Genomic DNA, 144,179 nt, shown 5'->3' with positions numbered 1-144,179 from the left:
CCATGGGACATGAAGAAGCAATCTTCTGATTGCTTCTTCATGATAATATTCTGCAATACTCATGTATTGCAGAGTATTATCAGTGTCAGCCTATACACTTGCATAGGCTGGCACTGTGCCAGTAAGATGACGTCACAGACGCCATCTTACTGGCAATTCTTGCAGGTAACTCTGGGGTCCAGATCGGACCCCAGAGTTACTATAGCAACGATCGGCGCACCCCGAAAACGGTTCGGGGGGGCCGATCGTGGGGGAAAGATCCCCCAGATACATGTTAGATGCCGCGGTCGCGCTGACCGCGGCATTTAACGGGTTAAGCACCCGCGATCGGAGTCAACTCCGATCGCGGGTGTTACACTGGGGTGCCGGCTATCAGTCACAGCCGGCACCCCGTGTTTCCCGATGCCGGTTCGGCTCAGATCTTGAGCCAAACCGGCATCAGCTCAGCGTCCGATATATCGGACGCTGAGCGCTAAGTCACTGAGCTCAGCGTCCGATATATCGGACGCTGAGCGTTAAGAGGTTAAGGAGTATTTTTTGCCGAGGAGTATAATATTTTCACTAATAGAAATAAATAGCTGATAGTTATATATACTACAATTCATGCCATGCAAGACAATCATTAGTGTGAATAATTATCGCAGTAATGATTGTGTAACTACTATTGTATGTGTAGGCAATGAGGACATAAGAGACTGAGCAACTTTAGCGGTGAATATTACAGTGGAGAGACACAAGACTAAAACTACAGTATTTGGGAGCATGGGATGGCCGTTATACAATGCAGGGGGGGGGGGGGGTTGCCGATATATAGTGCGGGGGTGGGCACAATACAGTGCAGAAGGGCGTTATACAATACAGCGGGGGGGGGGGAGAGGGGTGTTCTACAGTGCAGGGGGATGGGGGTTATACAGTGCAGTTGGGAGAATGGCCGTTATACAGGCGTGGAGGAGATGGGCGTTATACAGTGCAAGGGGGCATTATATACAGTGGGGAATGGGTGTTTTAACACAAATCATACATAATACAAGCAAACACACACTACATTCATACATTATACATGTGAATAAACATGTACACATTGTCCATATGTAGATCAGACATCACACATACACACACACATAGCACACTACACAAAGACACATAAACATCAGACACATTACCTACAGATACTTTTCACAGTGTTTCTGATGTAAATTAGGGCACGGACAGCATGGCATAGCCTGTCATAACTAGACCCGACATCTCATGTGCTTCGCAGCCCTTCCCCTTTCTGTTCCAACTGATGCAGCAGAGTATAGCAGACAGAGAGGCGGTGGAGATGCTGCTACAGCAGCAGCTGCCTCCCGCCTGTCTCCGGTGCTTTAGGTCATGTGACCGGAGGCTGTACTGAGTACCTGAGCTACGGTCTGTAAGATATACCAGTGTGTGTTTCACAAAGTATGGCAAACTTTATGCCAGGGCACAACAGCGAGTCACTTCCCGATCCTGTAAATCCACAGTCAATACAAGCAATTAGTACCACTGACTCAATACTTCACATTTTTTCCATAAAACATTTTCATCTTGCGATCAGCAAAAACATGGCAAAAAACTTTAAGGTACCCATCTAACCTGAGCTACGGTCACATGACATTCTATCGGGGTGAGAGCTACAGCAGGGAAGGGACATGAAGAGGCTGCAGCACCTGCCCCGACAGAGAGATGTGATTTGCTATTTTTAAGGGCTAAAATGTCAGAGACGCTTGTAGAGGTGTAGACGCTTGCAGGACATATCCTATTCCTGCCTGAGTTTGTGGCTCGGCTGTCTACTATCATTGGCATTTTATTGGGCCCATAGTTTCCAGCCCAACATCACACCACAGATGTGTGTATATAGGCTAACACTATAAATAGTAAATTCTACTAAACAGTAAGTACTACCCTGGGATTCCATTCTATTTGAGATACCACTGTGAATCTCATAAATATACATACAGAAGCAAATTGTAGCACAATTTTTTTTTTATTAATTAGTATAACATATGAACAGGATAAAATTGAACGTTTCTTTGCCTACACATGCTTTAATAAAAATACTTTTAAAGCATGTTATATGAGAAAATTAACAATTCTGTATTACTATTAGCTCATCCAATCATTCTATTCGCTGAATGGTTTAAAGTAATCTGATTTAATAGACTAACATGTCTTTAGTCTATACAAGCACTAACAGTTAATCAGCTGTATCATGCATGTAGATCATATAGTCCATTAGATTCTAGCTGAAAGGGAACAACAAGGGGTGGGGCGGGAAGGGGAGGAATACAATTATACAGCAGACTGGCATTAGGCAAACAGGATATTAGATGACAGCCAAGCATATTTTTGGAGGATTACTTGTCCCTGCTGCAAGACAAATTGAAAGCTGTTGTTGACAAGCCTCCTTACTTTATATGTGCTTCACGTTGCCTGCATAAGAAGATTTTTCACTGGTAAAGTAGGAGTAAACACTTGTGATCAAAACTGATGACAGCCTATTTTGTGGCTTGATGTAAAAGGCGTGAGGCTTACTGAATAGGGAGACAAAAAAAGAGCCATTTGTATAGTAGAGTGGAGGCTAGGTGCAGGGATGCTACGTACCAGGATACATTATTATAAAAATATGTATATACAGTATCTATACATACAGTACAGTCCAAAAGTTTGGACACAGCAAATATAAAAAGTTGTAGACTCATACCAAAGGCATCAAAACTAAGACTAAACACAAGTGGAATTATATAATTCACAGAACAGTATAAAACAACTGAAAATGTGTCTTATATTCGAGGTTCTTCAAAGTAGCCACCTTTTGCTTTGATTTTTGCTTTGAAGACTTTTGGCATTCTCTTGAGGAGTATCAAGAGGCAGTCAGCTGAAATGGTCTTCCAACAGTCTTGACGGAGTTTCCAGAGATGCTTAGCACTTGTAGACCCTTTTGCCTTCACTCACCCTAGCTCAGTATCCCCAGGTGCGGATGCAAAAACCATCAAGTGTTACAAAGAAACTAACTCACAGGAGGACTGCCCCAAGAAAGGAAGACCAAGAGTCACCAGCCTCAGCTATCTCAGGTTAACAACAGCTCAGATTAGAGACCAGGTCAATGCCCCAAAGAGTTCTAGCAGCAGACACATTTCTACAACTATGTACAACAGGCCTTAATGGTAAAATAGCTAGAAAAACCACTGCAACAAGACTTGTTTGAGCTAAAGAACACAAGGAATGGACATTAGACCAGTGGAAATATGTATTTATCTGATGAGTCCAAATATGAGATCTTTGCTTCCAACCACTGTGTCTTTGTCCAACGCAAAAAAGGTGAACAAATGGAGGAGGTGTGGGGGTGCTTTGCTGGTGACACTGTTGGGGATTTATTCAAAATTGAAGGTATACTGAACCAGCATCATTACCACAGCATCTTGCAGCGGCAGCCTATTCAATCCGGTTTGCGTAGAGTTGGACCATCATTTATTTTTCAACAAGACAATGACCCCAAACACACCTCCAGGCAGAGTGATGGGGTGCTAGGCCAGATGGCTTGGCTTCCACAGTCCCCAGACCTGAACCCAATCGAGATTGTTTGGGGTGAACTGGGGTGAGTGAAGGCAAAAGGTTCAACAAGTGCTAAGCATCTCTGGAAACTCCTTCAAGACTGTTGGAAGACTATTTCAGGTGACTACCTCTTAAAGCTCATCAAGAGTGTGCAAAGCAGTAATCAAAGCAAAAGGTGGTTACTTTGAAGAACCTAGACACATATTTTCAGATGTGTCACACTTTATAATTCCACATGTGTTAATTCATAGTTTTGATTCCTTCAGTGTGAATCTACCATTTTGATAGTCATGAAAATACAGAAAACTCTTAAAATGAGAAGGTGTGTCAATACTTTTGGTCTGTACTGTATACACAGGCAGTCCATAGAGACGGGCATAGAGGTTAATGGAGCCTGGAGCCCCTCAAGCTAATTTGCATACTTTTAAAGCCTTTTTTTTCTTAGAAACCTGCCAGAGCTGGCACACACCAGTATCTCAGTGTGTTTGGTTTACAGTTCTTCATGCAGGTGGTAGATGTTCTTTAACCGGTTAAGGACCGGGCCCTTTCCCGTTTTTTCATTTCCATTTTTCACTCCCCACCTTCAAAAATCTATAACTTTTTTATTTTTACACGTAAAAAGCTATTGGACGGCTCGTTTTTTGCGTAACAAATTGCACTTCATAGTGATCGCATTGAATATTCCATGCCATGTACTGGGAAGCGGGAAAAAAATTCCAAATGCAGTGAAAATGGTGAAAAAACGCATTTGTGTCGTATTCTTGTGGGCTTGGATATTACAGCTTTCACTTCACGCCACAAATGATGCATCTAATTTATTCTTTGAGTCAGTACGATTACAGGGATACCAAATTTGTATAGGTTTTATAATGTTTTCATACATTTACAAAAATTAAAACCTCATGAACAAAATTTTTTTTTTTATTTTGCCGTCTTCTTGTGCTTATAACTTTTCCATACTTCGTTGTATGGAGTTGAGGGTGGTGTCATCTTTTGCGACTTTTGATGATGTTTTCAATTATATTATTTTTAAGACTGTACGACCTTCTGATCACTTTTTATAGAATTTTTAATTTTTTTTTAAATGGCAAAAAAGTGCCAGTTTTCACTTTGGACACGATTTTCCGTTAGGGGGTGAAACGCAGTGAAAAACCGTTATTATATTTTGATAGATCGGGCATTTTCGGACGCGGCGATACCTAATGTGTTTATGATTGTTTGAAGCCGCCGGCAACTTTGCCGGCAGAGATCAGCAAGAAAACACCCGCGATCGGTGCCGGCACCGATCGCGGGTGTTACCGGTAAGTCTTTGCTGCAATATGCAGCAGAGACTTACCGGCTATGGAGAGGGCTCGGCCCGCGAGCCCTCTCCATGCATCGGAACGCGACCGCCGCCGTGAATACACGGCGGGCGGGCGCGAACCGGTTAAGAACACCCAACTTACAGACATCCCCCAATTTCAAATGACCCTCTGGATGTTGGTAAATTACTGTACTTTAGTTCCACACTACAATTATCAGCTGTAACAGTTATCAAAATAATGTTAATCCTGGTTCTTATGACAACCCAAAAAAATATTGTCTGGGGTAACAATTATAAAATATACCGTTTCATATTACATTAAAATTCAGCTTAAGAACAAACCTAAGAAACCTAACATGTACATGACCCAGTAAATATGTGCTGTATGGAAGTTCTATGTACTCTTTTCCTTTTCCTTCAAAAGCCTTCTAAATCTCCAGCTATGGCTATATTAGTGGATTGTACAGGCTCTCTGAGCTATGTGACACTACAACAAGTTGTCACATGATAGATCATGTCATATAGTGTTCACAATTAACCAGTATGTTACTATATTGCTGGGACAGAAAGGGTTAGAGCTTAAAGATGTCCCAAAACTTAAATGTCTAGAACCATTAAAAAAAAATATAGGCCTTATGCACACCTACTGCATGCAGAAACGGGCCACAAACAGGGTCAGCAGCAAATTTCTAAGTGCTTTTTCAAACAAATGTTTTAAAACCTGGCCATTGGTATCCAGAAGTCTGCATCTCAGGTAAGTCCAAGTATATTGCTAAGGCTACATGCACACAATGTATGACCACCGTCCAGCTGCGGAGAGAAGGAGGGGATGAGCGCAGCTAATCCCTGCCATTCTCCATAGGACTATACAGCGCACGGCGCCGTATCACGCAGAAGGATAGGACATGTCCTATCTTTCTACGGGCTACGGAGCGGTACCGCACCATACCACTCCTGTACGGTGCCGTGAGCCCATAGAAGTGAATGGGGGACGTATATCGGCCGTCTATACGTCGCCCAAATATACGTCCCTCATACATGTGTGTGAATGTAGCCTAACACAGCACAAGCATCTCTAGATAGCATTTGTCAAAGGAGAATGAAAAATGTAGCACAAATGTAGCACAAATGTGATGTTACAGTCTCAAGGCCTTATTGATTTGTTATTTAAGAGAAAATACAGTTTTAATAGTTGAGTAAATTAACTTGTTAGTCAATTAACTTGGCCGTCAATTCATCTATTTACTTATTTTTATGCTAAACTAAGCAACACTGACCCTTGGCACAGTGACTGACACAGTTCACCAAGGAGGTAATTTGTATAGGCACAGGCCAATGAGTGGCCTTCTCTGAGGATGGGACAACACAAGCCAAGGATGCCACTACGAGAGCCGGCAAGCATGTGTTTTGGTTTTTTCTCATGTGTTTTGTCTGAGAATCAAAATTGATGGCTTATCTGTAGGACAAAAATTGGTAGCATTCAGTAGTACAAAGGACAGGAAAGGTGCAGGAAGCAGTGGCTTCAGCTGACACTCCCATAGAAGTGATATGCCATGTGATATTACACCTGTATTTGAACTTCCAGCCACTGCAGAGATCATGAAACAAATTGCGTCTTTCTCTACACGCCATGTTTATGGTGGTTTTTGGACAATCCCCATAAGCACATAAAGGTATTCAAACCCTAAACTGTTTTGTCATATTTTTAATTACTCTTTGAGTGTCATAACACCCTTTAATATTGTGTAGGACAACCCCACTTGATCCGTAAAGGATCCAAGACACAGATGGGTCATGGCTCCTATGTTATTGAAATTGATGATTCAGTGAAAGCAGTAAGCATAGAAATTGAGGCCGCTGACTGTTTACAAGATGTCAGCGATTAGGTGCCATGCAAGAAAGTCTCAAAGACATATGGGTGGTCCACCAAAAACATTTATATATTCAATTTTTTTTTTGCAAACCCTCAGAGGGCAAAAACAAGGGGAAGAAAATGGCTGTAATGTTATCTTCACTTCAGAACACAACATAATGAAAAGACACCGACATATAAACCTATTAAAAAATACATTCAAGTAAATGTGTAAGTTGCACTTTATGGCTCTCTTCTTAATGTATGCATGCATAACAAAACTTAATTGCAATGCCCCAAAAGATAAAACAACTAAACAAAAAACCTGGAGAGAGAAAAGAGCAATCTCCTCCCGGTGTGGTATAATCACTCAATTTATGTTTATATAACAATAAAGGGACTAGAAGCCATAAACCTCACAAGTTAAAAACATAACACGGAGAGTTAAGTGATAAACCAGTTTAAGACCTGAATGGAGTTTTTAGAGCACAGACTAATTCACCACGCTTCCAACAGATGATGCAAAAGCTTTATTCTCATAGGTGCAATTGCAATATATGAGGATTTTACTTTACTTTAGCTGGCACGAGGAAGATGAAAAATTGTCATAATTAAGTCATATCATAGGGGGTGTACCAGACAAAGCCTGATCACAAGAAACACATGACAAGCATCCGATATAGGGTAAAAACAGATTTGGTGAACAATAGCAAACCAATGCATGAAAAAATACATACATTTACGTAAGTGATAAAAGAGAATTCTTACAAAACTAAGACCATGAACAAATTAAAACAGTAAGAGCAGAAAGGAGAATTAAATCCATAAGTAAGTGGTACTTAAGTAGATAAGCTGAGAATTTTAAGTGCCATCTGATCAGGTAAAGTACAGTATAATGAGATGCTCTGAACTACAAATTTCACCGGTGGGATCTACTTCATTTTCAAGACTCTTACAATTCTTGGAGGTAAGGTGCACTTTCAAGTTTGCTGATGCAGAGAGGGCAATGGGGGCAAGTGAAAAAGTAATGCCAATCCACCTGCTGGGCTTCTTACGATTGCTTTTTGCAGGAAGATAAAGAGTCTGCTCCAGTCACTTCTCATGAAAAGAAGGACCTTTAAGACTGCACTATCTAATAAACAGGCCACTTGACCAGGAATATTTCACATTTTCAGCATTTCCCAGATCAGCTGCTTTCAGTTTGACCGTAAAACATTTCTCTTTGCCTCAAACATAATAAAACTACTAGTGAGACATGTACTGCAATTCAAGGAGCACAAGATACATTTCTTCCCAGTAAGAACCATCAACTTGGAAAGGATTTATACCTTTAACCTCCAGCGAACCAAAGTTTCTACAGCTAAACTAAATGAGAAGAGAAATTATCCAGTAAAATGAGGCTAGATCTTCTTTACAAACAACACACTCAGAATTAGGAGCATTTCAGCATAGCTTTAATATATGCTACATCAATAACAGATTGGTGGGGACCCAACACCCATTACCAGATTCAACATAGACTACTAACAGCTCTGTAATGGGTGGCCATCACATGATGTATGCTCTGATTCAAGTGTATTTTTGATTGTGTGTTTGTTTCCATCCAAATATGGAAGAATGTTGCACTTGTAGATGTAAGAAAATCAATAACCCCCCCACCAATCAGAATAGGACAGGTCCTCGTATTTGTATTGTAGGTCATCAATATCACTAAGCTGGAAAACTTTTTAACGTTACCATATGTTAACACCCAATATTTAAAAGGATGAGCATTCTAATTAATTTCTGTGAGGTATTGTGCGCAAAAGACATCAGTATATGGGTATTCCACAAATAAGTGATAAAATTGATGCATAATACACTCCATGTAGTGCATAAAGCCATTAGCACCATGACAATAGCAGGGAGCAGCTCACAGAAGTCTTATTTCTCTGTCAAACAAACAAGAAAATTATGCTTTGGAAAATTCAGTTCTTATAATAGCATTTCAGAAAATAAAATTTTGAAGAGCGTCCCTCTAGATTTTCATGCTGGGAGAAAACAGCATTTGTGACAACACCCTGAGTCGAGCCTACGTCAAAAGAGGAGTTTTACTGCTGTCAATCAAAAATATCACTGATGGTGGTTCGCTCGAGGGTTTAACTAGCCTCCTGCAAAAGACCTACAGCTCGGTAGAAAAATGGCACAAAACATATGTTGCTGGCAATAGGAAATAAAGAAAGGAAATCTAAAAGTCAGGATTAATTAAAAGAAAAAATTTGTATAAATCACAAATCATTTGAAATGCCTTGCAAAAAAAAAACATTTCCTCAGATAAGCTGAAGATGAAAGTTTATAGGTTTTCCAAATCTTCAGCTTAACGGCATCAAATAAAATAGCTGTGCCATCGAGTCCAATTTGTAGCTAGCCTGTGCGTTATGAATTGTTAAATACTCAGTACAGTGCATTTGATGATTTAAGCACACAACAGCTTGAGTCCATCCAAGCAGCCGAAATTTTCATTTATTCCCGCTGTCTACAATTACCCACAACCATGTATTTTTAAATATCTCCAGCCTATAAAAATTACTAATTTTTGCTACTTGTGTTTATCTGCATTTCGACTTTGATTTGGATAAATTAAGCTCTCAAGTGTTTCTTGCTTTATGAAACTCTGCATGTTGTGCACTTCAACACAAATAAATGACTTCTACCATTAGAGGTTTAAATAATGTAATGTATTTCATGCTCAGCCTGAAGCTGGATTCCAATGAAGTTGCTAATGCACGTAATGATTAAGTGTAACTCAAATACTAACTGTGTTGTTGAAAACATGACAGGCAATAATTTGGTCTATTATATTCTGCCATTTAATTGCCTAGTACAGACATTCTCTGACACGTTATGAAGCAATGATTTACAATTATTCAAGCTGCAAAGGTCAGAAAGTGACATTATAATCATCCACACAAAGATCCCTTCTAATGCACAAAAACTAGGTGGTGCCACAAAAAATGTTTGCCGGATATATTAAGTTTTGTATTTAGGTTTATTCTTTCTTTATGCACTTAACATGAAGGGAAGAATAATATAGGAGGGGGAAGGCATCCAGTGCAGCTGACAAGCAGGAGCTCAACATATGTGGATTTTCCTCCAAAACAGTAAACCATGTGAGCTAGTCACCATTTCATAGGCTATGCTCCCACCAGGATTACATACACATATATATTTATATTACACACACACATATACACACAAACTCACACTAATACATATAAAGCAGTAGTATAAATGCATCACTGATGTATTGGTGACATCTAAAACATTTTATCATACTCCAACACCTAAGAAACAATAGGGGGCACTGTCCCTTTAAACCATTGGTCAAACCTTCACAGCTTGAATTAGAGGCAGACACAACTAAATAAATATTGTGGTGCTCAGCAGTGTAACAATAGAATATACGTCATCTCATGAGCAGAAGCATATGTAGAAAACTGCGGCACTCAAAGACTAAAATTCCATAATCTTCATTCAAAAGTCCTTTCACCTCGCGATCAGGTGGAGTAGGGGGAAAGCACCACCAGCAACAGCCTGTTTCACACTATACAAGCGACTGCTGCTTTTTTTTTTATATATATATAAACCCTTATTTTTAACATCATGACAACATTGTACAGATTCAAATTGTCACAATATCACATTATCAGTATAAGTGTATTCAAAGTCGTTGTGGTTATTTCGGCAATATGAACAGAAAAAAAAGGAAAGGACAAAAAAATATCGGACATTCATAAGCAGTGGCTGTTTATGAATTTTATGAAAGACTTTTTAATAAAGATTATGGACGTTTAATCATCAAGTGACACAGTTTTCTTCATGCCTCATATGCTTATACCCATGTTATACATTTTAGATCAAGGCCCAAGAGTTTCAGGTTTAACCTGACTGTATGTGTATATGTTTCCATACTTTAATCTACATTACATAAATTTCTATTCTTGAAAGGATTCTGCAAGGTTTGGAAAACAGGGTTGCTTTTTTCCAAAAAAACAGAACCACATCTGACTATGGGTAGTCCTGGGTACTGAAACTAAGCTTCAATTATTTATATACAGCTCAGCCACAAAACCATACGTTTTTCATTTAAAAAATTGTATTTTAGAGGACTAGAGGGGTTATATACCAATTTCCAAAATAATCCATAGGTTCAGAATTTAAGAAAGTATTTTGAAAAACTTTGCTCATCTCCACTGCATTGCAAAGGACCCCAGGGCTGTACAGTAATAGCATTTGTAAGTGCATATGTTAACCATTCTACAACAGAAGCCCTGCTTGTATAAAGTGAATGAACATATATAAGAGAATACAATACAATTTTAAAGTATAAAAGAACTTCAAATGGGTTGTCCAAGACTACACATAAATGGCCATTCAACGCCATGAATAATAGATCGCTAGAAGTCCAAAAAGAGACCCATCATAGACACAAAGTATACTGAGTGTTCTGCTTACAAACTCCATACAAACTGCAGAACTGGGGCCATAGCACCCAATCCTTGGAGTTACTCATTGTCTGAACCAAATGACTCTATCTTGATAACCTAACCTTGACAATGACAAAACATCACATTCAAGGTAAATTATCCATTTATTGTTTATCTATTTTAATTTCTACCATATATTCACTCCAAACATACTTTAATGTACTTGTTTTGTTTTAATGTAAAAAAACAAAACAAAAAAACCGCAAAACTCCTCCAGCTTCAGGCCTGAAGGACAAAATAGGGGTGAAAAGGTTAAGCCGTGCATACAGCATATAGGCTCAAGTGGTTTTATGCTTTTTAAACTTTATAGTCAATGAAATATGAAGCACAGTTATCTTCTGTAACATCGCAATATTCCCAGGTATCTGATGACAATCATAGTAGACGGGTTTGAAGTCCGGTACCAAAACTCAGAATGCGAAATCTAGTGTGAGACCTTCTGTTTGTGACAAAATTAAAGAATTAATGTTGCTGAAAGATCACTTCACCTTATAAAATGAAATTTTTAAAAATGTTAAATTTATAGCAATTAAAACTAATGAAGAAATGCCGCATGAGCTGCTCATTCTCAGGAACTAATAGGTCCACTGAGCATTTTCAAGATTATTTAGCCATCAATGATAATGAATTGACATTGTCAGTAGTGTTAATGTTCCGACACTCCATGCGCCTCTAATCCAATAGCCATTTCTTCTATTGTCTATAGTATTATCAGTAACCTACCCCAACTCCTATTTTTACAAACAAAGGTCTCAATTTTTATTAAATACTCTAGAACGAGTTACAATCTATTAAAATATAGATGCAAATATTTATTGAATTATGATGGCAAACTTTTGTCGTCAGCTAACAAGAAGGGAAATTACAGTTGTCCTATTTCTTTGCCTCTCAAGAACAAACCATGAAGCATTACATAACACTTCATAAACTCTGTGTACTACTTATTTGAGTATTTCATTTTAAAATTAAAATGATTTTGAAATGGTCGTGTTCAACCAATAATGTTACATTGTTGTTCCAGGATGCAAATACTCATCCCACATACACCACTTGAAAAGAAGCGTACATGGTCAATCGCTGGCTGAGGCAAAACCAAGTAGGAACAGGAAGTGGGGACTAATGGGGACACTATCAGCTTAAGAACAAGAGCCTTATTAGGCTGGCAATATGTACAAGTTGCTTAGTTAGGAGATCTGTTTATTTTAAACAAAATATAACTTCTATGGGCAAGTGAAAAGAGGATTGGTCAAAAAGTACATAATACTCCCCAAGGCCAATTCCATGAGACCTGTAAAGGCTTTAATCACATGGCATTTTAGGCAGGGTTTTTTTTGTACATCTTGGACCACATTTATTAAAGTGTTTGCACCAGTTTTCTGTCCGATTTTGCACTAGAAAGAACATGCAAACTGCTTGCACATGTATTTAAAAAGTGTTTGCACCAGTTTCGTGTTGCAGCTGGACAGAAAAAATTTGCACCAAAAGGGCGTTCCAGTGTAGAGTTGGATCGCGCACCGCAATTCTAAAGCATGAACAAAATGAACCAGGAAAAAAAAAGGTGCAGTCTGCCAGAGGAGTGCAGGGGGCGCCAGATTCATGAAGACAGTTTGTACTAGTTTTGATAAAAGTGGGCATTGTTTTTATTTGGGTGCTACCTTAATCCCTTAAGGACGTAGCCAGTGTATAGCTTAAGGCTCAGCCCCATTTTTTGTATTCACTTTATATGGTTATAACTTTTGGACACTTACTTATCAAAGCGATTGCGAGATAGTTTTTTGAGTTTATTTACAAAAAAAGAAATTTGCCATTTTTGAAATTCGAAATCATTGCATTTTCAGGCAGATCGAGTTACCACCTAAATAAGTTACTGAATAACATTTCCAACATGTCTAATTCACATTTTCATAATTTTTGAAATGTATGGATAATTTATTTTTATGTTACGCGGCTTACAAATCGAATATGGGTTCTCTGTATTTTCTGAATTTGCTATTTTGGGGATAAATACTGTTTTGAATGAAATTTTAAATATTTAACATTTAAAAAAAAAAAAACCTATGTATCAAAACCATTTTCAAATCTGCACACCTCAAACTATCAGAAACAGCTTTTATGAAGATTGTTTACCCCTTGAGACCTTCATAGTAATTGTTAGTAAATCAAAATGGAGGTGAAATTTAGAAAGGTCAAATTTTGTCAATTATTTTTGCTATTTAGCCCTAAAATTTACACATTTCCAAAAGATGCACAGCGAGGCACAGAAGGGAAGGAGCGCCATGCAGCCGCCAAGATTTTAGTTTCCTCATTGGCCCCTTGGGGCCATGTGACGGCATTTTTTGGGGTTGGTATCCCTTATTGTTGAAAATCGACACATTCAGGAAATCGGTGCACGATCTAAGGGATCTCCTCCAGACCGGGTAAGTAAATGTGCCCCAATATATATAGACTCGGGCAAACAGAACTAAAAGGGTGAAGTTTTACACAGTGAAGCAGGAGTTCAAGGAGCGTTTAGGATTTAAGACCTCCTCTTGCTCTCCCAGGCCACACTTGAGGTGGCGTAATCAGTGCGATTTTATAGTGACCCATTATTGGCTGCCTGGGACTACAGAAGGAGTGAGAAAGTGTGGACAGGGCAGGATTATCATTAAAGCTCCTGCTCTGGGTTCTGATATTCTTTCTGTTCTGGTGGCCCTGGAAGGAACCTGCAATAATAATCTGAAATTCTATTCCTTCTTTGTACTGCATTGGAAATTTTTCACCATCAGCCCTAAAGTCTCTGACTGCTTCTGACAGCGGGAGACCCGATGCTGTTCCCGCAATCAGCACAGGAGCAGGAGAAACTGCAGCAACGTCAAAAGACATTGCTGCATACTTGAGCCTTTGACCACAGATACAGCCGTATCTGAAGGCTTTTTAGCCGAAACGCGTAGATCAGAACCTATTGTGTTTTACCCAATGTACGTCTATGCTGTATGCTGAATAAAGAAAAGTTGATTTTATAAAGACCAAGGAGCCTGCGCTGGAGTTTTCTTCCGTTTTCTTCTTTGAAAGTATACGCCTTTGCCTTGGGCACTCAGAGCGCGGCTGGCCTGTCCACTGTCAGGTGGGAGAAGTTTGGAGCTGACTACTGTGAGCGTTTAAAACTGATATCTACAGTGGGTTTAGAAAAAATTTTTTATGTACTTTTAGACACACTACTCCCTTTATGAAAATCACATGGATATCTGGGGACACCAAATGGATGTCCTTGGGGAAGTAGTCTTGACTTACTTTAAGTCAATGACCCATGTGCCATATGTTGATTCAACGGATACTACACAGTCCCATGTATTTCAAGGGCTAACACAGCCTCATGCCTAAGAGAACGGCCTGAGCGCAAAACTCAGAGCAGGTCCTATTCCTGCCTGTGTTTGCGCACAGTAATTTCTACTGATGGCACGTAGGCCTATTGACTGTGGCCTGAGATGGGATGCTTAAATGTATAACCTCCTTTAAAGACTATCAAAATCTCAATAATTTATGTAACTTATGGATCAATTGTTCAGCTAAAGAACTATAAAATTGTCTGTGCATAAGAGTTTACACTTACAAGTGTATAACCGATTTCTTCACTCTTTTCCCGTACATACAAGATAAAATAGGATTTAACATGACATGGCTGAACTGCTGCTAGGATTGTATACAACTGAACCAACACAGAAGTCATGTAGGGAATGATATATGTAAAGATATTACAAGCCAAAGATCAACAATACATTTCCATGTCTCCTTTCTATGTAGCCAACCCCTATTTAGTCTATTTAACACATGATTTATACAAAGAGAAAAGCAGACCGAAGAAGGGAAACTTACAGTCTACACCTTATTTAAAAAAGGGGGAAAAAAAACAATAAATACAAAAGTACAGCAATAGTATCTCAACAGATGTTTAGCTATGAAAAGAAGACAAGCCTGTGTAATATCTGCTTATTGTTTAACTTGTGCCGTGGTTCCCAAATATTACTTTAATCCTAGTCAAATTGGGAGCAGGAAGTAAAGACTGAAGGCCAGCATAGGACTGTGTTTGTTCCGTGAAAATCAGACCATGTGCTGGCAATACAAAATGGACAGAGCACAGTGGGTCTCTTTGCATCTTAGAAATATATGGAGTACCTGCTTGCCTAGCAGATCTGTCAGCATGATAACAAAAGCAAAGCAAAGACTCCTTGTATTTTCTGTGCTCAGTCAGTGGATTATGGCCAGTGCACAGTTTTTACAAATTAAGCATGGTGGCACACTGAGGCATCAGTAAGGGGGAGTTATACCATTTACAACTTTTTTGCCCATTCTCTCCTAAAAAAGATTTCACCCCTGCAGTCCTGTCCTGTGTTGTTTATATTCAGAAATGCTTGCAGTTAGTAGAAAAAAAAAAGAGTTTGGGAAAATATGTAAATGAACCTGAGGTGCTCCTTTACATATTTTCTAAAATTCTTTTTCTAGTACCTGTGGGCATTCCTGAATACAAAAACCACAGAACAGGACTGCATTTGATCGGATGCAAAAGTGTTTAGGTGTCTACCATCAGTGACACTGACATACCTGTGTGTTCCCCCTCTGGCAGGATCCAATCATCTTTATGCTTCTTATGCCTTTGTTGTTAAGAAACAAATGCTTTAAAAATCATTTGCATAATTTTAAAAGCCTCAATGTGTAAAGACCAGGTCGTAAGAAGCTAAAAGAAGAGCAGATCCTGCCAAAGGAGGCTCACACCTGTACTTCATTGTGCTTGGTTTACAGTCCTTGATGCTGGTGGGAGATGTCCTTTAAGATAGCCACCTCAGAACTTAAAGGGGTATTCTCACCTGGGCAAGCACATTTAGTTTATTTCTTTTGCTAAAAAATGTAAAAAAAAGCATGTACCTGTGTGAAGATAATTTCCTATAAATGTCACCATGTTGCCCTTTACAAACAAGATAGTCGTCCTTGGATACAACCACCACTGCGCTCTACCAGCAGATGCTAGGCATTTGCTGTTGATTGCTGCCTGCCATCTGGATTCAGTGTTCATTGCCACTGGACGGCTGTTGGACATGCAGTAATTCTTGGCCATTTCATAAGCAAAAACTATTGGTTTCTTTACGCAATCACTGCAACAGAGGTGCTCGTATCCAAGGACAGCTGTCCTCTGTTTCTTAGGGACCATATGGCTACATCCTTGGAAAATCTTCACACAGGTACATTTTCTTAATAACATCCAATTGAAGACATGTATGTATATGACAGATTAATCCAATTCCTAGCTGGGAAAACCCCCTTAAGAGCCATTAAAAAGTGAACATGTACTTTAAATCAAATAGATGTAGTTTTAAAAGTAAATCAAAAGCATGAACACGTCATCATTGCTACACAGTATAAACAGTGATATGACCATTTACTCATAAAGCCAAGTAATGCATGGAGTGCAGGGAAACAATATAATCCAGTCATTTGTGCATTGTACTAACAAGTGTATAACTGTACTGCATGGCTCTTCTGAATAGCTAGAAGATCTTTACATAGGTTACACCAGCTCCACTAAATAGTTTAATGTTATGCAAATATTCATAATGTTAATTTAATTGGTATATCAACATTACTAGGAACAAATTAAAATGAGAATTCTTCATAAAGAATGACCTACTGTGTGAAAGTAAAGTATATTTGTAAATATATAATTCTTATTAAAAAAATACTAATTTACTTGTATACAAATAGAGAACAATATTTACAAATACATCTACATATAAAGATATAGATAAAAACAACACTCATTAAACTACCTGAGGAATGTAATACTTAGAATGATCACACAAAAAACAGCCTTCCAAGTTCTATATTTTTGATGTCTTTAAGTGTAAGTTATAGTTCTTTCTGGCAATATGAATGAACATCCTATAATTTAGGCAATTTACAGATTACAGGTTCAGATTGACCTTGTAGCCCCATACAATTGCTCATCCTCATAGCTGGATTAGGAGTGGGAGAGAAATGTCATAACTGTATTTAAGGAATTTACCATAACAATGAAAAGCAGGGTATGCATGCATAATGTTAGCCATCAGGAGCACTTCTGGAGGAATGTACATTTTGTAGCCTTTTCTATTCCACAAAGAGTCGTACAGGAGTAGTACAAGCCATTTACTCACCCACATATATGACACTTGTATTCTCTCATCCCAAGGTGTCTTTTCACATGGTTCCTGGCATCTCCAAGCTGAGCCGCAGCAAAGTTGCATATTTTGCATTTAAATGGTTTTGAGCCTTGAAAGACAAGCAAACAAATTCAAGCATTAGTGTGCATCCAAGTATAGTGTATTAACATTTCACATTTCTCTACATTTAGGCAACAGATTTACTCAAAGGTATACTTATGATGCAGAATCCTTCCCCTGCAAGACGAAGTGAGGAATGTATTAAAGGGGATCCTTGCAGGGCGATTTGGGAAACTAAACTACCCACAGGTCCTTATGGTCCTGTAGGAGTTCCAAGGTGAGTGTAGTAAGTGAGTGTAGGTGCGGCAATGAAGCAATAACTCATCCAAGAGGAGGCGTGCGGAGGCAGCGAGAGCTCCAGATGTGAGACCGATGTGCCCTATAAGACTTGCATCAAGGTAAGGATATGTTTATTTTCTTATATTGCCTCCACGGCAAGAGCGTATAAAGGCCGTTTAGGACCCTAAACCAACTACTGCCCTGTTAATAAATCCTGTGGTCAGTACATGTGGAAGAAAACAAGATTTCAGCTATAGTCAACAAGGTGGGTTGGAAAGTCCATGCCAACACCCACCTCCGAAAAAGCATTTTTGCGAGGCAGAAAAACCAACCAAAACATTGGAAATTATGCTTTTAGCAGGTCTTCAGAGCCGGGACAAGTAATTCTGAAACCGTAAGCAAACACGACCATTGCGCCACTACCCTCATTAATTAAAATGACCTGGCCCTTTTTTTCCATTTTTTAGTACTTTTTACACAAAGAGCTTTGTGATGGCTTGTTTTCCGTGTAACAAATTGCACTTCATAATGATGGTATTTAATATTCCATGGCGTGTACCGGGAAGAAAAAATTCCAACTGTAGCAAAAATGTTGAAAAAATGCATTTGCACCATTTTCTTGTGGGCTCAGACTTTATGGCTTTCATTGTGAGCTTAAAATGACATGACATGCAATCAAAATGTGTATAGGTTTTATCATGTTTTCATCTGTTTTTGTCATCTTAAGGCGCTAATAACTTTTTCATAGTTTAGTGTATGGAGCTGTGGGTGGCGTAATTTTTTTGCGACTTTTGATGACGTTTTCAATGCTACCATTTTTAAAACTGTACAACCTTTTGATCACTTTTTATAGAATTTTTATATTTTTCAATTTGGCAAAAAAGAGGCATTTTCAACTTTGGGCGCAACACGGTTAAATGCAGTGAAAAAACATTATTATATTTTGATAGATCGGGCACTTTCGAACGTGGCAATACCTAATGTGTTTATGATTTTTACTGTTTATTTATATTTCTGAGACTTCTAGAGAAAGGGGGTTGATTTGAATTATTAGTTTCTTTTAATGTATATATTTTTTATTTTATTTTTTTTTATCAATCCTAACATATACTGCCATACTACAGTATTTCATCAAAAAATATATATTTTTCCACAAATATGTCTCCTAGGTTACTCCAAAAGTATTGTCCCAAGACTTCACCTAAGGTCACAAGAATTGCTCTGTGGCCATTATAATATATACACTCACCGGCCAATTTATTAGGTACACCATGCTAGTAACGGGTTGGACCCCCTTTTGCCTTCAGAACTGCCTCAATTCTTCGTGGCATAGATTCAACAAGGTGCTGGAAGCATTCCTCAGAGATTTTGGTCCATATAGACATGATGGCATCACACAGTTGCCGCAGATTTGTCGGCTGCACATCCATGTTGCTAATCTCCCGTTCCACCACATCCCAAAGATGCTCTATTGGATTGAGATCTGGTGACTGTGGAGGCCATTTGAGTACAGTGAACTCATTGTCATGTTCAAGAAACCAGTCTGAGATGATTCCAGCTTTATGACATGGCGCATTATCCTGCTGAAAGTAGCCATCAGATGTTGGGTACATTGTGGTCATAAAGGGATGGACATGGTCAGCAACAATACTCAGGTAGGCTGTGGCATTGCAACGATGCTCAATTGGTACCAAGGGGCCCAAAGAGTGCCAAGAAAATATTCCCCACACCATGACACCACCACCACCAGCCTGAACCGTTGATACAAGGCAGGATGGATCCATGCTTTCATGTTGTTGAAGCCAAATTCTGACCCTACCATCCGAATGTCGCAGCAGAAATTGAGACTCATCAGACCAGGCAATGTTTTTCCAATCTTCTACTGTCCAATTTCGATGAGCTTGTGCAAATTGTAGCCTCAGTTTGCTGATCTTAGCTGAAAGGAGTGGCAACCGGTGTGGTCTTCTGCTGCTGTAGCTCATCTGCCTCAAAGTACGACGTACTGTGCGTTCAGAGATGCTCTTCTGCCTACCTTGGTTGTAACGGGTGGCGATTTGAGTCACTGTTGCCTTTCTATCAGCTCAAACCAGTCTGCCCATTCTCCTCTGACCTCTGGCATCAACAAGGCATTTCCGCCCACAGAACTGCCGCTCACTGGATGTTTTTTTCTTTTTCGGACCATGCTCTGTAAACCCTAGAGATGGTTGTGCGTGAAAATCTCAGTAGATCAGCAGTTTCTGAAATACTCAGACCAGCCCTTCTGGCACCAACAACCATGCCACGTTCAAAGACACTCAAATCACCTTTCTTCCCCATACTGATGCTCGGTTTGAACCGCAGGAGATTGTCTTGACCATGTCTACATGCCTAAATGCACTGAGTTGCTGTCATATGATTGGCTGATTATAAATTAAGTGTTAACGAGCAGTTGGACAGGTGTACCTAATAAAGTGGCCGGTGAGTGTATATAGCCCTGGGGCTAAAAGAAAAAAAAGAATGATAAAAACTTCCTGTCATTACCGGCCGCTGTTTGCATCTTGCATCTACAGAGGTTAGTGGTAATGTCACAGTGATAGCTGCAAGCCTGCTACAGAATGAAACTCCTGCCGTAGCAGGTGTATGACTATCAACGCTGCATCACTGCCAGTCTCTGTACAAACAGCGGTCAGTGGTGACACGTGGCACCATGACTGAACAGTAGTACTGGAGAAGGTGTGCATATGTTGTTATTATTTTATTACCCACCCCCCGAGGCTCTCCACTCTCTATTGCCAACACACCGACATTACACACCCATAGCACACTGACAAAATCCAAGCTCCCTGGCTGACAACACACACACTCCTTCCCACCACTGACATCCAAGCTCTGCCCTACCCCACTGATGACACACAAACTCTCCCTCCCTGACAACACTCACCCTTCCCCCACTGACGACACACACTCACCCTTTCTCAACTAACAAACACCCTCCCACTCCCCCATCTTATTCCACTCCCTGTCCCCCACTGACAACATCCAACCTCACCCTCATTGAAAACAAACCCTCTCTCTGACAACATGCACGTCCACTCACACAGAAAAAACAGGCACATCCCCCTCTCCCACTTACACACACTCTCACCTCCCTGAAAGAGTAAACACATATCACTTACCTCCGTTTTCCTCTTCCTCTCAATGGTGTATCTATGATTAGTCGGTCCACCGGGATTTCCCCCGGCAGATTCAATGGCCAGTCCGCCCCTGGTCTTCCCTGTAATACTATGCATACAGAGAGACCTGACCCAGTAGAAACACCTATTGGACTCCTTAGCATAGAGAAGGCGCTAATTTAGATATTATGCTGAATATTTTTTCCACAAATTATTTATCAATCTGCTCAACTCCTCCTGCTATATAACATTTTAGTTACCTTTAAGAATCCCCCTTACAGATAATGCATATTTTCATATGCACTTACATTTAATGGGCAGTTATATTTTCTGTAAAAGAAATAACTTTACTATCAAATAAGGAACACCTTCATAATATTTTTTCGGATAAGTGTGTGGTTCTGAAGCAGTGCTCTGTCTTTCCAACAACTTATATTGGCACGGTTATTTCAGATTTTTCCTGTCACACTGCGAGGGTGATTCATCACTCTGCTATTGTAATGACATGCAATGTGTGAATATACTGTGGATAAAATATTATGCCTTTACGACTGTTTTATAGCCCAGAATTTATGATTATTCTGGAAACTAGAAGTATTGACATTTTGGCTATTATTTATTTCAAGCACAAACTTTATTATTGGATGCCGAGCATTGGGCAGATATATGAAACAAGATAGAACGGGTGTGATGAACTGGTTATTTTACTACAGACTTGAGGTAAAAAGGGCAATGGATCAAGACCTTGTACAGGTTTGATAGGGCAAAGTTCCTGTAATTTCCCAAATGTGATTTCATGAGCATACGGTTACAAAGCATTATATACAGTAGCAAAAACAAAGATCCTACAGATGAGATGTTCACATATTAGATTCAGGCTATAAAATACTGCATCAATATATTTTCGTATGCATTATATCAAGGTTAGCTTATGCTTAGTGAAGTCCTCCAAATGCTACATGGAAACCACCTATGAAATATAGGAAGTCTACTAAGTATCCATCACAGGCTGCGATACAACTGAATCTAGAAGGTTGATCAATAGCACACTATGCCGTGCCCTTGGAAATAAGACTATCCTCTAAGAATGGTTTGTTGAAATGAAGTTCTCAGTAAAATTTGAGAGTCTTAAATTTCAATGTAATTCCCAAAAGCTGACGAAAAATGAAGCATTTAATTTTAATCCTCGAAAAGAAATAAAAAAGTCAACAGTACTAAGCGCGGGCAGACAAGGTTGAATATTTCACAGTTCAATGACAATGAGGCTAGATCTCTTAATACTTCCATTTCTAGCGGCAGAAGTAGATGTAAAATATATTTAGCACCTGAATGGTTATATCCAGTCAGCTTTATATGTTTAAATGTCAAAAGCAGGTTGAGACTGCAGCTAACAGCAATCACATCTCATCAATCACCCGCAGAAACTCCAGTTTATTTAAATGATGCAGATAAAACTAAATTAATCATTAATTTGGTGACATTCGAAATTGTCATTGCGCTGTGTAAAAGGGCTAATGCAAATCGTATAAAAATAGAAAAGGAATATATTTCCAGACAAGGAGACTGAAAAAAATGCAGAGTGACTTTTTGCAGAAATTAAACCAATACACAGGACTTCCCATACTAACAGACTTGTGGCAAGCATTTAAAGGGAACCCATCCCATTGATCTCACAGTCTGAACTACAGACAGCACAATGTAATGGAGCTGAGCAGATTGATATACACTTCTATGGAAAAAGAGTTAGCATATATTGTATTTTATCATTTTAATTTTCTAGGCTTAGGAGTCAAATGGATGGTCTACAGCTGCCGATACCGCTGTATCTTGTTCTTTGGCAGCACATACTTCCACTTCTCATCTGGAATCTGAAGATGGCATAATGCAATAGGAATAATCCTTCCAAACAATGCCTGATAAATTAAAGTTACTTTCTTATTTCCTGTGATATTGTTCCTGGTTTTGACTTTTGAGTGACCCAAAACCTGACCATGTGGCTGGATATGATTTTCCTTAGATCCTTAACATTGGACTGCTAGAAGCTCTGTGCCGATCCCTGATCCTTACCTGTACCTCTATGACATGCAAATTAGCATACATGACTCTTCGATTCAAGATATGCCTCTTCGATTCAAGATATGACTATGACACTTCTATTCAAGATATGACTTGTTTTCTCCCAGGCTGTCAGTGAAGCCTTTATTTTGACTGACAGCTCTGTCTCTGCAAATATCAAGCACTTCCCTGTCTCCTAATTCCTGATTAACAGTTCTCACTGCTAGGATATTTTGCTATATATAATAATATATAATATTCAACTACATACATATAAAGCTCTGTTTACTTATCATTAAAATTTTTATACAGTGCTTTGTGTTGCATCCATGTCATGTGACCAGGGTCATGTTTTTGAAGTTCCTTTTTCCTCTAAAATTTGCCATTTCTACAATATGTATGCGTCTGATCACATGAAATCACAACATGTCTCCATGGAGGATGGAAGAACTAGAATTTCATGGAGGTTGCTGTGATTTCATGTGATCAGATACATACATGTAGTAGATATGGCAAATTTTAGGGGGGGAAGGACCTTAGATTACATCACCCTGGTCACATGACATAAAGTGATGAATAGTGAGGAGGCATAAGGCATGGGGAGGAGTAGATGGTAGATGCAGGCCAAGCAAGACACGCCCCCTCCGATGCTGGGTTATTACGTTGACATATAGTTGAATTGGGGATATGGGGATGTGAGGGAACAATTTTTAGCTTAAAAAATGAGTAATTTAGTTCATACAGCTCTATAGGAACCTGTCACCAGCTGTATTTGTGAAAATGTGGTGACAGATTGCCTTTAACCATCAGTCAGGCAGCACCAGATCAATTTCAGCTTAGAAATCCACATCCATTGTTTATGACTGTAATAACACAGAAAGCCTTCCCAATTCGTTACAGGCTTAGCCAATTATACAGTATTTAAATTTCAATAGGACTTCAACAAAAAACAAAATAGGGTATATTTGAAAATAGCAGAACAAAAGAACCGTACTAAGAACTTAAAAAGGTTGAGTGGGGATGCACACAAAAGTGAAAATAAGCCATTTTTTTTTAAACAGCTGACCTAAATTCAATACTTTTTGTAAAAGATCAGTTGAGCACCTCCTAATCTGAGCTGTTTTTCATAACCCCACTCATAAGAGTATAGTTCATGAGAATCAGAAAAAAGCAAATGAAGAGAAACCAAAAGTCAACAGCTAGGTATCTATCACATCTAGTATTGGACGTGTTTCCACTGAAAACACTATTTTATTAGCAGTCACAATATGTAAGCCATCTCTTATGGGCACCTGTTATAATATTGCGCCAGCTGTACATTTTTTTCCCCTTTTGATTACTGACTAAAGTACAGTACAGGCATGAGACTCCATTTAGCAGAATAAATGGTAATCACTCTTTACAACCTGCCAGTGTTAGCCAAGACCCCAGGACACCACCAGGAAGAAATGCAGACCTCCCCCTCTCAGTGAATTCACAGCCAGGGGGTAGGGGTCTAAAACCCACTGGGTTTAAAAAAATTAAACTGGAAGAAGGCTTGGTCAGTCTAAGAACTCTTATCGTCAGAAGGCTGTCCGGATCTCTCTGCAGTGTTCCTCAGCCAAGATGCCTCACTCCATCTCATGGCAAGGTTATTTTGTTTCTTTATCCCATAACTGTTTGTATGTATTGTATGTATATTGTTTTGTAACTTTTTTTAAATTTAATCAAGTAATTTCAGTGTATTGTACTTATGTATATTAAAGTGTTAACTGTATTAAGCCTCTGCTTGTAGCCTTAAAGAATCTAAGTTTCCAAAGGAATTACTTTACCAGGTTCTTGCATATTCTATGTGAATCATCAGTGTGCATTGGCTGTGTGGTTGAGGTGCCTACAGCCTTCTTTGTATAAGTAATTTATGGGTGGTGGCAGTGAGTTGGTCTGGGTGCTGAGTGCTTGAGATATGGGCTAAATTCTGGGACTCCATTGAGTAGGTGCACCCCGTGGTTGGACTCGAGTGTGTGAGTGTGTGAGTGTGTGTGTGTGTGTTGGGGGGGGGGGGGGTTCAATCACTCCACCTATATAGCTTTCTTTCCAGCATAGTAATACCCAAGGACTAAAACTAATCTTACCATAGATCAGATTTAAAATGATCCCATATGCAAATAGAAAAATGTGTAGAAGATCAAGCACCAATGCTTCAACATTAGGTCTTTAAGACACACAAATATATAGGAGTTTTTCTTCACTCCTGTTTCTAAACCTTTCCTTTTGGTGACTTTTAGTTTTACTAAATTAGACCACCTTCCTCCTATTCCCATAGCGACCTGAAAGGGAGTTTTTATCGAATTGCCTAGTGACTAGCTGCTTTGTACTGATTGAATGAATCCCTAAGAGAAAGAAGTTTCAATAAACTGATGATTTAGGTCACATTTAATTCCAATAGTCAAGATCATAAACAGTTCACTGTAGGGAACTAGTGAACTGCCTCCAAAATTGGAAAGTTGGTGCCTATTAGCACAGCATGCAGAAATCTCTGAATAGAAGTGCTTTAGTTAACCAGCCTGCTGCGTTCACTGTATTTATTTGTATGAGTTAATTTGAATGTAAATGAAAACACTAATGCAGATGTTTATATTCAGCGGGAACATGGTGGTCATTTTCTAATCTAGTCATTATAAATATTAATAATAATAATCACCAGCAGACAGTTGTAAAAAAAAAAAAATTCCTTGAGGCCCATAAAACATATTAAATAATGACAGGAAATTGGTTTCAGTTAAAATCCTATGAAATATGCTGAAGCTTCCTAATTATGATATCAGAAACAAGAAGGCTAATCAGTTCATCTTCTCTTCTATTGAGGCAACATAATTCCTGGTGTTTCCATTTTTCACTTCCTACAAGCCATAACTTCTTTACTTACAGAGTAACATGAGGGCTTGTATTATGTGGGGCAAGTTGTGCTTCTTAGCGGCAACAATTAAAAAGCAATTGGGGCATACTTCACAACCCGGAGGTCCTTTTGAGCCGGTGGTTTAAGGTTTCAAATCGTCCTTTAGAAAGTCCCTCTGTGCCTGTTAGTAAAATCGAATAAATCCTTATATTTACCTTCTTCTGATGCTCCCTGTGCCTTTGTAGTGCAACTGTGAAGCCAGAGCACTACACCCCGACTTAACAGCGCATATGTCATTGCCTGCGGTGTACTGCTCCAGTTTTGTTAAAGTACTGTGCAGGGGCAGGTAACACTAGAGATGTCCTCATCGGCCTCAACTCTAGGCAAGTACAGGTGGTCCCCTACTTAAAGTCACCCAACTTACAGACGGACCCCTCTGACCACTGTGATCTCTGGTGAAGCTCTCTTAATGCTTTACTATAGCCCCAGACAGCAATGATCAGCTGTAAGGAGTCTGTACTAAAGTTTTATTGATAATCCTTGGTCCCAGTAAAGCAAAAAATTTTGAAAGTCCAACAGTCAATATGTCAAAAAACATTTATTGTCTGGAACTACAATTTTTAAATATACAGTTTCGACTTGCATACAAATTCAACTTAAGAACAAACCTATGGACCCCATCTTGTATGTAACCCAGGGACTGCTTATGTAAAGGTTTTTTATGTTTAACAGACCCCAACCGGTCCTCTTTAATATTCTCCGCAATCTAATGAGATGCTGCCAGCAAATTGCATTGGAATTGACAAAAAAAAAGCTAACACCATTTTCTAATGGGATTTGCATTTACGCCCTTCACTATGTGGTCCATCACCCTTATTCTTTGTACTATAGAGCAAAAAAAAAAGAGGGAGGCAAGCAAGAAGACGGAGGCTTGTGTATTATTGTAAGACAATGACAGTCAAAGTAGTTACCAAGGAGATAACTTCTAGGGGGAAATCATGTTACTCCCAAGAAACATGCTCACCCTGAATAACTTGGCACAAGCTTGTAGAAATACAATCAAATAAAGATAGTAGCTGCTCTTCTTCAGGTAACGGTGTGACCATTCATGAGAGAATGAGGACCCGGTGTGTACAATATGTAGCGTAGTTGAAAACCACAGGTACTGTTAAAAAAATGTATTATCCAAGAAGTATGCGCGATTCGGGCATCAAGGCCTTCTTCAAAGGAGTGTGCCGCTTGAGTGTAGGAATGTTGAGGCATCTTACGGAACATGTGAACATGATAATTATTCTTTAGGTGGCAAGGTGGCATTTTTTGTGTTGAGCTGATCTTTCAATTATACTATTTCGAGAACTATATGAGCCTTTCATCAATGCCGTCAACCTGGACAGAAATGGAGACTAACTTGCATTGTCTCCATTTCTGTCCGGGTTGACGGCATTTCTTCTGTGTCACCGTACAGAACTGTATAACCTTATCCATGGTGCTAATGTGTGTTTTTACATTATCATGTTTTATTCATAGTGTAACAATAAAGACTCCATTTTTATTCCCACATTATAGTCTTACTTAGGCTATATTCACTGCTGTGAGCCCGCCGCACCGTAGCACGGCGGGCACACGGCAGCGCGGGGAGAGGAGGAGGAGGTGAGCGCAGCTCACCCCCGCCCCTCTCCATAGCGATGTGTGGCCGCGGCGCCGTAATACGGGAAAAGATAGGACATGTCCTATCTTTTCCCGGGCTATGGAGCGGTACGGTGCCGCACGTGTGCTACACCGTACCGCTCCCGTAGGGCGCCGCGAGCCCATAGTAGTGTATGGGGGACGTATATCGGCCGCATATACGTCGGCCGCATATACATCCCCCATACTGTAGTGTGAATGCAGCCTTAGTTTTGTCCTCTTTCCCCTCTTTTTGAGGAGTACCTTTGGTTTCTAGTTTGTAACAAAGCAGTTTATTGAGGACAGACCCTCTAGGTTGTTTGGAGTGTAACTAGTAGTTATAAATAAGGTTATTGTAGGTATCACTTGATGAACATAAATAGGTCAAGGAGGTTTAGATAGAAATAAGGCAGACATGGAAAGTCCTCATGTATTCACTAAAGAGTAAGGATACATTACACCGTACTGTTTTGTAGGAGATTATGGTTATTATTGGTGGTATTGCAGTATATAGTATTAGCCATCAGACCCTGCAGGGTTAAAGTTCCCTGGAGGGTCTGAAATTATGGTATTTTTTATTTTTTTGTAAATGTAAAAAAAGTTACATTTTAAATCACCCCCTTTCCCTAGAACACGATGGGTATCGCTGCATTCCAAAATGCCTGTTTATCAAAATATTTAAAAAAATATTCCGGGCTGTTAACACCAGAAAGGAGAATAGTGCTCATATGTCCGAATGACAATTTTTCCATCTATGAATACTTGAAAAAAATTATCAAACAGTCATGTAGGTCCCAAATTGATAAAAAATTAATATGCCAGCACATACCGCAAAAAATAACACCTTGCAAAGGTCCATACACCAAAGTGTGCAAATATTTTTTTTATGTACAAAAGATTTTTAAATCAATTAAAATCTATATAAATGTCCTATCCCTGTGATCGTAGCGACCCAAAGAATCAAGGGAAAATTGAAGCGCAGAATAAAACCTGTAAAAACAGAGCCCACAAGAAAATGCCACAAATGTGTTTGTCAATTTCACTGCAATTGGAATTTTTTTTCCAGCTTTCTAATACATTGCATGGAATATAAAGTGGTGCCACTAAAAATTACAATTTGTCGGGACTACCAAACAAAGCTCTTATAGATCTGAGAAATAGTACTCGATACCAAATGATGTTACTAGGCACATAAAAATCGATACTTTTCTGTCTAGGTCCCTTACACTCTCTAGTGTGAAATGTAAGATCCGAATGAGTGGTCCTTTGGTGCAATCATAGAATTTGGCCTTAAACTGTCTGCTTGGGGGTAAAGGGGGAGGGGGGTGGGGGGGGGATGGAATGTTAAAATGTTTTATTACTTTGGTCTTGTGTGTCGTAGACTGTATGTTATAAAAATTGTAAAAAAAACACAATAAAAATGATTTGATCAAAAAAAAAAAATTACAATTTGTCCAGCAGATAACAAGCCCTAACACGTCTCTGTAAACGTAAAAAAAAAAAAATTGCTTTTAGAATAATTAAGAGCTAAATAAAGAAAAACTAAATCATGGATGTGAATTTATATCGATACTACTCACAAAGTTAGGAATATTTGCCATGTGGGTAAAATTTCAGGATGAACTTAAAATGCTCTCTAACCTTTACAGGTTTTCGGGCAACATAATCTGGTGTTCTACTATTAAATGCTCCACTGTAATAAATTATGGATTGAAATGCCCTCTATCTTCCAGTCATGTCTTGGTGGGAGATCCACTTGGCTTTATGAGATAACATAATTAGTACCTGGTCTGTAGACAAACTGCCCTAACTCCCCCCCCCCCCTCTGAGTTTCCTGTCCTAACCAATAGAATTGGTAACTGGTTTCCTGGTTCCCCTGAATGGAATTTTTAATTGATATTGGCTGGGTGTCTCCAAACCCCCCATGGTTGGTCATGTGTCTTAAACTGGCTACTCAAGAACATGACAAAATAATACTTCAAAGAAAACCTGGTCATAAATTCAATAATTCAATTTCTGGTCAACAAATCTTTGATCAGCATCATCTCCTTATCCTTAGGTGTCAAGCCCAAGTATTTTAGAGTTGGGGATCCAAGAAAATAGCTATTACACCATTGGGACAAAATTTAATAATTAATAAATTTAATAAAGGCTACGACTAAGGACTACACATAGTCCGAAACGCGTCAGATCTTTTTTTTGTTATGAGGCGTCTCTTCTGTTTTTAAACAATTTATTTTCAAATAAAGTGGAAATTTTAACGATCTACTACAAAATTGTTTCTCTGTTTGGACGCTGGACTAATCTTCCCTCTCTGGTTTCATTCACTCTGGTCCCCGCACAGCACGTCCGTGCATCGGCAGATATCACAAGACGAGCATGAAAAGTGGTGAGCTGAATTCCTTTTCTTTTTCTTATATAATTATAGGCAGTGTGTGTCGGCATGCTAGCAGTAGCTATAAATAGCGTGGGTCCAGGTGAACCGTACGGCAGAGGAGTGTGTATCTGGGTGTGTGGGCATCTCGTAAGCAGTAATTGCGAGTGGTGGCAGCTGTGACAAAGTGTGGGCGTTTGACTGTATTGGGGTGCAGAGGGGCTCTGTACATTAGCATTCCATAGGCAAGTAAGTGGTAGGGGGGTACATAGTGTGGTTGTGTGTGGTGTGTAGTGTTTGGGATTCAGATGTGTTTGAATGTGCTAAGGGAGTAGGAATTTGCGTAAGGGCTCCATTTTGTGTAAGGGGGTGGAGCTTAAGGGCTAATTTGCAAGGTTCCCTGGTGTAATTGTACCCCGTGATTGGACTTAGCTGTGCAGTGTTGGCGACACCCACTGTTAAATGTTTTTGAGTGACTTGCATGGAACTTAACACCTAAATTCAGTGTTTGATCCACGAAGGGCCCAAACATTTACTGGATCAATTACAATTGGTAACCTGTTCTTTTTATCATGATGATCATGTTATGACATAATGAGATCAATACAACTACTAACACTTTAACAACAGTACTTCACCATATCCAAGCTATAAGTAAGATGTTCTTAGGAGTGTCACAGTGTGTCATCCGCAGTATTCAACAAATAGATATAAATCCTGGAGAAGGCACAGAAGTGGGCATACTTTGGGTACATCCCACACTGTTCACCCTAAACAATGGCATGCAAATGCCACAAAACTCCAGGCACCTCAATGTCATGTCAGAACATTCAAAACAATTTACATCAGCATGGTCTGCATTGTCAAGCTGTAATTAAAGTGCACGGTCACATGACAAGTTATTGAGACAGACATTATATGGGGAGGTATATATTTTAATATTTTACATAAATTGTACACAAACAAAAGTGTGTGTGTGTATAGTTCCAAAATGAGTACTTTGATTCAGTAGGCGAAATTTTGAGAAAGGTTTCTGGGAGGAGCCAAAAAACTCAGAGAATAAAACTACACTACCTCATTCTTTTTGCACCTTAGTATTTTGAGGTATATATAATGTTTAATCTTCATTCATTTGTTGGATGTGGGAGAAAAAAAGCTATTCTGGCTATTCTTACACAGGACAAATAACTGATCAATGTCCAACAATTGGGACCCCGCCAATCACAAGAATGGATCCCCATCAATCCGGAGAATGCAAGTCCCTGAATATCACATGGAGCACAATCCATCATCCACTAATAGAAAGTGAATGGCACGGCTGCTAACCCATAAGGACAAGGCTGTGATCCTATACTGACAGTCCCGGCAAAGAGAACACTAATTGGAGAAGCAGCCAAGAAGCCCAGATTCCCTCTGCAGGAGCTGTAGAGATCCACAGCTCAGGTGAGAGAATCTGTCCATAAGACAAGTATTAGTCTTGTACTCCATAAATCTGGCCATTATGGAAGAAAAGCAAGAAGAAAGCCATTTTTGAAAGGAGGCAATAATAAGTCACGTTTGCCGTTTTCAAAAAGCTATGTAGAGGGGCACAGTAACCAAATGGAAGACGCTGCTTCGATCATATGAGTCTAAAATGTAAGGATACGGGCCATTGCCAAATGCTAAGCAAGAAGGAAAGGCACAATGCACATGAACACATCCATCCCCATAATTAAGCATGCTGGTGGCAGCATCAAGATATGGGGATACTTTGCTTAAAGGAAATCTCATAGATCCCAGCACCATGACTGTGGTAATATTCTTATAGTTTTCATGCTAATGACCATCAGTTGCCTTGGAGGTGTTGCCAAAGCCGCTTTGTGCTGCAACTTCAGGCTGTTACACTTTGCTGAATGCTGGTAACGTCCCCTGCGTCGCTGACTCCGCCCCCGCTGCCTGGTTAAACTATATCTGTGTTTGGTGAGGACACATATAGAGCTGAATAACAAGATCTCTGTATCTTTGTTACATACTTCTATTATGTTCAGGAACCTTATGGATCTCCAGAGCTTGATTATGCATAATCTGTCTGCTATTAGGATATGTGATATTGGCCATCTAGTAGCAGGGTCTATATTCTTCAAGCTCACGTGTAATAATGACATTGTTGGGGCAGGATCTACCTTTCTCCCTCCAATTAGGTCCAAAATATGAGGGGGAAATGAGAGGTGCCACAATATGTAGGGGAAATGAGAGGCCACAACATGAGAATGAAATGAGAGGGACCACTATATGAAGAGCAGGAACATGAGAAATGCACTGAGCTGGCAAGCTGGCCGAGTAGGATTTCTATATGGTAAAATATCCAATTTGATTTGTAATAGTGAAAAGTTGCAGGATAAAGTCTTAAAATAGGTTTCCATATCTGACACAGTCATTTTCGGATGAGATATATTTTGATACATCTTTAATCCCAGTTCACTGCTCTATTAATAAAAAATACCCCAGTGTGCATTATGTATTTGTCTCCACTAATGTGCACAAAATTTGTGTGTTAAAATGCCACTTCACAGAAAGCAATTAAAACAAATTTGAAAAAGGGGTGCAAATGATGTTTTTAAAAGTATACTAACTTTTTACTAAATGTTACAATCAATGATGTAACTCCTATAAGTACGGTTGTTCTGTCGTATATTGATAGTTACCTCACTTTCACATACACATTAACTTGATTTTAAATGCAATTAATACATATAGTCAAGGAAGAATAATGGACTACATTCTGCACTTAACCTGGTGGACATTTTCAAATGGCACAAGTGACCAGTGCAAACCTATTTTGCATTGTAAACGACTAAATAAATCTTAATGGATTAAGAATGATCAGCTATCAACACACAAGGGAAATTAAGTGCTGAAATGCCTACATTGATTATTTTAAATTATTAGCCTTACTCTGTTCTTGAATTTGTATGCTTTTAGTGAGCTTTAACACATTTACAAGACTTATTGACTATAATTACAAGAGAATTCAAGTAATGGACACATCAATTATAAGCAACATGTCTTGACCAGACATTGGCATAAAGAATTCTAAAGAGAACTCCATTAGCATCTCCTCTTTCATTTTATTCACTTTTATCTGGCTTATGAGGGCATTTTGAGGGCTTAGACAGGACCCCTAACCAGATCCTGAGGAAATGCTCATGAGTAACATTTATTTAAAACAAATTTTATAGTTTAACTATTTCAAGCATCTTAAATACTTAATGGCCATATTTTATAAAAAAAAAAGGAAATACAAAGTTTATTGATGTATTGTTCTCAAACACAACTGTAGTGAAATTACAACATATAAAAAGTCACCATATTTAAATTTCCTTTTTCGAAATTATAAGCTAATTTCTCAATATATACATTGCACTGCACTGCTTAAACACAATGTAACTCAAGTCAATTGTACTTCTCTAAAGTCAACACTTATTGTGCAAATGGAATAGACAACAGAGAAATTCTAGGGAATTAGCAAGACAACCCATGTAATGGAATAGTTGTGTAGACCAGTTCTCTGTTGTCATCCTTTTTGGATATTTTGGTCACTTTTGTATTTTGTCATTACTTTCACCCATAGAGATAGCAATGTGCTGTGTCTACAGCTCACAGAAGTTAGGTCAAGCAATTACAGAAAAAAATTTTCACAATACATAGGGATATAAGCATTCTACTGAGAGAGTTTATTTTTTCTTCAAACATACATCTATCCTAATCGAGAATAGATTATTAGTTGATTAATGAAATGGCTCTCTCAGGATGCACACAATTAGAGATAGGCCAGGTATCTTGGTCAGACCTCGCTCCGGTTTTTCTCCCACTTAGGGAAAACTGTGTCCCCTATATTAAACAATCATAGTGGTTATAGGACTCCTTGTCTAAAGATAAAGTAACCCAAAACAGGATTTAAAAGAAAAATAGAATACTTTGGGTTTAATGATAATGAGGTGGTAACAGTTAAATCACTTTGGTCAACTCATAAAAGGTATATATAAGAAAGGAGTTTAAACAGGTATCTTCAAGGGCTAGGAATTATATCTGGAAAAAAGCACAAAGAATACAAAATTATCTTACCTGTATGAGTTCGGATATGGGCAAGGAATGCCATGGAATTACTGCTTTTGCATATCTTGCCACAGTACTTGCACATGTTTCCTTGATTTTCTTCTCTTTCCTTGTTTATCTGCTCTGTGTCCTCCTCAATATATTTGTTCACCTCTCGAAGCAATTCTTCATGCTGTTCTTTAATGTGTATGAACAAACTCTGTTCAGAATCAAAAGGTTCTGTGCATTTCACACATTTAAATGTTCCACCGCCTTCTGGTCGTTCTTCAAAGCTGGCCAACTCATTTTTGGTGTGGCCAATGCTAGCCAAATGCTGATGAAGGTTACTTTCTGTAAAAAAGGATTTCCCGCACAACAAACAATGAAAATGTTTTTCTTTCACTGGGTGTTTCATGGAAATATGAACATTTAAGCCACTAAGGCCATCTGCCAGGAATCCACAATCATTGCATCGTATTCGGTTTGCATCCCCTTGTGCACTTCCATTGGCTTTTTTCTTTCTCACAACTTGTAGTTCGTGTGTTTTAGGTCTAAGGTCAATGATCTTAGGTCTATTAGTCCTTTCATTACCTTGAGATTCGGTACCAACTATGTTTAGCTTCACAATTGAGGAATCAAAGATGTTTTCATTCTGATTATCACTACCTGTGCTAGCAATTTTGCTGGGTTCTGATAAAACTTCAGGCACTACTTCAATCTCTGAAAGCTTTTCAGGGCTGGAAGATGCATCTTTCAGTTTAAAGTCTTCGTGAGTGAAACTTTCTTGAGCAGCAACTTCTTTGGAAGCATTTCCCTGTACACTAAAAGTAATTGAGTTGGTTTGCTCCAAGCTTTCGTTTTTTAATATATTAGAGTTTCTTACACCTGCACCATCTTCCGTTGTGTCAGACTTACTTGTGGATTGGGAAACATCAATAATGACATCGTTTTTTAACTGTGAAACTGGGCATTGATCGGCACTCTTATTGTTTTGTAAGTTCTGATCAAATACAATAATGCTTTCATTAGAAGTGTTGTCTGGTATCCCCTCTGCATTAAATTCAGCATTTTCCACAAGTGAAGGCAAAGTAGATGGGGACTGAGGAGGGGGTTGAAGCTTGGCTTTATGCACCTCAGAGGATGCATGTGTGATCATATCCTTATGAGTTGGAGCACAGAAACCACAGGCTTTACAATAATACTCAAATTCTTTCATGTGATTCTTTTTCACATGCAACTCTAATGATGCAGAATCTCCTACAAATTCACAATACATGCATTTCCTGGTGGATAGGTTTAGCGCATCGCCTAAAGCTTTATCAAAAGGTTCAGAAGTGGAAGGTTTTATTTCTGTACTAACTGGATTATCAGTAGGAGTTGGCTGCTCTTTTTGTGAATTCGGTAACGGTGTTGAAGCTGTACCAATATACATATGTTCATTATTAATGGCTATAGTATTTCCTTTTTTCTTAACAGAAGTTTCAAACTTTGTCCCATCTGTAGTTACTACTATTTCAGCTTTCTGTTGAACAAGTTCCTGCTCCTCTACACGAGTTTTATGCTTTTTAGTAATACAGTGTCGCTCCATATCTCCTTTGGTTACAGTGTTGTAATTACACACCTTGCATTTATAGTTGTACTGGTGTGTATGCTTCCTTCTAATATGTACTTTAAGGTTTGTAACACTGGAGGCCATAAGCCCACAGTGAGTGCAAGAGATAGAAAGATTTCCTTTTGGTCGTCCTCTTTTTGGTGTATGTATGCGCATTGCATCTGTCGGACTTAGGGCATGCTTGGAACAATAAGATTCTTTAGGGGAAGGTGCTGTTATTCCAGATGGTGACTGTGCTTCATCACCATTCTCCTCTTGAGGACCATCTTTGTGCATATTAGCAGGCTCAATGAATGAAACCCTTTCGATACACTCATCAAAAAGCAATCCAATGTTGTTTTTCTTGGCATTTTCAATATGTTTGCTCCTTTTAATGTGTCTCTCCATACCTTCCTTATACATTGTATATATATTGCAAGCCTTGCATAAAAAGTGGTACTCATGTGTATGGCGCAGTTTGATATGTCTTGTCAACACTGTAGATGATCTAGTTTTATAGAAACACTTTTTACATTGAAACTGAGTTTTTTTAACCTCTTTTTCTAAGCTAGCCTGAGTTGGTATATCAACTGCCTGTAGAGCTGGGTTACTCTCCCCTTCTCGCACACATTCATTGGGAGGACCAGTCTTTGCCTCCATGTTGTCAGCAGTATGACATCTGTTTTCCTGAGCCCAGATGTGCGCCTCTGATGTTTCATGGTGAAGTCTTTCATCATCTGTTTTGAAGTAAATTCCGCAAATGCTGCAATAAAAACACATCTTGTGTTTGGATTTCATGTGAGTTTTGAAGATTGACTCTTTTGCAGTATCTAGACCACAGAGGTAACAATTTAATAAAACACTACCCTTCTTATGATTGTCATTTTGGCAGTGCTTTTCAAACTCCACTCTGGTCACACATGAGTACCCACATGGTTGACAATAAAACTGCATTTGAGCGGCATGTCTCTTCCAGAAATGAAGAATGAAGTTTTCTTTAGTACTAGCAACAGTCTTACAATATACACAAGCATACTGTTCTGTAAGCTGAGTGGTACGGATTATTTTAAATGTAGCGGGAGGTAAAGTACTCTCACTTTCAACATCATAAACAACGTCCAGATGAGTAACGCCTTCATCGGTCAGATATGTTGCCACTTCAGATTTTTCAAGGAAGGTTTTTGCTGGAGTTAAATTTCCTATTAGATGCCCCATCGAATCTTCAAGTTTATCTTTATTAGCCATCAATTGTATAGGTCTTTTTAATTGTCCAAAACTATTTTTTCGCCTAAACAAGCACATTCTCTCATATCTTTTCCGGTCATTCTTTCGTTTGGCTATTATCTTACTAATAGACTTTGATAGGCTTTTTACGTTTGTTGCTGTTTCTGAGTCCTCTGAAGTAGCCAATTCCTTTTGCTTACAGCTATCCAATAAGGAGGCAGCAGGCACTAGTTCCTCTTTACTTTCTGAGAGGGCAACCTCTGTTTGCAAGTTGCCTGTGCCATCCTTGTTACCTTGACTCAGGGGGGTAGGAGTTTCTAATATTTTAGCATTTGGGTTAGACTTTTGGATTCCATATTTAGCTCTCTTATTGTTTCCTTTTTTAACAACTGTTTTCTGACACAATTTGTTTTCCCCTTTCCTTTTGCAATCATCAACAACATGAGAATGCAAGAATTGTTCATATGAATACTGGAAGTGTGTTTCTATCTGAGCTGCAGAACTAGGTAGAGTGTCTACAGCAGCGACTTCAGGAGCTTTATCTGCATTATTCTCATAGTCCCCAACTTTTTCACCAGAGTTTGATGTTGTGCACTTGTTAAGATCTCCTTCTTTGGTTAATGCTGTGGAGCAATCTATACACTGTGCTCTATTAGGTCTGAGATCGAAGTGATCTTTTCCAGCATTGTCCACCTCACTATCATGCACGTGTTGTTGTCCATGTAGGCAATCTTGTGTACTGGCATCCTTGCCTGGTATCAACAATTCTGTTTCAAGCTTTAGTCTTTTTGACAAACATGGATTCTCCAAGTTATCTTCCTTGACCTCGCTGACTGAACATGGCTCTGAATATGTTCTTTTATTGTGCGGAAATTCAGAAATGCCCTGACTAGGATTCGAATGGTCATCTTTAGTGATACCAATTTTACCATCTGTCTCCTCCACTGTAGACACTTCTTCTGCTAAAGACAGGCTTTTCTGCCTCTCTTCATTTTCCATATTTAGTAAATTAGAAACATGCCAACTTTTTCTATTAAAAAAAAAAAAAAAAAGAAGTTAAGTAGACTAGCAATAAAAATTCAATATGTAAATAATGAACAGGAAAAGAGATGTTTTAATGCATCAAGAAGTGTGAGCAAAATACCACACACCATTTCTTTAAACCCGTTCAGGTCTACACCCTTTTCAATTTTTGGGTTTCCATTTTCCTAATACCGCATTAGTAAAAGCCCAAACTGTTTCATTATTTTGTTTATAGAGCTATATGAGAGCTTATATGTGCTAAACAAATTATATTATTGGCACCATAGGATGGTGCTATAGCTATATTTTCACAACCATAACTATGCAGGCAGAGGGGAGAACAGTGCGGAGGCTCCTCTCTGGGAGATTGGGAGCAGCTCTATATGAGGGCATCACCCGATCTCCCTTACAGCGGTCAGGAGGGTCTGGCAGTGCTGGATCCTCCTGACCTCCGGTCTATAACACGCTGGCACTTTTTAGCAAGATTTTTTCTTGCTAAAAAGTGCATCATTTAGTCCAAAAATATGGTACACATGGCAGCGGAAAGGAAACTAGCGTACTTCTAGCAGCTTAGGCAAGCTTAGATTCAGGAAGGTTTGCATTAATAAGGCCATTGTGCCAATGTGGAAACTTCAGGGGGTTTCCAATCGAGCAGAATTAATTTTGTAGCATAGAACATTAATATGCGTATGAGTAAGTGTTCATATTTAGATTAATGTACATCATTAACAAGTCCAAGGAGGGACAACCGAGAGGATCAGACAACCGGAAGACCCAATTTAGAGTTAATGTAGTAATCAATGTACGTCCAATAATTCCAAATGGAAGGACACTCCAAAACCATGTGAAAAAGGTGTGTCCCTGGTTTATCATGCTTGATTTTGATGGTAGATTGTCTTTAAATCTTCAAATGTTTTATTTTAAAAACAAGAATTTTTGATATGGACATACAGGCAACAAAGGGTACCTGTCAGCACACTTACCCCCATTTGCTCACAAACAGTACCTTCTTATATAATTATGCACTTCTGTCATATTCCTGCATCGCAGCATTCAGTCTGCCCCACCTCCACCTTCAGTCAGCTATGCCCACTCCAAGCATCTAACATACCCACCCTGCCTCCTAATATCCACGTCATGCGTGATGTGCCCGTATGAGCAGTGCTCAAGCATGAGATCTCGGAATTGCAGGAGAATGACGTGGACATTAGAGGCAGGACTAGGACACAAGATGCATGGAGTGGGTAGAGCAAACAGTGGTCGAGCAGCCCGACCTCTTTGACTGTGTCTTACAAAAGATTAAAAGCGGATTTATCAGTAATGATGCAACGTAGGAATAAGACAAAGGCACCGCTGCGAAACGTGCATAATACATAAGAAGCTATTGTTTGTGGGCTAAGGAGAGCTAGTATGCTCACTGGTTCCCTTTAAAGTACCTTGGTAATAAAGGGGTTACCAATAAAACAACAAAAAGCTGTCCTGAATTCTGGATGAAAAACTGCATTCATGTCTATCTCTAAAAAAATTTATACAAAATGTTAAAGTAAAAAATTTGATGCAGCATTAGAATGGCAGTAGATTTGCCAGCAGTAAAATGAAGATAATAAAGCAGTCTGGCATTGTTTAAGTGTCACTGGAAAATAAAATGTTTTAACTGAGAGACCAAGAAGACCCTAAAAAACTCTCAGGGTCGGAGAAGCTTCAGAAAAATTATAGGTATTATGGTGACATCTGGTGGCAAGATGAAAATGGAACAGCGTGACTTGGAAAGTATTACTACAAAATTAAAATACAGGCAGTCCCCGGGCTACATACAAGATAGGGTCTGTAAGTTTGTTCTTAAGTTGAATTTGTATGTAAGTCGGAACTGTATATTTTATCATTGTAATCCCAGCCAAAACTTTTTTGGTCTCTGTGACAATTGGATTTTAAAAATGTTGGGTTGTCATAAGAACCAGTATTAACAATAAAGCTTCATTACAGACACCTGGGATAACTGTTACAGCTGTTTATTGTAGCCTAGGACTAAAGTACAATAAATTACCAACATCCAGAGGTCCGTTTGTAACTAGGGGTCGTATGTAAGTCGAGTGTTCTTAAGTAGGGGACCGCCTGTATATAATTATAGTCAAGTCTAATGATAAAACAATAAAAATACAATAACCTTAGGATCACACATACAATAAGACCAAATAATAATTTTAGAGAATTAGCTAATGAAGTTGGAACATTTAAATGCATTTATTACTGCAAACCTAAACTGGTGTCAAGAGTGTCAAGAAAAGTACATTTTTACATGTTTATACAGGTATTAAATGCTTAATAAGGTCCTAATTACAAGAGGATATTGCATCTGATCATCACATTGTTTTACTACAGTATGGATAAACAGGGGGCCAATCACCAGCCTGCGGTAAAATTTTGTTCACTTTTTAGGTATGTGTATTGTAGATTTGCAGCTGAAACTCCTTGAGGACAGGCGTTATTAATTTCTTGTTATTGCTATCTCCCAAAAGTTAATATTTTTTCATTTTAGCATTGATGTAGCTGGTAGAGGGCTTATTTTTTATAAATTTGTAATTTTGTGATGTTTTAATTTTCACATCTTTAAAGGGAACCCGTTACCACTATTTTCACAAATACAGGTAGTGACAGGTTCCTATAGAGCTCTAATAACTATTTGACACCCTGCTTGTAGCTAAACATTATGCCCCTGAGACATGACATTAGGCCACGCCCCCCGTGGACTCGCTCCAAAGCTGCATAGATACCAGGTAAGATTATAACTCTGATTTTATGGAGATCTAAGGGGAACAATTTTTAGCTACAAGCAGGGTGTCAGATAGTTACTAGAGCTCTATAGGAACCTGCCACTACCTGTATTTGTGAAAATAGTGGTGAGTTAAAGAATTACAACCATGGAAAACCATTTGAAAAAGGGGTTAAACAGAGTTTACAGATCTTGGAAGGTGGGGAAAATGAAGATGGCCAAGTAGTTAAAGGGGTTGTCCACTTCCAGCTAAATAATGGATATTGTTTGTGTAAGGAAAAGTTAAACAATTTTCTAATATACTTGCTGTATCAATTCCTCATGTTTTTCTACATTTCTGCTGGCTGTCCTTCTATAGAAATGTTCTAGGTTTACTTACAGTGCCCAAGATGTCAAGCCTCCAGGACAAGACCATTGTATGGGCAGCTAAACGTTCATTGTGGATCTTCGTTTACCTCATGACTAAAATTATTCAGCCACTTGTAAAACACAAAAGAATAGGACGCCACTGACAGATGTAACAGCAGTGACAACAGGTTGGAAACATGACAATTGATTAAACAGGGAGATTAGAGTTAAATATTTCAGATTTTCCAATATTAAGCCTTAAGCAGATGGATCTCATCCAAGAGATGAAGAAAGACGGAGATAAATTGTGAACAACTGAAGTATAAGAAGAAAATGATGAGTGGAGTTAAACATTATCCGCATACAAATCACTTTGTAGTATTTTATTAAATATGATGAAAATGCAGCCAGTACAAATCAAGGTGGTCCGCTCCACAGAAGAGGCAAAACTAAGAATACATTCTGCTGTTAAAAGACACAACCTGAAGTTTAATGTGAATCCCTAATTATAGTTTTGTTCTATTGCCATCAATACACCTAATGCAGAAGTGAGAAAGCATATCTGAGCTACAGTGGGCAGACCCCTTTACATTTTTCACTCTTTGTTTCATTGTAGTAATTTGCTAAGATAAAAAAAAGATCTTTTTTTCACATTAATGTGAAAATACCCGACATATCAAAATATAACGTTTTTTCACTGTGTTTAAACCCGTAACGGAAAATCGCGCCCAAAGTCGAAAATGGCACTTTTTGCCATTTAAAAAAAATGTACAAATTCTATAAAAAGTGATCAAAAGGTCGTACAGTTCTAAAAATGATAACATTGTAAACATCATCAAAAGCCGCAAAAAAAGACACCTCCCAAAGCTCCGTACAAAGTATAAAAAAAGTTATTAGCGCCAGAAGACTGCAAAAAATTTTGTACAGGAGGTTTTAATTTTTGGAATTGTATAAAAACATTATAAAACCTATACAAATTTGTTATCCCCGTAATCGTACCAACCCAAAGAATAAAGTAGACATGTCATTTGGGGCGCACAGTTAAATCCGTAAAATCCAAGCCCACAAGAATACGGCACAAATGCGTTTTTTTACCAATTTTACTGCATTTGGAATTTTTCTCCCGCTTCCCTGTACACGGCATGGAATATTAAATACCACCATTTTGAAGTGTAACTTGTTACGCAGAAAGTAAGCCATAACACAGCTCTGTACATGGAAAAATACTAGATTTTTGAAGGTGGGGAGTAAAAATGAAAACGAAAAAACAAAGAAGGGCTGCGGCGTTAAGGGGTTAAACAAGAAGAACTGAAATATCAAGTATGCAAGTATTCAGACCCTTTGCTGTGACACATTAATATGCAACTCCCATACATTCCCTTATGATCCTAGTTGAGATAGTTCTACTCCTTCATTGGAGAGCTCAGAAATCATCTACGCCACAGGATGGTATAGAGACTGAGAAATAGGCATGAGAGGGAGCCTTGAACAGAATAAGTAGTCACTCCTGAGTTTCAGTATGTTTTTTGTTTCAACTGTTACTACTACGCAAAAAAAAAAAAAAAAGCATACAAGATATATATAGGCATGCGACTAGAGTGCTTATTAGCTGGAAGCTTAAAGGGGTATTCCCATTTCAGCAAATTAATCTTATTGTTTGTGTTATGAAAAATTACACAATTTCCCAATATACTTTCACGGTTTTCGAGATCTTTGCTTGCTGTAATTTTATAGAAAACTTCTGTGCTTACTTCCAGTGGCTAGAAATCTGTCCAGGGTCACACAGGTGCACGGCTCGTTATATCACACAACGCTGATTACTGTCTGTGATATAACAAACCGTGCACCTGTGTGACCATGATCAGATTTCTGTCCACTGGAAGTAAGCATAGAAGCTTTCTATAGCAGAACAGGAAGCAGAGATCTAGAGAACCATAAGGAATTGATACAAAAAGTATATTGGGAATTTGTATAACTTTTCATTACTCAAACAATAGCATTTATTTGTTGAAATGGCAACACCCCTATAACTACTAGTAAATGTATGGAAGTCATATTGCAGCCTTTGTCAAATTCATTCCCACTTGTCATAGTGAAATTCATTCCTATTTGTGGTGGATAGGAGGACCATAGGTTCGGTGATCCAATGTTTTGGAGGGTTCGGGCAGGTGCAAATGTAAAGCCCTATCCCCCTTTATATAGCACCCGCCCTAACAAGGGCGGTCCCCGGTAGTACTGTCCCTAACAGACCACTTGCACCTCCCTTCCCTGACGCTTTTCAACATCTCCTGTATCATCAGAGGGAATCACAGGGAGTGCTCTGCAGGGAATTCAAAGTACAAACAAAGGGATCAGAATCAATATAACAGTTTATATATAGAAACGAGTCATGGAGCTTTAGCCCTATTCCTTACTGGTTTAGGGTAATCTCAGGGGATGGAGTGCCATTACACCAAACGGCTTAGCTGTGAATCTGGTCTATCGCATGCCTGGTGGTGTGGCGTGTGACACTAACTCAGGCTTTCTTATATCCCATTTACCCCGCCCTCGGAGTGTGACGTGTAACGCCGTGGTCATAGCGACCCGCCGCTTGCTTTGTCTTCGTCAGGGCCCGCTGATCACTTGACCGGATGTATGTCACGACTTCCGGTGTAGTACGGTGTGGGAAGTGTACGTTGTCATAGTGACATGTTGATGCGCACTTCTCCCCTGTATGTGGTGTAAGATGCGCGCAAGACATTTGTAAATGATACAGCAGAAGTCTTCTCTACAGAGACTGAAGAGGACGCAGCTACTTACATCGGACTCACGTCTATGGCAGTAGGATTCATTTCTATGTGAGTATTTTTCTTCTTCTATTCTTTTCTTTTTATGGTGGGGGAGTGGATGTCAACGAGAACAAAGGAATGCATCTACAGATGTACCAAACGTTGCAGAAATATCCATATGTATCCATACATATATAGATTACAAAAAAACAGGCATATTGTAGCTGTAAATCCAAGCCCTTGGGGGCCACCGTGTTCAAACGGTGTATCCACCTTGCCTCTCTTTGGAGGACCATGGGCCAAGTGCACATGACGGGCAATTGGAGTGTCCCTTTCATTCACTATGTCCCCTAGGTGGTCTCCTATTCTCCTCCGGAATTCCCGAATTGTTTTCCCTACATATTCCATGCCACATATACACGTTGCTTTGCATATTACTCCCATGGATTTACAGTTAATGAAATCTTTGTTTCATATGTTTCATTTGTATTATTCCCATGGAACGTTTTTCCTGTTGTGACGTATGGGCAGGCAACGTATCCGCTACACCTATAGTATCCCTTTGGTTTCCGATACAGCCAGGTGTTCGGCGAGGAGGGGGGGGGGGGGTCTGAAATGGCTCTGTCTCGGATCGATCTTCCCAGTCTAAATGTCAATGCAGGTTTTTGTGTCAATACGCCTTTCAAGTCCGGGTCCATAAGAAGAATGGACCAGTGTTTGTCCAGCACCTCTCTTGCCTCATTGGCCCTATTGTCAAATGTGGCTATCAACCTAATTGTTTTCTCATTGGTTCCCTCTTTATTCTTTTCTCCATGTAGCAGTGTGTGTCTGGGTCTACTACATGCGTGTTGATAGGCTGTTTTAAGGCTGGTGTCGGGATAACCTCTCTCTTTAAATCTAGTTCTTGGATCATCTGCACATTTCTTAAAATCCCTATCTTCACTGCAATTTCTCCTCATGCGTAGATATTGGCCCTTCGGTATACCTCTCCGCAGGGTCAGTGGGTGGTAACTGTCCCATTGTAATAACGCATTGGTTGCTGATGGTTTTCTATACACTGATGTTTCCAAGAGATCCCTTTCACCCTTTCTGATCATTACACCTAGGAAGGGTAGGGCTTCATGATGTATTTCACAGGTGAAATGCAGTCCTATCTCGTTGGTATCGAGTTGTTGGACAAAGTTTCGAAAAGACTCCGGGTCTCCCCTCCACAGAATGAAAATATCATCTATGTAACGTAAAAATAACTCTATTCTAGCAGTGTCATTTGGTGGATTGTCTCCAAAGATACAGGTACACTCCCACCAGCCCAGGAGCAAATTGGCATAGGTAGGGGCACATGGGTTGCCCATAGCCGTGCCCCTGAGCTGGTGGTAGTGTTTCCGATCAAAAAGAAAAAAATTGTGTGTAAGAGAGAATTGTAATAAATCCATCACTAGTTTATTGTGTGGATGATATTGAGTCCCTCTGCTTGACAGAAAGAATTCAACTGCTTGTAGGCCCTTATCATGTGGAATCGAGGAATATAAAGCCTCCACATCTATGCTCGCCAGCCAGATTTCGTCAACTGCTCTTATATCCTCGATATGTTTCAAAAGATCTGTTGTGTCTCTTATATACAATGGTAAAGTTAGCACAAACGGTCTCAGTACTTTATCGAGATATATACCGATATTCTGGCAAAGGGAATCCACTCCCGAGACAATTGGTCTCCCTTTAAGGGGATTTGTCCCCTTTTGGATATTGGGGAGGGCATAAAATGTTGCTAGGGTGGTATATTTGGGCAAAAGGAAATTTGATTCGGATTCACTAATGATTTTGTCTCTCAATGCTCCCGATCATATTCAACTCCTTTCGGAATTCAAGTGTTGGATTCTTTTCAAAAACCCTGTATCCAGTTCTGTCACTTAAAAGACGAAGACACAGCTCACGGTATTTGTCTGAGTCAAGGATCACAGCATTGCCCCCCTTATTGGAGGGCTTTATCGTAATACTTGAGTCCTTTTCTAACCCGCATAGGGCTGTCATTTCTGCCTTTGTAAGCGGGTTTTGTAGGGAGTTGAATATGATATTATCGGGAGCATTGAGAGACAAAATCATTAGTGAATCCGAATCAAATTTCCTTTTGCCCAAATATACCACCCTAGCAACATTTTATGCCCTCCCCAAGATCCATAAGGGGACAAATCCCCTTAAAGGGAGACCAATTGTCTCGGGAGTGGATTCCCTTTGCCAGAATATCGGTATATTTCTCGATAAAGTACTGAGACAGTTTGTGCTAACTTTACCATCGTATATAAGAGACACAACAGATCTTTTGAAACATATCGAGGATATAAGAGTAGTTGACGAAATCTGGCTGGCGAGCATAGATGTGGAGGCTTTATATTCCTCGATTCCACATGATAAGGGCCTACAAGCAGTTGAATTCTTTCTGTCAAGCAGAGGGACTCAATATCATCCACACAATAAACTAGTGATGGATTTATTACAATTCTCTCTTACACACAATTTTTTTCTTTTTGATAGGAAACACTACCACCAGCTCAGGGGCACGGCTATGGGCAACCCATGTGCCCCTACCTATGCCAATTTGCTCCTGGACTGGTGGGAGTGTACCTGTATCTTTGGAGACAATCCACCAAATGACACTGCTAGAATAGAGTTATTTTTACGTTCCATAGATGATATTTTCATTCTGTGGAGGGGAGACCCGGAGTCTTTTCGAAACTTTGTCCAACAACTCGATACCAACGAGACAGGACTGCATTTCACCTGTGAAATACATCATGAAGCCCTACCCTTCCTAGATGTAATGATCAGAAAGGGTGAAAGGGGTCTCTTGGAAACATCAGTGTATAGAAAACCATCAGCAACCAATGCGTTATTACAATGCGATAGTTACTAGAGATGAGCGAGCACTAAAATGCTCGGGTACTCGTTATTCGAGACGAACTTTTCCCGATGCTCGAGTGCTCGTCTCGAATAACGAGCCCCATTGAAGTCAATGGGAGACTCGAGCATTTTTCAAGGGGACCAAGGCTCTGCACAGGGAAGCTTGGCCAAACACCTGGGAACCTCAGAAAAGGATGGAAACACCACGGAAATGGACAGGAAACAGCAGGGGCAGCATGCATGGATGCCTCTGAGGCTGCTGAATCGCACCATTATGCCAAAATTATGGGCAACAGCATGGCCATGACAGAGTGACCGAATGAGGCTAGATAGCATCTAAAACATCCAATAATTGACCCTGACACTATAGGGGACGGCATGCAGAGGCAGCGGCAGCAGTGGCAGGCTAGAGAGTCTCATGGCGACATACCCTAAATGGACTCAGGTTTCACCAAAGGAGTTGAAATGATTTCCTATGTGAACAAAAGGTTGACGGTATATTTAGTCGATAACACAGCATGGTGTCGACATAGTGACCAAGTTCCATAACGTATCTGGTGAAACACCCGAAAAATGAGCCTGACACAGCTCTTTTGATAAGGGCACGACATGTGGAGGCAGCCATGGAGACGACTTCCATGATTAAGAGCGACAGTATGGGGCATTCATATTGCGCTGCTATGATTGCAACTTCAGGTCTCCAGCATGGCGGCGACAGATGGGCCGAGTTCCACTATGTATCTGGTGAAACACCTGAAAATTCTGCCTGACACAGCTCGTTTGATAAGGGGATGATGTGCTGCATATCCTCTCGTGCTCCAGCGTCTGGGGTATAGAGAGTTGAAATGAGACATTGGTGGACGCTGTGGAGGATCGTGGAGGCAAAATGGACAGGAAACAGCAGGGGCAGCATGCATGGATGCCTCTGAGGCTGCCTAATCTTGGGATGGAGCTGGCGGTCCACTGCCAGGCGAGCTTTCGCCTGTCCAAGCCCCTGTCTCTCGGCTCCTCCCCACCCAAAATGGGCCTGGGGGCCAGAAGCGTTTACATTGAAAAAATTATAATTTTCAAAGCAGGCCGGGTCGTTTGAATATTTCACCTAGGAATAATGGAATAGCATAGTGGTTCTATTTTTAATAGTTTTTACGGAAATGGTTCCATGATTAAGAGCGACAGTATGGGGCATCCATATTGCGCTGCTATGATTGCAACTTCAGGTCTCCAGCATGGCGGCGACAGATGGGCCGCGTTCCACTATGTATCTGGTGAAACACCTGAAAATTCTGCCTGACACAGCTCGTTTGATAAGGGGACGATGTATGGAGGCAGTGAACTAGTAGTAGATTAAAGGTGCTGCAGTTAAAACTATGTTAGTTGGATCTTGAGATGGAGCTGGCGCTCCGCTGCCAGGCGAACTTTCGCCAATCCAAGCCCCTGTCTCTAGGCTACTCCCCAAACAGCACTTCTAAGAACCTTTTGTATAAGATCAAGTGTAGTGGCGTTCTTATAAGTTTAGGATATGGCGGGTGAGGGGAATGTAAACAGATGCGCAAGAAGTGCTGAAATAATATTGGTAAATGATAAAAGTTTGCCAGTATATTTTGTGGATTACACAGCAGGGTGGCGACAAAGTTAACAAGTTTGATGTGGAAGCCATGAAAACAACCCAAAATTCTGCCTGACACAGTTCGTTTGATAAGGAGACCATGTATGGAGGCAGCTATATGGACGACTTTTGGAGACAGCTATGGCGATGACGTGTGGAGGTAGCAATGGAGACAACGTGTGGAGCCAGCTAAAAAGATGACATGTGGAGGCTGCTATGGAGACAATTTAATTTGGATAGTGCCTGTATGTGGCAGTCCAAAAAAGTTTTCAAACCAGAGGAGCAAGTAGGTGGTCCTCCAGAAAAATTAAATAGATTTAGTGCCTGTATGTGGCACTCCCAAAAATTGCTTAAAACAGAGGACCGGGTAGGTGGCCCTCCAGAAAAATTAAATCCATAGAGTACTATAGCTAGAGCCAGTTGGCCCTGGCAAAAAATAGCCAGTTTCCTATGATTTAGTGTACAAAGAGGAGGAGAAGGAGGACAATGAGGAGGAGGAGTCCATACATTATTCAGGTTGAGCTTCTTTCACCTGTTGGAGAATGAAAATCCGGAGAAATCCAGGCTTTATTCATCTTGATAAGCGTCAGCCTGTCAGTCGACAGGCATGTACGCTTATCGGTGACGATGCCACCAGCTGCACTGAAAACCCGCTCGGACAACACGCTAGCGGCAGGGCAGGCAAGAACCTCCAAGGCGTACACCGCCAGTTTGTGCCACATGTCCAGCTTTGAAACCCAGTAGTTGTAGGGAGCTGTGTGATCATTTAGGACGATGGTATGGTCAGCTATGTACTCCCTCACCATCTTTCTGTAAAGATCAGCCCTACTCTGCCGAGACTGGGGACAGTTGACAGTGTCTTGCTGGGGTGACATAAAACTGGCAAAGGCCTTGTAAAGCGTACCCCTGCCAGTGCTGGACAAGCTGCCTGCTCGCCTACTCTCCCTCGCTACTTGTCCCGCAGAAGTACGCCCTCTGCCGCTAGAGCTGTCAGAAGGGAAATACTGTTTCAGCTTGTGCACCAGGGCCTGCTGGTATTCATGCATTCTCACACTCCTTTCCTCTCCAGGGATGAGAGTGGAAAGATTTTGCTTGTACCGTGGGTCCAGGAGAGTGAATAGCCAGTAATCGGTGCTGGAATAAATTCTTTGAACGCGAGGGTCACGGGATAGGCAGCCTAGCATGAAATCTGCCATATGCGAGTCCCAACGCGCAAAAATTCACTCCCCTCACTGGCCTGACTGCCCATTTCCTCCTCCTCCAACTCCTCTTCTTCTGCCCATACACGCTAAACAGTGAAGGACTGAACAATGGTCCCCTATTCTGTCTCGCCAACATTCTCCTCCTCTTCCTCCTCATCCTCCTCCAATATGCGCTGAGAAACAGACCTAAGGGTGCTTTGGCTATCAACAAGGGAATCTTCTTCCCCCGTCTCTTGTGACGAGCGCAAAGCTTCCGACTTCATGCTGACCAGAGAGTTTTTCAACAGGCCAAGCAGCGGGATGGTGAGGCTGATGATGGCGGCATCGCCACTGACCATCTGTGTTGACTCCTCAAAGTTACTCAGCACCTGACAGATATCAGACATCCACGTCCACTCCTCATTGTAGACTTGAGGAAGCTGACTGACCTGACTACCAGTTCTGGTGGAAGTTGACATCTGGCAGTCTACAATCACTCTGCGCTGCTGGTAAACTCTGGATAACATGGTTAGTGTTGAATTCCACCTCGTGGGCACGTCGCACAACAGTCGGTGAGCGGGCAGTTGGAGGCGGCGCTGCGCTGCCCTGAGAGTGGCAGCATCTGTGCTGGACTTCCTGAAATGCGCAAAGATGCGGCGCACCTTTGTGAGCAAATCAGACAGATTGGGGTATGTCTTGAGGAAACGCTGAACTATGAGATTTAACACATGGGCCAGGCATGGCACATGTGTCAGTCTGCCGAGTTGCAGAGCCGCCACCAGGTTATGGCCGTTGTCACACACAACCATGCCTGGCTTCAGGTTCAGCGGTGCCAGCCACAGATCAGTCTGCGCCGTGATGCCCTGTAATAGCTCTTGGGCGGTGTGCCTTTTATCGCCTAGGCTCAGCAGTTTGAGCACTGCCTGCTGTCGCTTAGCAATGGCGCTGCTGCTGTGCCTAGAGCTACCGACTGATGGCGCCATGCCCACGGATGGTAATTCGGAGGAGGAGGAGGGGTGGGAGGAGGAGGAGGCATAGTAGGCCTTTGAGACCTGGACCGAGGTAGGCCCCGCAATCCTCGGCGTTGGCAGTATATTAGCAGCCCCAGGGTCAGACTCGGTCCCAGCCTCCACCAAGTTAACCCAATGTGCCGTCAGCGATATATAGTGGCCCTGCCCGGCAGCACTCGTCCACGTGTCCGTGGTCAGGTGGACCTTGTCAGAAACTGCGTTGGTCAGGGCACGGATGATGTTCTCTGACACGTGCTTGTGCAGGGCTGGGACGGCACATCAGGAAAAGTAGTGGCGGCTGGGGACCGAATACCGAGGGGCGGCCGCCGCCATGAGGTTTCGAAAGGCCTCGGTCTCTACCAGCCTATAGGGCAGCATCTCCAGGCTAAGCAACTTGGAGATGTGGACATTGAGGGCTTGGGCGTGTGGGTGGGTTGCGCTATACTTCCTTTTGCGCTCCAGCGTCTGGGGTATGGAGAGCTGAACGCTGGTGGATGCTGTGGAGGATCGTGGAGGCGAAGATGGGGTTTTCGCACGGGAGGTGTTTGGGCCGTGGTACTGGGCAGGGGGCTGACTAGCAGATGACACAGGGGAAGGAGCAGTGGTGTGCCCGGCCGGAGGTGAACGGGCTTGGTGCCATTGAGTGGGGTGTTTAGCATTCATATGCCTGCGCATACTGGTGGTAGTTACGCTAGTAGTGGTGGAACCCCTGCTGATCCTGGTTTGGCAAAGGTTGCAAGCCACAGTCCGTCGGTCATCCGGTGTTTCTTTAAAGAACCTCCAGACTTCTGAAAATCTAGCCCTCGCCATGGGAGCTTGACTACGGGCAACATTTGGCGCTGATGCACCAGCTCTGGCCCTGCCTCTCCGTCTGGCCCCACCACTGCCTCTTCCAACCTGTTCTGCTATAGGACTCGCCTCCGTCTCAGAAGCACTGTGTTCACCCGGCCTATCAACCCAGCTTGGGTCTGTCACCTCATCATCCTCCGATCCCTCAGTCTGCTCCCCCCTCGGACTTCCTGCCCTGACAACAACTTCACCACTGTCTGACAACCGTGTCTCCTCATCGTCCGACACCTCTTTACACACTTCTTCCACTACGTCAATAATGTCATCATCACCCACAGACTGCAACTGGTGGAAAACCTGGGCATCGGAAAATTGCTCAGCAGCAACCGGACAAGTGGTTTGTGACTGTGGGAAGGGTCCAGAAAACAGTTCCTCAGAGTATGCCGCTTCAAATGCCAAATTTTGCTGGGAGGGGGCAGACTGGGGGGAAGGAGGCTGAGGTGGAGGAGCCGGAGGAGTGCTGATTTCGGTGACATGGGTGGACTGCGTGGAAGACTGACTGGTGGACAAATGGCTAGAAGCATTGTCCGCAATCCACGACATCACCTCTTCGCACTGTTCTGGCCTCAACAGTGCTCTACCACGAGTCCCAGTAACTTGAGACATGATGAACCTAGGGAGTGTAGCTCTGCGGCGTTCCCCTGCTCCCTCATCAGCAGGTGGTGTCTCACCTCGCCCAGGACCACGGCCTCTGACCCCTGCAGTAGTTGGACGCCCACGTCCACGCCCTCGTCCTCTACCCCTAGCCCTCGGGTTAAACATTTTCCAAATTAAAGTGTAAACTTTAATTTTTTTTTTTTTTTTAACCAAAACGATGCTATCCTATTGCTATGGCTAGTTTCTAACCTACACTGACAGCACACAACTGGATTTTGTGCTTTGCAAGATGAGTTTGAGCTATAAAATGAAATAAAGGTAAAAAAAAAATAAATAAATCAGCAGACTCTGCCTAATTCTAATCAAACCCCTAATAAATTGTCCCACTTCGGTGTTTGAGGTGGATATGCGTGTCACTAAGAGCTAAACACAACGGTCGCAGGTCTCCCAGCAAATTCCTCACAATATGGTACTAGCTGCACTACTAATGCCAGCAAGCCCAGCCACAAGCAAACCAAAAAAAGGAAAATATAACGCTATTGTAGGCCTAAGTAAGCCGTTGGGGTTCTCCTATGGCTATTTTGTAGCCGACACTGAAAGCACACTGCTTTGCAAGAAGAGTTTGAGCTATAAAATGAAATAAAGGTAAAAAAAAATAAATAAATCAGCAGACTCTGCCTAATTCTAATCAAACCCCTAATAAATTGTCCCACTTTGGTGTTTGAGGTAGATATGTGTGTCACTAAGAGCTAAACACAACGGTAGCAGGTCCCCCTGCAAATTCCTCACAATATGGTACTAGCTGCACTACTAGTGCCAGCAAGCCCAGCCACAAGCAAATTAAAAAAAAAAAAATGTATAACGTTATTGTAGCCCTAAGAAGGACTGTTGGGTTCTTGTAGAATCACTCCTGCCTAACACTATTCTAATAGAACAGCCTAACGCTTTCCCTGACCAGCAGCAGCTCTGTCCCTAGCGGCATCCAGACAGAGAATGATCCGAGCAGCGCGGGCAGGGGCTAGTCTATTCCAGGGTCACCTGATCTGGGCAGCCAACCACTGCTATCGACGTGTAAGGGTACCACGTCATGCTGGGTGGAGTGCAGAGTCTCCTGGCTTGTGATTGGCTCCGTTTCTGGCCGCCAAAAATCAAAACGGCGGGAGATGCCATTTTCTCGAGCGGGCGAAGTATTCGTCCGAGCAACGAGCAGTTTCGAGTACGCTAATGCTCGAACGAGCATCAAGCTCGGACGAGTATGTTCGCTCATCTCTAATAGTTACCACCCACTGACCCTGCGGAGAGGTATACCGAAGGGCCAATATCTACGCATGAGGAGAAATTGCAGTGATGATAGGGATTGTAAGAAATGTGCAGATGATCTAAGAACCAGATTTAAAGAGAGAGGTTATTCCGACACCAGCCTTAAAACAGCCTATCAACACACACATAGTAGACCCAGACACACACTACTACATGGAGAAGCGTGTAGCGGATGTGTAGCCTGCCCATACGTCACAACAGGAAAAACGTTCCATGGGAATAAAATTTCATTAACTGTAAATCCATGGGAGTAATATACAAAGCAACGTGTATATGTGGCATGGAATATGTAGGGAAAACAATTCGGGAATTCCGGAGGAGAATAGGAGACCACCTAGGGGACATAGTGAATGAAAGGGACACTCCAATTGCCCGTCATGTGCACTTGGCCCATGGAGGCACACCATCAGTCCTGAAATTCATGGGAATCGATCTAGTCCCCTATCCCGTAAGAGGAGGAGATTGGGATAGGAGGGTCCTCCAAAGAGGGGCAAGGTGGATACACCCCCAAGGGCTTGAATTTACAGCTACAATATGCCTGTTTTTTGTAATCTATATATGCACTTTATGGATACATAAGGATATCTCTGCAACTTTGGGACATCTGTAGATGCATTCCTTTGTTCTCGTTGACATCCACTCCCCCACCATAAAAAGAAAAGAATAGAAGAAGAAAAATACTCAGGTAGAAATTACCCCTACTTTCATAGGAGTACAAACAACCAAAACATTAGTCCCCCCCATCTCAATTTAACTAAGTGGGAAAAAGAAGACTTAATCAAGTTATGTAGACTCCTTCACAATGTTCTGACTTGCCATAGACGAGGGTCCGATGTAAGTCGCTGCGTCCTCTTCAATCTCTGTAGAGAAGACTTCTGCTGTATTATTTACAAATGTTTTGCACGCATCTCACACCACATACAGGGGAGAAGTGCGCATCAACTTGTCACTATGACAGCGTACACTTCCCACACCGTACTACACCGGAAGTCGTGACATACACCCAGTCACGTGATCGGCGGGCCCTGACGAAGACAAAGCAAGCGTTGGGGTGCCATGACCACGGCGTTACACGTCACACTCCGAGGGCGGGGTAAGTGGGATATAAGAAAGCCTGCACATGGTGAGTTAGCGTCACACGCCACACCACCAGGCATGCGATAGACCAGCTTCACAGCTAAGCCGTTTGGTGTAATGGCACTCCATCCCCTGAGATTACCCTAAACCAGTAAGGAATAGGGCTAAAGCTCCATGACTCGTTTCTATATATAAACTGTTATATTGATTCTGATCCCTTTGTTTGTACTTTGAATTCCCTGCAGAGCACTCCCTGTGATTCCCTCTGATGATACAGGAGATGTTGAAAAGCGTCAGGGAAGGGAGGTATATTAAGGGGGATAGGGCTTTACATTTGCATCTGCCCGAACCCTCCAAAACAGTGGATCACCGAACCAATGGTCCTCCTATCCACCACAAATGGGAATGAATTTCACTATGACAAGTGGGAATGAATTTCACTATGACGGAATAATCCGGTAAGATCCACCCTTTTTCATGCATTCATGATACGGTGGCTTTGGTTATGTATAGTGAAAAGTATATTTAACCCATTATAAACCTAGCACTGCGTTTAATCCATTGGTGCATCTAAGGCTGTTGAGCTCACTAAGTGTGTGTGGGTGTTTATTTACTATTTTAAATGTTTATGAATAAAATTTAGTTTTAACCCCTTCCCGCCGCAGCCCTTTTTGGTTTTTGCGTTTTCATTTTTCACTCCCCACATTCAAAAATCTGTAACTTTTTTATTTTTCCATGCACAGAGCTGTGTGATGGCTTATTTTCTGCGTAACAAATTACACTTCAAAATGGTGGTATTTAATATTCCATGCCGTGTACTGGGAAGCGGGAAAAAAATTCCAAATGCAGTGAAATTGGTAAAAAAAACGCATTTGTGCCGCATTCTTGTGGGCTTGGATTTTACGGATTTCACTGTGCGCCCCAAATGACATGTCTACTTTATTCTTTGGGTTGGTACGATTACGGGGATACCAAATTTGTATAGGTTTTATAATGTTTTCATACATTTAAAAAAAAATTAAAACCTCCTGTACAAAATTTTTTGGGGGGATTTTGCCATCTTCTGGCGCTAATAACTTTTTTCATACTTTGGTGTATGGAGCTGTGGGTGGTGCAGTTTTTTTGCGGATTTTGATGACGTTTACAATGTTATCATTTTTAGGACTGTACGACCTTTTGATCACTTTTTATTTTTTTAAGTGGCAAAAAAGTGCCATTTTCGACTTTGGGCGCGATTTTCCGTTACAGGGTTAAACGCAGTGAAAAACCGTTATCATATTTTGATAGATCGGGTATTTTCGGACGCGGAAATACCTAATGTGTTTATTATTTTTACTGTTTATTTATATTTATATCAGTTCTAGGGAAAGGGGGGTGATTTGAATTTTTAGGGTTTTTTTATTATAATTTTTTTTTTTTTTTTTTTACTATTTTCCAGACTCCTTAGGGTACTTTAACCCTAGGGTGTCTGTACGATCCTATCATATACTGCCATATACTACAGTATGGCAGTATATGTGTATTTTACTACTCATACATTACAATGTGCTGATAGCACATTGTAATGAATGTGTTAACCCAAAGTAGCTTCGGGTTTTCGTGAGACCCGAAGCTACCATGGTGACAGATCGCCGCTCCCCGATGACGTCACGGGAAGCGATGATCCTCAGAAAGATGGCGGCGCCCATGCGCCGCCGGCATAGGTCTGCAGGAAAACACCCGCAATATGCAGCAAAGACTTACTGGCTATGGAGAGGGCTCGACCCGCGAGCCCTCTCCATGCTCCAGAACCCGACATGTGACGCACTGTTACGTCACATGTCGGAAAGGGGTTAAATGTACTCCATTTTGCTGCTCTCAACTAATATAAGAGACAATAACCTAATATAGGTCATCTGAGGTTCAATATTTGTGCTTTGCTTTATTGTATCTTAATCCCCATCAATTTGCTTACCAACCTAGTCTGCGGGTGGATGATGTTCTTCTACACCTGCTTCACACGGTCTTTTGTCACCTGGAAGAACCAGGATCGATGATCAGGATATTGTTCGACTTCTGAAGTGCATTTAACAGAATAATTCCGGAGCACTTATGCCACAAATTGTGGAGAATGTTGTTGGGATCTAATTTAATAAAGTGGATTTTTGATTATCTGACATCAAGACCACAAAGAGTGCAAATTGGTAATATTACATCTGAAGTGGCTGTGAATAATATTGGAGCTCCACAGAGGACAGTATTGACTCCCTTTTTGTTCACCATTTACACCACAGATTTTAAAAAGAAGTGAGTGTTTTATGCAAAAGTATTCGGTGAGAATACTGCAATTATTGGGTGTATAAAGCAGGGTGAATCTAATGAGTATAGGTCAACTGTGGACGCATTTGTAACCTGGTGTGGAGCGAATGGATTAAATTAAAACAAAAACAAAAAAAAATGGTAAGGGCTCCGGATATGAGACAAGAGCTATTGCAGATTAGGGAAGTTCAAGTAGAGCAGTCTCTAGCTATAAATACTTGGGAGTGTATCTGAATAAGAAATTGTCTTGGCATATTAAGTTATATAAGAAGGCGTCTGGAAGGCTTTTCTTCCTTAGATCAGTGAGGTCTTTTGGCGTGCAGCATAGGATGCTAATTGCTTTCTATCAGTTGGTAGTAGCGAGTGCACTTTACTATGCAATAGTGTGCTGGGGTAATAACGTGAGCATAGCAGACAGCAACAAATTTTTAAAAAACGGTTAAGAAAGCAAGTTCTATTGTGGGTGCACCAATGGACAATTGGGAGACTGTTTTGCGTTCCAGAATACTGACTAAACTAGACTCCATTTTAACCCCTACGCGCACCAGGATGTACTAGAATGTCCCGATGCTGCAGGAATGTGTATGGAGAGAGCTTATGGGCTGAGCTCTCTCCATAGACAGAGAGGTGATGGCTGTGTAATACAGCTGACACCCGCCTGTTACTGCCGCGAACGGTGCTGGCCTCAGCGGAGGGTGGCGATCAGTTGCCATGGCAGCCTACAGTCTCAATGAGACTTGTGGGCTTGCCATGTGTAATGATCTAATATAGCCAGCAGAAAGCAGGGTATTAAAGATCACCAGTAATATTGCTGTATACTGCAATACAGTAGTATTGGCAATGAGACCCTGCAGGGTTAAAGAGGGTCTGAAATAATGGTAAAAACTATTTAAACAAACAAAGAATATAAAAAAAATATAAGTTAATACACCAGCACATACCACAAAAATTTACACATTTCACAGGTGTGAAAAAGTTATTGGCCTCAGAATTTGGCAAAATGTAAAATTTTTTTTATGTACAAAAAAAAGTGAATTAGTCTCACCGGTAATTCTGTTTCCATAAGTCCACCATGACGGCACCTGGAGGTTGCACCTTGACCTTTGGTAGGGACAGGAAGTTGCGAAAGATATAAGGCCCCTCCTCTGCCGCTGTTCCCCAGTGTCTTCCAAATAACCACCGGGGCTCCAGTAGAGAGCTAGAAGATATTAGCCAGACATCATTAATAACACAGGGCAGGGTAAATATAGCCGTCATGGTGGACTTATGGAAACAGAATTACCGGTGAGACTAATTCACTTTTTCCATTACGTCCCCCATGACGGCACCTGGAGACTTACCAGATAAATAGATTAGGGAGGGACCACAGCCTGGAGAACTTTCCGTCCAAAACTCAAATCATGGCTAGAAGGTAGATCCAGGCGGTAATGTTTTGGGAATGTCGATGTACTTGACCACGTAGCTGCCTTGCAGATCTGGGAGATGGATGCTCCCCGTTTCTCTGCCCAGGAAGTAGCCATAGCTCTGGTAGAGTGGGCTGTTATGTTTTTTGAGAGACTCACATCTTGTAGCTGGTAGGATTTAGAGATGGTTTGTTTTATCCACCTAGCAATGGTGGAACTTGATGATTTCTCTCCTTTATTTTTTCCCCCAAACTGAATAAAGAGGTTTCTGCACTTTCTGAAAGATTTGGTTCTGTCTAGATAGATTATGACAGCTCTTCTGACATCAAGGGTATGCCAGAGTGCTTCCTTCTCATTCTTTGGGTTGTTACAGAAAGATGGTAAAACGATTTCCTGACTTCTATGGAAGTCTGAGACTACTTTTGGGAGGAAAGACGTATCTAATTTTAGTACTATCTTGTCTTCCGAGATGATCAGGAAGGGTTCCTTGGAGGATAGGGCCTGCAGTTCTCCAATTCTCCTGGCGGATGTTATGGCCACAAGGAAGGAGGTTTTGAGAGATAGGTCTTTCAGGCTGCATTCCGAGAGTGGTTCGAACGGAGGCTTCATAAGGGAGTCTAGGACTAGTGATAAGTTCCATTTTGGTATCTCTGATCGGATTGTAGGTCGCAGTCTTAAGACTGCTTTCATGAACATCTTCACCCACTTGTGCTCTGCTAATGGGAAGTCAAAACAGGCGCTTAAGGCCGAAATTTGGACCTTAAGGGTGTTAGGTCTTAATCCTTTAGAAAACCCATCCTGTAAAAAATCCAGAATTTTAATGATATCCGGTTTGCCCGGAATCGGGGAAAGGTCCCCGCACCAGGATATATACTTTTTCCAGATCTTGTAGTATATTTTGTTGGTGATTGGTTTCCTGCTTGCTATTAGGGTCTGTATGACCTGGTGAGAAATTCCCTTAGCTAGGAGCAATTCCCTTTCAGGAGCCAGGCCGCTAGGTTCAGAAACTTCGGGTCTGGGTAAAGAAGAGGGCCCTGGTGTAGCAGGTCCCTTCTGTAGGGAAGGAAGATGGGTCCTGAGATTGCTAGTTTCAAGAGAAGTGGGAACCAAGGTTTCTTCGGCCAGAATGGTGCTACTAGGATCACTGTTGTCCGACTCGATAGAATTTTTTGTAAGGTTCTGGAGATTAGGGGAAATGGAGGAAAAGCATATGCTAGATTTGTCCCCCATGATTGGCTTAGGGCATCCAGTCCCATAGGGTTGTCCTTGGGTGAGATGGAAAAAAATACCTCTGTTTGAGTATTCTTTTTTGAGGCAAACAGATCTACCAATGGAGAGCCCCATTTCTGGGTTAGAGAAAGAAAAACTTCCCTGTTCAGGGACCATTCGTGTGGGTCCATCTTTTCTCTGCTCAAGAAGTCCGCTGACTGATTCTCTGACCCTTTTAGGAATACCGCTGTTAAGGAATCTAGGTGATTTTCTGCCCAGGAGAAGATCTTCTTGGTGACCTCCATCAGGTCCGAGGATCTTGTGCCCCCTTGACGACGTAGATAGGCCACAGTGGTCACATTGTCTGAGAGGATCCTGATATTCTTTACCTGGGTTCTGGGAAGCCTTTTTAGTGTTTCCCATACTGCCGATAATTCCCTTAGGTTTGAGGATTGTCTTCTCATCCAAGGGGACCATGACCCCTGAAGGTAACGGTCTGGAAGAACAGCTCCCCATCCTGAGGAACTGGCGTCTGTTTGGATGATCAGGACTGGAGTTGGATTCCATGGTATTCCCTTTTCTAGATGCTGTTGGTATTTCCACCAGTTTAGAGAATTTTTGACTTCCAGGGGAATGACCTTCTTGAAGTCTAAATGATCCAGGTTCTTGTCCCAAATTTTTAGTGTCCACGCCTGTAGTGTTCTTACATGGAACTGGCTCCATGATACACAGTTTATGCAAGCTGTTAAGTGACCTAGCAGTCTCATGGCTGAACGGACGCTGCATGATTTTTTCCTCTGGAATTTGTCTATGAAGGAGGTAAGGGATTCTCTCTTGTCTTGTGGAAGAAAAGAAGTTTGGCGTCTGGAATCTAACATTACTCCTAAAAATCTTGTCTCCCTCTGGGGGTCTAGATGGGACTTTTGGAAATTTATAATCCAGCCCAGATTCTGCAGGGTTCGTATCGTCCGATCTCTGTGATTGAGAAGAGTCGGGGTCGAGTCTGCCACTATGAGGAGGTCGTCCAGATATGGAATAATTGAGATTCCTTCTTTCCTCAAAAATGCCGTCACTTCTGCCATGACCTTTGTGAAGGTCCTGGGGGCTGATGAAATTCCAAAGGGCAGGGCTCTGAATTGGAAGTGGCAGACCTTCCCTTGAGGTGATTCCACTGCGAATCTTAGGAATTTCTGATGATTCTTGTGTATGGGGACATGATAGTAGGCGTCCTTTAGGTCGATAGTGCACATTTGTGCGCCTGGAGGAATTAGTGGGGTGGCTGTCCTTACTGATTCCATCTTGAAATATTTGTATTTTATGTTCTTGTTTAGCCGCCTGAGGTTTATAATAAGTCGAAGGGTCCCATTTGGCTTTTTCACAAGAAATAAGGGGGAGTAGAAGCCCTTCTTTTCTTCTTCTTTGGGAACTGTAACAATTACCTTCATTGTTAACAATTCTTGAAGATTCTTCCATAGCTGTATTGTCATTCTCCGAGATGTTAGGTTGGAGACAAGAAATTTTTGTTGTGGAGGGGAGCTGAATTCTATCTGGTAACCTGATTTGATGATACTCAGGATCCACTTGTTTGATGTGATCGTTTCCCATCTGTGGAAAAAGAAAAGAAGACGCCCCCCTACCTGGTAGTCACTGTTTTTTTGATTGATGTGGAAGGTTGGAGAATAGATATCCTCGGCCTCTTCCACCTTTGTTGAAGGACCAGCGGCCCTGTTTTCCTCTGCCTCTGGAGTCTTTAGAATCCTTGGGATTCCGAAAGGAATAGTTTTTCTGGGGTTTCTTAATTTCCGGAAAACCTTTCTTTTTATCAGAGGCTTTTTCCAGAAGAGTATCCAGTTCAGCGCCGAACATGAAGTCTCCTGTGAATGGGATGTTGCAGAGCTTTGTCTTGGATTTTACATCCCCTCCCCACTGTCTAAGCCAAATAGCCCTACGGACTGAATTAGATAGAGCCCCTTCTTTTGCTGACAGTCTGATGTTTTCAGCTGAAGCATCAGCAAGAAAGCCTGTCGCTGAACGCAGCAGCGGTATTGTTTGTAGAAGGAGATCCTTGTCCGCATCTGTTTTAAGGTGGTCTTCCAATTCTCCTAACCAAAAGAACAGAGTTCTTGCTACCGAGGTAGCAGCTATGTTAGACTTGAGGCCGAGCATGGAAGATTCCCAAACTCTACGGAGTAGGGCATCAGCCTTTCTGTCCATGGGGTCTCTTAGTTGGGAAGAGTCCTCAAATGGCAGGTCCGTTTTTTTCACCACCTTAGACACTTGGATGTCTACCTTGGGGGGGCTGTCCCAGGTTTCTGTCTCTTTGGGGTCAAAGAGTAACCTGTTCCTGAACTCTTTAGTGATGTTTGCCCGCCCCTCAGGATTCTTCCATTCCTCCTGGACAATATCTTTTAGGGTCTGATTTATGGGGAAAACCCTTTTCCTTTTGGATTTTAACCCTCCAAACAATTCGTCTTGGATGGATTTTGGCTCTACCACCTCTTCTACGTTAAGCGTATTACGTACAGCTTTAAGGAGGTTATCCAGTTCCTCATTAGAAAAAAGGTATTTTGAGGTTCCTTTATCCTCGGACACCGAGGAGACATCATCAAGCGAGTCCTTCCAAGAATAGGTAGGAGCCGCAGAGTATTTATCATAGTCCGAATCAGTGTCCTGGGATCTAAGTTTTTTAGGAGCTGGCTCTTGATATAAATCCGGATCCTGGACCAGTTCAGGTTCGGGATTTGGCTCAGGGCCCAGTCCCGGTATCGGTCGGTTTAAATTGGTAAACATCATAAGAGAGGATTGGAATTCCTCCCGCATGGCCGCTTTAAGCTCATTTAACATTGATTCCTTTTCCTGTTGTAGGGCCCTGGCTAGGCATTCAGAGCGTAGTGATTTTGGATACAAATCTGATAATCTTATGTTACAGGAAAGACATCTTTTTGATTTAGTAACACATTTCCCTTTTTTTGGGGTCCTTGTCTTTCTTCTCCTTGTCCTTAGGTCTAGAAGAGTCGTCCTAGGACAAGGAGACAGACTATATTAGAATCTAAACAATAATGCACACCAAATTTTTATCCCTTTTAAGTAAAGTTTTTTGGTTGTACTCACGGTACCCGGGACAATGGGGGAAGAACCAAGGTCGTCCGCCATAGTAAAGGATATTTTCCACAGCTTCAGTAGTGAACTCGTTGGTGGTATAGAGGCTGACACAAAGCAGGAAGCACTTTTAAACTTCCCGCCACCTTCTAAGCCAATCAGATGGCTTCTTTAAGAGTCACGTGACCCAACCCGGAAGTCGGGCGCACTGCGCATGCGCGAATCGGCCGGCGATACACGGCCGTCGCGCAGTACGCACCGGCGTACAGGAGGCAGTAGCTGTGGGAGGTAGCGCCCGGAAGCCGGGGGGCACCTCATCCAGGGTCCGGAGACCCATGCTCCCCTCGGCTTCAGCTCCAGGCCGCAGGAGGAGGGGAGCCAGGACGCGTCCCGCAAGACGTCCAGCCAGGAAGGGAGGTACAGCCCCCGCTCGCGGCCCGTCCTGGGGGGGTTTCTAATTTCATTCCTCCCCCCCCCCCCCCAAGGGGAGAGACGAGGTCTCGCAACCCTGACCCTTGGTAGGGACAGGAATACACTGGGGAACAGCGGCAGAGGAGGGGCCTTATATCTTTCGCAACTTCCTGTCCCTACCAAAGGTCAAGGTGCAACCTCCAGGTGCCGTCATGGGGGACGTAATGGAAAAATGCAATTTTTTAAAACCTAATGAAACCTATATAAATTTGATATCCCTGTGAACACCAAAAATATGTTTTTTTTCTTCAATTTCACTGCACTTGGAATTTTTTTCCAGCTTTGTAGTACATTTCATGGAATATTAAATGACGCCACTAAAAAGTAAAAATTTGTCCCGCAGATAACAAGCCCATATACATCTCTGTAACCCTAAAAATAAAAAAGTTATTGCATTTGGAACGATGGAAGTAATAAACAAACACAAAAACGAAAAAGGGCTGAGTCCTGTAAAGGTTAAAGGGAACCTACCACCACGAATCTACCTATAAAGGTAGATCGGGTGGTAGGTGGATGTATGGGACGTGAGGATAGCCCTTTTCAGAGCTAATCCTCACGTCCCCGCTAGCGTAGCATAAACTTTATTGCCCTAATATGTAAATTTAATTAAGCGGCTACTGGGGCGTGGAGTAGCCGGACACGAGGCTACACGGCGCGGCTACTCCACGCCCCAGTATGCGCAGAACTCCGGCTTCTCGGACGAGGGCGCGCAGCTGCCAGGAGCTGCGCGCCGAAGATCACGGGGTAGGCGGGGAAAGCGGCTACTGGGGCGTGGAGTAGCCGCGCCGTGTAGCCTCGTGTCCGGCTACTCCACGCCCCAGTAGCCGCTTAATTAAATTTACATATTAGGGCAATAAAGTTTATGCTACGCTAGCGGGGACGTGAGGATTAGCTCTAAAAAGGGCTATCCTCACGTCCCATACATCCACCTACCACCCGATCTACCTTTATAGGTAGATTCGTGGTGGTAGGTGCCCTTTAAATAATAAATCCAATCCCTTGAACACAAGTCTGATTGAGCAGCATAGCACCTTCAGTGATAGAAGGGATAAGAGAGAATTTAAAGGACACCTGTCATCAGGTCTGTGTCACTAGTCCTGTCACCTCTACCTGTTGGAGCAGCTCACAAGGATCCCATCCCAGCCTTTATCTAGTCATTTCATACATTATTCATTGTAAAATCATCTATTCTTTATCATGTAAATGAGGCTGGTCAGATGGTCAGAGGCAGTGATGTCACCCCTGTTACCCCTCCCCTCTCCTCCCCCTGCTCATGTCTGTGTGTAATGTATAGTAAAGCATTGCTAGTGTGTGCTGCATCTGCTGACATGATGCATCCTCCTAATATACAGGTGAGAGACACAGACAGCAGCTACACATGAATCTGACATGTTCTGCTGTAACATGGCTGCCTGGAGCTGCTGTATCTCTCCTAAACACACACACAGGCTGCAGGGGGTGTGGCCACCAGCACCAGGAAGCACATCATTATACAGCCTCACATCATTATACAGGCTGTCAGTCATGCACTGGGGGTGTGGCTGTGCCTCCCACTCATGAATAGAGTGGACAGCTTGAATATGCTAATGCTTCATTGGACATTTCACAGGTCATTTGCATACAGCTTTAGGACCTCATTGCTTAGGTTTACAGGCATGTAGAGGGACAATGAGGGGATCGAGGCAATGCTCTCTAATGGCAGTTTATGAAAATATATTTAGTTTAGGGGGGTTATTTTGCATGACGGGTTCTCTTTAAACCAGTGATAGGACTAGCCAATTCATGTGGAAGTATTGAGTGATAGGTTTTTATTGTGCTTAATGTTTCTTTTATAAATGTGTTTGATTTTTATCTTATTTATAGGTGTGTGTATTTGTTTGTGTTATATGTCTGTATTTTCAATTGTGCTTTTATGTGCCGTAACTTGTGACACTACTAATTTCCCCTATGTCAATAATAAAAGTTATTCTATTCTAATTACCTTATATACTCGAGTATAAGCCTAGTTTTTCAGCACAAAATTTGTGCTCAAAAACCCTAACTCGGCTTATACTCAAGTCAACTAAAAACATAAAGACAAAACTCACCTTTCTGACGTCACCCATAGGTCCTCTTCTGTCTGAGACAGTCTGAGACAGAAGAGGACCTATGGGGGACGTCGGAAAGATGAGTACAGTGTTATTTTTTTCCTACTACAGGGGCTGGGCAGGCTGTATGCTACAGGGGTTGGGCAGGCTGTATGCTACAGGGGCTGGCAGACTATATACTGGGAGGCTGTAACCAATGCATTTCCCACCCTCGGCTTATACTCGAGTCAATAGGTTTTCCCAGTTTTTTGTGTTGAAATTGGGGGTCTCGGCTTATACTCGGGTCGGCTTATACTCGAGTATATACGGTAGACGAATATTGAACTTTTTATGTTGATTCTAAGTGATATGTGTGGAGACCTTCCAAATAAACCCAACAGTGAAACATGATCACAAGGGAGCTGCCCTCAAGGTCTTGATGTCAAGGGAGCTGCCTTACAAGGTAGCTAAAAGAGGCGTTGTTTTCCTTAAGGGGGTATTCCTATCTGGGAGTTCACATTTGATTAAATTCATTTGCCAAATGTAAACATTTCTTCAATTGGATGTTATTAAAAAAAAAAGTTCCTATGTGAAGATAATTTCTCATAAATGTTGCCATGTTGTTCCTTAGAAACAAGATAGCTTCCCCGGATACGACCATCTCACATTTTGGTAGCCATGGCCAGACATGCACTATTGTGTCCTGCCTGAGCTCCTGGATTCAGCGATTATTACCAAAGGACGGCTGTGGGACCTGCAGTAACTCCCGGACATTTCATATACAAAAACCTTTTGTTTCTCTGTGCAATCACCCCAGCAGAGGTGGCCAAGGACACAGTCTTGCTTCTAACGGAACATATCACTACAATTATGGAAAATTATCTTCACACAGGAAATTTTTTTTAATAATACATAATTGAAGAAATGTTTATATTTGGCAGTTTAATGAAACAAAGTGAATGCACAGACGAGAATACCCCTTTAACTCATCTTGGAAAACTAATTTGAATATTTTACAACAATTCCCTAGTGGAGCGTCAATGTCTATAAGTCTCCACATGCCTACAAGGCGGCCTTATTTGGCAGTATATGAAAGTCCAAGGAGCTTCCCTTTTATAAAATAATAATTCCTTTATTTATATAGCGCACACAGATTACACAGCGCTACACATAGATTGCCAAATCATCTCACAGATATTCCCCCTCCCCCATAAGACAGTATTAGCCTACAGATTCTCATCTGTTAACCATGAAAGCCTAAAGATACAATATAACAAAGGCATATTTATTTTAAAGCAGCATGATCATAAGTCACCAGGTTTTACTCTATTAAACTGCTAGTCCCCTCAGGTAGGGTATAAAGTGTCCATTCTAAAATTCCCTCTTATGTGAAATCTTACCGTTTACCTTTAAAAAATCTCTTCCAAAGTCCAGGGAAAATAATCAGACAGGATTCTAGTGTGAACTAGCTACAATTTGTGCTTGTCTGGCAATGCATTGTGTAGAAGCTTTAAATACATTAAATTAACCCCCTAAACTGAATATATTTTCATAAACTGCCATTAGAAAGCATTTCCTCTATCTCTTCATTGTCCCTCTACATGCCTGTAAATTTAAGCAATGAGGTCCTAAAGCTGTATGCAAATGACCTGTGAAATGTCCAATGAGTCATTATCATATTCAAGCTGCTCCAACAGGTAGAGGTGACAGAAACAGTGACAGAGACCTGATGACAGGTGTCCTTTAAATCTACTTGATAAGGTAAAGGTTGCCCAATTTAAAGTGGTTATAGAGCGTTTGCAAGTTATCCCCTATCAACAGGAAAGCCCCCTCGTTATCAGTGATGCTCCCTCCAGTCAGACTCTCACAGATCAGCTTGTTATCCCCTTATTAGCTTGTTGATATGGGATAATGTGCTACAACCCTTTTATTACTGTTGACAGGTTCCCTTTAAGTCTACCTGCAAACAAGTATGTCTTGTTCTCATGCCGCAAACAACAGATCTGTGGTTCATATGTCAACAGTAATTAATTGTCAAAAGTGGTCCATCACCCTAAAAAAGAAAACTCGGCCCATCCCTTGAAGGGTCACATGATATGTAATAAGATATGTAACCTTTCACATACCATGTGACCCTTCAAGGGGATGGGACACAGAAGGATAACAGACCACTTTGTGTACATACGGATACAGAAATACGTGGCATCTGCAAGTTTCATATTCCCATATTTTTGCTTTCATGAGTATCTGATCTAAGGTGTGCAATCGGTGTACCAATTTTTTTCCCCTCATATTAAAAATGTTCGGTTTGTCCCGAGGCCAGTCCACGGCGTCCCCAGGCCAAACTATGGCCGATGCCATTCCCAGATCAGACAATGGCTGACGCCGTCCCCAGGCAAGGCCCAGGCCAGATCAAACTACGGCTGACGCCGTCCCAAGGCCCCCCAACCCTAATCAGACTACGGCTGACGCCGGCCGCAGGCCCCCCAGACCAGACTACGGCTGACGCCGGCCGCAGGCCCCCCAGACCAGACTACGGCTGACGCCGGCCGCAGGCCCCCCAGACCAGACTACGGCTGACGCCGGCCGCAGGCCCCCCAGACCAGACTACGGCTGACGCCGGCCGCAGGCCCCCCAGACCAGACTACGGCTGACGCCGGCCGCAGGCCCCCCAGACCAGACTACGGCTGACGCCGGCCCCCCAAGACCAGACTATGGCTGACGCCGGCCGCAGGTCCCCCAGACCAGACTATGGCTGACGCCGGCCCCAGGCCCCCCAGACCAGACTATGGCTGACGTCGGCCCCAGGCCCCCCAGACCATGGTTGAGCTGGCCAAAGGGCCTTCCAAACCAGAATATGGCTAACGCCGGACCCAGGTCAGACTATCAACATTATATATGTGTTCCCTGCTTTTCTTATATACAGATTACATATAACACTGATCCAATGGTAACATACCATAGGATCACTGATCTTTATACAGAGACATGCAAAGAAGATACAAATTGCATCTTCCCTGCAGGTCTCTCATCCCCATCACACTCAATATGAACACTGTACTTGGGGTTACTGTGACAAGGGATAATATAGGCCCCCTGGCACAGTACATGATCAGGCTGTCACACGGACAGCTCGATCCTGCTGATGACTGCTTGTGCAGTCGTATAAGCTACCATTGGGACAGGCAGAGCTCCTCACTGCTCAAGCCCATGGCCACCATAGATGATCATGTGACCGAGTAACTGACCTTCTGTCATATGACCTTTATTAGATTAGATTACACCATCTGTAGCAAAGAGAAGCACAAATCCACATAGAACTTTTTTTGAAGAGCAAAACTTCATAGATTGTATATAGGGGATATATATATATATATATACTGTGCGTACTGTTATATATTCCTAGGCTGCATATAGGAGTTATATATCTTGTTATATACACACACTGCTGTATATAATGAACATACACAGCCTGAGAGTATATAAGACTTTACATACACACAGTTATATACTCTTGGGCTGTGTATGTTCATCTCCTATATACAAGGTTTTCTATACACAGTTTTATACTCTCAGTCTGTATATGTTAATATCTTGTGTATCTCATTGCGTTGCTAGTTGACCTCTCATACACTCCCCAGTGATATGACGTCCTTCCCCAGTGCTGTCACACAAGCAGTAGCTGAATAAAATAAAACGCATGGTCCGGGTGTGGCATCAGGGGGGCATTGCCAGGGACCCGGTGCCACTGAGGACGGAGGTGACGGTAAATGGGCGTGAGCTAGTAGCATCTCTTCGGCCAATCAGGAGCTCCACACTATTTGCAGCCGTACAGGACAAAACGACGGCTGCATAGAGGCCCAAAAAGCCCTAAGCAAGTAGCGGTCGTGTGTAGAGTCAATACAAGCCAGCCTCCTGTAGTAGAGGCCTCGGAGTGACAGCACTAACTGCCCGGTTACACCCCTGTACTCGGTGGCAGCTACCAGCCTGTAGGACAAAACACACTTACCGGTTCTAAAATTAATGTTGCGCGTTCGCCCACGATGATCTTAGTCACCAGTGGCCTGCCGTAGATACGGGACGCGATTGCGTCACAGCTCCTGTGAAACGCGAAGCACGGGAGGCGGGAATATCTTAGTCATGTGACGGGCCTTGTTTTGGCGCGCTAAGTGAAAGGAAAGCCTGTCAGCCTCGCCTCGCACGTGAAATGTACTTTAACGAGGAGGCACTAGGATGCCCCTCACTGGCCGCAAGGACTCTGCACAGCGGTGCCCGAGGCTAGTAGTAGAAGTAGTAGTAGTAGTAGTAGTAGTGGTGGTAGTGGTAGTACTACTACGCTACTGCTCTGGCGGGATACACTAGTCTAATACACCGCTGGAGTGCTGGTCCTTAAGGTGAATATATAATATGTCCCATAGAATACTTTTACTTGCCCACTACTTATTCAGGGTAACCTCGGTGCAAGTGACACTAGTGTCATTGCCATTTTACTCCCAGTATTTGGAGGCTGCTATTAGTCAGCATTCTCTGCTCTTATCTCTAGTGTCCTATTAAAGACCGGCCCCTTCTTATTTTGTTTTATTGCCTAGTTTCCAAAAGCTATAATTTTATTTTTCCTATCACGGAACTAGATGATGCAAGACAAATTGTGTTTTCAGATGTAAGTATTTGTAGAAAATCTATCATTTGATTTGATGCCCGTTGGGCACAACACAGTGATTGCATCATTCTTTTGAGCAGTGCAGAGTGAGAGGAGAAGCACAGATCCCAGCCATAGAAGTGACAGCTTCATTATGATAACTTTATAATTGTGTTTTTAGCAAAATCACTCGGCACAGGAATTAAACAAGATATCCAATCCAAAAATCAGAGAAGAAATAAAGGGGTCACTCACAAAAAAAAAAGCAGGTTTTTATTTCAGCCGACGGGACAATACAGAGAGGTGCCGGACATGCCACAAACGACGGCCCGTTTTGCGCTACAAGGGCTTTCTCAGGTCTGTGACATCATGCGGTGGGCCGGACTACCCTATGTACAAGTTCCAGCTCTGAGACCATGGAAACCATATAAAACACTAACACCACATGTTTAACCCCTTAGCTCTCTGCGCCGTAGCTGTACTGCGCTGAGTCCTGCGAGTAGCGCTCAGCGCAGTACAGCTACTGCGCAGAGAAGATGCCGGTTCAGCGCTGCAAAGCAGCCGAACCTGCGTCGTTAGCCGCGGGATTTCAACGGTAATCTACCGCTGACATCCCCGGCTAACACCCGCGGTCGGAGTGGGCTCCGATCGCGGACGTTTAACCTGTTAAATGCCGCGGTCAACGCGACCGCGGCATTTAACATGCCTTCCGGGGGTCTTTACCCCACGATCGCCCCCCCCACGCCGTTTTTGTGACGTCATCTTAAAGGCAAAGTGTCAGCCTATGCATCTGCCATATGCATGAGTATTGCAGAGTATTATCATGAACAAGCAATCAGATGACTGCTTGTTCATATCCCATGGTCGATCAATTAAAAAATGTAAAAAAAAAATGTTTTTAAAAAAAAAATAACTTTATAAATCACTAAAAAATGCCCATATGCCCCAAAACATATAAAGAGACATATAACGCTCAAACAAGTATAAATCATAACACAAACCCCACATATATAGTATCACTGCGTCCGTAACAATCCATAGAATAAAACGAAATAACTATAGAACCCATATGATGAACTCCGTAAAAAAAAAACGTTAAAAACCCCCTAAAAATTATGATTTTTACCTATTATATCCCACTAAAAATGCTATAAAAAGTGATCAACAAAACATATGTACTCCAGAATGATACTGTTGCAAAGAACAACATGTCCCGCAAAAAACAAGCCATCAACCAGCTCTGTAGCCAAAAACGTAACAAAGTTATGCCACTTGGAAGACGGCGATGCAAAAATGATAGATTTTTCCCCACATTAGGGTTTTATTTGGCAAATTTAGTAAAACAGAAGAAAAATTATTCATGTCTGGTATCCCCGTAATCGTATCGACCCATAGAATAAAGATAACAGGATTATTAGGATATACCGTGAACAGGAAAAAAAAAAAAAAGTTAAAAATCCAGTACAGAATTGATGCTTTTCTACTCATGACCTCAAAAAAAGTTCCTAAATTTTCAACAATAGGTGATACCAACCCCAAAATAGTAACACTGGAAAAAGCATCTCATCGCGCAAAAAAAATGCCGTCACATGGCCCAAATAACGGAAAAGCGAACATTTTTTAGCCTTCAAAAAGGGGCAACGAGAAAACTAAAATCCTGGCAGCTGCAGCGCCCTCCTTCCCTTCTGCGCCTCGCTGTGCCCCCATAAAACAAGTAACGGTCACATGTGGGGGGTCACTGCACTCAGGAGAAATTGTAGAACAAATTTTATGGTGGGTTTTGATTCAATTACTATGAAGATCTCAAGGGGTTAACAATCTTTGTAAATGCTGTTTCTGATAGTTTGAGGGGTGCAGATTTGAAAATGGGTTGGTTATATAGGGGGTTTTTTATGCCAAATATGTAAAATTTAATTTCAAACAGTATTTATTTATCCCCAAAATAGTCAATTCTGAAAATACGGAAAATCGCTATTCGATTTGTAAGCCGCGTGACGTCAAAATAAATTATCCAAACATTGCAAAAATTATGAAAATGTAAAGTAGACAAATGGAAAATGTTATTCGGCAAGTTATTTAGGTGGTAAATTGATCGCATGGACGCGACTCTGCCGCTAGAGAAGAGAGGAGCCGTGACGAACATCAGGGACACTGGAGGGTGAGTATTACGGGGTTTTTTTTTCCGGTTTGGCAAACTGCAGGGGACAGGCTGTAAACTACATGGGGGCTGGCTGTATACTACATGGGGGCAGGCTCTATACTACTGGGGGCTGGCTCTATAGTACATGGGGGCAGGCTGTATGCTACATGGGGGCTGGCTGGCTGTATACTACACCCTCGGCTTATACTTGAGTCAATAGGTTTTCCCAGTTTTCTGTGGTAATATTAGGGGTCTCGGTTTATACTCGGGACGGCTTATACTCAAGTATATACGGTCAGTCCTACTGGCCCCATTGCCTTAGTGCGCATGATCCATCTAGTTTCGCATTTTAACAGCTCTTTGTTTCAATCTCTGCCTGAGGGGTTAATATTAACTCTTTCAATACCTGCAAATCGCAAGACCTCAGGACGGCCAGAATGTGCTACTCTAACATGTTGGTGAGGCGGGGAGAACCATGGCCTGTCTTGATGGAATTTAAATGCTCTTGGAACCGAATGTATAGATGGCGAATCGCTTTGCCTATGTAAAAGTATTGACATGGGCACTGGATGGCGTAAACCACACATTGTGACTTACAGTTGATAAACTGTGACATTGTGTGCTGCACGTCACTCATAGTAATTGTCTTGATGCCCAAATTGAACTGACAGTGATTACATTGTCCACATTTAAAGTTGCCACATGGAACGGAACGGTCCAGCCATGTAGTTCTGCCTGTAGCAAATCTACTATGTACCAATTCACAGCTGAGCGTTTTGCTACGCCTAAAGGAAACTATTGGTCAATTATTTTGTATGGCAGAACATATGATATATTCCTGTGGACTATACTTAAAGGTAAACGCAAACCTTCTCTCTTCTCTCTCTTCTAGCCTTTTAGGTCTATTACTCTTGCGTCTATGTAGGAATCAGATCTGTCTAATTTCATGACTTTAGTGCGGGCTTGTTTTAGTACCGATGATGGGTAACCTCTGGCCCCCAACAGAGCTTCTCTAATCGTCCACCTGGGCACAAAAGGTTTTCTCCTCATTATTTATCCTCCGCAGGCGCAACATCCGCCTATAAGGAATACTTTCTTTAGTGTGTGAGGGATGAAAGCTATTAAAATGTAAGATTGAGTTGGTGGCTGTCTCCTTTCTATATCCTTCTGTTGACAAGCCGTCCTTCCCAATCACTACCATGACATCCGAAAATTCCAAAGATCTTTAACTAAATTTAGAAGTGAATTTCATATTCACGTTATTCCCATTTAGGTACAAAGCCGTCAAACTCTAATTTGAGCCAGCCCAAATCAGAAAGATGTCATCCGCATATCTAAAGTAGGATTTCATGCATCTGGTATGAGGGTTATGGCTAGGGTACAAGCCACTGGGGTCCCCACAGCTGTCCCTACTACCTGCAAGAACCACTTGCCATCAAGTTCAAACGCATTGTGTGATAATACAAATTCGCTCTTCACTGTATTTGACAAGACCTCTCTTACTGCAATGACTGCTGCATCCTGAGGGATATGGGTGTATAAGCTTTCTACATCGATTGATGCTATCTTATAGCTGTCTGCTCATTCTATTTCTTCAAGACTTTTAAGAAAAAATTTGTGTCCTTAAGACAGGAAGGGATGCTTTTCAACACCAGACGGAGAAGCCATTCTATTTATCATATCTAGAAACGGATAGGGAATTGATTAATTCTTACTTTAGACACAGGCAGACAAGAAGAAAAATTGCTGAAAAAACTTTTGTGCCATTTTCTTACAGGCTTTGCATTTATGGTTTTCAATACATCTTCCAAATGACACATTCAATTATTCTTTGGGTCAGTACAATCACATAAATTTGCCCCATGTTATTTATCACTGCCTCTACGCCAGTGTCCTGGAGTAGAAGCAGTGACATAATTGCAAATTCTTGCTCACTCAACCTCCAAACCATGTGGGCGTAGAGGGGCACAGCTGCTGGCAGAGTGGGCGGGCTCAATGTGTGCCTGCATATTTTTCAAAAATCTGCAAACTTTCGTTGGCAGGGTTTTGCCCGGTGGCCGCTACGCCAGCAGGACATGAGGGGGTGTGTGGCCAGGGGATCACAGTGCCCCAATTCCCAAGGCTCTAGCACCCTTAGGTCCATAGATATAAATATCTGTGGATAGGACCATAGCAAATGGGTCAGGTTTGGGATCAATACGATCCAGGGATTCACCCGGATCAAATGATACCAGAACCCTGACCCTATGACTGCCCCTTGACAAGCTATGACTTCTCCAAGGTTTGAACCCTCCTGGGGGTGGGCAGTGGTGTGTCTGCACCTAATATAATCAGAACACCCCTTCCGTCTTTCAACTGGGGGAAATCTTACCATCACCAAGCGCAGGGAAGATCTTAAATTGTGGACTATCCATCCCCATAAGACCCACCTACAAGGTAACTAACACCTTTGTAGCCCTACCTTTGTATTTTGTACTCTGTTTAACTGTATGTATACATCTATTGTGTGTACCATTTGTCTAGTGTGCCCTTAACCCTTTGCGCACCTAGACGTGATACTACGTCATAGGATGCGGGTCGTTCCCGCACCTTGACGTAGTATCACGTCATGGCAATTGCCAGACTCAGAAGCTGAGCCCGGGTGATCGCTGCAGGATCCCGGCAGTACGTGGTGGCCGGGATCCCGCAGTAACAGCCAGGATCGCGACTATCGTGATCCCGACTGTTTAACCCTATAGACGCCGCGGTTTAGTTTTATGGCACAGCACGTGAGCACGTTAGGTAGCATATTGTATATTGATACATGTATTTTCCGCACATGTTAGGTCATATGGGTATCACTATAGGCACAGATTAAAGGAAACCTACCACTTGAAGTGGCAGGTTTCAGAAGAAAACACCGAGCACCAGCTCAGGGTGAGCTGGTGCCGGTGCTTATTTTTGTTAGTGTTTTAAACCGCGGTATCGCGGTTTAAAACACTTTTTAAACTGTATAGCCGGCGCAGGGAGGTACGCGCACGGCTCTCCTTTACTTCCTATGTAGCCACGCGCACGTTTGTGCGCATGGTAAGTGCCGAGCGCATACCTCCCTGCGCCGGCTATAAAGTTTAAAAAGTGTTTTAAACCGCGATACCGCGGTTTAAAACACTAACAAAAATAAGCACCGGCACCAGCTCACCCTGAGCTGGTGCTCGGTGTTTTCTTCTGAAACCTGCCACTTCAAGTGGTAGGTTTCCTTTAACATACCCTTTTTCACTCACCATCCCTTTTAAAAGTATAGACAGCGACCACCATCACTATAGGCACGGATTAATATATTTTTTCACTTATAAGTACAGACAGTGACCACTAACACCCATATCACATATCCCATCACTTCATCAGTATTCCATAACATGCACTTGGGCACACAGTTCACACCTTCTTCATTGTTCTTTTATAATATCTCTTGCACAGTAAAGACACTTCACAGGGTTATAGATATGATTTTATTCACAGGATCAGAGGGATCTAATTATTTCACTTAATACAGTAATACCATAATACAGCAATGTCAATAATGATGAATTTTTTTTTTTTTTTTTTTTTTCACATAAATTGGTTTTTCTGTGGGTTTATTAGTAGCTGCTTTACCAATATCTATGATTGAATATTCACAACATTTTATTCTTATCTTGAGCAGAAAAACCAAACCTGATATGGCAATATAGAAGCGATGACCATATCGATGTATTTAGAAATGATGACCTCATTGATAATCCTGGGCGATGATCTGTATCCTCGACTCAACATAATACAAGGCAACCAGTACCACAAATCCATTATCTGGATGTCAGCGAACACAAGAAGGCAAGAGGGAACACAGTTAACATACTTGGTCCAGAAACAATAGGGATCAAAATGGTGACATGGGTCACCCCTGTTTCAGTAAATGGACACTATCAAGAACCTGTTACACAGAAGACAAACTGCCACAGAAGATGCGGACATGGATGAAGGGGAGGACAATGGGACAATCCAGGGATACTTTCCAGGTGGGAGGGAACTGCCCTTCAGCCCTTGGCCTCCGTCTGGGATCCGGCCCCGTCTGCTCTCCGGGTCGCGCGCGCATGCGCGGTGTCGCCGCAATGGAGGCGGAGGAGCGGTGGCGCCGCGCGTGCGCGTTGTTCCGGGGGGCCGGACGGGAGCTGGATGCCAGTGCGGGGGGAAGTGACATCAGTCGCTGAGCCATTCTGAAGGATATATAAATCTATTACTTTGTGATATACAATATCCCCTGAGGAAGCTGTGAAGGAACAGCGATACGCTTGGGGTCAGGTCCTATCAGCCACATGGAAACGTGGTGATATGCATCCCAATTACTTATATATTGTATACCATATGATACGATATGTTGGGGCTTATTTGCTACAATAATCTGTTTGATATTTGCACATTTGTTTGCACTTTGCCAGTCCATGTTTACAAATAGCCTTATCCTGTGGCAGCTGATAGGAGACCATGTGACTTTATTCTAGTCAATGGAGAGATATAACACACATTGGGTGTGTTTTTTAAGTGTATTTTAGAGTATATCAATAAAAATTTAGCTTTTATATTTCAAATATTTCAGTGGTTCTTTGACACCAGCTCTGTTTCTACATATTGGGGCAGATTTATCAAGCTGTCTGAAAGTCAGAATATTTCCAGTTGCCCATGGCAACCAATCACAGGTCCCCTTTAAAATATTCATGAGCACTGGTAAGATGAAAGCTGAGCTGTGATTGGTTGCCATGGGCAACTGGAAATATTCTGACTTTCAGACACTTGATAAATCTGCCCCATTGTGATTACATGTATACTGGTGTTGGCCCATCTATATGGGATTAGTCGATGGACTTGCTAACATAGTGTGGTCTAAGGGGCATCGGCGCGACGATCGGCACCCTCCGTGCAGGGCACGGAGGTGCCGATTGTTGCCATGGCAAGCCAGAGGCCCGATCAGGTCCCCGGGGCTGCCTATGGTAGTTGCCTGCTAACAGTGCAGCTATCAGCCTATGCAGAATGCGTAGGCTGACTATGTAATATGCTGCAGTACATTAGTATTGCAGTTTATTACAATGAACAAGTGATCAAATGATCACTTGTTCATGTCCCACCCTGGGACAAAATAAAACAGTAAAAAAAAAGTGCAACAAAAAAAATTATTAAAAAAGAATAAAAGTCCCCTTTAGTCCCATCCTATGCAGAAATCAAATAAAACATTTTAAAAAATGAAAATCACCAAAAAAACACAACAAATTGGGTATCACAACGTCCGTAACAACCCATACAATAAAATAAAATTGTCACTGAACTCGTACAGTGAGCGCCGTAAAAAAAACACCAAAAAACCTTACAAAAATTATTACATTTTCACATCTGATCGCATAAAAAGCGCAAAAAAAGTTATCAAAAAGTGAAATTTACCCCAACATGATACCAAGAAAAAGTACAGCTTGTCCCGCAAAAAATAAGCTCTAAACCAACTCTGTAAACAAATAAAATATAAATGTTCATGGCAATACAAAAACAAACTGTTTTGCAGTTCTATATTCTGCAAAACAAGTTAACTATAAAAAAAAAGCCATATAAATGGGGTATCACCGTAATCGTGTTGACCAATAAAATAAAGATAACACATTATTTTTATGGTATGGTGAATGTCCGGCGAAAAAAATGCTAAAAACCATAAACAAGAATTAATGATTTTTTTAACCACCACCAAGAAAGAGTTAATAAAATCTGATTATTAGCTATTGAGCCCCCCGTAAATGATGTACTTAAAAATTGGATCTCATCCACCAAAAAAATAATCCCCCATATGTTCAAATTACAAAAAAATAAACATTTTATAGCCTGTAAAATGTGACAATGCAGATCTGCTCTGAATGGTGATCCTTCCCTTCTATGCTCGGCTCGGTGCCCATACAGCATTCACCACCACATATGGGGCATCCTCATACTCGGGAGAAATTGGGTATCAGACTTTGTGGAGTTTTTCATCATTTAATACTTTGTGACGGTTTAATTTTTGGCCAAAATTAATACATTGTCTAAAAAGAATTACAGCTTGTAAATTGCACCTCCATTTTGTTTTAACCCCTGTGAAGCATCCAAAGGGTTAACACACTTCTTAAAGTTGATTTTTTACACATTGAGGGGTGTAGTTTCTAAAATGGCATAATTTATGGGTTTTACTGCTGTTAGGCCTCTCAAAGTCACTTAACCCCTTAGGGACGTGGCCCTTTTTAGTTTTTGCATTTTCATTTTTCACTCCCCACCTTCAAAAATCTGTAACTTTTTTATTTTTCCATGTAAAGAGCTCTGTTTGGGCTTGTTTTCTGCATAACAAATTGAACTTCATAGTGATGGTATTTATTATTCCATGCCATATACTGGTAAGCGGGAAAAAAATTCAGAATGCAGTGAAAATGATGAAAAAACGCATTTGCGCTGTTTTCTTGTGGGCTTGGATTTTACAGCTTTCACTGAGCGCCCCAAATCACATGTCTATTTTATTCTTTGGTTCGGTACAATCACGAGGATGCCAACTTTGTACAGGTTTTATAATGTTTTCATACATTTAAAAAAATTAAAACCTTCTGTACAAAAAAAAAATTCTTCATTTTGCCATTTGTCATTTTGCCATTCTGGCACTAATATCTTTTTCTTACTTCAGTGCACGGAGCTGTGGGTGGTGTCATTTTTTGGGACTTTTGATGACGTTTTTAATACTTTCATTTTTAGCACTGTATGGGCTTTTGATCACTTTTTATAGAATTTTTTAAATTTTTCAAAATGGCAAAAAAGTGCGATTTTCGACTTTGGGCGCCAATCTCCGTTATGGGGTTAAACGCTGGGAAAAATCGCTAATATATTTTGATAGATCGGACATTTTGGGACGCCATGATACCTAATGTGTTTATGGTTTTTACTGTTTATTTATATTTATATCAGTTCTAGGGAAAGGGGGGTGATTTAAACTTTTACTTTTTTTACTATTTTTTCATATTTTGTTTAATTTTTTAAAAAATTTTTACCATTATTTTAGATCCTCCAGGGTAATTTAACCCTGCAGGGTCTGATTGCTAATACTATATACTGCAATACTACTGTATTGCAGTATATACCTATTTTACAATGATCTTTAATAGCCTGCCCTGGTGGCTATTAGAAATCATTGCACCTGGCAAGCCTACGAGTCTCAATGAGACTCTAGGCTGCCATAGCAACCGATCGCCGCCCTCCGATGACGTTTCAGGGGGCGGCGATCGGGCATCCAAGATGGCGGCGCCCATGTAAAGGTAAGTTAGGTGCCGCGATCGGGTTCGACCGCGGCACTTAACAGGTTAACTGCCGCGATCGGTGCCATTACCCGCTGTGTATGTAGAGAGATCAGCTCGTGAGCTCTCTCCATACACCCCTTGCTACTTTCGGTATCCCTTTTTTTACGGTGTTATAGATCTCTGCTTGCTGTCCTTCTATAGAAAGCTTCTATGTTTACTGCCAGTGGACAGAAGTCTGTGCATGGTTGGTTACATCAGGTGCATGGTTGGTTACATCACAGAGTAATCAGAGCTGTATGTTATAACAAGCCGTGCACCTGTGTGACCATGGTCAGATTTCTGTCCACTGGCAGTAAACATAGAAGCTTTCTATAGAAGGACAGCAAGCAGAGATCTAGAAAACCATGAGGAATTGATACAGAAAGTACATTGGAAACTTTACATTAAACAAACAATAACAGTTATTTGCTGAAATGGGAACACCTCTTTTAAGGCAATTAAATATAAAATTTAACCTGCATTGCTCTTTTATCAATCCACGTACCCCACCTGTGTGTCTGGGTTATATACATGCTACCGGGTTGGTTCCTCACCCTATATAATCCTGTTACGTACCAGGCTTATATTAAAGGGGTCTTAGAGCTATTCAGGGGTGTGATTTATTGTTGTGCCATATTCGGAGGTTGTGTGGACAACTTTAAAATCACTTCCTGTTCCTCTCAGAATCTGTGCGTTCCGTTCTGTGTCTAAAAAGGATAATTAAGTGACCCTGCGTACCCTTCAGGGGTCTGAAACGTCACGGTTTCCTTCTAGCTAACCTTGCTTTATTTTTTTCTCTTGTGATTTGCTGCAGTTTTGGTTGCCTCACATTCATGTCAAATACATTTTTAGTATTTGTTGTGGAGAGTTCAGCATTCCTGAAATTTTTTGAAGAAGTTTTCTTTAGTATCTGAGCCTTACAACATTGTGTTTCACCTTTTTTTCTTATATCCTATGTTGCTTTCACCATTACATGGAGCTCAATTTCCTCACATGTTGGAGCTCTTTTGAGTCCACCTGTTCTATATGTTTTAAAAATACAGGTATGGACGTACAAAAATTAAAAACAATACATATAGTACATATAAAAGTAAATGTGAAATAAATGTTACCTGGACCCTTACATTGCTGAAATTTATACACTAACATCAGTATTAGTATTTTGAAAGTGGAAAGGAAAGATCAGACCTGGCACACCATAGAACATGACTCTACAAAGATCCATGATATGATGTTGTGTGTAAAAGCATGAAATGTATGAATGTCAATTAAAAAATAACTTTATGAATTCTATAAATATTGATGTTTAGTTTATCAAGATTTACCTTTGTGACTAAAATTTGCTTCTCATTGTTTTGCAAGTGATCCAACAGTCAGATGGTGAATCTTTAGCCCCAGTACACAGTAATGAAGGTAGACTATCCATTGTTTGCTGATTTGGCCACATGAGCGTGTAGGGCTTGCATGAGTGCTCAAAATTGTGGGCATCAAAGGTGCATGTTATAAGATGTTTGTAGGTAATTTTGTGTTAAAAGATGTTTGTGGTAATTATCTTTTTTACGATTGTTATAAGTGATATAAAATTTCAAAACGACCCATCTTTATCTTCAGCACTAGTGCAGCCTCTTCTATTATCATTAGTTTCTGTTTGCACACAGAGGCTGTATCAATGTTATCATGTCAACATATGCTCCCACTGCAGCCTAATGTTGGTAGAAGATGAGATCAGCGGTTCAAGAGGCACCATGCTGGACCAACCATTTTTCGTTATTTTATCAGCCCCTGGCATGAGTAATTAATGAAAGCACAATGCCGATATTTCTTTTACTCAAAGAGGAATAGCTCTTGTGATGTCTTTTACTTTCATAACTATGTACAGCAGTTTCATTGCTATCCTGCAGTAGCTCTCTCCCCTGGTTGGACCGCTTATGTTGGTGAGACAGTAGCTTGTTTGCATATTAAACTAGATGGAATTTAACTGCTGCTTTGGAGGGGCTGATGGTCCCTGTTCACTTTTAGGAAGGGTGACTTCATGTGATGCTTCCTGTGAGTAAGTAGTAGAGGGGAGCCTTGTGGGTGTCTCCTGCAAAGAATAGTTAGAGAACAGGGGAGCCCTTTCACTTATCAGTCCTTCTTTCTCAGTCTGTGATTCTGTAGAACTTTCCGAGTCATTTATTGCACCTCAAGCTTTATCATAGACTTTTCTGCAGCAACGCTCCCCAGTCTCTGCTCTCCAGACACTATCTTTACAGAAAGAAAGCTGTTACCCATCAGTCTTCACAGACTAAACTTCAGGTAATTGTTTCACTACTGGTTTCTACTACTTATTCTATGCTCCTTCATGTGAAGACAGCTGCCAGGCTGGTCACTGTATAGTCCTGTATGCACTATGCATTGTTCAGTGGATTTAATTGTAGAAATCTCACTGGATTTGCTGCTACATTACCTGGAAAGAGAACACAAAGCATCATGGGAAATAAGGGCAGCTTTTAACTAACTTTGTTTTAGTGCAAAGAAAGGAAGGTTGGCCCCCGTGGTGTCGCCTACATACCTCCGATTAGAATAGAAAATGGCATAATTCTGGAAGGAAAAAGGTGAGCAGCACAATTTGGACATCATTCTGTTTGTTTTGAAAGGGGGAATCACATATTACAATTTGGTACAAATCATTGTGATATCATAATTACACTTTAATTATCCTGTTGTGGTAGCGTTTTCAATTTCTTGGTACAAATAATTGTATGATGCAGTTTAATATGCTAAATGTACTTCGTTTATTATTTTTGCACAGATTAGTAATTAGATAAATTGTTAAAGCCCAACAAAACATTAAGGAATGGATAACAGATAAACCTTTTCACAAATCTTTCCAGCTGTATACAGATCACAAAGACTAGTATTATAACATTGCCTTAACATGCTGAAAATGTTGTCTATAATGTACTAATGGTAGAATAAGTATTGCATTCATGTGAAAAGATTATATATATAAGATATGTATCTGTATCAATTAGATACTTTGGTAACATTATGATAATTTTACCTGTTCCCTTTGTTATGATGTTGAACAGTGCTAATAACTATGCAGAACATTAACTGTTTATTGCGTAAATGTATTTATTCACAATTGCTAATATAGCACATATGGGTGACGTAGCAAGGCAGAACAGAGTACATGTTGGATTTCAGTGGTAGAGTAGGATCAGAAGGATGGAAGTTCTTTGAGAAAGGAAGCATATAGTTTTGTTCCTTCAATGTAATTGTACCTATAAAGCAAATATATGTATTATTAAAAGCAAGCAACACTTTCAGTCCCTGCTTACAAAATCTGTTCATATGAATCTGCTGTTGTCCTCCAACTTTATTATCTGTCTGATTTATGTGCATTTATAGTATGGTATTATATGGTCAATTTTCACCCATTTACAGGGGTTCCCTAAGAAACATATTTCTTTGGAACTGAGACACTGCTCCAGAGCCACAGTGAAGCCAGGAGGTGGGATCAGCTTCCTCCAGCTGTCTCACATGGTCCTCTTCCATGTGGCGCTGCATAGCACATCCCCTTGCCCTAGGACTTCCCTGCCCCCAGTTTAGGTCTGTGCACAGACAGTGGAGTGGAGACTTTTGTTTGGGCACAGTGTCAGCCAGAGCCACTTGAAGAAAGTAGGCACAATTTACAAAATGAAGAGTTTAGTTTACTTAATTTCCCATTATATATATACGATATAGCTCAGCAGCCATTTTCTATGCCCTACACTGAGACCAGAACATGGCTGACACACAGCCAAGGTCTGAAGTGGCGGATACCGCGTCTATCTTCTAGGCTTAGGATGCTATACAGTACAATCCGGTGAGTCTCCCTTCATGTGAATATAGAGTGATGATTATTGTGTCCATAATGAACCAACACTATTGGATCGCCACATGTGATTAATACCTATGTGCACTAGATCTACAACAGATCTCCCTTTATGTATATATATAAAGTGATGCTTATTATGTCTAGCATAAACCAACACCGTTTGATCACCAATTGAGATAAATACCTATGTGCACCATATCTGTAACAGGTCCCCATCCGATGGTCTGTCCACTAACAGCATTTAAACAGTGCCTAATTATCTCCCACAAGTAGAAGGTCATTTTTATGCATATAATTTTATACATATGTTTTTTCATTCCAGTTTCCTACAGGTGCGAAACAACGATTACTCCTGCATAATACTACCGCTGTTTCACATGGGAAGTCTATAAAGAAGCTCCTCAATTTACATACATACAGACTGCATTTGTGTATTTTCTATTCTCTACGTATTGTGTGAATATTTGACATATATGAATTTCTGTGCATCTATTAATGATACTGTATATATTTTCAACAGCATCTGTGGAAGGTCTTTTTGACCGAAACGTCATGTATATGTATTAAAGCCCCTCCTCAATATTTTGCAAAGTATCTGCCTGGCCATGTAATCACGCTGGTGAGTTCTCACCAAACTCTAACTGGGTTTCATAGATCTCTATAGCGGCAGTGATCCGGCCACCAATTTTGCCGCCAGATCACAGCCCCCATAACGGTCATGTATATAAAGCCTAAATCGTGCCTGACATATAAAAGACATCCCATATGTTTGAAGTGCAATGACGATAACAGTACATATGTGTGCTGTTTTGCCTAATAGTTCTTTGCAGTAATATCTAAGAATATAGGTTCTATAAAATACATCCATATTTTAATAAGTTGTGACCGCCATGTTTCCAATATGACTGAAAAAGGAAATAATTCTGGATTTTGGTAAAGATCAAGAAACTGTTAAAATGCACATTTTACATCATGTTGAGCTTCTCTTTGGATTAAAAGAAATACAAAAACTTACACACTTATTTTTTCATTCTGGCCATGAGGAGCATCATCTGGTCCTCCAACACCAAGTAACATAACACCTTTTCCTAAAACATCCTCAAAATTTTTCGCAATTGGAATTGTACCTCCTGCACGAATCATGTCTGCATCAACATTGAACACTAATGGAAAGACAGCAAATTATTTTAGATACAGTTAAGTAACATTATAACTGTTAAAGGGGGTACCATAAAGACAGAAGTGCTTTTGACCACTTAAAGACGGGGTCGGTTCCTGACTGCTTGTTTGCTCTTCACAGAAAAATTTATATTTTTGGACCTGTCACAACTTTTTGACTGGTGAGATTCCAGCTTACATTCAACTCAGTTTGCCCTTATACCGCTAAAATAATAGGCACCTACAGTTCAGAATATCTGTGTCTATTGTTTTTTAAATCATTGAACAGGTTTTAAGAAATTATTATTAATTTAGTGGGTCCATGTCTGACAGATGTCAAGGTTTTAAGAGAACCAAACTATCAAGTGAACTTTTAGGTAGAACAGGGAAAACAAATCTGCCACTTTGAGATTGACTATTTAAACTAAGCATACCTCGGTGTAGTTAACCGCATTTGATTATTGATAAAACCTTGTTCTTTCTGCAAAATAAAGCATTTCAAATTATGCATGCATGCTCATCACTTGAAAAGGGAAAAGTAGAAGGTTTTATCGATAATCAAAAAGAGATTCTGTATTACCATGTAGTCAGCTACAACAAGGTATGCTTAGTTAAAATTCAATTTCAGAGTGGTACTTTCAGCAAATAATTCATATTGTTAGTTTAATGAAAAGTGATACCATTTTCCAGTATACTTTCTGTATCAATCCTTTATGGCAGTGATGGCAAACCTTTTAGGGAGAGAGTGCCGAAACTAGAAGCAAAAGCCACATATTTTTCACAAAGTTCCAAATGCTGATCTAAAGTAACTCAAAGGTTTCAAACATATTGGCGTCCAGAGGACACCAATGCAGTAGGAAGAAGGAGAAATTTGGATTATTATTGTAGGTTCCCTTAACAGGATGTATCATAGGTCTGGAGAAGGGTCTACAATCATAATCCAGCTCTGTCCACAGGAGGAGGTCTTGAGTCCTGAATGGTGAACTTTGTGCTGGGTGATGTGCATAGGTTCGCCACCACTGCCTTATGGTTTTCTAACTCTCATCTTGCTGACATCCTGTAGAAAGCTTCATTGTTTACTTCCAGTGGATAGAAATCTCTCCCTGGTCATGTGATGTCACACAGGTTCATTAGCCGTTACTATCACACATCTATGATTATGCAATAATAACGAGCCGTGCACCTATGTGACATCACATGACCAGGGACCAGTATTTATCGATAGCAAACAAACAATTAAGTTTCCTGTAGAATGACAGCAAGTAGCTATGTGGAAAACCTCTAGGAATTGATACAGAAAGTATATTGGAAAATTATATAATTTATTACACAAACATTATAAATTAGTTGCTGATAGTGAACAACCCCTTTAACTATAAACAATACATACAAATTTGAAGTGGTTTTTCTCCAATTCCAGATGTGCAAATATAAAAAAGTCCATAGCAGGCATAGGCAAAATTTTAGAAGGGGTGAGAAAAAAGACATGCACAAATGTCCTGACTAAAGATGATTAAATATGATTCACATTCCATTACTCATTTCTATTATTCGATGCATATTTCTACATTACCTCTTTTGACTGCTTTCTGAGCAGCCAGATATTGGGGTTCACTCATATTTGCTAACCAGGGCTGTGCACCAATGACCATGGAGACTTTCATCTTGTTGGGACTCTTCCGTTCTGCAAATTTGCTTTCCAAGTAATCAGACACCTAGTAATACAAATAGTAAGAATACCACATTGTAATTGGTAAAAGTCACAGATCCCTTTCAATTGATGAATTCTAGAGTTCCATAAGGCTGAGTTTACATCTTTGTTAAAGGTTTGAATTAAAACCTCCATTGCAGATTCCAATATTTTTATAAAATTTGAGACACTATTTCATTCTTGTAACAGATTTCTCTTTGTTACTGGAAAGTTTAATAAGTAATTGTGTCTGATGATGCATAGATCAAGGGTGCTAAGGTCAGCCTAACACCTGTGCTGCTGCACTACAATCACAACCACTTGTCCCTTCGGAGGCCCCTGTCACTAATAGGAATTTTTAAAAGGAAAAGTATTTGATTCGGCCAGAACATGTTGTTTGAGTACTATAATTGTAGCTCAAACTGGCTATTACATCCCACTAGCAGAAAGCCAAGATAAATCTTTAAGCATCCCTGGAAAGTATGTCATGACTTTGCTGTATCTTTTAAGGGGCTACACACATGTCCCAGGACATGACTGCAATGATCATGTGTCATCTATGTAATGTCATTAATCCCAGAGTACCCATTGATCCTTGCAATATATGTTACATTTCAAATTACCAGTAGTGTGGACCCCCAGAATCTATTTCACTGTCGGGACCTTGACATCCCAGAGACTAGTGGTGCACAACAAAGCTACTTCAAGGGGCATTTTCAGAGCACTATAGGGGAGAGTTATCACTGATTTATCGCAGCGGTGAAATAATTAAAATACTTGTGCAGTGCAAGAATTTGCTATTAAAATAGCGATTTCACCACCACCTCCACGCATGCCTTCTTTTGAAAAACCGGCCTGGTGTAGTTTTGTTCACCAGCCGTGCCGCCCATCAGATACATCAAGAGGCCTAAGCCACGAGGACGTGACGCAACAGGTGGGGTTCCTTTTACCACAGCCGACCTACACTCCTACCCCCGTCTGCTCTGCCTCATACCTACTCAGGTTTACCCATTTCTTATGCACTTTTTTCATTGGTTGTAGATCGTTAATACTAGCATTGTCTAGGTTACTGCTTGTCCGCTGTGGTTTACCCCTGGGTCTGGGACTCTGTTCCCTGATCCTCCTGGGGGACAGATGTGCTCTTGTCAGCACTATTTTAAGTGTTTTTATTCTTCATGGGTGTATTTACATATTTGGCTTAATAAAATTCATTTGTTGCATTATAATTGCATCACTTTCTCTTGTTGTTAATTCATTGCTCTTTTGATGCATTTTGTAAATCTTTAATTATTTACTGCTGTGCCATCCCTTTGTTTATGGATATGTGGTATCTGGCACCGCCAACATATGATAATTCTTCCTTTGAGTGTAGACAGACAGAAAATAATCTTACAGTGACACCTGCAGCTGTGCAGGAACACTCTTTTTGGGGCTAAATGACAAACGTCTTCACATTCCACTTGTCTGCAGAAGTAAAGAAGTGAAAGTAACATGCTGTCCACTTGGCTGTATCTTATAAGCAGGAACGGGGCAGCAACTAGAAGCAGAACAAGAAAGGACTTCTGCACCACTTATCTACATTCCTATGAAATTTGTATACTAAATAAGAATGCAGCCTTTTGTAGCAGTTACTGTATAACATACCTGCTTTTCTACAACAGATGGATTCATGTTAGGAACTTGTCGAATTGAGAACTTTCCAATAACCTTTGCAGGTATGACTGTTTTTGTACCAGATCCAGAAAATGCTCCTTCGATTCCGTGTATTGACAAAGAAGGAAACCGCCATCTGTGCATAAGTAGCTCCTCCTAAAAATGAAAGAAAAAACTGAATTTTAAAATTCATCATAGATAACAGTTCTTCTGTATCCACAATGTTAGGCCAATTTTGGCGCAAATCTGTGCAAAAGTCTCCAGCTCACTCAGAGAGCTGTTTTTATGTGGTAATTAAAAGGTTACTAAAAGCCTTTTTTTGATTCTCTTTAAGGAGAACAATGCGCCACAATTAATGCACAACAATGAGCCTTGAGTGCAGAACAGTGATACATCTGGCCCAAGGTCTATATTAATACACCATTTAACTGGTTCACGACCGTCGGGTCACGCTGCATGGAGAGGGCTCACGAGCTGAGCCCTCTCCATAGCCGGTAAGTCTTTGCTGCATATTACAGCAAAGACTTACCGGTAACATCTGCGATCGGTGTTATCAGAGCGATCGGTGCCGGCAAAGCATGGGCGCCGCCATCTTGCCTAGGATCGTCGCTCCCCTTGACGTCATTGGGGAGCGGCGATCCGTCTCCATGGTCTTCGTTTTAGTCTCGGCTATTTCATTTTAACCCCTTCATTACAATGTGCTGATAGCACATTGTAATGAACGAGGAGGAAAATCCCCATATACTGCCATACTGTAGTATTGCAGTATATGATAGGATCGATCAGACAACCTTGGGTTAAAGTACCCTAGGGAGTCTGAAAAATAGTAAAAGGAAAAATAAAAAAAAGTTTAAAAAAAAAATTCAAATCACCCCCCTTTCCCTAAAACTGACATAAATATAAATAAACAGTAAAAATCATAAACACATTAGGTATCGACGCATCCGGTAATGCCCGATCTATCAAAATATATTAACGTTTTTTCAATGCGTTTAACCCCGTAACAGAAAATAGTACCCAAATTCGAAAATAGCACTTTTTTGCCATTTTGAAAAATATAAAAAATATCTATAAAGAGTGATCAAAAGGTCGTACAGTCCTAAAAATGATATAATTGAAAATAATATCAAATGTCGCAAAAAATGACACCACCCACAGCTCCATACAGTTTTAAAAAGTTAATAGCGCCAGAAGATGGCAAAATGAAAAAAAAAAATTTTGTAGAGGAGGTTTTAATTTTTGTAAACGTATGAAAACATTATAAAACCTATACAAATTTGGTATCCCCGTAATCGTACCAACCCAAAGAATAAAGTAGATGCGTCATTTGGGGCGCTCAGTGAAAGCCGTAATATCCAAGCCCATGAGAATGGCGCAAATGTGTTTTTTCACCATTTTCACCATTTTTTTCCCGCTTCCCAGTACATGTCATGGAATATTCAATACCATCACTATGAAGTGCAATTTGTTACGCAGAAAACAAGCCATCACACAGCTCTTTACGTGTAAAAATGAAAAAGTTATAGATTTTTGAACGTGGGGAGTGAAAAATGGAAATGAAAAAACAGGAAAGGGCCCGGTCCTTAACCGGTTAAAAAAGAAAAATGTCCCCCATACACAGGCACAAATAAGAACCAGACAAAAGAAAACGATGATAAAGATCTGAATTTCTTTTTTTTTTTTTTTTTTTTTAAATTTTGGCTTAAAATACAGATGCAATACTGACCAAGGCCACTCTTATATTGAACATCCAATATATACAAGGCAAAACATATTCTCATTACAGGCAGTCCCCGGGTTATGTGTACAAGGTAGGTTCTGTCGGTTTGTTCTTAAGTTGAATTTGTATGTAAGTCGAAACAGTATAATGTATAATTGTAAACCCAGCAAATATTTGGTCTCTGTGACAAATGGATTTTAAAAATTTTGGATTGTCATAAGAACCAGGTTTAACAATGAAGTTAAATCGCAGACATCATTAATAACTGTTACAGCTGATCATTGTAGCCTGGGGCTATGGTATAGTAAATTACCAACATCCAGAGGTCCGTTTGTAACTAGGGGTCGTCTGTAAGTTGGTTGTTCTGAAGTCAGGGACGGCCTGTATTCCTTTTCTCCGTTTTTGTGCTACTACTGGTTTCGACATACAAGTGTGAATGAGGCCTTATTTTGATAGAATAAACCTATCAGTTTCAATTTAGGCTAAATGAAAGGGTATTAATCAACAGAGAGCGCACAGACAAAAACATGGGGGAAATTGATCATTGTGGATACAGTTTTCTGCTGTACTAATGTCTCACAGTGTTTCAGATAATTTACAGAAATATTTTCAACTTTTTTTAAACATTTGTAGCCCAATTACTATACCATAGCCCCAGGGTACAGTGATCAGCTGTAACAGTTATCAATGATGTCTGCGATTTACCTTTATTGTTAAACCTGGTTCTTATGACAATCCAAAATTTTTAAAATCCATTTGTCACAGAGACCAAATTTTTGAGTGAATACAGAGGTAGTAAACAAATTTAGGAAGTGTGACTTAAAAATGTTTCAAATGTAGATGCAAATCCACTCCAGTTCCCTCCCTCGTGTGCATGAGGCGGAGTCTCGGTTTTTTATGCCACGGTCTGTCATTTTTAACTGATCACTACACTGGTTTGCCCCATCCAGGAGTTCAGTATGTGTGGTGTAGTTGTCAGCAGTTCAGAGTATACACAGCAGAGAGACACAAAGCTCAGCAGCACAGCGTCACACAAGAATCCAAGATGGCGGCCACCCGACCCCAAGTCAGAAGTTACAGGGTTGTTTCTAGGGGCAACTGAAAATGAGTAGTGCAGGACTGATAGAGACAGGTTGGACTTATATCTGTGAAATGCTGTATTTTGTTAATAACAGTGAATTAGAGAATGTTCCTTTGTTACCCTGAATACATATAAGAAACTTGTCTTCGTGGAAATTAATTGCAGTTATTTTTCTATGATCTTCATTAATTGTGCAAGAAGTAACATAGGTTCATATTACTTACCTTTGTGTTATGTAAAAATGTATTTACTCCTGTGTCTCTCTTCAGGTCTTTCAGATCGAATACGAGATCTTTGTATAAATCTTTTTCTTGTTCGTTAAGAGGCAAAACGTCATCATAAATTCCTGGGATCAGAATTTTTCCATTCACATCTGCAAGCACACCTGCAAAAGGATACACATGGATTGTATTACAAAATACAGAACATCAGATGACTTACAGGAACATTTCAATTATTCAATATAATTTTCATTGTGATGTTTGATGTAAAACAATGGTTATCTCGCTTTGTCCCACTTACATAAGCATTGTGTATGACATATTTCCTCATGATAATTGCAAAAATATGACATATTTCCTCATGATAATTGCAAAAATTGTTCAGAGATGTTTTGCCATCTCTCTAAACTGGTCTACTGTGATCTATTTATTATGTATCTTTAGTCATTTGACCATTGGTGGACTTTTCCTGTGTATTGGTGGACTTTTTCTGTTGTCTTCTTAAATTGATTTGTTTTATTTGATCTAATAAAGTGTTATTTTATGCTTTCTACATTTTGGTTTTTTTCCTATTTTGTGGTGTTACTAGAGAAGAGTGTTATTATGAAATGTCCTGCCCCTCCCCTCCATCTATCACACCTTCTATCTTCCAATCATCTATCTATCCATCTCCTATCTATATATTGATCTATCTCATATCTATGTATGTAAAACTGCAGCAGAGCAAATGGAGAAGATTGAAAACTTGCAGAGGCACAGACCACATTATCACTGCTCTCTCTCCTGCAGCAGAGCAAATGGAGAAGATTGAAAACTTGCAGAGGCACTGACCACATTATCACTGCTCTCTCTCTCTCTCTCTCTCTCTCTCTCTCTCCTGTCTGCCATTTCCTACTGCCATGAGGTGAAGGGGAGACTGTGGATTATTTGTTTATATACAAGTGTAGGAAAAGCTGAGGCTGTACAGTGAAAGATAAGAGTGTAGACGTTTGGTTGTTACATTAGTTAGAGCTCCTGGCAGCACATGGATGCTATGAGGAGAATAAGCTGAGTACAGGAAGAGAGGGGGGGGGGGTCTCGCATGTATATTCTCACAAAGTATTCAGCTCAGTGTGGATAATAAATGCCTAGCAATGGCCATCTGAGGAGGAAGGCTGCTGAATACCAGTAAAAGGATCAACATTCAAGTTACTAATCCAATTGCAGAATGGCTTAAAATTGACTACCCTACAACATATCAAAAGTTTTTTTAAAATGACAGGTACTCTTTAAAGTGACAGGTAAAAAAGGTCACAGAGTTCGAGAGCACTAAAGCGATTTTGATGCGATTTACATCATGCACCACACTTCAGAAGGTCCGTTTAGGGATGTCCCTGGATGCAGTCTGCGATGTGAATGTGACTTCAGTGCTAAATTCTCCACCTCTGTAACTTTATGCAACCAGTTTACTTCTCACTTCAAAGTAGAATTTCTGTATGATGCCACCACAATGGGCCAGAAAGCAAATATGATATAAATAGTGTTATGTTGTGTGACAGCCTTTTAGGCATGGACAGTGGCGTAACCTGAAGCTGATGGACCACCGATTATAATATATGATTTATAGTACTAGTCTTCTCGTAAAGGAAAGTGTCACCTCTTGGGCCCAGTTGTGACCGCACCCTCTGCACCCGCTTAAGGTACACCCATGTTAATGGATTATTAGGTACATTTCTGCTGGCAGGTTCACTTTAAAGTATAACTAAACTTTTAACAAAATGACATCAATTAATTAGTGCAGATGATAATAGTCGACTTTGTAATATACTTTTTGTAACCACTTAGTCACACGGCCTGGAAAGGCTCTAGTGACCGAGCATTTTTAGCTCATTTTCGTAAGCGCCGGTTTAAAGGAAACCTACCACCACAAATCTACCTATTAAGGTAGATCTGGTTGTAGGTGCCTCTAATGAATGTAAGGATAGCCCATTTACGGGCTAATCTTTTAGTCCCCTTTATCTTTTTTAATCTTTAATTGTGGTAGTATGCTAATTTACCAAAGATGCTATTGGGGTATGGAGTAGCCTGAGCTGAGGTTACACGGCGCAGATACTCCACTCCCCAGTAGCCTCCTTGATCCTCCTATGTCTGCAAAGCCGGCGTTCTGCGCATGTGTAGCACGCAGGCCGCCGACTGCGTGGTCTCGGGTCTGAAGCCGGAGCTACTGCGCATGCACTACTCCGCCAAGTCTATAGAGCCGGCGGCAATGAACCGCATCTCCTTTCTCCCTAGGGTCTCTGGTTGTCTCTGACAGGACTGCAGCAACGTCTAAAGATGTTGCTGCAGACTCGGAACCAGGTCCCAGACAAATTTATGTAAAAAAGGTTTATATGTCCTTTTTCTGCTTTTAGTAGTTTTGCTAAATAAGCTAAACCTCCAGTACTCTAATGAATAATAAAGGATCTGCTTATGTTTCAATTCATTTAACTATTTACAAAATATTTAAAAACAGTCTCTGCATAGTTCAGAATCTTCAAGTGAAATTTTGTACACTGTCTTTCAGAAACACTTCTCACAGGAGAAGAAAGTAGAAGAAAAAAATAGACAATGATGAGTATTTTAACCCCTTAACGCTCTGCGCCGTAGCTGTACGGCGCAGAGGTATAAGGGATGTATGAAGAGGGCTCACGGGCTGAGTCCTCTTCATACAAAGGTGGGGGTTTTTGCATATTGCACAAAACCCCCACCGCTAATACCGCGGTCGGTGCTTGCACCGATCGCGGCTATTAACCCCTTCAACGCCGCCAGCAAAGTCGCCGGCGGCGTTTAAAAGACGGCGGCGCGCGGGCGCGGACATCTTTTTTCCGATCGCCACGCCCCCGAACGTCATCGGGGGGCGGCGATCGGTTGCCATGGTAGCCTCGTGTCTTCTTTTGACACGAGGCTATCTGGCAGCTGCAGATTCGTTACAATGAGCCAGTGGCTCATTGTAATGAATGTGCTGCAAAAATGCCCTATATTGCAATACAGAAGTATTGCAGTATATGGTAGGAGCGATCTGACCATCTAGGGTTAATGTACCCTAGATGGTCTAAAAGATAGTGAAAAAAAAAATAAAAAAAAAGTTTAAAAATAAAAAAAATTAATAAAATATTAAAAGTTCAAATCACCCCCCTTTCCCTAGAACGGATATAAAACATAATAAACAGTAAAAATCACAAACATATTAGGTATCACCGCGTCCCAAAATGCCCGATCTATCAAAATATAAAAACGGTTACAGGCGGCGGTGACCTCCGAGGCGGGAAATGGCGCCCAAATGTCCGAAATGCGACTTTTACACCTTTTTACATAACATAAAAAATGAACTAAAAAATGATCAAAATGTCGCACAGACCTCAAAATGGTAGCTATGAAAACTTCGCCTCATTTCGCAAAAAATGACACCTCACACAGCTCTGTGCGCCAAAGTATGAAAAAGTTATTAGCGTCAGAAGATGGCAAAATTTTTTTTTCTTTTTTGTACACATTCGTTTAATTTTTGAAAATGTATTAAAACACAATAAAACCTATATAAATTTGGTATCACCGCGATCGCACCGAACCAAAGAATAAAGTAGGCGTATTATTTGGAGCGAAGAGTGAAAGTCGTAAAAACTGAGCCCACAAGAACGTGACGCACATGCGTTTTTTTTTCAATTTTTCCACATTTGGAATTTTTTTTCAGCTTCGCAGTACACGGCATGTTAAAATAAATAACATTACGGGAAAGTAAAATTTGTTACGCACAAAATAAGCCCTCACACAGGTCTGTACACGGAAAAATGAAAAAGTTATGGATTTTTGAAGTTGGAGAGCGAGAAATGAGCCGGAAAACCCTCCGTCTTTAAGGGGTTAACCTTATATATTACGAAGTTTACTTTTATCACCTGTACTTTTAATTTCTGAAATATAATAAAAAACTCTTTGGGTTTATTTATACTTTAAAGGATTTTACAGGCACTTTAACCACAAATGACCAATCCATTGGATAGGGTGTGAGACGCAGCCCCCCGGCCAATCACTGGTGTATGCCGACACATCGCTACAGAGCAGGAAGCATACAGCTCTGTTAGTAGTGCATTGGTTGGATGGCAGAACTCCAGGTACAGCTCTCAAGGATTTGTACAACAGGGTGTTTCCCCAGGAAAAAATACTAATGATTTTTCCAATGGATAAAATGCCCAAAAAGCCCTTTTAAAGGGTCTGGTGCCAAAAACCATCTGAAACATCTGAGTTTTGGAGGCCTTGAGAAAAGAAGAAATGTTCTAAACCACACTATTAATTTTAAAATTGTTATGCATTTTTGGATAGCCAAAAATTGTGACTGAAGACAGAAAAGAGATTTTTTGAGGTTATAAATAGCCAAAGTAGACAGCCTGAATATTGGAATTACCATTGCTGTTTGTATGCAATGTTGTAGAAAGGGCTCTTAGGATTTAGATGCCAGTACAGTATGTAAATATGTTTGCATTACCCAGTAAATATACTAAATCACTCATGGCTTCATATACTGTTCCTCCAAAACCTCCAGAGTGAAGATCCCGCCTTGCACCTTCCACCTACATGAAGATAGAGACAAATGGAGATTATGTTATAATGCAAATCTATGGTAGAGTATACCACACTGTTTATCAAAACAGTGCAAGTGTGAGTGAGTTAAATGCAATATATACCCCAGAGTCATGTTGTGTATTTTTACATTGCATCTATTAACAACTAAAATAGTTTATCTTTTACTGTTTCTTTTACATTTTTTTGGTGTGGCTTCTGTAGATTATTATTTTAACACTTACTGGATTTTTTTTGTTCTCTTTGCAGATATACCAATCTGAGAAGCCACTTAATGCCTCAATGTGCATCTCTTATATCTTATCTTAACTGGTTAAAAACACTATTTATCAGACAGATTAAAGGAGCTTTAAGCGGATTAATAAAGTTTTTAGTGTCTGAACTAATTACAATCGCTTGCATCTCCTGAATTATCACTTAATTATCTAGGCATAAATGAAGTTAAAGTAATTCTACCGTCAAAATCATAGGTCAAGGCACTGTGACTGCGGTAATCTTCTTATAACTTTTATCCATGTTCTCCTTCTAAATCAACTATTAAAATGATACTAATGAGCCAGAAGGACTCTGGGGGTCATTACCGGAGTCTGCCGGAGTCCCTCTGTACATGTTGTTACACTGTACAGGAGAACTTCCCACTCCTACTGAGTGAAATCACAGCAGGCAAGGCGGGGGGACAGTAAAGCAGCCTGTGAAGCAAAGAGGGGATCTGGTCTCACCCCCCAGAGCCATTCTGGTTCATTAGCATAATTAAAAGTTGATTTTGGAAGAAGGGGGCCATGAATAACAAATATAGGAAGATTACCCCAGTCACAGTGCCTGGATCTATGAGTAATTGTTCCTCGTTTATCAATCTTGACTTTGATGGTAGATTTCCTTTTAAACTTCTTCCTTATCTTCATATTTTTTTAACGATTTCACTGCAAGTGACTGGATTGACTATGAGAAGCACATAAGATAAACCAAGTTAAATCTTTACTTTAAACCTATCAGGAAAGGGATTTGTAGCCCAAAATGGAGGCAATGAAATTAAATAAATATTCAAGGGTGTAACAGACTTGTTGTCTAGAAAATGTTTCTATAGCTTTTGTTACCAATTCATATACCATTGTTTTCCTCACTGAGTGAATGAGAAAATCCATAGCCACCTTTAAACCTTTTTCCCTTCAAGTACCGTATCAGTGGCGCTCTCTGCTTATTAGTCAAATGGTTATGTGTGTCATGTTCTCATTATTAACTACATTAATAGCATACCTCTATGAAAAAGTAGCAATTTCCTCGGGCTCCATATGTAATGCCAGGTTTTGTGCTGAGCCAGGGGGTATCTGTTACCACAATATAGTCAACATTAGAGAAAAAAGTGTCCTTTTTGTCTTCAACAAGTTGCTCCAGTCCATTTGAACCTACTTCCTCCATTCCTTCAATAAAGAGCTTCACGTTTACTGGAAGGCCCTAAAAACGTAAGTATATGATATAATATGGTATAAAGCATTTCTTAATTCTAAGTAAAAAATGAATAGTACTTTCCTATGACATACAGTATGATTGCTACAGCAAAGTTTAAACACACAGGTATCTGATCAATCCTAAACATCTGCTTCTTGCACACCCACAGTGTCAAAATAAATTGGTGTATCTGTCATCTGCATGATTATTGATCTGGTATGCATTCGATTTTGCTCCTCATATTTGCTTCTAGTTATATCCCATGTTATTTCTATGGAAAAGGGTAATCTTGTATTTATTTGCCAGCACAGGAGTAAATGTGTATACCGGTATCTAATATATAAAACTGAGTGTCCCTTCCCCATTCAGGTCCAACAGAGTTCACCATCTTTTTTGTGGTGCATGTTAAGCATAGGGCGTGTGACACAATTTAAAGGAAACCTACCACTTGAAGTGGAAGGTGTAAGATGGGAATACCGAGCACCAGCTCATGGTGAGCTGGTGCCGGAGCTTATTTTTGTTACTGTTTTAAACCGCTGTATCGCGGTTTAAAACACTTTTTAAACTTTATAGCCGAAGTGCGCCTACATAGGAAGTGAATGAGAGCCGCGGGCACGGTCGCGCGCATGGTGCGCCGAGCGCGTACCTCCGTGCGCCGAAGCAGCTTCGGCTATAAAGTTTAAAAAGTGTTTTAAACCGCGATACAGCGGTTTAAAACACTAACAAAAATAAGCTCCGGCACCAGCTCACCCTGAGCTGGTGCTCGGTATGTCCTTCTTATACCTGCCACTTCAAGTGGTAGGTTTCCTTTAAAAGTTAAATACCGTGCTCTGTCCGAATCAGTGGGACCGTCTCACTGCACACCCCCTAATTTGTGTTACATGGAAGCCAGCGCAGCTGCACCACAAAACTGGTTGTGTACGCCACAATCCCAGCGCACACATTTCTTAAATACCTGTGCAAGCCGTTTTAGCCACGAAAAAGGTACATAGTCTGACAAAATTGTGCAGCATGACCCTTAGTAAATGAGCCCAATTGTCCTCTGCCCCTGTGGGAGTGAGGGTGATGCCACACCTGGCGTTTTAAACGTGTTTTTGGCCCATTTTTAAGCATCTGGTTTTGACCAGTTTTAATTAAGATAAGTGGTAAAGCCTGTAAAAAACTGCACGCGTTTTCAAGAAAAGCATGCGTTTTTTGGCGGACTGCTTAAAAATGGACCAAAAACTGTTTCAAAATGCCATGTGTGGCATCACCCTTAGAAGCTGAGCTGTAATTGGTTGCTGTTGGACATTGTCAGAGACAGAAACGGACAGAAACAGCCACAGTCAGAGACACTCGGAGACATAAATTGTCACAGACACTCAGAGAAAGAAACGGACAGAGACAGTCAGAAACAGACAGACATAGTCAGAGACATTCAGAAACAGACAGACCTAGTCAGAGACACTCAGAAACAGACAGACATAGTCAGAGACACTCAGAAACAGACAGACATAGTCAGAGACACTCAGAGACAGAAACGGTCAGAGACAGTCAAAGGCAGAGACAGTCATAGACAGAAATGGACCGGAACAGCCATAAACAGAAATGGTCAGAGACAGAGATGGTCGGAGACAGTTGGAGACAGAGACGGACAGACAATCAGAGACACTTAGAGACAGAAGTGAACAGAGACAGTGTGAGTCACTCAGAGACAGAAACGGTCAGACGCAGACAGAAACGGTTATAGACACTCAGAGACAGAAACAGTCAGAGGCAGACAGAGACAAAGCCAGACAGTCAGAGTGAGAGAGGCAGTCAGAAAAAAAGATAGATATAAAATGTTTGTTAACTAGAGATGAGCGAGTATACTCGTCGGATGAGTATCTCGCCGGCTCGAGATCGAGCATTAAATTAATAAAAGAGAATGGGTTAGCAATAGAGATGAGCGAGCACTAAAATAAATTTTTTCACTGAAAGAAAACATAAAAAAGAACAGTGCAGAATAACACATTACACATGTTTACAGATGTTTTCCTTGTAAGAACACATTGAAATAACACTATTCTTCACATTGCAGGTGTTTGCGCGTGTCTTCCGCTAAGTTAGGAGATGTGCGCGAACATCTGGAATGTGAAGAATAGTGTTCTTTAAATGTGTTCTGCACTTAAATGGTCCTGTGTTTTTATTCTATTCTTCACTTTGCAGATGTGCGCGCACATCTCTGAATTTATCTGAAGACACGCGCAAACACCTGCAATGTGAAGAATAGAATAAAAACAGTGAAAACAGTGAACACAGGACCATTTAAGTGCAGAACACATTGAAAGAACAATATTCTTCACATTCCAGATGTGCAAAGTGAAGAATAGTGTTATTTCAATGTGTTCTTACAAGGAAAACATCTGTAAACATGTGTAATGTGTTATTCTGCACTGTTCTTTTTTATGTTTTCTTTCAGTGAAAAAGTGTATTTTAGTGCTCGCTCATCTCTATTGCTAACCCATTCATATGTTATAGCTAAGAGCAGATCAGCAGATCTTTACTATCAATTCCTGGAGCTATAGCTAGTATATTTATATGTGTATATATATATATATATATATATATATATACGCAGATCTGATCCTAGTGATCCAATATAGTTTTGCTGGAGTGAGGGTTTACCAGCAACACACCAGTGGAGGAACATATACTTTTTTTCTCATTTATATGAAGGCTCAAAGTTTTCACACACATCTGTATATTATGAAAAAAATAACCATCATCGAATGAAACGTCAACAAATTTCTTCCAACAAATTTTTTCCAACAATAAGCCAACAGAATGGTTATGTAGGAAATATTACAATGTTGGGTGAAGAAGTGGCATAGGCTCCTAGCATTATAGATAGCTATGATGATGGAAATGAGAGACAAAATCTTGTATATATTCTGTATTTTTTTTTTTGCTAATTAATGAGATACTAAATGACATACAAATTTCTTAGCAGATTCTACAGCATGCAGCAAAGCTAGAATTTGTCCTTTGTCATCAGAAGTTCCTCTCCCATACAGATTACCTATAAAATAAGAGAACATACACATGTATTTTTAATACCTTCCTAACATATTAACTCTTACGTTTTTGATTTCTTTAAAAAGCAATTAATTAAAATCATCTTATAATCACCCATACAAGGAATAGCCTTACTTTGTTTTACAAAAAAAATATTTGTTACAGTACAGTACAGTAAAATGTAATCTAATTTAAATGTAATGTATTGAGAAACTTTTAAAAAAGCTATTTCTGCAATGAAGTAGGAAAGAAATTTACATGTGAACTTGTTTTTTGTGTTGTATGTTAACTGTACTATTATGTGACAGTGTCAGCAAAGATCTGTGGAGTAAGCTTAGGAGATAAACCCACACCATACACGGTGGATAGTACCTAAGCAGAGGTGGCCAGTCAGTGTGTCCAGTGTGTATATTTGCTTCTCAATAAATATGTAGGTCACATACACACTTGAACTAGTTACTGTGAATGACAGATAAACCTATATATATGAGTTTACCACCAGTTTTACCAGTCTGTACCATAGATGCTATATAAAAATAACTGTGATCACCTAGGGCGCTACCCTCGCCTCCCATCCTGTGTCGCAGTCTGGGCACTTAGTAGCAAGCCACAATATGTGTATCTTTAAGATACACATATCGCTGGTTGCTGTGCGCAGCCAGAGCCCTCTATGACCCAGGCTGCCGACGTCATTGCTCAGGTACTGGTGGCGCCTGGGTCATATAGTGAGCGATTGCCGGTGACGCGGGACAGACCATGCGGTTCCAGGAAGCGCATATAGGTAAGTATTTTATTTTATTTTTTTTTCAGGCTGGCTATGTACACTACAGGGGGGGGGGCAGGCTGGCTATATACACTACAGGGGGCTGGCTATATACACTACATACACAACAGGGGGCAGGCTGGCTATACACTACAGGGGGACTGGCTATTTACTACAGAGGGGACAGACTGGCTATATACTACAGGGGGCTGGCTATACACTACACTGGGGGCAGGCTGGCTATATACTACGTTGTTGCTGGCTGGCTATAAACTGGGGGGCAGGGGACGGGCTGGCTATATATTATGGGGCTGGCTGGCTATATATACTGGAGATGTGTGCTGGGGCTACCAAATTATATGGTAGTATATATTATATTATATTGTTGGGTTGCAATGTTTTATCTGTATATGCAGGGGGCACTTAGCTGTTCTGGGGAACCTTATATTGACTGTGTTTTTTTAGGGACGGAGTGTGGAGATGTTCTCCAGAGGTCACAGTCATCCCAGAGGCAAATTCTGCAAAGATAAGTGACGCCTGGTAGAAGTTTCCATGACGTTCTCTACCTGATGAAGAAGGATTGGCAACAATGAGGAGACTACAGGATGAAGAACTGGATGGACCAGGCCAACACAGATATAGAAGGAGACAGAGGCAGCCTAAAAGTAAGTGATGTCTGTGTCGGAGTGCAGACCAGATGTGCAGTATTTTTAATGCTGGTATATATTGATGTTATGTGTGTGGTAAATAAATTTTTGGTCTGTAAGTACAGAATATTTTTATGTGCTGATTATTCATTGCTGGTAAATATTTATATGTGCGGCCCAGTCATTGATATCTATGTGTTTGGTATATTCATTGCTGCAATATATTTATGTGTTTGCTTTATTCTTTGCAAGTTTATATTATTGGTATACGCATTGCAGGTATTTTCACTGGAGGGACATATTTTTATATTTTACGCTATATTCACCGCTAGGAGGTCTTATTGTAGATGTTCCCATAGCAGTTGGCCACTTAGATTTCTTTATTATTATTTTTAATGCGACAAATGTCATTTTTCCCTAATTCAGCTTCATCTCGACCCTAGTTACAACTATTAAAGTTTTGTCAAATTTATTTTTTATAAACAATATAACATTAACAATATAGGGTATGGCATCTATTTAAATGGAGATAATCCATAATTGTTAAGAAAAATCAAGACATGTGACAAATATTAGATATATGACTTGCCATCTTTCTCTTCCAGGACGTAGGGATCAGTTTTCCATCCGTCAGCTTTTTTTGCAGGCTGTACATCCATATGTCCATAGAAACAGACAGTTGGTTTGTTTGTGTCATTTCCAAACTCTGCAAGAATTACCGGTGGTAGAGGGAGCTTTTTCCCAGAGGAATACTGAAAGTAAATGTTTTTTTTTATAATTAAATGAAGAATTCTAAGAATATTCTAGCATTATACAAAAATGGAAGACGTCCTATTTTGGAAGATGATGCAGTATTCTGACCTCTTGTTCCCCCAGTTCTGCCATCTCCACTGTTCCGCCAATCTGTAAGATGTAGTCCTTTGTCACTTGCATCATGTGTAAAACTTGGTCTCTTTTGGATGGGTCACTAGAATCACTTTCTATTGCTACCCAATCCTTCAATCTCTGGTGGAAAGAAAATCATATTTAGATTACTGGAATAATCATCTTACATTTTTCACATTTAGTTAGGGAAGTTAGGGAATAAATGTCTTATTACTGGAGAATTAAACACAAGAATATTACCACAAAGCTCCCCCAATTGTTTGAGGGTTCTATGAGACTGTTGGAAAGTGTTGTCACCTTCTTGTTATTCTTTGGATAGGGAATAAGTCAAACCACTTAAGGTATGTGCCAGTATGTTCCCAAGCAGCTGAACACCTTCCAGATTTTGTTTCTCTGAGATGTAAATTGGTTGTTTAAATTCATGTAAGTGGAGATTTTAACACTGAAGTTAATCTCTCTCTTCCTCAGAAAGCTCAATTCATTGTAATTGATGGTCCAGCATCCAGAGATATCACTAAACAGATCTTCTGAAGTCTGATGCACTATGTCAATCACAGAGGAGGAGGCATTCAGAGCTGCCCCCCCCCCCCCTTGACTTCAGTGTTAAACTCCCCTTCTCCTTGACTTTATACAAGCAATTTACATCTCACTTCTGAGTTGATTTTCTGGATGATGCCACCACACTGAAGGTGTTATGCTTTTTGACAATATACTGGTTGTGGTTTTTTAGGCCAATTGCCGATGACAGGTTCCCTTTAAGCTGTAAACTACTTTGTAGCAGTTGTGATATTCCTCATGTACTACAGTCCATTTTAGTATTTTTTCCCATTTGGGATTGTTCACAATATGAAGATTGAATAAAATGCCCTGTTATATTCACTCATGTCAACAGACATATAACAAGCCCTATGTACAGCACTCTGATGATACAATAAACTGAAAGTTCAGATTGGCTCAAACATCCCCCTATTCCATTCACTCAAACTGTGGTGGGTAGATATGTAGCACTGTCTCATCTGCAGATTGCCACTAAAAATGTGTGGAAAAACAATTTTGTATGTGCATATTTACTGTATAAACCTTGAGATTGTAGACAAGTGTTGGATGCTGCTATTTATATTATTATAAATTATTATTATTATATTTCCGAGCATCTGCCCTAAGCTACCAAATGCAGCATTCATAACAAGCAGGAGACGCCAGGAAATTGTTGGCCATGTATTGGTTAAAACCCACCGCACCCATAATATCATTTGTTTAGAAAAAGCTAGTGCTATGTTCAAAAGAATATGGGGACCATGGCTGGACACTGCTGGACTTCCCTAAGTTCATGTTTGGCGCAGTCCCTTATCGCTGTCTATGTAATCTACTGCTGTCTGTTATTAATGTGCTAATACCGAAGGTGTATCGTCAAATGGACTACTCGTAATATTTGCTGTGTATAAGCTGTAATTCTGGTTAGTTTGGGGGGTGGGGGGGGGTGTTTAAGTGAGAGTAGGGGGTGGGAAAGGGGTTTTGTCTGTACCTGCCAGTTGTGGACACAAGACATGGGTAGGTGTAATGAATGAATCCTTAAATCTCCATTACCATGTAGTGGAAATAGACCAAGCAGAACCATGACACCATACCAAATAGTTCTGACTTGTCTAGGACATGTCCTAGGTGTGGAAATTCGCAAAATTAACCTTATTTCACAACATTTTTTGTACAGCTCTTTTAAATCTAGTAAAATATAATAAAAGTGGCTTAGAAATGATTCATGAACAACAAAACTCACCTGAATATATTCATGCTGATGATCATCAATGTGCTTAAATAAGGGATCGTCTGGCGTTGGAGATAGGAGAGCATGACTAAATAGCAGAGATACAATGGATACTAGAAAAAGCTATGAAACAAGAAATGAATTAAGCACATAGTTAACACAGTTAAATGTTTACTTAAAAAACATAAATCAATTGTACAGTATATTCAGTAAAACTTAATTCTTAAACTGTTTCTACGATATAAGCTTAATTCTGGTACTGTATATATGCAATAAGCTTGGTTATATGTAGTAAGTTTTGTTCTGATAAACCCTTTGTGCAATTAACTTGGTTCTAGTACAGTATGGATTTTCCCTGTTACTTATGCATTGAGGCTTCAGCTCTGGACCTTCTGGACCCAAGCTGTAGACATCAGATAGTATAGTAGGTCTACATTATTGTCAGGATCGGTGGTAGTGGATCTTCTGTACCAACGCGGACGATGGCGTAAGCTGACACCTGGGACCAGAGTCTAAGTGGTACCCGGTTTTCACCAGAGCCCGCCACAAAGCAGGTTGCCCTTGTTGCGGTTTAGGACCACCAGGTCATTCCAAAGGCACGACTTTGTCCGCAGTGGTGGCCAAGGCGTTGTACAGAAACGTAAGGCAAACTCGTGGTTGGGGAGGACGAGACAGGCAGCACAGGATCAGAGTTGGGGACTTAGTGGTAGGTCAGGACAGGAAGCACAGGATCAGAGTGAGGGACGTAGCGGTAGGTCAGGACAGGCAGCACGGGATCGGAGTCAGGAACAGAATCGAGGTCACAGCAGGAATTCGGGATAATCGTAGAGGGCTTGGAATACAGCTCTCTCTCAGGCATGGAAGCACAAAGATCCGGCAGGGGACACAGGAAGGGGCTGGAATTTATCAGGGCAGGCAACTGGCCGACGGCAATTATCCGCAGCACAGACATCGCGGGGACCGCTGCTGGAGCCAAGACAGGTTAGTTACTGGGGCACACGGAGGTACACAGGTGTGCCTGCGACTCGTGACAATTATTTAACTTGAAAAAAAATCTAGAGTTGATGTGTAGGATTGACATGAGCCCTCCATAAAAATAGTTGCAATTGAATTATGGAAATTTGCTCACTACAGATGAGTACAAATTTCTCAGCACCGATTTAAGCATCTGCAGCGAAGTTTGACCACCAACAATTAAAAGCCACTGGGGGATATTTATGAATGCTTCTATTCCATTTTTTGGCATAGAAGCGCTGATATAGCAACCACGCTACCTCCAGGCCATGCAAGTGTGGAGAGAGCGCAAAATGGAACAAAATGGAGTGGGCAGGCCCCGTTGCCTGCGTGACCTTTCGTTTGCAGATTTTTATACAAAACTACGCCCGGTCAGCCGCGTCGCCCAACGGATACATCAAGAGGCCACTTGATGTATTTGGCGGGACATGGGAGGGGTGGGGGTGTCCGGTATAATATGTGGCTGCTATAGCATGGCCGCTATAATACGCATGAGTGCCGGCATATGATAAATTTCCCCCAACATCTTTGTAACCTGTGAAGCACGCCCCGATTATTGTAATTTTTCCTGGGTCCTACCCTGGTATCATTCAAACTGCCGGTGACGTCAGCTGGCAGCCTGCAAGTCAAGATTTCCATACTGCCAGATGATATAACTGGCAGTCTAAACAATGCCAGTGCAGGACTCGGGAAAAATTACAATAGTTGGGGTGTGACTAAATTCGCAGCCCCATGAGCCTGGCTCATTTGCATATTTTGTGTTGCTTTTTCCAGAATGCTGCTGTCCTATGATATGATAAAATATTCTCCGAAATGACAGAACACAATGAAATTGTAAGTGGTAAGAGTCAACCATCAGTATATTTGATGGTAGATGTCCTTTAACTAGTTAAAAGATTACTGCTCCTCTGGTGGACAATCCCTCAATAATTGTTCCTGTCAACAACTTATAATGGCTGGTAATATAGTAATATAGAAATGGCGACGTAGTTTCTTATCAGAACCACACAATTTTTTCCGTATGTGATCATTTTTTTATATTTATGGTCAGAGATGAATTCAACTGGTTTTCATAATAAGCTGCCATGTATGAGTATATGCAATACGAGTATATGAGTATATGCCCCCATTTATCAAAAACAGTGCAAACTGTGCAGGATATGCCAGATCCATCAATTGTGGCGCACATTCTTCATGAATCTGACGCTCCCTGCTACTCCTTTGACAGAATTCACCAACTTTTTGGAAACTGCATGATAAATGTGGTGCACGGTCTGACTGTGCACCGGAACGCTCCTTTCAGTGCAGAATTTTGTGTTGCATCAGGTATAGTGCAGCCGTGACACAGATCTGTTGCGGACACTTTATAAATACATGTACAAAAAAGAATATACAAAATCAAACAAAAAACTGTTGCAGGGACTTTGATAAATGTGGGCCAATATCTGTCCATTATATAATAATGTATTCACCCATTTAAGCAGTAAGGATAGCTAGATGCAGCTGCCTATGATATCACCCATAGAAAACAGGATATTCTACTCATTTAACCTCTCACTCATCACCCAGAAAAACAACAGTATTGTATAGGACATTATAGAGCACTGAAGAGTATTGATTACAGCTTTAGGATTATGGTTACTTGTATATTTAAAGGAAATCTACAATCAAAATCAAGCATGATAAACCAGGGGAATGTACTCATAGATCCAGGCACTGTGATCTGTGTGAACTGTGTTTTGATCTTATATTTGTTATCCATGGCCTCTTTCCTTCTGATATCAGTTTTAAAATTAGGCTAATGAGCCAGAAAGGCTCTAGATGGTGTTACCATAGCCGCTCCATATTGCAGCTTCACCACTTGCTCCCTAAGCACTTCCCCCTCTGCCTGTTGTAATTTCCTGGCAGCAGAGGGTGTTTCAGCACACAGTGGGTAGAGGGAAGTGCTCCGCACACACTGTAACAGCTTGTGAAACTACATCATGCAGGGTCTCTGTTAATGCCCCAGAGACCTTCAGGCTCATTAGCATAATTTTGAAAGTTGACTTTAGAATGAAGGAGGCCATGGATAACATCCATGGTGTCTGGATTTATGACTTATATTCCTGGTTTATCATGCTTGATTCTGAAGGTATATTTTAATTTATGAAACCAAGTATATATAACATTGCAAATGGGAGAGAAATATTTATTTTGTTAAAAATGTTATGTAAATTAAAGGGAATCTGTCAGCAGTTGTGAACATGCAAAGCTACAGACAGTGTTAGATATAAGTTCTGGAGAGTTGTTATTCTGATCTTATTATATGCAGTAACAGCAGGACTATAAAAAAAAGTTTACTCTTTTTTTAAACCAGGTCTGCAGCATTAAGATCTGTAGACCCATTGGTTTCATGCACTGAGAAACAGCTTTAACTTTAACCTTTAATCCTACAGCACATTTGGGACTTTTTTTCTTTTAACATACATATGTAGGTATATAGATATAGATATCTGTATATAGATGTAAATATCTTCCATATAGAAGAGGATTATTCCAGAACAAAAGTTTCTGATACCCTAACTTATAAACCAAATTATATACCCAGTAATGTATTATGTTTTTATGTGAACTTTCTGATTTTTGGCTTTAATTCAGTGTTTAGATTTCCTGCCAGACAATATTCCTTCCCGGATTCAGTTAGTTATTTATGACCTATTTCCATAATGAATATTGGTTTTCAAAGAACAAGTTTGACTTAGTTCAGACTGATGTCCTAGTAAACAAAATACTGTACATGTCTGTGCTGCCAATCCAAACACAAGAATATCATGGGGAAGATTTATGGGGCAATGTCAAATAAACAACCGTAAGGAAATGTTTCTGTTCAGTCATTGTTTAAATGCTACTATTATAACTAAAAACTCTGAAAGTAAAAAACGATTGGCTTTGTTGAAATGTAGCTACATCCAGAAGAATATACTGACCTAAATAAAATTTAAGAAACTGTTACTTTACATACAAGCCATAAGATACAAATAAGCAAAATATAAAATCTGTCTGTTACCATGGTTGGAGTGCTGTCCCGTCTTGATCTGGATCACCGCTGGATGTTAGTCAGAGATTTGTGACTTCTTATATGCTTTTGTGACAAGCCACTCCTTTGTTCCAGTCATCTCCTACTAAAGCAGGTCTTGTATCAGCAGTAAGATAAAGTGAGTGATACTAATTACTTGGTTAATAATCTCTTAAATGTAAGTATTCATCTGGCAATACATTCATTACCAAATTTGCACTACAATTGTTTTACATAATGGGGTACATTTACTAAGAATGTGGGAAACTGCACTTAAAGTGCTCTACCTGTGTATAACTCTCTGTGCGACAGATTCATTAAGAACGTGTGCCAGAAATCATGAATTTATCGCTTACCTGCACTGGCCTGACAGAGTTCACCAACTTTTTGTGGTGCACCTTTAACATAGGGCGTGCAACAGACTTTGCATGTTAAATCCGGCGCTCAGGCCAACTGAGCATCGGAACGCACTCTAATTTGTGTCGCATGGTGGCTAGTGCAGCTGCACCACAAAAGAGTCCCGTGCAACTCAATAGTGGCAACTCAATAGTGGCATGGACGCTTCTTAAATACCTGTGACTATGTGTCCATAGTCTGTCAGAAAACAGGCACAAAGCCCTTAGTTAATGTAACCCTGTCTTCAAAAAACAAACCAGACATACTCATCAGACAGCTCATCATTCCGATTCTGGCAGTGGTCTTATTTAATGTTGACACGGCAGGATTGGCTAGAAAAAAAGACTTATAATTAGTAGGCTAAAGTATGGAGACAGGGGGGTTATTTACTAAGGTTCCGCGTGCGCACTTTTGTCAGACTTTCCTACGTTTTCGGGGATTGCACAACCATGACAGTTACTTAACAGGGGTTTGCGCCGAAACTGTGTCGCACGTGATTGGATTTTGGCGCAGCAGCACTGGCTTTCATGCAGCAGAAATTGGGGGGCGTGCAGTCGGACGATCCGACTGATTCAGACTGACCGTGGGATTTAATTTTCAAATTGTGTTGCAAGACAATGCACTTACAAGCACCAGGAAGAAGATGGTGAACTCCGGCGGACCTGAGCGGGGAAGCGACACATGCCGGATATCGGGCGCACGATCCTAGTGAATCGCGGCGGAGTGCATTCTCGTAGGACAACGCACTTTCAGGGAACTTTGTTGGACGGCTAAGTAGATGTGCCCCAAGATGTCCGACGGTCCAGGCTACTGATTATGCAATAGTTATTCACTTATGACCGGCAAACACACATCAATGTGATTTTTAAAGCTGTTTTTATCTGGTGTAAAATCTGAGTATTAAACAGATTTCCAAAATACGTGCAGGCTACGCTATGTGTATATGTTATATCCTCCAATGGCACCATATTTGGAGGAAGAATATGTGTGCATAAAAAGGAGGGAAAATGGTGATGGTGATTCTATGGTCTGAATAGGAGTCTATCCTTAATTAGAGTTTCTGTTTCCCTTGGGTATTGGAGGAAGATCGTTAGCGACAATTCAGCCTGGTTTGATAATTGCAAGTTGAGGATATTGAGCTCCATTTTTATAATTTTATATTTTTACTGTCCATATTCATTAGGTACGACATGCCTGCATTGACTAAGGCCCCTTTCACACTTGCGTTTTTCACGCACGTTTTCTGCGCGTGCTTTTGATGCGCAGAACTTGCATTGCACTCTGACCCATTGTAACCAATGGGTCTTTTCAGACTTGCATTTTTTTTCACACGCACATGCACGTTTTTTTAACGCGCGTTTAAATCTCAGCATGCTCTACTTTTGCAAGTCACACGCGTGAAAAACGCACCATACAAGTCTATGGAGACGCATCAAAAACGCATTGCAGTCTGAGACACTTGCAAGTGCAACGCAAGTGCAATGCGTTTTTCACGCAGCAATTGCCATAGAAAAGATAGAGCTCAGTCCTGAGTCCTTTCACTCGCATTACCTGCGCATGAAAAACGCATTGAAATTGCATTGAAAACGCGCGTGAAAAACTGAGACACTGAAGAAACTCTGACTGAAAACTGATTGCACTCTGATGCAAAATGTGCGTTTTTCACTGACCAAACCCTGATCGCACCCTGATCAAACTCTGACGTGATCTGCAACGCAAGTGTGGAAGGGGCCTAAGTGTGCAAGTGCTCTGAAAGACTGGAAAAGTTGCTTATGGCAACAGTTCAGAGTATCAGGGGAAAGTCAGGAAGCCGGATAAAGATTCTAAAAACAGAGAACAAAAATACAAACTATGATGGATCATCTGCTGTATGTAAAAGTATACACTACAGTATGGGATTGTTATATTTCCTGTGTAATATATTGCTTTTAGCATTTGTGATATTTTAGATTTATTTTTAATATTCTGATTAACATTTTACACGTCACACATTCCTCACTGGCTATTAACGGATTTGATCTCTTAATCCGCTTTTTCCTTGCCAATAAATGTATTACTTAACTTAAGCTGTTAGGCCACTTATTTCGCGAGTGAGGTATTTCACACTGAGATTAATCTTATTTGTATTTTTTTTAAAATTTGGTTTCTACAGTTACCCAAATATCACACAATGGCCCAGATTTACAAAAGGCTGTGCACCAGTTTTCTGGCAGACTTTGCACATTTTTTCATGTGCATGTATTTAAGAAGTGTCCACACCACATATGTGTCGCACGCAACTCTTTTGTGTCTTAGCTGCACTATTCTTCAAACTATACAAATTTTGTCACTGAAACGCAATGTGTGCCACACTTAACAAGCAAAGTCCGACAGAAGTGTGTCACACTCCCCATGTTAAAGGTGCACTCTGATGGGGCAGTGCAGAGCACGCCAGATTCATGAAGAACTTGCGTCACAAATCCTGAATCTGGCACCCTCGGCACTATACACAGACAAAAGATTTTGCTAACTTGTTAAACAGCAGCTGTGCAGATCTTTGTGTTTCCATTGTAACAGATACAAAGCAAGTTCTGTGTAGTCTGGGAGAAACTGCATCTACCTATTGTTTTTATTTTTATATTAATAATCTTTATATTGTTCAACTTAATTTTGTGTCTTCTCATTATCTACTAACTGACTTGTAAATATCCTGCTGTATAAACATGCGATATTTTGGGTTATATCCACAGATGAGACCCCCACAGTTCACGAGAACGGGGAGGTCAGCTGGGGTCTTAGGTATCTCTGTCAGGTCCCTCGTCGCTCCCTGAGATGAGCGGAGCAGACAGCCATGCATGTCTGTTCTTTTCCAGTCATCTCTAAGGACTGACGGAGTTTGCCTCCTCTCTAAAATATTTTTTGAATGTTATTTTCTGGCCAGACTCATCTTTCATTCATGTGCTATACTGATGCCTCCATTTTGTGCCAAACCCAGTACTGACTCCTCAGAACACAATTTAACCCCTTAAGGGCCTAGCTCATTTCCACCTTAAAGGAAACCTGTCACCACATTTTCACATACACAGCTAGTGACAAGAGCTCTGTTAACTAACTGACACCCTTCTTTTAGCTAAAATAGTTTCCCTTAAATACACATAAATCAAATGAGAAAAGGCGTGTCCTGCTTGGCTGGCTTCTCCCATCTACTCCTCCCCATGCCCCTTTCCTCTTCTCAGCATGTCATGTAACCAGAATAGCATCATCACAGGTCATTTAGCTTCCTAAGATTAGCACTCTGTACATCATGCATTTATCTGCTCACATGAAATCACAATCTGTTTGGATGGACTTCTACTCCTCCCCATACCTTCATTAATTTCTACTTTTCCCTACCCTTCATGGAGGCATGCTGTGATTTTATGTGATCAGATACATACATGGGTTAGACCTGGCAGATTTAAAAGGACCTTTGATTATATCATTCTGGTCACATGACTTTAAGTGCCCAATGAGCTCTCCATACAGCAGAATACCATAGCCTGTCTATCAGGAACAAGAAAACAGTGCAATGCAAGTAAATTTTAATATGCATGAATCAATTAGTGTGAATGGCTCACATCAGGTGAGCTGCATATAAGTTTACAAATTGATTTTTGTAACATTTCTACCACAGAAAGGAACCATTTAGGGATACAGGCAATGCTATTTAATCATAGTTTTTAATAAAGCCTTTATCTTGGGTGCTTTAATTTGCATGATAGGTTCTTTAAAGGGGTTTTCCCAGGAAACAAGTCAGGCCCTAACTTGCTGATTGGTGGGGGTCTCAGTGATCAGAGCACCACTGATCATCAATCTCCATCAGCTTCATAGTGATGAATGGAGCAGAATGGACAGAAAGCCACCTGCTCCGCTCATCTTGGACCTCCCTGTTCTCATGATCTGTGGGGGTCTCATCACTGAGACCCCCACTGATCAGCAAGTTAGGCCCTATGCTGTGGATTATTGCATGATAAAACCCCTTAAGGACCCAGTCTGATTTTTTAAATCTGCCATGTGTCACTATATACAATTATAACTTTAGAAAGCTTTAACTTACTACAGTTTTTTCATGACATGTTGTACTTTACCATAGTGGTATATTTTGGTGTAAATGTTTCACATTTATTTATGAAAAAATTAAAAATTTGGTGAACATTTGTAAAAATTGACTACTGTATTTTGTCATCAATTTAAGGCTAAAATACATTATGGTACTTGGTCTATAAGTCCTGTGGTGTAGACAAGACTCCAAAAATATAACTAAGATGATTTGGAGTCTCATGTGTTTTTAGTTTGTATGTTTTAGACCAAGGCTCATTTCACACTGTCGTTCCTTACCTCTATGTCAGGATACAGGATGCATGGATCCACTGGACCACCATGAGAGGTGGTACTGGCCGACACCTGGGACCGGAGTCTAAGAGGCACCTGGTCTTCACCAGAGCCTGCCGCAAAGCGGGATGGACTGGCTGCGGCAGGGTACCATTAGGTCGTACCACAGGTGCAACTAGCCTGCGGTGGCAGCCGAGGTCGAGGTACCTTAGCAGGAGACGGTCCCAGGGTCAGGTCCAGGCACAGGGTCAGGGCAGGCAGCAGAAATGCAAGGTCAAGTCCATTTGGGGGTCAACAACGTGAGGTCCACGCAGATGCGAACAGTAACACAGGCACACGGTGCGCAGGAACATGGGAACACAGCAACACAGGAAAACAGAGGGACTCTGGTAACACAGGAACGCGGAGGGGCTCTGGTAACACAGGACACAGGAGGAGGAACACACGGGAAAGCATGGAAACTCAGCAATGTCGCAAGGAAGCTTTCTCAATGGTGTAAGCACAAAGAGACGGCAAGGCAGGAAGGGAGGTGCCGGAAGGGAGGTGCAGGAAGGGAGGAACCGGGACAGGTGAGTCTGGTGCAGGGGCTGCAGCGGGGGCACATGAGATAACACGGGTGCGCTTGTGACACTCCATTCCTTACCTTTGTTAAAAAAGTCAATAATGGTGGTTAAGTGGATCCCATTGACATGAATGTAAATTTTATGTTATTCGTTATGTTCCGTTTAGGCAGGGATCTGTTATCCATGTGTTTTTTTGGATGGAAAAAATGATGGCGGTTGCAGTACTTTTCCTCCGTTTTAAAAAAATGACATAAAATTTACATTGATGTCAATGGGATTTTTATTTAATATGTTAAACCTCCATTAAACCTCCATTTTTCACTTTTTAATGGAAGTAAGGAACGGTAGTGTGAATTTAGCCTACCATCTTCCAAAATACAAACTCTTATTTTTAGATTAATACCTAACTTCAATAAGCCCAGCCACTATGCGCACCTCCTCTGGTGCTCCCTTTCACGTGCACTGCATACTTTTAAAGTAGGCAAGCAGGAATACCATCTTGCTATGACATCATGATCCCACATCATGTAACCATGAGGTACAGATTGGCGCTAGGCACATAATTTATGACCAGATGTTTGCCTCGCATAAATTAGACACATGGCTCTGCTGCCACTGCTATCATCAACACAAAATGGCTGATCTTGATTAATGTCCCCAATTTTTTTTCTTAAAAATGTGCCAGTATAAATACTGTTGAAAATGTTTACAACTTCCAAAAAAGTTAAGGGATCTTTATGGTTTTTAAAATGCAGGATTGCAGACAAAGAAGTGTAACCCTGACCTGAGTAAACCTTTTCCAACCAGGTTTGTATGCCTTACTATTCCATTTAGGCTCAAAAGTCTTTATTTGTTCTCTGCCTAAAATGCCATAGTTATTTGGCCTTGCTATAATCTTTTAAAATTAAAAACTGCAAGCATTTTAATCCTAACTGCATGATTATTTTAGTTACTAAGCTTCTCTGTATTTCTGTTTTTATCTGCATATAGGTTTACACTCGCCTCCATTTCGTTTGACCAATTATCATAATGGTTGACCACAAGCCAATTATAGTCTAAAGGTTTAAGGAACATATCTATAAGGTCTTTACTTTCATGACATTCATGGGATAAAGAAACCGTTTTTTCTTTCATGGCTAAATCATGTTGAAATCAGACTTGTGTCCATGTGAATTCACCAGTGGAATAACTTTCCAAGTGTATACACCATGGCAAATTTACTTACCTGGTCCAGTCACGATCCCCGATTCGGACGGTCCCATGAGGGTGAAGTCCGGCGCGATTCATGAAGATCGTGTGCCCAAGTTCCTGCATCTGTCGCTTCCCCGCCGAGGTCCGCCGGACTTCACCTTCTTCTTCCCGGGGCTTGTAAGTGGGTGTCTTGCGACACAATTCTAAATGTTAAATCTTGCGAGTTGTCCGATGGCCCAACCCCTGATTTCTGTTGCGTGCAAACCAAAACGGAAATCGGCGGGACCCTTAGTAAATGAGCCCTATTGTGTGGATGTGACCTGACATTATACATTTTTCATGCTTCCAAATACAGAATCATTTTGCTTGCAGCAGCCACTGTGATAGCCGTAGAGCTGTAAACATCCATATTCAGTTAATGGTGATGCACTTTAACTTTATTACCTTAAAGTTAAAATTAGAGTTTGGCGTTGCCACAATGTTAAGGCCAACCGGTATACAGATACAATGGGTTGAAAAAGAATTTACAACCGCCCCCCCTTTACTTTTCCTGATGTTTTATGTGATAGAGCAACAGAAAGAAAATGGTGCTTCATGACCAGAGGATTGGGGAGGAGGATACTTTTGTGGTCTAGTATAATCCTGGGTATTATAAAAGAGAAAATGGAAATCCAGAGTTTATATCAATATGTAATGGCACCAACACCGGGAAAACTCTTTAAAATTTTTGTTAATTAAAAAAGCTGAAAGGGGTGGGTACATGTCACACATGCAACCCATGCCCATGTTTTTAGTTTCTAGCTGCTCCTTTCATGCCAAAAGTTAATGAGGCTGAAATACTCTGAGGAACATTAGCAAAGCACCACAGGGCTCTGGTTCCATAATACCCCCGCTACACTTCCACCACCTAGTGCCTTCTCTCATCCTTCCCCTTCAGTTATGTCACTCTTGGGTCCAGCAAGATGTGTAGCCGGAGCCATGAGATGCTATATCAAACCATTTCAGCCTAATTTGCATATTTGTAAATTAAGTTTTGGCATGTAAGGAGCAGGTGGACAATGAAAACAAAAGTATGGGTGGGAGAATCAGCAAATAATTCTAGGGTCACACTGGAGGAGCTATGGGGAGCCATAGCTCAGATGAGAGAATCTGTCCAAGGACAGCTACCCTGTTTCCCCTAAAATAGGACATCCCCCGAAAGTAAGACCTAGTACAATTTTGTTCAGGCTTAGAAATATAAAGCCTCCCCTGAAAATAAGACCTAGCGGCAGTCATTGCAGCAGCCTCCCTTCCCCCCACGCCATACATTAGTATTAGGAAATCTTTTAGATGCTGCAGAATGTTGTGACATGGGGAAGAATTCATGGAAGTAAATCACCGGCTGTTGTGCTGCAAATGTGATACCAGCAGCTACCAGGATAAGAAGGGGTCACTTATTGAAAAAAACTTTTACTAAACATGAGAGATTGGGTCCAATGATTCTAATAGAAATGGAGTCACAAGAAATACACCATGCAATTCAGAGTTTGGAGAGTCATAAGGATGTTAGAGAAGTTGATTTTTTGTTCAACGATAAATGTAAATACTTGTTCATAGAAAAATAAGACCTCCCCTGAAAATAAGACCTAGTGCCTCTTTAGGAGCAAAAATTAATATAAGATACTGTCTTATTTTTGGGGAAACTGGGTATTAGTCATCTACTCCACAAATCTGGCAGGAAGAAGGAATTTTTTAGTACTTTCATTAGTAGTTTCTGAAATGCTATCTAGGGGACACGGCAAACATGGAAGAAGGTGCCCTAGTCTGATGAGACCAAAATTTTATTTTTTGTCCAAAATGCAAATGTACTCTTTGTGGAGGTAGCTGTGGTGGGGGTGGTTTGTTTCAGCAGGGATTGGAAAGCCATCCTATTTAATGGGAAGATGACAGGAGCTAAATTTTGGGAAATCCTGGAGGAAAGCCCATAAGAGCAGGTATATGACCGAGGCTTATGTTCACCTTACAACAGAACAACCCTTAATGGAATGTTTTACATCCAAGCATATTCATGTGTTACTAAATGGCCCAGTCAAAGTTCAGAACTAAATCCCACTGGGAATCTGTGATCCCCTTTTAAGTTTGTGACTATAACATACAAAAAAGAGGAAAACAGGTATGAATACTTATGCACCCCACTGATCTGCACAGTATTGTTATCTGATACTCAGAAGACTTGGCACCATTCACAGCACTGCCTTGCTCTTACATTGAAAGATAGCTGGTCCTAATATAAAAACATAGAACACTCTATGAAAAAAAAGTGTTGCCTAGTTATTGGGAAGACGGCTGTTTCAAGTTTCTCTAATAGCAGCATTAATTAAATGAATAATTGATTTATTAATTAATGTGTAATGTCCTCCCTTGAATTTCACAGAACCAAATGACACAATGCTAAATAAGGACCACTAGATCCAATAGCATAATGACACTCCTCATACAACCAGGACCAGAAATGTTAGGAGTTACTCAGGAAATATAGCACTTTGCTTCTCCATTCTGGACACTTAGGGATTCAAGATCATAACAATAAAAAATGCAGCAGACAATAGTAATGTGTAATACCAATGTATTAAAAGAATAAATGAATACAAAATATCACAAAATCAAAATATCCAAATAAAATCGTACATAAGTAAAGTGGTACATATAGGATATTTCCCCATTTTTTTTCTTTAGACACATTGTATATCATTAAAAACGATAAAAAAGATCCCTTTTTTCTAAACCATTTCTACTTTTTGATAGATTTGTTTCTTCTATTTTTGGACCATGATTATGGTGGCTGTTGTATTGTCTGAGCTCTGCTTACAGTATTTAGTAATATACTTTACAGCAGCCTCATGGACTCGACTTGTATTTTCTATGCATGTTCTCTCCAGATAGGTGGTGTAAATAAACTGGGACATCATCTTATGCCGGTAGTGATGTAAAGATGGTGTTTTCTGTAGGGTTTCAATCTTCTGTTGTAATCTGTAAAATGAGGTAACTGCTATATAATTTTATTATCAGGTCTGAGCCTTTGATAAGGTTAAGTGGCCAGGATGAACATTGCAGGATAAAGTTTTTTTTTTTATTAAATACAATTAAAAATATTGACATGGAAAAATTTGTAAAAATATATAAAAAAAAAGGTTACATTTAAAATTGTGGTTAAAATACAGGTTGTTTGCAAGTGATAGATTTCTTTAAAAACACCAGTAAAGTGGCTTCCTTAGCATTGCTTAATCAAATATAAAAGGTAACAATTACTAAAATAAATCATTTCTACTCAGTAGAAACACTGAATATCGTGTGAACTTACAATTCCAATAATCAGTGACTTGCTTGTCTGCAGCCCAAAGATTGGATGAAGTGTACATTACTCTCAGCAAACATTGTCGTAATCAGGAGACCATTGTGTATACATGAGGAATAGCACTGGTTCAGGGCATTTGCTTCTCAGCACCTCTCCGGCAAATGTGTCTGTAAATGTACCGCTATTGCTTTCAGCTGTCACTCACTGCATCCCCTCCATCCATATACATCTGTTCTGTAATCTGAAACCTCTGTGAACTTCTGTCTGTTTTACCAGCAAGATGAAATTCAGTAGAGGTTTAGGAATAGAAAGCATAAAGAAAAGAGGGATAATAAATAACAGCCAAGGAGGGTGGACAAAACTTTGCTACTGATTTACGCAAAGTGAACATTTTAGTTTAGCTCTCAATAAGCTGAGCGATTTTCGCATTCTTAAGATTTGATTTTGTCTGTAAATCTTCATGAAGTTTTGATAGCTCCAAGAAAAATGATGCAAATATTTTGGTCCCTTGGATGTAATTCGATCTGCAGTAAAATAAGAAAAAACATTTATTGTTGCATCCATTAGACCAAGCCGCCATGATGATGGACTGCAGCAGTGAGAGATAGGAAGCTGCTTATATGTGATGAGAACACACATACATATGTGGTACATACACATGTAGAGACTTGTCTAATAGTAGAGATTTATTGAAAAGTGGCCACACCCTTTAATATTATATTTCATTTAACATACAAAATTATTTGGGCACATAAAATGTATCTCTGATTTGTGCATGAATTTAATCCTTGTATTAAAATATCATGCAGTGCAACTGCTTAGTGATTGCTTAGCTTGTGAAGCCAAGGTCAGGATTACTCAGGCCTCCCACATTAGATAGCTTTCTGCTGAATGTTTCTCACCTGCTTATTTTTTCATTTTGGGAATGTTCCCCATCATCTGCTCCACCAATAGGAAGCATCATTACTTTCTTTTTGGTCAGATCCTGAAAGGTTCGTGCAAGTGGAATAGTTGAGCCATCTCTGATCAGGTCTGGTTCAATACCGAATACTGCAATGTCCAACAGTGATTACACAAGATCAGTGATCATACAGCTTTTTACTAAGGTTGTCTTGATATTGCTTACATTTTAATGTTTCTGTCTGTACCCTGATTGTTTTATATGGAGATTTTCAGTATTGGTTTGTAAAAATCCCTTACTTAAGAACACCTGACTTACAGACAACACCTAGTTACAAAGGGAACTCTGGTGTTGGTTATTCACTGTACTTTATCCCTAGGCTTTAATAATCAGCTGTAGGAGTTATAAAAAGGTGTCTGTAATGAAGCTTTAGTGTTAATCCTGGTTCTTATGAAAACCCAACATTTTTGAAATCCAATTGTCACAGAGACAAAAAAAATTCTGGCTGGGGATACAATAATAAAATATACAGGTCCGACTAACATACAAATTAAATTTAAGAACAAACCTACGGAACCTATCTTGTACGTAACCCGGGGACTGCCTGTACAAAAAGAACTGGTATACAACTCGCACACCATTTACTTTAATGTGGTGTGAGAGAGTCTGCTAAAGTGCACTATAAGGCTAGCTACGCAGAATAGTTGTTTTTCTATGGCCGCAGTCTGTATTTGTGAGCCATGTGTAATCTGTATTTAACCCATGTCATCACCGTATGTCTGAAAAGCTGGTCTGTGTGTAATCCGTGTTTCCGGGATCATGTGATTGTTGCTCAGCAACCAAACACAAAATCCATGAGAAAACCTAGGACAACAGTGTGCAATCCGTTTTTTGCCGGCCCCATTGATTTCTATGGTTCTGCCTGGGCCCCAAACAGGACATGCCCTAAGTTTTTCCTCGCCAGCACAAGGCTCAGGCATGGTGCTGAGGTATCCTGAGCACCAAGCATAAACCCCATAGCATTTCATGGAGCTGTGAGACAGCAACAACAACAAAAAAACCTTGTATCATGTTAGGAAAAAATGATTGTGTGCAGGGAGGCTAAAGGTGTGGATGATTAATATACAATGAAATCCAATTAGAGATCTTACCTTTTCTAATGGCACGTTTAGCAGCTTCATACTGGGGATCGTCCACCTTCGCCACCCATGGCATTGCTCCAATTTCCAGTGACACTTTAAGCCTATTTGGGCTGTTCAGTTTAGCAAACACATCCTCCAGGTGCTTCCTCACCTGTACCAAAGCACGACCCATTTATGATACCTATCATTGTTCACTCTCTTTTAGTTACTTACTTATTAGTTATCTAAACTGTACATTGTCACAGTTTTGATGGCACTGAAACAGCAGTGACAACGTACCACAGAATTCCACTAAAAGTCTAATGAAGGTGCATATAGGTGTTGTCAGCTCTTCTCGGTGTCCTTCTATTTATCACACCTAGCTTATAGTACTTGAGATAAGGGGGTTATGTCTATTTGGGCTGCAAACATAGGATTATGATATAATCGAATAGTCAAGGAAAAAGGCTAAAACTGCATTTACTGTGTTCAGGTTGAAGTGGTAAATAAGTGCATACAACACATAGCAGGTTAATCTAGTTAAGAAAGGAATGTTTAGTCCTCCAGAGTGTTACTATATAAGGGATGTTAAGTGACAAACACTTCTAAGCAAATAAGGAATTTCGTCATGCACATGTTAGATATAAAACACTACAATTTGCTAAGGATGAATGTGGCAAGAGGTGGCAAAATCATAATATTCTGCTTTGTTTCTGTATCAGAGGGCCTCTGAGAGATGCAGAAGGGCTGTGATAAAGGTATAGTTATATGGTGCACAGGTCGTCACTAAGGGTCAGGACCTTAAGGGGCTCAGTAACTATTATTGTTCATGACATATGGTTTCAGGGCAGCCCTGTTACAGATTTTTCATTGCCTACATGCACCCTTTAAAGTAAATAAAGCATGTTAAACCAGGGTCACTAACTAATAGATCCAGGCACTGTGACTTGGGTAATCTACTTATATTTGTTATCCATGGCCTTGTTACCACAGCCCTTCCATGCTGCATCTTCACAAGCTGTTACACTGTGCAGGAACACTTCCTCCCAGAGATTACAGAAAGCATAGGGAACAGGGAAGTGCTGAGGAAGTGTGTGTGTGTGTGTGGGGGGGGGGGGGCAGTGTAACAGCCTATGAGGCAAAATCAGTCACAGTAGAGCACTAGTAATGCTCACCAGAGCCCTACTGGCTCATTAGAATAATTTCCAATGTTGATTTTTAGAAGGAAGGAGGCCATAAATAATGAATATAGGATTACCACAGTCATGGACACTGGATCTATAAGTATGAATCCATGGATTATCAAGCTAGATTTTGATGGTAGATTTAATTTAACAGAGTGCAAGTTGTGGTGCATTTATGTATTAGACTATATGCAAAAATGTATTTCTCACCAGTTTCTCTACAACAGGAATTTGCATATTTGGTACTTGTCGAATTGAAAACTTTCCAATGACTTTTGAAGGGATAACCGTTTTAGTTCCAACTCCAGAAAATCCTCCTTCAATCCCATGGATGGAAAGACTGGGATACCTCCACATGTGTTGTAAAATCTCTTCCTGCAAAGAAGGTAAAATGTTGTTTCCTAGCATATTAAAGGCTGTTACATGTTATGCTAAAGTAATTAAAAAAAGTATTACCACTTATGACCACAAGATGGCACTTGGAACTTGGAATAAATGTATTAATGCACAATATCAGGCACAATACAACATAGCTAGCCTTTGAAAGCTGTGTGCAGCAGGATTTTGAAATACACTTCGAAGAACAATAAAAAATCAAAGAACAATCGACAAACTCCCTAAAACATGTTACCTCCCTCCAAAAATTGATGATATAATAATAAAATTATTTTCACCACAGCCATCAGTCTTCTGTAGCAATGCTCCGGTTCATCCATAGTTAACCGGCTGTTACTGACTCTCCCTCCATTCATCTTAGTCCCTTGCTGTTCTGTCTTGTCAGGATTTTAAATTTCTAATCAATTACTCCATTAGGCTACATTCACACACATGTATGGGGGACGTATATACGGCCGATATACGTCCCCCATACACTTCTATGGGCTCACGGCACCGTACGTGCAGCACCGTACCGCTCAGTAGCCCGGGAAAAGATAGGACATGTCCTATCTTTTCCCGTGTTACGGCGCCGTGCCCCATATGTTCCTATGGAAGAGGCGGGGGTGGGCTGCGTTCACCTCCTCCTCCTCTCCCCGCGCGCTGCCGTGTGCCCGCCGTGCTACGGTGCAGCAGGCAACGGCAGTGTGCATGTAGCCTTACTCTGACATCACATAACTGCCCCTAGATCTTTGCTTGCTATCAACTTAGTTCTTTTTAAGCTCCTGGTCTCCTGTTATTCTGTAGTTTCATATTTTGCTGATATTCAGACTACCCTTTTGCCTTTGTGATTTTGTACTACGTTTGTCATCTTGGTTACTACTTTTGTCATGTTAGTTATCTCTGGTGACTATTCTTATATGTTTGCATCCCTTTTATTTGTCTCCCTGTTCAATGTCGACTAGTTTTCCCTAACTACTTAGGTAAACATGGCAATCAGGCATGAAAAGATGGGAAGGAGGTTTAATCTCAGGGCCCTCTGTTTCTGTCTGTGTCATCTATATATTCCCAGAGTCTGTACAACAACTTTGGCTGCTTTTGTGAACCTGCCTTATAGGTGCAATACATGGACCTCTTCTGTTTCTGCAATATGTCTGCAAAAAAGCACCCATATAATGTCCAATCAGCACTAATAGAAAAAACGACTGGATATGAAACTGGAGACACCTCTTACCTTTGTGTTGTATAAAAATGTGTTCACTTCTGTGTTATTTTTATGTTCCTCCATATCAAAATCTATACTGTTATATAGTTTATTTTCTTCCTCGGTCAGTGGGGCAACATCATCATAAATTCCAGGGATAAGGATGCGTCCAGATGTGTCTACAAGGCTGGCTGTGATCAGTAAACAGAGAGGTGTTAATGAAAAAGTAATCCTAAAACAATTATAATTTATCAATAGAAAGACCTCAGTACAGAATCATGCCATTTCTCAGGCACATTTCTGTTGGTAGATAAAGTAACACACATGGACATACAGCAAATAATAATAATAGAAGGAAAACTCAATAAAACTGGACAGTCTGTTATTCTATCAACACACATGGATCATATCTTACCTAAAAGATATACCATATCTCTCATTGATTCATGGATAATGCCCCCAAAAGTTCCTGAATGCAAATCCTTCTTTCCACTTTCCACCTAAGATTAAATTAAAGAAATACAACATTTTATACATTTACTATTTGTTATAAATTATACAAAAAGAAATCAGGCATTTGATCCATTATTTGTGTTTCTGTAGTGAAATCAGGTACAAAACATAGTATTCCTTTTAAAATAATATGATTTCAGGATACTGTGTCACAAAGTTCTACATTACTATATGTGTTCATCCACTGGTTGCTTTGTAAATTCCAACCATTCAAGTACTTTGTAGAATGTTGCAGCGTTGTATTGACTTATGAAATTTGAGTTCTTAAATAAAGCTCAGTGGCTTAGTGGTTTGCATTACAGCCTTGCAGCGCTGGGGACCTGGGTTCAAGTCCGAGGGTCAACATCTGCAAAGAGTTTGTATGTTCTCTCCGTGTTTGTAGGGTTTTCCTCTGGGTCCTCCGTTTTCCTCCCACACCCCAAAACATTCTGGTAGGCCGATTAGATTGTGAGCCCCATTGGGCACATGGAGCGATTTGGTAAACTCTGTGCAGCGCTGTGTAATCTGTGTGCGCTATATAAATTAAGGAATTATTATTATTAAAATTTGAGCTCATCTAAGAGTAGTATCATTTGTATGTGTTGCAAAGTGGGCTATTGCCACCCTAGAAGCAGCTTGTTCCTGCTGCCTATTAGATAACAGAAAAAGGACTAGGCCAATGAATTTCAAAACTCAAAATTACTCATGGCAGCCAGGCTAAACCAACATAAAAAACAAAATTGTGTACAAAGATTACACCAATTTTCTTTTATAGCAATCTTTTTATGTTACATCTTGCACATTAACCTACGAAAAAAAAATCATCTTAAAAAGGAGATTTTAAAAATTACAATTTAAAAAAAGCACTAAACTGCAGCTACTTATGCAGAACTGGAGTTTTTGAAGTTAAAGATATAGTCAGTCAGTCAGTCTTCACCAGCCGATGTATTGTCAGTTCTAAATTCTATAATAACTCAAGACCCCAAGAGATGAGCATATGAAGAGATGCCCCTCCAGCCACCATCTTAGGCAGGATGTGACTCTAGTCAGCTAATTTGAATATGGATTTGGAGGAAAAATTTTTGTAAGCAAGATTTAAAGGGCATCTACCATCAGATTTACTGATGGTACATACCCTCAACAATATGATTGTTACCTTGTCCAGGGGATGATCTTGTTTGAGTCCTTTATTAAAGGGGTTATCTGGGTTTAAGAAAATAACTTAGAGCCGGGCTGGGGCAGGCTATTTAAAAATAATAAACGTGTACTAACCTCCTCCAGCGCTGCTGATTTCCAGCCCTGTGGTCCGTCTGATCCGTGCCCCTGTTTGTTTACAGGGGCACAGAAGCCGCACTCAGGGAGCTTCCAGCCAGCGAGATGGCTGGCCAAGCCCATTTTAGGGCGCTGGGAGATGGTGTCGGATGGGAGCGCCGGAGGAGGTAAGTACACATTTTTTTTTTAATAGCCCTCCCCAGCCCGGCCCTAAATTATTTCTTAAACTCGGATAACCCCTTTAAGGTATAAAACAACTTTATAAAATATGTAAATAAGACGGAGGAGCTCTGGCCAACGTCACCGGTTAGAATGAGATGGGTTTAGTTGGTTTACTGGTTAAAATGTTAGTTACAAGTTTCCAGTTTAACTGTATTCCTACCAAGGGTCCCTCTGAAGTGTATGCTGTGAAGTGTGCCTTCTTCTGATATCTAATGTCCATATGCAGTTGGTATAGCAAGAACAATAACCAAAATCATGTACACAAAAGGTATATAATTACCTCAACAAAGAAATATGCATTGCCTCTTGTGCCATATGTCAGTGCAGGTTTCCTGCTAAGCCAAACGTTATCAGAAATAACAATATAGTCGACATCGGAAAAGAACTTCTCATGTTCTTTAAGCAGCTTTACTAAACCAGGAGAACCTGTTTCTTCAACTCCTTCTATGATGAATTTTAGGTTTACAGGGATATCCTAAAATAATAAAAGAATTTAAATGAATACATTCCTGGGTAGTCTTTGATGTTTATAAGTACAATTACTTACAAATTAGAATTCTATAAGTAAAGAAAACTACCGGTAACTCTATTGGATCCGGTGGTCAAGTGATTGGTGGTTTCATGAGAGCAGCTTGATCTGATAAGACCGAGAACAGTTCTGCCGTTGTTCCCTCTGTAACTCTTATAGATGTCAAAGTTACTGATGACACTAAAGCAATATGTCTGCAAAAATTCTCAGTCATTAAAGCCTTTTAAGGCCTGGTCATTAAGGGGTTTAATTAGGTTTAATGCAGACTCAGCATTTGTGGGCTTGCCCCTGAAACTTTTGCAGTCGCAAATAACAACTATGGGGCATATTTATCAGGACCTGATGTGGCGCAGAGGCCCCGAAATAATTGCAAATGCTAGATTATTGCTTGCGCTAATTTGCCCCAATCCGCGGCCTTCATGCCATTGGGGTGTGAAGGGGGGGGGGGGCACAGCTGACTGTGCGGAAGACGCGGCCGGCCTGGAATGGGCCGGCGTGGGGAGTTACTCTCCCTGTACCGGCACACTCGCTGTTGCGAGCGACTTTTCACACATGAAAAGTCACTGGCAGCGTTTATTTCTGCGGAAGCCTCTTGTGAACATGCAGCGGTGGGCATATCATACACCGGCACACGAGGGCAAGCGTATGATAAATGTCCCCCTATGTGTTTTTCATTGTTTACATGCAAAACATGTGTTGTTTGTTCCTGATCACAAGCATTTCAGTAGTAATGCATCTGAAATTGGGCCAAGTACCTCCCTGCAGCCTTTGTGTTTCAAAATGCCACACAAACGCTGCGTGTGAACACGGCCTAGTGCTATTTCAGTGATTCCATCTGTCTCTTTTTATAAAAACACGCAGGGTTGGAATAAACCATAATGCAACCTATTTCATAGTACAGTGGTAGGATACAGATAATTCTCCTAAACCAGATGTTAAAATTAAAATAAGAAAATAAGTAAAATGAAATATGAATAACCCACATGTTTAAGCTGTATCCAAAGGATTTCAATATAGTTTAAAGCTATAGCAGACCGAAGAGCAATAAAAACTTGTTTTTTTATTTTTAGCTTAAAAGCATATTATATAATAAATAAGGATAGAAATAAATGCAGACATATGTTATGAACAACTTTTGATTCACAAAAATATTATACCTTTTTCAGCGCCATATACGTGTCTATGGCATGTATCCAGGCTAGAACAGGGCCTTTGTTGTCTGTTGCTCCTCGTCCATACAAGTTTCCTTCAAGTATAATGATTTAGAAAAAAAAAATCTGATAATATCATACTATATTGTTAATTGGTCACTAACTTTTCAATTAACAATGCATAAGCCATTACTATTAGTCATAGTACAATAGGCAGAACAGAAAGGGAGAAGTAAGCTAGACAGATGTCCACCGACCAGTACAAAGCGGACTGCAAAGATGAGAACTGCTAGAAAGATGAAGTCACTAAATTACCCCAAAATGTACACACGCTGGGCTACTGATTTATATGAAGTTTGATAAAAGTTAGGGAAATTGTGTACTTGGTTTCCAGATCCTTCTATTCGTAGTCATTACCAGTGCTAGTGCAACTGTGAAGATAGCTGAAATGAGAAAAAAATTCTAACCATTATTTTCTGTTAATGTGTAGGGATCAGTTTTCCATCCATCCTCTTTTTTTGCCGGCTGAACATCCACATGTCCATAAAAACAAACAGTCGCTTTATCTGTGTCATTTCCCAACTGAGCCAGAATGGCCGGAGGGAACTGGATTGTTTGTCCATCATGAAGCTGTGGGTAGACATAAAAGTTAATGTTTCAGAAGTCTAGTCACACATTATCTTAAATGGTCAGCTCATTGAAGTACTGAAAGAAATGGACATATAGCATTTAATCATATATTTTCCAATACAATACTGACAGAATTTACTCTTCTGTTGTGCTGTTTAATATCAGATAAAGGGGATTTAACACCAATTGTATGGAATAATAATCTTAGCCCTCATCCACACAACTAGGAAAATACAGCATGAGCCAATATCTGAGATTTAAATTTTGAAGCAGGTCCTTTGTCAACCAATGCTAGTAAGCTGATGTACTGTATGGTGCACGGGGTGAGCCTAAGTGTTCTGACCCTGGACCACCCATCTGAGAGTAGAAAACCTCAGTAGCACACTGGAAGCTAAAACATTAACACTGATTGCTGCAGACAACAGCAGAAACTGTGTAGGATTTGGAGGTTGTAAATGGTCCTCTTAAATTTGTAATGGATCCCCTATATGATACAGTCTGTGAATAGTTAGCCTACAACTGCCAGCCAACCATACTGGAAGCATTTTTGTCCACTAGTAACAATAGAAAAGCCCCTGGTCTAATTTAATTTAGAGGTAGAGTCAAAATTCCCAGCACAGAGCATCTGCATACTGGGGGCTAGAGAATAGGGCTATTACAATTCCCCCTTTTCTGTGGCTACTGTGGGGCCACTGGAACACCCTGATCTAGAAGGAGAGAATCTGTACTGCGGGGTCATGAAGAATATATTGCCAATAACTCATTTAGTAAAGAAGAGAGCTTCTCAATATGTACTTTACCACCATTTAGAGCAATTTTCCAATGGGAAGGTGGTCATGTAGTATATCAAAGACTAGAATTGTGTCCGATTTACAATATCTCTTTTGGTTCAAAAGTTATGAATGCAGATATTCTCCATGAATTCAAGTGGGTTTGTAAAGATACACAATCAACATGGCAAATAGCTGTGTATCACATGGAACATTTCCTGTAACTTCTGATCCATAAGATATAGTGCAAATCTGATTGCAGCAATCGATTTCTGACAATTCTGGTCTTCTGATATGCTTCATGACTACTTTTTCATTGTACTTTCCCTTGATCCAGTATGGCAGCTTTCAAGAAGGCAGCCATGTTCCAGACATGGCCTGAAAGATAAACCACTTACTTGCATATTTTAGAAATTTCATTTGCTCATTACTTTGCTAAAAATAAAAGGTTTTCCTGGAACATTTAACTCTGCATAACTGGAAGTCACTGAAGCCATCAAATTAAAAAAAATGATTGAATTTGCACCACTTTCATCCTTTGTAATTCAGTATTATAAATAGTACTTCTGATAAAAATGAAGATCATCCAGCATGGTGTTAAAAGTTTCCAAGCTTTATTCTTCAAATATTAAAATCTTTGTCATACAAATAAGTGGCTTGTAGCTGGCGCTTTTCGAGCCTTCACATGGCTCTTAATCGTTGCATGATTGCTACAGTTAAGAGCCATGTGAAGGCTTGAAACACATCAGCTACAAAGATTGTAATATTTGAAGAATAAAGCTTGGAAATGTTTAACACAGTGCTGGATGATCTTCATATTTATCGGAAGTACTTGTGGATACTCTGGGTTCCAGCCAGTAACTATCCTTGCATAGTGACGGCTTTCATTTCCCACATGTGCACAGCTACAAGATTTTTGAGGTGGGGAGTAAGTTGTAACGGTGTTTTGCTTTTTGGATTATATTGTAAATAGTCACTAAGAATTAAACTAATAGATATTCAGAAAAGGGTTGTAAGATGTGTTTGCAAATTTAAAATAACTTAAAAAACTCCACAAGATTCAGCTATTTTCATAAAAAATCTGTACCAGGGCAGGAAGGGTCACAGGCTTACCATATTTTAAAATTATTTTCCCAGTATCCACTGCTCAAAGTTAGGCTACATTCAAACACACGTGTGCCCGCTGTACCGTAGCAGGTGGGCACACATTGGCGCCGAGGAGAGAAAGAGGAGGTGAGTGCTGCTCACCCCTGCCCCTCTCCAAAGAGATGTATGATGTACGGCGCCGTATTCCGAGAAAAGATAGGACATGTCCTATCTTTTCACGGCTACGGTACCATGCCGCACGCCTATTGCCGGCCTATGGAGGGGGGCGTATATTCTATGTATATACGTCGCCGTATATATGTCCCCCCATACGGCTGTGTGAATGAGGACTTAGTTGTATTATTTAACTACCAATTACGTGTCTTGGATTGTGTCTATTAAATTGTGCCATTACTAAGGTTAAAACTAATTAAAACAATATGCATACAATGTTTTTATTTTAGTAAAATAAACATTCCCCCCAAAAGAAAGAAATAATCACAATAAACTCAGATGTAGACATAAGTATTATAACTACCGTATATTCCGGCGTATAAGACGACCTGGTGTATAAGACGACCCCCCTACTTTCCTGTTTAAAATATAGAGTTTAAGATATATTCGATATATTAAGATATACGGTATATATAAGACTACCCCTTTTCCAACGCATACAAAACACCGGTAAAAATTTAAAAAAAAACAGATTTGAATTTAACATGGTCCTTTTTTTAATTTAAATTCTTATGACATGCAGGTATATAGCAGGAAAACTGTCGCTCATAAACATAAGGCATACAACAACAACATTACCATCGTCCATTTTACTGTAAATGTTACCATACTGAACCTTAAATTTTTATTTTATTAAATATTCCATGCCATGTACTCAGAAGCGGGAAAAAAATTCCAAATGCAATGAAAATGGTGAAAAAAAGCATTTGCGCCATTTTCTTGTGGGCTTGGATATTACGTCTTTCACTGAGCGCCCCAAATTACATGTCTACTTTATTCTTTGGGTTGGTACGATTACGGGGATACCAAATTTGTATAGGTTTTATAATGTTTTCATACATTTACAAAAAGGAAAACCTCCTGTACAAAAGTTATTTTTTTGATTTTGCCAACTTCTGGCGCTAATAACTTTTTTATACTTTGGTGTACGGAGCTGGTGTCATTTTTTGCGAAATTTGATAATATTTTCAATGATATAATTTTTAGGACTGTACGACCTTTTTATCACTTTTTATAGATTTTTTTATATTTTTCAAAATGCCAAAAAAGTGCCATTTTCGACTTTGGGCGCTATTTTCCGTTACGGGGTTAAACGCATTGAAAAACCGTTATCATATTTTGATAGATCGGGCATTTTCGGACGTGTCGATACCTGATGTGTTTATTATTTTTACTGTTTATTTATATTTATGTCAGTTCTAGGGAAAGGGGGGTGATTTGAAATTTTAGGGTTTTTTATTATAATTTTTTTTTTTAACTTTTTTTAATTTTTATTTATACTATTTTTCAGACTCCCTAGGGTACTTTAACCCTAGGTTGTCTGATCGATCCTACCATATACTACCATACAACAGTATGGCAGTATATGGGGATTTTCCTCATTCATTACAATGTGCTATCAGCACATTGTAATGAAGGGGCTAAAACGAAATAGCCTCGGGTCTTCGGAAGACTCGAGGCTACCATGGAGACGGATCGCCGCCCCCGATGACGTCATGGGGAGCGGCGATCTCAGGTAAGATGGCGGCGCCCATGCGCCGCTATCTTTTTGAGGCTGCCGGCAGCCAACGCTGTGAAAATACCCGCGATCGGTGCTAGCACCGATCACGGGTGTTACCGGTAAGCCTTTGCTGCAATATGCAGCAAAGACTTACCGGCTATGGAGAGGGCTCAGCCCGTGAGCCCTCTCCATGCAGCGCGGCCCGACCGCCGCCGTGAATACACGGCGGGCGGTCGGGATTACCGGCGTATAAGACGACCCCAGAGAAGACAGAAGATTTTTCTGTCTTCAAAAGTCGTCTTATACGCCGGAATATACGGTACTTTCTAGACATCTACAGCTGTGTTACAAATACTTACAGTTTCAAAGCCCATGTCCACGACGTCCACAGTCGCCCCTATAGTGCGAATCCTCTCAGCAGTTATTTCAACCATTCTAATCAGATCTGCTCGTAACTGTGGATCGCTGGAATCACTGGGAACAGCAACCCAGTCTTTTAGACTCTGCATGAAGATACATTTCTGGTATTACTGCAAGGCATCCTCTACATTGGTTGGACAAAATAAATACAATATCCATTTTTGAAGTCAAGTTTTCTTTATACACCTGCCGTTACTGTTAAGGTCACCGATGGGCTTCACCTAAAGCAAATACCACATCTTCATTATACTACATTACGGGACTAGATAAATTCCTCCAACCCTATATAAGAGATCTATTCCAAACAATAATATTCCCACCAAAAATGAAGGAATTACACCGTTCTTTTGATAAAAATGTGTAACATACATCTAACTTTATTTCATATATTAAAAAACATAGACAGACACAGTCGATGCAATCTAGAAGAAACCAGTGTATAAAGTCCAGTATGGCTACATCCCATCCATAATATACAAGGTATATCCACAGTTATCCACAGTATATCTCATATAGTTTCTACCGTCTCAAAGTGACCAATTAACATGTGTGGATATAAAGTAAATAGACCAGTGTCTTACCTATATTCTGGCTATGCGACTGCCTCTGGACTCCCAACATGCATTTCGCCCACACTTCTCTAGGAGACCCATCAAAATCAAACATGGATAAACCAGGAACCCCTACTCATAGGTCCAGGCACTGCGACTGTGGTAATATTCTCATATTTGTTATCCATATTTGTTATCCTCCTTTTTTTCTAAAATTAACTTTTAAAATTATGTTAATGAGTCTGAGGGGCTATTGGGAACTTTACCAAAGCCCCTCACTACTGCTGATTCACACGCTGTTCCCGCTCCCAATGATTATATCAAGCAGAGGGAGGGGGAGTGCCATGCAGGAGCAGAGGGGGAGGGGGAGACAATCGAACAGTCTGTGAATTGCAGCATGGAAGTGTTCTGGGAACGGCCTCAATAGCCTTTCAGGATCCTTAGAATAATTTCACGTTGATTTTAAGAGTAAGGAGGTCATGGATAACAAACATAAAAAGATTACCAAAGTCACAGTGCCTAGATTTAGAAGTAAGTGTCCCTGGTTTATTCATGCTTGATTTTTATGGTAGATTTCCTTTAAGATAATTGATAGAAATTTTAGATCACCAGCCTGAATCTGTAGCACTGCTTCAAAGGTCAGTGACAAAGGTGATGTAACTACAGCAGGCTGCTTTGGGGCCTGCAAATCCAAATGCCCGTGGCACACGGGCTATTTATAATTGATCATTGCATGCTCCCGGGCTGACTGTGGCACTACTTAATTACAGGGGCCCCCTGTCAGGCAGACAGGAAATGGGAGTGTGGCTTAATAATTTTATGTCCCCCTAAATGTCGCAGACCTTGCTGTTCTGCAGCAAGACTCTAACCTTCAATCCACGCGCCTGCAGAGAGTGGTGGAGGGGGCGTAGGTCGAGCACCGGGTAGCACAGCATGTGCCTGGGGCTGTGGAAGGTGATGAAGTCCTGTGTCGGACTGGCCCACCAGATTTCCAGAAGATCCTCTGGTGAACCCTGGCTCAACCCAATACTGAACCCCAGAGGTCCATCAGAAAACAACACAATTTGAAGTGTATAAATGTGTACGTGCTGTGTTTGCATTTAATGTATGTGTATGTGTGCATATAGAGATGTGTGTATATCTGAGAATAGGTGTGATTGCAGAAATGTACTGCCCAGCCACTCCTGGTTACACCCCTGGTCAGTGACGTCATGTTCATTTGTCACATGACCTGGTTGCAGCTCAGTCACATTCCAGAGGGATGGTAGAGAAACATTTGCCAGGAATCTGCCCAATAAGATCAGAAATCCTCACCCAGCTCCTCACAGATTTCAAGCTTTGTATTGCATGAGACGAGAACTGCAGATAAGATCAAATACTATTCAATACCTAGCTAGTGCATGTAAACTGCAGCGGGATAGCCACATATATCAATCATTACCCTAAGTGTCCCTGGTCTAAATATTTAGAATATGTAACTGACTTTAGTGTTAAACAGACAGACAGACAAACTTCTCATGGTTAATTATGAACCCATGCACCCAACCACTTCACCAGGCTGAGGGTACTAAATGCCCAACTATAAACTTTATTATCTGATTCAGTAATATGTAAAGTTCCCCCTCTCTGCGCCCACTGCACCAGCCTGAGGGTACTATAAGCCCCACTATAAGATTCAGTAATGTATACTATTCAGTCTCCACGGAGCTGGAGGTGCTACATAATCTTTACTGGAATATTTATATTCACTCATTTGGTACAAATTTCTGCAATAGAAAATTCATGCATATAATAATGATGTATTTTAAATTTTACCTGAACAAAATCATCCTGGTGTGTATCAATGTAATGGAAAAGATCTTCTTCTAATTTCTCAGAAGCATTCTCTCCAAATGGCAGCATGATGAGCTGCAGGATGAGGATCTGCAAACAATACGTAGTATGTATCAGTAAAGGGACATCTGAGAAGGGTCAGGTCTCTGCAGGTCTGCACACGTCGTAAGACTATATGGAGAGAAAGCCAGGTCAGGCGATTAGAACTTTGCTTTGTGCTGACTGTTGATCTGCTGACAGAACAGCTCTTTGTTGCTGCAGGCACATTATTGCATAATGTTGTGGGTCCCTTGAGGTTTACAGCAGACATGAAGTACTCTGCTTATCATATGAATTAAGCATTTCCCAATCTGGTTTTACCTCTAACAAAACATTTTCATGTTGTGCAGTAAAAACACTGAAGTACAATCCATTGTTTTTCTACATCAGCAAGATTAACAAGTACATTATCACCAATATATTGTAAAGAATGTTTTATTTAATCAACTACTCAAAAAACTTGTAGTATTGTAGTAGTGAAAAACCATCAACTAAACCTGACCAGACCAGAAGCAATAATGGCCAAACGTGATAATAGATTCTTTCTTTTTTGGACACATTGGTGTATTTTGTCTTTTTTTTGGTGACTAAGGCACCCACTTCGCTGCAACTTTTGTTAGTTTTGTTAACTATAATTTTGTTTGTTAACTATAATTTTGTTATAAAGAGTTTATAAAAAAGTTTATAAAAACTCCAGTCTCCTGCTGGTGGAGGAAACAGATTAGAATGCTTTGAACAAACTTTTGTAAACATTTCTAAAAAAAAAAAAGGTTGCCCACAGAAACCCAACAGACTCACAATGATAAATGTGGAAAGCAGAAGACCATACAAAAAATAAAACACTTGCACTCTATTCCAGATCCCTGTCGCATTGTGGCCCCATTCTCCTCCTCACATTATAGCCACACTGATATTGTCATTCCCAGCTTCCACTCATATTACAGCCCCCTCATATTGTATTCCTCCAGCAGCTCCACCTCCTATTGTGCCCTCCAGCAGATCCCCCTCTTATTGTGACCACCCAGCAGCTTTCCCTAATATTATGCCCCCACTCATATTATATCCTCCAGCTGCTCCCCCTCACAGATATTCACCTCTCTCATCTTCTTCTGATGTGTGTAGTACTGAAGCTGGAAGATGACATCATCACATTACACCTGCCGACTACACACAGCAGTAGCAGAAGCACAGAGACAATGCAGAGAGCTCTGTCAGTCTCTGAGGATGAAATCCTGGGACAGAGATTTAAAACACGGGACTGTCCTGCTCTAACCAAGATGGTTTGGGGGTTGTAAAGAGGACTAGAGAGTAAAAAGTCAGGTATTTACAATTGTAAAAACTATAGGCTCTATCTATCAAAACTGTCTAATTACTTGAATGGGTGATATGCAATTAGTGCTCAACTTTCATTTTTTTTCTTATGGCAAAATGAAAGCTGAGCTCTGGTTGCTATAGGCAACAAAGTAAGGTCTACTTAATAAATCTTATTAGGTTACCAAAGAGAATTGTTTAGCACAATTTCCAATCCTGTTTATAAATGGTCCTAAAAACCATGTACAACCAGACAAGTGTGAAGAGATATTTCCATTACCTTCCACCTGGCATCAGCCCAGGATCACCCACATGACAAAAGAGAGACCAAATCTCACAGAATTCTATGCCAATAAAAGGTGGAGGTTCGATAAAAAATTCCAAATGTAAGTCAGCAGCACTTGAAAGTTTCTCTTTAAGATGCAAGAAAACTGTGACAATATTCTGGTACAAAGGAAATCAACAAATAAGTAATATAAACTTAAATGGGCATTCCCACAAATTGAAGTTAGGCCCTATGCTGTGGATAGAGCCTAACTTACTAATCGGTGACAGATCGTGTAAATGAGGTTTAGCATAAAACTCTACACCTCTGAGACTTTATGCAGCCAAGTAGATTTCTTGGATAATGCCGCTATGTTGGGCCATAAAACAAACAATGTGGAAGTCGGCAGCCAATTTGATAACATACTGGAAGTGGTTTATTAGGTTAATTTCTGCAGACAGGTGCACCCTCCATGAATTCTTTTACATTCTGATTCTTCTGATCAGAATGGCTCATTTTAAGCATTAGAGTGACCTGCTACTACATAATAATGGAAATCTACATTGGAATGACCTATTGTTAAACATTAAGAGAAACATACAATAACATGATTGTGATTGTAGGGGTAAATGCAAAATAAATGTAAATAGCACATCATACTACCTAAATAGAATAGTTTGTATACACACAGGCAGGAGTGCTCCTGCCATGAGGAAAGTTGAAACAATGATCTCAGCCAGTGCCCCCTGCAAGATAAAGGGGGTGGAGGCGCATTTTGGGGACTGGAATTGAAGCTTGTGTTTTTTCTGCAATCTTTAAGAATCCAGAGTGTGGACGATGGCTTTCTAAGCAGACACTTCATGATTCCTCTGTGCTATGAGATGCTGTGTGCTGACAATGTGCTTAGATTATCAGGGCACTCTCAGTTCTGCTAACTCACCTAATCAATAAAACACACAGTCAGTTCAGCTTATCTGTCTGTAGCTTGTAGAACACATGAGAAGAATCCGACCATAGTCAGAAGTATTTCAGTTGTACCCATGGAAAATCAAAATAGTAAGCACCAGGACTAATAGAGACAATTATATCTGTGAAATGGTGTATTTTTGTTAGAAACAGTGAATTAGAGAATGTGTTAATTTTTTATCCTGAGTGTATTTAAGAATCTTTTCTTTGTGGGATTACCCCTTTAAGACTTGGAGTCTACTTATTACAGATTTTAAGATAGGATAGGCTTCAGAAACAGGATCCAACAACGATGCAGGACGTAAAATTACTGCACGGGCCGAGGTATCTTCCCTACTGCACTGTACTATTACGTTTTGCTTCTGACACCGGCTCCCAGACTCTCGATATTAACACCCATGATTGGAGATTCCTCCAATAATAGGTGTTAACCCCTTAAACACTTTGGTCAAGCTTGACTGCAACTTGGGCTTCTGATGTGGTTATGCGGTGTGTATGTGTGTGTGGGGGGTAGGATCCTCGAATATAAGCCCTGAGCACGACAAGTACCCCATGGTTGTGCAATCTTATCGTATCTTTATGGTTCGGTGACCAGCACAAAAAAAAATGCAAAAATCAGAAACCAGAATTTATGATTTTCTTTTCTATAAAACTGTATCATATAACACTGGGTTCAAGTGGAGCATAGTAATAACAAAGCAGTACATCTTAGGCTGGGTTCACATTGCATTTTTGGTGTAACCCGACATATACACTTCTGACCACTATTCCTCCGATACACAAAATAATGTGGGATGGAAAGACGCAGCAAGCTATGTCTTTTTATCCTGCTGCCTCCACCTGATCATCGTATGCGCTTAGACAAGGCAATAGAATGGGGAGCGGATGCTGTGTATTACATCTCTCCCCACAGCACCTGCACCAGGGGGATACGTCAGTGCCATACGTTGTAAGGAAATGTCAGAATCCTCCTGACGTGTCCTTACAATGTATGGCACAAAACGTGATGTAAAGGTAGAAAGCAAGTGACAGAATTTACAGTGAAGTCCTATGCATAATGGGACATGTGCATCAGATCACTGCAGTACCTGGACATGAGAAGCTGAATGGGACCTCGGTATTGAGGACACCAGCTACACTGTAGGAAGCTGTATTGAAGGTATTCTGTGTATAATATTTTAACATTCTACATTAACTACTCTATACCTGAAAGAATTGAAAGAGCACGTCCCTAACTACACTCTGGCAGATTACTTTATCGTTACTGTGTGCATTCCCCCGAGTTACCTGGGCTTCTCCCAGGGACTTCTTCTGCTTGTGTGATGGAAGGGGGTCTTTCTATAGACAGAAAATTGGATGTAAAGAGTGCAATTGGTTGGCATTTAATAGTTACCAGAAAAACCTGATGTTAGCCATGTGTTCCCATGTCGGAAGTATATGGCATATCAACAGTATATGTCATAAATATCTAATAGATGTGGCTCTCACCTCCTGCAGTCTCTCTGCTTGGCTGTTCCCAGAGGTAGAATTAATGGAGTGGCCATATATGGCCTCCTCTCAAAAGACAAAGGTTAGGGAACCTTGTTCTCGAGATAGATCCAGGTCCCAGAAGTGGCACTCATGGCTTACCTTGTGCATTTGTCATTACTATATTCCAAATAGGAAAAGAATCTAAAAAGCTAAAATGCTTTCACCATTGGGCGTTCATTGCATATTATTTAAGGTTATAGTATTCAGGATTAGTGAAGACCCCTACGATCATTAATTTTAATGAAGCAGTGGGTACACAGACAAATTACCACACCATTTAATACCAGAGTACTGGTATCAACATTTGCATATCATATATGAAGCATTAATTACTAGTGGTAGTATATACAAACTGTTTACAATACCCCATTTTTTGGTTATCATCATATCGCCTTCAAACTCTTTAGATGCTGTGGTCACTATTGGCTGTGGCATATAAGGGGTTACACCTCTGTAATCTGAGTTACCACAGATCCTGGCAGTAGGAGCCTGGCTTTATAGTAGCACCATTGTCCTGCTGCATGTTCTGCTCTGGTGCTCTGAGAACTGTCTACTCTATTATAGTGCTGCAGCCTTATTATTTCCCCTCATTTTAACCCCCTGGCTCCACCATGTTTGCGATTCACATCTTAATAATTGGGCTAAAATCCCATTAGGACATGAATAGGCAGTGCAGGATTTTCCTCAGGATCACACTTTTGGGGGAATCCTCTCCTACTTGGTTTCCATCCTGTTGCTAGAGCAAGATGGTTTCTAAGGTGATAAGGATGTTTTTTGGGGAATTATGCCCCATATTTACTATGTTACCATGTTTTTAGATCCAATAAACTTTTGATTTTTTTTTTTACTGGGATTTGTGGTTGCTGCAGATCCTTCTCTTTCTTTTCCAGCTATTGTCCATGCAGCCTTTCATCCCTGACAATTGCCCAGTAAAATGAGCGCTGATTGACTTGTTATACCATTGATTGGCACTAGTTCTGAGGAGAAAGCTGCTAGTGTAAGAAGTCCTTTAGGGGTATGTTGGGTAGTTTTTCATATATTGTTATTCAGTTTTTAGTAGTTTAAGAGGTCTGACCTTCTATTAACACTTGCTAATTCTCATGAAGTCTTCTGTTGGTTAAGTCAAGTTATAACCTGTTAAAGGCTTAGATTGCCATATGTAAATTAACCTTAATTAGTTATGAGAGCAGAGAGTAAGTTGCAAAAGACCTGGCTGGCCATTCTGGAGTTAGAGACATGTAAGTCATGTATCACAAGGCACAATGGCTGTGTGAGTGGAAGAAGCTGCTACTTGTCCCTTTAACAAGTTATGGTCTGCATATATCTAAAGTTTTAAAAGGTTATAACGTAGACTTTTAGCATCGCAGGAAGATCATTTAATGATGCGGCACATTCTGACAGTCTTGCTCAAACAAAGGGCTCTTTAACAATTTTTGACATTCATTATGAGTTAAGGTGGATTGACATAAACTGTTGGCAATAGTCAAACATCAAATAAAGAAATAAGGCATTTACTTATGTACATGTACTGCGCACGGTCATTGACCCTGCACGGCTGAGCCATGTCCTATTATACAGCAGACACCCACTGTTAACACCCGTGATCGATCGGTGCCAGAACCTGACTGAAGATGATAACCTTTTATGTGCAGTGGTCAAACCTGAGAAAAAGAAAGTTTTTTAAAGCAAAAGTATTAACGCAAACCCGGTATCTCTCCGATTGAACTTACCCAAAAGAATAAAAGAGATGTACCATTTGAACGGCACAGTAGAAGCTGTAAAAACCAAGGCTCCTGTTCAAATAACTGGGAGCAGTAATCTGGTTAGACCACTTAATTGAAAGACCACTAATCTGATATTGATGACTGATCCATACACAAATAAATTACATACCGGTATATAGAATAATTACTAACACATAAATATATATGTATAGTATGAGACACTAAAAGAATAGTTATACAAAGGCTGTCAGTCCTTACCATAGAGATAGAGTAACGCGGCAGTGTGGGTTGCATCATTTTTCCTGACATATCTAGTACTGTCCCTTTCCTTCAGTGTCCAATTTCTTCAGTGCATCCAATGAAGCCGCGTCTCCAGTAATATGCACACTTTAGTACTTCACCACTCAGCGCCTGGCATGACAGCAAAAAATAGATAGCATTACATGCAATGTAACGAAGGAAATACCAAGTGAATGACTTCAGTCAAGAGCCCTGATGCCACATAGAGAATTACAGGCAAATGAGAAGAATTACAGGCGAATGCTTATCTTTTATATGCTGCCAGTAAAAGCAATGGTTGGATTGTGCATTGTTCATATTGAATTCTAGATTATGAGAAAATGGAAATGTGTTTTTTGTGTTTATCTTTACTCTCGGATTATCTCACAACGTGTCTCTTGATTTTGGATTGACTGAATTATAGTCACACCTGTTGTCTTAAAGCAGAATATTATACAGTATTTCGATATTTATATACAGTTAATGATACACATACTAATTTGAATATTTTTACATAGTGTGGGGTACATTCATATAACAAGTAGTTAGAATCCCCTTCTTTCAAGGATCCTTGATGATATGAGCTCCACATTGATATTGTAATGCTTCTATAGAGGTTAGAATCTGGCATAGCACAGTACATAGACCTTTATAAAATCTTGGAGGTACCTGGACTCTGCTGCAGATCAATGGATTATCTTCCTTTCCTGTGGTCACGGTGTTATGACAGATGTGTTCACTGCAGGGTCTGCTATATCATACTGCTCGGTGTGACCTTCCCTAGGTGTAACCCAGCAGTCATTGGCCTGGCTCAGCAATCCTTCCTTTTAGTAACACTAAACATCACAGCCCTCTGTTTTAGGAGGGGGTAAAGTTGATTCTGGATTTGTTCCACAGATAAGAGAAAATTCCTTGTATTTAAAAAGAAAGAAAAATATTGGTTTAAAAATAAAAGTTTAAAAATGTAAACCAAAGTACATAAAGTAAAGATACCTCTGTCAAAGGAAATCTACCACCAGGAGGAAGGATTGTAAACCAAGCACACTTACATGCAGGTGTGTGTGCCTCCTCTGGCAGGACCTGCTCTTCTTTTAACTAGAGCACCCGTGACAGTACATGAAGGTGAAGTAAATACAATTGATGACAAAGAGAATAACTGTGTAATATTAAAATTGTACATTTGACCCCTGATCTGTTTGGGCCTTTTGGTAAGAGTTAGATTGTCATGGTTATAATCCAGACTCACTATGGCTTTTATCATGCTCCCTCCCTCCTAATCATATTTTTACTTTATGATCTCTGTTCACCACATTTTTTAAAATGATTTTTTAACAATTTATGTTTCCCTCTCATACCCATAAAATTAGAGTTATAAACTTGCCTGGTATCTGGGGATCTTTAGAGAGAGTCGCGGGGTGTGGGCTAATATCATGTGACCAGGGTGACATCATCACAGGTCCTTTAGCCCCTTAACATTAGCAAACTGTACCCCATGCACATATCTGACCATATAATAAATAACAGCAACCTGCATGGACTTCTACTCCTCTCCATGCAGGCTGGGATTTCATGATATCCTATGATGTGATTTCATGAGATATATGCTTGGTGTACAGTTTACTAATGTGAGAAGGCTAAAGGACTTGAAATGATGTCACCCTGGCAACATGACATTACTGTTGCATGAAGAGAAAGCATGGGGAGGAGCTGCTGGATTCAGCCCATGGAGGCCACGCCCACCTCAACTTGCTATAGACATTCTTGGATACCAGGTAATATGATAAAGGTGAATATATGGAAATCTGAGGGGAACAATTTTTAGCTAAAAGGCTGTCAGTTAGTTACTAGGGCTCTATGGGAAACTGCCACTGGCTGTATTCATGAGAATGTGGTGACAGCAAGAAGACAGCAAGCAGAGATCTAAAACCATGACGTATTGATACAGAAAGTATATTGGAAAATTTAAGAACGTTTCATTACTATTATTATTAATGTGCCTAAAGTGGACAACCCCTTAAATGTGCTATGCTATATATGTGTGTTCAAAAGTAATAGGTGTAGCAGATGAATTACAGGGGCTCCAATAATTTACAATCATATACAGGAAGTTAGTTTAACCCCTTAGTGACCAAGCTCATTTGCACCTTGATGACCAAGGCCTGTAATAAATTTAAAACGCTTTAGCTTACCCAAATGTTTTTTTGTGACATTTTGTACATCAAGTGAGTGGGAAATTTTGGTTGGTATATTTAGCATTTATTTATGAAAAAAAGATGAATTTGTTAAACAGTTTGAAAAAATTAGCTATTTTCAAAATTCTATATATTCGGTTTCTGAAACTACCCAAATCTTTCTACCAAAATTAGTTACTAACTAACATTTACCATATCTCGGCTTTGTGTTGGCGTTATTTAATAATTGTTCTTTTGTCTTATTACGATGCTAGAAAGATCACAAATCAAACAGCATTTCTTCTAATTTTCAAGAACATTTTAGAATCAATTATTTTAGGGACCATTTATTTCTATATGGCATTTTGAAAGTTCTGTTAATAGACGCCCCCCCCCCATATCACCCAATTGTATTAACTTCACCCCTGAAACTATTCAAAACAAAATGTAGAAAGCTTGTTAAGCCTTTAAATATTTTAGAGAACTTACAAAATGACGGTTTGATTTGGCATTTCCTAAAATTTATGACTATGAATTAATGAATATATTGTGCAGTTTCTTCCGAGTAAGAGTACACCGCATATCTGTATGTAACCTGCAGTCTGGAATTATTTTACAGAACTGCCTTTGGGCAGTCAAGATTAACCCATATCCGGACAAATGAAAAAATAAAGTAAAACATCACTTTTATTATGGATTCTTAAAAGAGATTGCACTATATTACAGACTGTTGTGGCACAAACCACTAGATGCACAGGACAAACAGTGGATTAAAAGCACAGTGTGAACTGGGTCATAGGCAGTTCGCAGGTAGTCAGTGGTGTGAAGTGTGAGATAATGAACACAATGCGGGGTCTAAATCCACCTATATTAATTGCTGTAAGTCCACTATTGGCCAGATAAAGTGGACTGTCCTAAGCAGTATTGTCTGCTATAGTAATGTACCTTATTGTATGGATTAGAGCCCTAGAATGACCACCTGGACCATGAATAAAAGTGTTGCCTGTACTGCCCCGCTATGGCAGCAGGCTGTATTGTTATAAACACTGCATGGAGATCCTAGTCCTATAGTTAGAAATATAGTGGACTGAACGGTCTAGGTAATGATCTAGGTCTGATACTATCTATCCCTATCTCAACTGATGGTATTGTAAATATTGCCACTGCCTGCCTATGACTATGCCACACTGCTGATTAAAATTTTTCAAACATTAGCCCCCCGACATGTTTCACCAGTACAACTGGCTTCATCAGGGGTTTGGGCTAAATGCTAAGCGCGGTGCTGTCACGCCGAGTATATAACAATAAAGCCCCTCCCCGTAGGACCAAGTTGACCCTATGAGAGTGGGTCCTTCACAGATAGGCGCATCCCATTTGAAACGTCAGTGATGGGCACCATGATGCACCAATGAAATGTCCAGGAGAAGGCAATGACTCCTCCCAGTAAGAAACGATGGGGGTGTGGCTTGTACTATTCTCCAATAGCGGCTAAATATGCCGTCAAGCCCCCTGGTCAGCTGACTCATAGAGTCAGCTGACTGTCGGCCCGACGGAATCCCGCGCATGACATTGGACTTAGTTCAGATGCCAAGCCCTGTCAAGATGCGCATGACTGTGGACTTAGTGCGAGGTGCACCATTGTAGCCTTGGGAAATGATGGTCTGCATGACAGTACAAATGACAGCAGACTTGATGCAAGCTACGCCACTGTTTTAGGATGTGACGGTCAGCATAATACTTGGCAAGTATCTTTGGAAAGTGAAATATCCTCAATATATATTAAGCATAGCTCGCTGAATTTGATACCTCATAGGCTTGCTGGTATATGTGCAAATTACATTGGATAGACATTGTGCACCACAAGGATGCATGATGAATCGTTACAGGTAACCCCAGTGATATGTTGGACCGGGAGTAGCACTTAAGATGGTTATGAGGAAGGTTGTGAGTATTGTGACTGATCACTTAGGGTACATGTGTGTGATATGTATCCAATCATTTTAACTGTTTTGGAAGATTATGCATATATTCTCAAATATATGGATCACATATCGCAAAATTTTCAGGGTAAATAGCCTGAAGAATTTTATTAGGGTATTGCCTTCTATGGAGGATGTTGTTAGGGAGAATTGAACTGAGAAAAGTTAAAGGGATGCATTTTGGAGAAGGAGTATTGTAGCCATAAATAATATTAAATAAAGAAGTGTCTCTGGCGGGCACAGCCCCAACGATACCACCGACAGCCCAGCACGTAGCTCGACTTTCCAGGGGCAGAGGTGATCACAGCAGGACTACCCGGTGGTGCTCAGTCAAGTATAGGTAAGAAGATGTCCATACAAAATGTGCAGCAAAAGAAGACGCCACTCACCGATTCCAAGACGTGGAAAGTGTCCTTTATTGGTGGGGAGGCATGCAGGGGGGTACAGAGACAGACTCCGGCAACGGGGCCGTTTCGCGCGCTATGGCTCTTTCTCAAGCCGATGGCTCCGCCCCTCCGCGTCACCGCTAAAATACACGTGACCTCGGGTGGGCGTGGCCATACCTAGTAACAAGGAATGCATAACGGCACCTGTGAGGATGACACCGCAACGGGGATTCAGTAATACACATCGAAATCCTTATGCATATACATACAATAGAACACAGTGAGTGTGACAAACAGGTGATCATTAAAACTATTCAGATAAGCGGGAGAAAAATGAGTCAACAAGCCCGGCATGGAAATCCTTCCAAAACCCGGACTGGAAGTACAAACCCACTACTGAAGTTATAAACAAACAAAAAGATACCATATCTGCAGCGATGCAATCGTCAATTCACGTTCAATGGCACCTTTTCACACTGAACTATAAATGACACCCAGGGATTATTTTAGAATATGGAGGGCGCATGGGGTGCTATATAAGCACCTGTGGTCCTGCAGATCGCGGGTTACTACGGGAGCAAATGCTCCGCTGTTAAACATATTGTCATAAGACAGTAGCATGGGAATAAACGAATAAGGTAACCTGTACGAAAAGAAGCAAGAAGAAGGAGGGGATGGTTGTTGTCACACGAATACGTTAAACTCGTTACGATCATTAAGCCCCAGAGGACCCAGAGCCTTTTCA

General features: G+C 40.6%; 3 protein-coding genes across 3 annotated transcripts in view; all 3 read right to left on the bottom strand.

Moving 5' to 3' along the window:
* ZNF407 (zinc finger protein 407) overlaps nt 1-68,977 on the bottom strand; it is a 426,210-nt gene extending 357,233 nt beyond the window's left edge. The window contains exons 1-3 of the mRNA XM_072152346.1: nt 68,773-68,977; nt 33,989-37,803; nt 17,419-17,533 (exon numbers count right to left, since the gene is read on the bottom strand). Coding sequence (XP_072008447.1) covers nt 17,419-17,533; nt 33,989-37,772 — 3,899 coding nt within the window. The 5' untranslated portion in view covers nt 37,773-37,803; nt 68,773-68,977. The remainder of the gene's footprint in view (nt 1-17,418; nt 17,534-33,988; nt 37,804-68,772) is intronic.
* A 12,661-nt stretch (nt 68,978-81,638) lies between these two features.
* On the bottom strand, nt 81,639-107,613 carry LOC140132923 (cytosolic non-specific dipeptidase-like). Its single transcript, XM_072152347.1, has 12 exons — nt 107,466-107,613; nt 103,418-103,528; nt 101,617-101,760; nt 101,345-101,507; nt 99,267-99,349; nt 96,118-96,315; nt 94,769-94,853; nt 90,277-90,437; nt 87,243-87,407; nt 85,482-85,623; nt 83,766-83,913; nt 81,639-82,154 (listed from the first exon to the last, which is right to left on the bottom strand). Exons 1-12 carry the CDS (start codon nt 107,466-107,468, stop codon nt 82,091-82,093), a joined length of 1,467 nt encoding a protein of 488 aa, XP_072008448.1. The 5' UTR covers nt 107,469-107,613; the 3' UTR covers nt 81,639-82,090.
* An 8,949-nt stretch (nt 107,614-116,562) lies between these two features.
* LOC140132921 (beta-Ala-His dipeptidase-like) lies at nt 116,563-139,690 on the bottom strand. Its single transcript, XM_072152345.1, has 13 exons — nt 139,568-139,690; nt 138,878-139,030; nt 132,767-132,874; nt 130,340-130,483; nt 126,227-126,389; nt 125,766-125,854; nt 124,360-124,554; nt 122,509-122,593; nt 122,124-122,284; nt 120,725-120,889; nt 119,361-119,502; nt 118,211-118,358; nt 116,563-117,832 (listed from the first exon to the last, which is right to left on the bottom strand). Exons 2-13 carry the CDS (start codon nt 138,926-138,928, stop codon nt 117,706-117,708), a joined length of 1,578 nt encoding a protein of 525 aa, XP_072008446.1. The 5' UTR covers nt 138,929-139,030; nt 139,568-139,690; the 3' UTR covers nt 116,563-117,705.
* Between the last annotated feature and the right edge of the window lie 4,489 nt (nt 139,691-144,179).

The sequence above is a fragment of the Engystomops pustulosus genome, chromosome 5 (genome assembly GCF_040894005.1).
Source record: "Engystomops pustulosus chromosome 5, aEngPut4.maternal, whole genome shotgun sequence".
NCBI lineage: Eukaryota > Metazoa > Chordata > Amphibia > Anura > Leptodactylidae > Engystomops > Engystomops pustulosus.
Note: the sequence above shows the minus strand (reverse complement) of the source record. Positions and strands in the feature narration are given on the sequence as shown.

Bases quoted from the DNA above. Each gene is read 5' to 3' on its own strand.
- LOC140132921 (XM_072152345.1), bottom strand. From the start codon at position 138,928: ATGTCAGGAAAAATGATGCAACCCACACTGCCGCGTTACTCTATCTCT. The intron at 122,594-124,359 runs GTAATTATATAC...ATTTAATCTTAG, and splicing joins ATGCATATTTCTTTGTTGAG to GTGGAAAGTGGAAAGAAGGA. The intron at 120,890-122,123 runs GTAAGAGGTGTC...CCTTCTTTGCAG, and splicing joins CATTTTTATACAACACAAAG to GAAGAGATTTTACAACACAT.
- LOC140132923 (XM_072152347.1), bottom strand. The intron at 94,854-96,117 runs GTATGCTATTAA...ATCTTCATGTAG, and splicing joins ATTGCTACTTTTTCATAGAG to GTGGAAGGTGCAAGGCGGGA. The intron at 90,438-94,768 runs GTAATGCAAACA...ATCCTTTTGCAG, and splicing joins TGATTTAGTATATTTACTGG to GTGTGCTTGCAGATGTGAAT.